The sequence below is a fragment of the Phragmites australis genome, chromosome 19 (genome assembly GCF_958298935.1).
Source record: "Phragmites australis chromosome 19, lpPhrAust1.1, whole genome shotgun sequence".
In the NCBI taxonomy this organism is placed as follows: Eukaryota; Viridiplantae; Streptophyta; class Magnoliopsida; order Poales; family Poaceae; genus Phragmites; species Phragmites australis.
The window spans coordinates 13,731,895-13,876,073 of record NC_084939.1 but is presented as its reverse complement, the minus strand read 5'-3'; the positions used below and the strand labels follow the sequence as shown (position 1 = coordinate 13,876,073).

The 144,179-nt window shown below is 43.4% G+C and overlaps 2 protein-coding genes across 5 annotated transcripts; one reads left to right on the top strand and one right to left on the bottom strand.

The window, feature by feature from the left end:
• The first annotated feature begins 72,195 nt into the window (after positions 1-72,195).
• Positions 72,196-79,551, top strand: LOC133900454 (cycloeucalenol cycloisomerase-like). Its single transcript, XM_062341606.1, has 8 exons — positions 72,196-72,420; positions 72,497-72,669; positions 72,872-72,955; positions 73,869-73,910; positions 74,572-74,682; positions 75,611-75,802; positions 78,323-78,420; positions 79,105-79,551. The coding sequence occupies exons 1-8, from the start codon at positions 72,414-72,416 to the stop codon at positions 79,292-79,294; spliced, it is 897 nt and encodes a 298-aa protein (XP_062197590.1). The 5' UTR covers positions 72,196-72,413; the 3' UTR covers positions 79,295-79,551.
• An 18,429-nt stretch (positions 79,552-97,980) lies between these two features.
• On the bottom strand, positions 97,981-112,049 carry LOC133899944 (DNA repair protein recA homolog 3, mitochondrial-like). Of its 4 annotated transcripts, none has more exons than XM_062340989.1 (9): positions 111,933-112,049; positions 110,516-110,573; positions 110,208-110,278; positions 109,466-109,570; positions 108,926-109,013; positions 100,484-100,656; positions 99,808-99,954; positions 98,938-99,072; positions 97,981-98,641 (listed from the first exon to the last, which is right to left on the bottom strand). In XM_062340989.1, the coding sequence occupies exons 1-9, from the start codon at positions 112,032-112,034 to the stop codon at positions 98,249-98,251; spliced, it is 1,272 nt and encodes a 423-aa protein (XP_062196973.1). In that variant the 5' UTR covers positions 112,035-112,049; the 3' UTR covers positions 97,981-98,248. The 4 variants fall into 4 exon arrangements, with proteins under 4 accessions (XP_062196973.1, XP_062196974.1, XP_062196972.1 ...); XM_062340990.1 differs by lacking the exon at positions 110,208-110,278 and adding an exon at positions 110,680-110,779 and having other exon boundaries at positions 109,353-109,570; positions 111,933-112,036; XM_062340988.1 differs by lacking the exon at positions 110,208-110,278 and having other exon boundaries at positions 109,353-109,570.
• Positions 112,050-144,179: the final 32,130 nt, after the last annotated feature.

Below are 144,179 nucleotides of genomic sequence, written 5' to 3'. Positions count from 1 at the left end.
AGTAGTGCCGTGCTCATCGCTGGACTAAATACAGAGAGGTACGCAAAGAGAGATGTGTCAACATGTACTGGGGTTGAAAGATGAAAGTCGTACTCTCGTGGGCTCCTTTCTTTCCAAACGCGCCGGCGTTGAAAGATGATGGAATAGCCTCCTTTCTTGCCTGATCGTTCCTGGCCTCTTATCAAGTGATTTCACTCTCGTGGTTTCTCCATGGCACCAGCTAGCGGATGAACAAACTTCAACCGGAGAGAGCATCACATGCAGTCAGAATTTATAGGGTATTTCTCTTTTTTTCTGGCCCCCAAGGTGGGATGGTCGTGGAAGGATCATATCCTTTTATTAATAAATAGATGCAGAGCTGGAGGTTTGAACGCAGGAATCGATTAGCTTGTCAAGCTTGACTCACATGCACCATCGGCAACCACACCTCACCTAGAGCAGCTAGCTCCGGCCCGTGTGCACAGTCGGTGTCTCGTGCCCGCGAGCGCCACCGGATCCGGCCAACTAATCAAGGGCCAAGCAGCAGCATCTCACCTTCTGCGAGAGCTGCCGGCTCGCCGCGCGCCGGTGCACACACTCTATATGGATCCTTTATACATGCACGGCGCCCCTGTCACACTCACCGTAACCCTTTCCTAATTTCTTGATGTCAAGATTATTTACACTTAACAACATTTTCTTCTTAACTTGGGAGGATATGTTATACTGGAAACATCTAATGTTAGTACTGAATCTATTCTGGCCTTCTTCACTAGTTTACCAGTAATTACCTCCTGGTGTTCTCATATTTTGCATTACCGTTTGCCTCTAAAGTAATGCGCCCCGTTGTGATGCTCCAGGCTTTTCAGCTTTGATGTCTACCTAATATGTGAAAAATGGTGATGACATAGACACGATATGCGCATGTGCAGTGACAGACGCAGACCCGATGGGTGGGAGCTCTCTCTTCTTCCTCCTCCACTTTCACCTCCTCTTCCTCTTTTGCTCCTTTTCTCCTTTACCTCTGATCTTCAATGGAGTTCTAACAACCACCTCTAGAGCCCCCTGTAAATCCGCCCTGCGTGTGTGTATCCGAGCTCAGGAAAGGAACGTGGAGTCACCTTGCAGTTGGTGACGATTTGCCACGATCTAGTCGTCGTGCAGTGCTCTTGTGCTCTTGTGGCCCTGCCCCCTTCTCAGCTCAGTTGCTGACTGTAGCCTGATCACCCTTAGCAGCCAGCTCTGCTTCGTTTCCCTGGCTCAACTTCTCCTTTTACTTTCCTCCTCTCCGTCCTCTCTCTTTGTGGTTGTCAAGCTGCCGTTGGCTGAGCGGGAACACGAGGTTTCTATTGGCCGGCTGCTACTTATTGCTTGTACTGTGACCAGCTGCCATTACCATTTTATGGGAGATATTAAGGTATGTGCTGGCAGCAAAGGCTGATTGTTATTTTGCTAAGAAAATGAATAGACCTCTAACAATTTTGTTGCTTGGATGGGTCTCATCGGTGATTGATTGGGTTGCCGAAGAGCCTCTGCTGGTTTTGGTTAAGGACAGTTCGAGGTCCATATTAGGTTATTCGCTTTCCTCAAGAAATATATTGGATGACTAACTGGGTAATGAAACCAGATTAAAAGTGAGAGCTGCCGATCAGCTCTAGTTGATCCCTAGTCTTAGTGAGATTTGAAAGCAAATACTACTTGGTTTGTGGGTTCGACCGCAGTTATGTAATGAAAATAAATTTGGTTTTAATTACTAGAGTGGTTGTTATATTTGTTCCTTGCATGCCGAGTTAAGAAAACGTAGAGTAGTTCTTATAAGCTTGTAACAATACTAACGTTTAGGCACAGAACTGCAACTTAAGATTTATCTAAAGTACAGAGTGTTTATACTTTACAAACCGGCACGCAGCGCTTTGCCGGGGAGCCTTGTCAGTTTCAGAGGCATCAGCTCAATGTGCTCCCAATTATTTGGTGGTACTTGTAACAGATAAATCCTGAGAAGTGCTCGTTCTTATTTGGTGCGGCGTGCCCTCAACAGGCCAGGGACTGTGTCCGTGGTGTACTCTATATTCAGAAAGTATCTTGGACTGACAACTGGAAAAATGGCGCGTGGCCGTTTCCTACCGATCAGTGCACGATGTGGGAAAAGACTTGTTGACTGGAATGAGAAGTACAATTCAAAGGCCGTCAAGCAGGTTATGATAAAATCTGTAGCATAAGCTACCGACTTATAGCATGAGTGTGTTCAAGTTGCTATCGACTCTTTGTGATGACTAAAAGACGCTATCACATCTCCATCGTCAAAATAGCATATCCAGCGTGTGTAGGAAAATATATTAGCCTGAGGATAATGGTTGACGATCGTTATTAAAAATGTCCTTCTAAAGTCTTCAGTCTCCGGACTCGGCAGTAGGCCCTATCCCCAGAGGCTGCGAATCCTTTCGGGTTACCTCTCCGGTATGTACGTAGCCTTCCGAAGACTCGAAGCTACAGCAAGTATCCCCAGAGCCTTCGGCCTCCGAATTCAATAGGAGGCCTTATCCCCGGAGGTTGCGGACCCTTTCGGGCCGCCTCTCCGGTGCCCATGCTTCTTTACGAAACCTAAAGACGCAACCGGTCTCTAGAGATAATATCAGGGAAGAAAGGACACCCTCTGCAGCCGACCTGACGCGAGGTGACGCGCGATTAATGTCGATGCAAGTGGGGCTTATTTTGACACCCTAACATGATGCAAGTCATCTTGACACCCCGGTAGAGCGGCACCGGGCCGTAATTGGCGACCGGCTCACCCCTCAAGGGGCAGGTACCAAAATAGTTACCACGGTAGGTATTTATCTTCTATGTAGGGTAAAAAGGTAGTTATCCAAGATAAGGCCTAGTAATTCGGCCAGGTCCTAGATATTTATAGATTCTAATAACTTGTACATTAAGTTACGTACTACCTTATAAATAGGGGATCGTGGTCACTTGGAAGAAAGAGGTCAGAAGGAGCCCACTCAACACAACACGGAGTAGCATAATCACATAGTCTTCCTGTGATACTCCCTCTAGCTCAATCCATATTTTTACTATCAATACATTCGTGGTGTTCCTTCCTCTCAAACTTCGTCTCCAAACTTGAGCCTCCTCCTTAGAAGAAACTCTCACTATACTTGCTGGGACAAGACGATCTCTTGCCCTAACAATGGCGCCATCCGTGGGGACCCGAACACAGAAGTGCAAAAGAGAGGTAGAAATCCACAGAAAAACCACCAACGCGCTAGCCGCCATATCCATCGTTGCAACCATATGCGTCGCTATCTCAATCGTGCACATCACGTATACCCTCCAGCCCCGCTGCCGTATGGGATGGCGTTCCTTCGGCCTTGACCGACCCAGAACCTTGGGTCGGTATGGAAACTCCAGACGATTCCTGCCTCTACATGGCGAAGACCTCGCTGCACCAAAAGAGGTCGCGACAGAGGTTGCAGCCAAGTAGGTCGCCTTCTAATGGTTCTGGGCATCGAACCCTAGAATATTCCTGCCTGTACTTGGTCCCAAGGTATCTCCTTCAACAGCACCTGGGATGCTCCGGGAAAACCAACACCTTTGGAGAATCTATCCACCCAGCATCCTCCTCAGGCCCCTTCGACGAAAAAGAGGTGTAATGCTCCGGAGTGCGCAGACCCCGCCAGCACCTCCAACGCAGCCCTCGTGACACCAACTGCATGCGGGGAACCTCAAGTCCACCTCATCCAGGGAGGCGCAGTCAGAGCCGCCCAGGCTCCAAAAACAGGTTCACCAGACGACCCTAACGGTCTCCCCAAAGTAAAGAAGGCCTTGGGGAAACCACAAGCCCTGGGGCACGGGCCCCCCGGTAGCGACCCCAACGTCAACTACAAGCTCTGGTACCCCTGGAGGCATACAGGTGTATCCTGCACGACCGAGGTATGGCCACAACACCAACGACTGCCGAACCGTCACGACCTTCGGGGACGAGTACCTCGAAAGACAAGCAGGATACCTGGCAACAGAGGGAACCAGCAAAGGACAGCACGGGGGTTGGAAGCTCGGGCGAAACTCCCTAGCAGATCCCTGGCCCTTCGACCCTGCTCCGTCGCCACCAACTCCGCTACCGATGGTGCAATATCCCAGCAACGAGGATTGTCGCCTCCGACACACGCCATTGCCAGGCTCCAGGCGGGTTACCCTCAGAGCCAGGCAAAGGCTAAAGGCCAAAGGGGTCGAGGACCATCTCTCCTGGCCTAGCTGTAGGCTTTGAGGCCTTCAAGCCTCATAATAGAGGCTTTATTCTGGCAAAGGTACGCACTAGAGCATTTTGTCCAGAGAAGGTTGTAGCCATTGAAGTTGAAGATCAAAGCACTAGATGGTCCGGTGATCAATGTATTGCACACACCAAACAATGAACAGTGCAAAGAGAAAGAACAAAGTTCAACACATTGGATGGTCCGGTGATAAAGGCTGTGCACACTAGAGTATTATTTTAAGAAAGGGTTGCATTGGCTCGGTTGGCTGAAGTCAACTCACCGGATGTCCGGTGATGAAGTGATGTGCACCGGATGCTTACTCCCAAAGAAATTTACACAGAGAGGATGCAGTTGGCTCGAATACTAAGTATATACTTATCGGATAGTCCGGTGAAGTATATACCAATGTGTCCGGTGTTCACAGAGGCTTGAGTGGGGTACAAATAGTTAGTTTGTCAGAGTGTACTTACCAGATGATCCGATGTTAGTACTATTGTTCTCACTGGACCATCCGGTGTTAACAACTTTTTTGAGCCATTGGGTTAGCAGCTAGTGCGTAAGTTTGAGGCAATAAATACCCACCCACTCGGTGTCACATCCGATTTTAACGGAAAAAACTAAGTACGATTTATGTGCGCCCAGGAAGTTTAACACACATAAGGACATCATAGGTGAAGTAATAAAAATAATACTTTAACTTACAGCCATTTACTTCTTACAAAAAGACTTCAACTAAACAACTTTAATAACTAAACGACAGCATCTAATCGACAGCAGCGGGACAAAAGCATCGGTGATGAAGCACTCCACAGGCACCGACTGGTAGACACGCTCTTAGAACACCAAGTTGTCGTCTAAAAAATCTTTGAAGTCTTCCACTGAGCAGCATAGGTATTGTGGAAGATAGTAAGGGTGAGCATATGGAGTACTCAGTAGATGTGAGAAAATAATGATATGTAGACTTACAACAAGAATAGGCTAACACATGGTACATTTGTATAAATGCAAGTAATAAAAAGATATTTGGACTCAAAAAGTATTAAACAATTATTAAGTGAACGTAACTCATACAGTCCAACACCCAGCATACAAGCCTCCCCACCTTGCATACCATAACCATCTAGTACTCCCTGTACTATAACCAAAACCACAACCAAACCCATAAACACAACCAAACCCATAATCATGTGAGGATCCAACTCTCCTGTTCGAGGTCATTATTAAGGACCCCCAACAGCCCCTTGGCTTAATTAGCTCAGCCTCCCAAAGGTTGCGCCTGTTCCTGCCTTCCGAAGCCTCGACCTTCTGGAGCTCAGCCTCGCGAAGGTTCGGTCTTTGGGGCTTCGGCCTCCCAAAGCCCAGGCCTTTCGAAGCTCCGCCTTCCGAAGGCCCAGTCCCCGAGGCTTCGGCCTCCCACTGCCCGGGCTAGCTTCCCAGAGGTTACTGGGTGACGCATCAGTCCTCAGGAAAGATCTGCCAAAAAGCAAGAACCAGTCATATTTTGCCTGCGAGGAAGTGACTAGCATTTAGTGCCTAGGCTAGTGGACACTTCTCTGACACCCCAGCATGATGGTACCTCACCGGCTCGCCCCCTTCAGGGGACAAGGTGGACCTTCAGTTACGGGAATATCGAAGGGTCCTCGGAGTGACACGTGTTAGAGGTGGAACAATTTTTTCGATGTCTCTTCCGGGTACAGTGTGGCCCTATTTATAGCCCGTACTCGACCACCACAGGTGCGGTTTACAAATCCTACCCCTTTACCTGCTACATTCTTGGAATATCCGGGGCATTATGCTACAAGTGAGCATAATTACATAATTATAACCCTGCCCCGAATGACCAAAAACGGGTCCACTGTCCCGCAGTGATCTTTGTCTCCGGAGATGTACTGAAGCCTTCTCCACTCGGACGTCCGTTAGATGGCCTTCGGCCCCCGAGCGAAGGTCAGCTTGTATCTTCGCCCATCGTGATCACTCAGGACCGCAGGCACGAACTTCACCCTCCGGTCGTAGGTCGCCCTCGTCTTCGCCGGCACGAGAGATCGAGGATACGGGCGCGCCTACACCCTTCGACCGATGGAGCTTCGTGATCTTCGCCACCTGCGAATGAAGTCCCTGAAACGAAGTTGCAATGGCAAGCACACGATCTTTCCAGTAGACTTCGAGGTACCCTCCGAAGAGGGGGGTAGGAGATCATCCCCAACACCACCAAAACCACTTTGCTCCAGGTCTAAGGTTCCATATTGGTAGACCATTAACAAGTTAACCACCATTGTTGTATATGTTCATTAGTCTAGATTATGACACTTCCCAGTATCCCAAAAGCACGACTAAGCAATCTACCCACAAAAATGCCTAACCATAAATCATCTAGGTTCTAAAGGATGATAAGGGAAAATCTAGGAAAAAATCCTAACATAGGTGACTACCTATCATATTGACAGACACTGCATGCAATTTGTAAAACAAAACAATTTAAATCATCAGTTCAAGATGATCAAAGACACTTGCCTACTCCTTGCTGCTACTTAGTGTACTCTTGCTCCCAGTCTTGACGTTTCTCAAATTGATTCAGGACGTTGTCGACTAATCGCACAATTACCAGCAAAGCACACAAAAAATACACTAAGAACAGAGCACAAAACAAAAGAACAATAAGACAAAATCTATCTAGAATGATAGAGCTCAAAGAAACGAATTAACAGCGCAAGAATCGCTTAAAACTGAGCTATAACGAAAAAGATACATTAAAAAAAAGATTAGGGTTTATTTTATAAAAGAAAAAGACTAATTTGTTATTAACAGAAATGTTTAGGGACCTTTTTGTAAAAATAGAGGGACTATATGTAATTTTAGAAAAGCTCAGGGACCTAAGTGTAAAAAGGTAGGGCTCTTTTTGTAATTACAAAAAAGTTTAGGGTGAAAGGATCTAATGGCTCTAGATGGGAGTGAATAGGGTACTAAATTAAAACTAAACCAACTACCGATTTCTAGAATAAGAAACAACCTTAGCCTAGAAAGTAACAAGACGACCTCGTAAGCTAGAAAGGTAAGAACACACATGCAAGTATATAGAACATAAGTAAAGTGCAGAATTGAAACTTGCATTAAAGAAATGCTAGAAGCAAAATACGGAATGTAAAAAGAGTAGGGAAAGAGGACACCGAGTTTTTCTTGAAGTATTGAAGAGTTGGCAGTCTCCACTAATACTTATCGGAGCATCCACACAAGGATTGCCACTTCTCCATCTCCAGATTGGCGAGCATCAAACCAAGTACACGAGCTTTCCGGGGCTCCCACAAGGCCTCCAAGAGCTCACCGAGAACATCTCCAATCTCCACAACCGGCTAGTGTTGACAACCACCAAAAGTAACAAGCTACTTGGTTCACTTGATCCTAATCAAGCCTAAAACAATAGCTAGATGCACACTCATTACTCTTGGAGCACTAATGGAGTCCTTAATCTTCAATTAAGAACTTGCAAATCACTTCAAGTGCTCTCCCTAGCCTCTAGATGACACACAATGTGTATGAATACTTCTGGGTTGCAAGATGGACGAATGAAACCAAGTGAGGAGGTATATATAGGCTAGAGGTCCAAATCTAGCCGTTGCCTAACCACTCACTTTTTCTGTGAGCACTGGATGATCCGGTGCACACGTCTCTGTTAACATCGGACAATCCGGTGAGTTAACTTTTTCCACCTACTGATTTGACAGTTGTGAGTAGCCGTTGCAAAATGCTCTGGTGTTCTTCCATATAGCATCACCGGATAGTCCGGTGAGTTATACTCTATTTCCTCGAAAATACAATGCTTTTGTTAAATGGTCTGGTGATGACTCCTTCAAGTCATCGGACAATCCAGTCAGTTCAACTCTAATTTTCTCCAAAAATATCAAGCTTCTGTTAAATAGTCCGGTGTATGAATCCTTCAGATTACCGGACAATCCGGTGCATATAACTTCACATTTCTCAGAAAAATGACTCTTCTGTTAAATGCTCCGGTGTATAGTTCTTTCTATCACCGGACAATCCGGTGAGTTCAGTTGAAGTCTTCTCAGAAAAGACAAATAGTCCAGTGAGTAAAAAAACCTTCTCACACCAGATAATCCGGTGAGAACAAACTTCCTGGAACTCGTCTAATTCAATCGACTTTGAGTTCTAACTTCTCAACTTCTCACCCATGGATTTTTTGAGCTACCTGGTGCTAGATTTTCGCAAGTGTGCATCCAACTATGTCTAGACCAAGCTACAACACTTAGAACTACAGGATCCTTAATCTTGATGCAAAAGTCCTTTGATCGACCAATAGAATTCCATGAGGGACCAAAAAAAACCTTTCAATCATTGTGAATTAAAGAATTTGAATTCTTTCAAAACATATGCATTAGTCACAATGATATGATTGTCATTGATCATCGAAACACTTACCGCTTACCTAGAGGCCTAGATGGCATATAGGCTCTATTTGCAAAATTGCCAATTTCTGGGAATTATTAGATTTATTTTTTATTGAAAATCCTTGGAATATTGCGTTGCAACTGACTGTACAACACATGGCTGACATGTGTGCTGGGTGGCTAAGGTTGCAGCTGAATTGGCAGGCTGACAGGGAAGGTGAGGTGGCCGGTGCTGACTAGGATTAAGTGGCGGCCACGTGGCAAGGTCTGATTGGTCAATGAACTGGTAAGTTTAGATCTAATATGGGCGCTTGGCTTTAGATCGAATGGATTGGAACAGCTGGCTGGCTGAGGAAAAAGGGAAGCGGCGGCGTTGAAGGTTTCACGACGGCAAAGTCGTCGGAGCAGAGCAGAAGCCTAGTCACCAGCATCGGATCTCGACGGCGAGCGGCAGAACAGAACCACACACGCACGGGGAACACGATGGAGGCCTTACCTCAGGTAGGGCGGTGTACGAAGAGGGCTAGCAATGGTGAGGGGCGGCGGAGAGCTCGGATCTTCATTGGCGATGGTAAGGGTCGGAGAAGCTTCAGCGGTCTCAGGGGGTTCTTCTTGTGGACTCGGACGACTCTGGGATGCTTGGGGTCGTCTCAGCGGTGAGCTCGATCGAGAACGGCGGTGATGGCTTCGGCGGCAAGATGAATCTCAGTGAATTAGCACAAGAGGCGACGACTTGGCTTGGGGAAAAGACCGAGGGAACTCGTGTACATGTATAGGCGGCAAAAGGAGGCTCGGGGCGCAGCAGGACTCTAAAGGCGGCAGCGATTTCCCATTTGGACTTGGTGGCACGACGGAGACCGACTCGGAGACGATGAATCTGACACGGGGGTCCCACTTGGCAGTGGCTCAGCGAAAACTACTTCGCCACAAGGTGTCTTTGGGCGTGGCAAAGCGGCTGGGCCGGCTCGGCGGGAGGGTGTGGCCCAACAGAGCGGCGGGAGCGGAGACGCGGGCTGGCTCAGGCGGGCTGGTGCGGGAGATGGGCCGAAATGAGGAGAGGGCGGTCTGGGGAGGTTTTAACTTTCTATTTTTCAATTCATTTTCAAAAAATTTTGAATTCAACTTAAGCACTCAAATTCAAACAAAAACTACCAAATAAAACCACGGGAGACCTAAATGCCTAAAAATAGCATGAATGCACTTAAATCAAATATTTCCTATGTCAAATTGGATTCTCTTTTTATGAAAATAGGTTTTTGCCCTTTTCTAAGGTTTAAACTAAAATTTAATTCTAGCAAATTTTCTAAATTGACAAATATTGAAAATTAGGGTGTTACACTTGGCTATTTGAAGGTGTTGGAGTCCAGAGAATTTCATGTACATTTGAGAAGACATCCAGGCCACCAAAGGGCTTAATGTGATTATCCAAGTCAATTAAACATGAAATTAGTGAGTGATTAGTGCTTATAGACCTACAGAGAGTGTTGCTAAGTAATCGCTTCCTAGAGAGTGGATCAAGGAGTGATCCAATCTTGTACCAAGTGGCACGCCAGCACCTTAGAGTCTTGGTGACTCGTCGGAAAGCTTGTTGACCCTCCGACTTGGTGTGAAGCGGTAGAAAGACAATTGTGCGATGACGTGGAGACCCTTGTCTTGGTGGCTCAAGCTTCGAAGTGATCACGACAGCAAGGAACTGAAAGAGAGGCTAGTGGTGAGACCTTACCTTGGTAGCTTGATGTCTCATCCGGGTGGACAGGATAAATCCATATTATTATCAATAACAAGTGCATATATATCTCACAAGTATTCAATATTTGTATGCACATATTTAAAGGGAGTATATCCTATAGGTTGTGATTTTGAGACTAACATGTGTTTCTAATGACATCTTTTGTAGTCTCATGGAGTAATCAACATATCCATGGAGTAATCAACATATCCATGGAGTAATCAACATATCCTTAGAAGTATGCAATGCTTATTTGGTATCATTGTCAAATCTTTTATTCATTTAACCTACCTCCATGTATAATATAGCTTAAACCTTCTATCTTGACATATTGTTTAGTTGCGCATATGTTTCTTTCTCATTGTAAGTATACACATATAGGAGGAGTTTAGACTATATTATATGAGTTTTATAAATTATGATCTATGTGCTTTAATAGCCTATTATTGGAATCATTCATTTATAATGATATCCATATAATTGGTATCCTTTTATTGTAGTATGATTTGTGAAGCTCTCTCATGTGCTCTAATGTTTTTCCTTTGAGTTCAACATGTGTTTATATTCCTTTTTAGGACATTCTTGGCAAAGGAGGGGAAGTTTGACGACCAAAGTAAGATGAAAATAAGATGAACAATACGAGAAGATTGTAGCATCAAGAAAGACACATAAGAATGCCGAAGTTTACAAAGGAGGAGAAGAAAATATGCTAGACGCCTAGATTGACAAAAGAGAAACTCTTGTATAGGTCGTTCAAGGGAGATAGTGGCAATGGAGAGAGGGAGAGCCACAATAAAATAGGACTAAGTGGTAAGAACATCCATCCAAGCAATATGGTAAAACTTTGTGCTTTCTTATAATATTTACATTTGGTATCATTTATTATTTGCCACTTATTTTGGTTGTGTCGTCATCAATCACCAAAAAGGGAGAGGTTGTAGCGAAAATGGCCCAATTAGGTCTTGATTGTGATTTTGGTGATTAATGATAACATAGTCAATGAGACTAATATGTTTATCAAGAATATATGTTAGTAGGTTTCATGGATGCAATACATAAAAAAGCCACCGCAGTCGAGACAAAGTTGGACTGAATTAGAGAAGTCCCAGAAAGATTTGCCTCATCGGATGGTTCGGTGCTCTAGTGTTGAACTCAGAGGAGCATATTTGGCAAAGGGGGAGAGGCCTGAAGACGTCACGGGAAGGTCCGGTGATCAGAGAAGATACACACTGGAGTATTTTATCTAGAGAAGGTTACAGCCATTGAAGTTAAAGATCAAAGCATCAGATGGTCGGATGATCAATGTATTGTACACACCGAATGATGAATAGTGCAAAGAGGCAGAATGAAATTCAACATATTGGATAGTCCGATGATGAAGGTTGTACACACCAGAGTGTTATTTTTAGAGAGGGTTACATTGGCTCGGTTGGCTGAAGTCAACTCACTGGATAGTCCGGTGATGAAGTGATGTACACCGGATGCTTACACTGGAGTAATTTATACAGAGAGAATGCAGTTGGCTCAAATGCTAAGTATATACTCATCGGATAGTCCGGTGATGGAGATGAAGTATACATCGGTGTGTCCGGTGTTCACAGAGGCTTGAGTGGGGTTCTAACAGCTAGTTTGTAAGAGTGTACTCACCGAATGATCCGGTATTAGTACTATTGTTCTCACCGGATCATCCGATGTTAACAGCTTTTCTAAGCCATTGGGTTAACGGCTAGTGCGCGAGTTTGAGGCTATAAATACCCACCCACTCAGCCATATGAAGGTGCTGGAGTCCAGAGAAGTTCATGTACATCTGAAAAGACATACAAGCCACCAAAATGCTTAATGTGATTATCTAAGTCAATTAAGCATAAGATTAGTAAGTGATTAGTGGTTATAGGCCTAGAGAGAGTGTTGCTATGTGATTGCTGTCTAGAGAGTGGATCATGGAGTGATCCAACATTGGACCAAGTGGTACGCCAACACCTTAGAGTCTTGATGACTCATCGACAAGTTTGTTGACCCTCCGACTTTGTGTGGAGCGGCGGCAAGGCGATTGTGCGGGGACACGAAGACCCTTGCCTTAGTGGTTCAAGCTCCGAAGTGATTACGGCGGCAAGGAACCGAAAGAGAGGCTAGTGGTAAGACCTTGCTTTGGTGGCTTATTCAGGTGAAGGTCTTGTCTTTGTAACTTGGTAACTCAAGAACCATGATCGAGTGCTGACCTGAAGCATATCCTTGGTGAAGCTTCAACATAGACTAGAGATAACATTCATGCCATCGATAAAAAAAAAGTTCTTATGCCGAGTTTGCTCTCTCTACCTTATATGCATTTTCGTATTTACATTTTTATAATTTACTTTCTTAGATATGTTGCAAGCGTTTTGATCGATAGAGTAGACATGCTAGAAAAACCTAGAGCATATCTAAATAGAATTTGATATAGGTTTATTTTATATTATTTTTAAGCCAAAATAGTTCTAATTGTCCTAATTTGCCTCCTTTTATGAGGTCATCGATCCCTTCACTTCATCATCTAATGGCAAAAATCAAGCTCCTGATTCTATGCAATGGATAGGGCCGCCTTGGAGCGATCTCTGCCTTCCCCGGAAGCACCTCGCTTAATTGCAGTGACACCAACCTAGGCAGAAGACTACATAGAGTGGCAAACCAACCTCACCTCTGCAAATTGCTGCTACGGCTTCGGGGGTTGTCCCATTGCATGGGGAGGCCGGCTCCCAGGCAAGCGGACAAAGCATACTAGCGGCTTAGGGCTTGTTTGTTTCAGCTTGAGATTCTGAAAAGCAGCTTATAGAAGCTGGATTGTGAAAAGCTGGATTGTAAAAAGCTGGATTATGAAAAGCTTTTAGGTTGTAGATTATAAAAACCTTTGATGGACGGTTTAGTAAAATGAACTTTCACAATCTATCAAAAGCTGAGAAAAATCAGCTTCTCAGATTCCTACAATCCAACCAGCAGATTTTAAAAAGCTATAACCAAAAGTTGTCTGTTTGTTTCAGCTTCGGATTGTAAAAGCTGAAAGCCACAATCCAAAGCTGAAACAAACAGGCCCTTAATCCCGGTGGAAGACTACAGAGAGCGACAAACCAATCTCACCTCTGCAAATTGCTGCTACGGCTTCAGGGGTTGTCCCCTTGCATGGGGAGGCCGGCGCCCAGGCAAGCGGAAGCGGATAGAGCATACCAGCGGCTCTGGTCACTAGCTTGACGATAATGCCATTGACCAGAGGCTCTTCGTCAGCCTCGGGATCTCCTAGCATGCCGTCCCTACAGGGGCGGGCTAGCAACATGCAGCCTGCTTCAGTGGCTTTGCAACTGGTGGATGCTTCCCAAGCTACTGCAAGTATGGAGCCACCCAGACTGGACGCAGCTAGGACGAAGCCTCCTAGACTAGGGCAGCAGGCTAGCGCTAGGGCTGGTGGAGGTGTGACCAGTGGGGGCATTTTTTCGGCCTGCATGTCGACAGTTGCAAACAGGCCGGTACGAGCACAGCTTGCTTCTCCAGCATCTCTAGATGTCACTCAAGTGTATGCGCGTCAACGAACTGCGACATCGGCTCCAAGTAAAACAAATACTTCTTCAGAAGAGCTAGCCTGCTGTGGTCATGAAGCCTCAAGCCAACGTTGTGAATCTGTTGCCAGTCGGCTGTGGTCATGTATGTGCTGCCCAGGGGCGTGGCACCATAGCTACAAATGCCATGACATCACTAGAGAGATCAACTACAAAGAACAATGCAGACTAGATTGGTGAATAGATGAGTGGTGCTACAACCAAAGACATTCTTCCTGCAGGTGACATACAGGGGATGAAGTCTTCAGCGTTTCAAGTAACTGCCAACAACGGTGGGCAAACAGAGTGCCACATTAAAGCTGCAGCGACGATTTTGGAAGGTCCTCATTTTCGATATTATTTCCGCAATATTCGTAAAAAATAATATTAAAAAATTCCTCATCACGTGAGGCCAGCCGTACGGAGGGACGTGCATATCGCTGCCCCGGTGTGAACGTGCATCCTCTAAACATCTGAGGACGGCACCATGCAGAGCGGATGACAGATCTGAGTGTGTGTTGGGGGAAAATAGATCAGCTTGAGGATAATAATTGATGGTCGCTATCAAAGGTCCCTTCAGAACCTTCGACCTCCAGACTCGGTAGGAGGCCCCATCCCCAGACGCTATAAGCCCCTTCAAACCACCTCTCCGGCTCATACGTGGCCTTTCGAAGACTTAGAGCTACAGCAAGTACCCCCGAGCCTTCGGCCTCCGAACTCAACATGAGGCCTTATCCCCAGGGGTTGCTGACCCCTTCGGGTCGCCCCTCCTATGCCCATGCAGCCTTCCGTAGCCTAAAGGCGCGACCAACCTCCGGAGATAATATCAGCGAGATGACTGGTGATAAATGCCGGTGCAAGTGGTGCTTATCCTGACACCCCAACATGATGCAGCTTTATACTCGGGCCGAGCGGCCACGTCCGCCTAGGAAGAAAAGCGGAACCAACTCGGCATCGCTCCGTGGCATCCCTCATTGATCTCTAGAGGCCCGTGTCCATACCCCGGTCATCCTACACCAACACATGGCAACATCCCACGGCAACGTCTCATTTTCTCGCACGAATGTCTCATCACATTAATGACCTAGAACCCTTTTGGTGCCTACAAGGAGTGTGGGCACAAGACCCTAGACGAACCCACACATTATCCAGTCAGAAACACACCAGTGACATATCCCATCCTACCATCCTCAAACGGGCAAACATGGGGATTCCCTAATTCCACACACGGGATCCCCCACACTGACAAACTCAAATGGTAGGAAGACCGATCACCAAAATAGCCCAAAGAATCTAAATCGGCCTCCACATGGCCCCGGAGTGCATCACATCCACCAACACCTCTGTGGCCTCGAGTCCCGATATCGTACACTCCAACTCCAACATGCTTCGAAACGTACCTCCTCTGTTGGACGTCTTCGGTCTTCCACTCCGACTTCGACACCAGCTACACCTCCAACCTCAGCATAACCCCAGGGTGTGCCGACATCACCAATGCACCATTAGCATTGAGCTTCACCATCAATTCCCACAGTTCCAGCCGAAAAACTACTTAGAGACAGGGAATGACCTTCAGGCATTCGTGTTACAAACCCAGGCTATAGTGGGTTTTTCTCTACTTCCTCTCACCCCTCCAAACTCGAGGCCAGAGAATGTAGGGGTACTGTTGGGGGAAAATAGACCAGCATAAGGATAATTGTTGTCGGTCGCTATCAAAGGTCCCTTCAGAGCCTTTGGCCTCTAGACTTGACAGGAGGCCCCATCTTCGGAGGCTGTAAGTCCCTTCAGACCACCTCTCTGACTCATACGTGGCCTTCCGAAGACTTGGAGCTACAGCAAGTACCCCCGGAGCCTTCGGCCTCTAAACTCAATAGGAGGCCTTATTCCCAGGGGTTGCGGACTCCTTCGAGCCGCCCCTCCGGTGCCCATACGACCTTCCAAAGCCTAAAGGCGCGATCGGCCTCCGGAGATAATATCGGGGAGGAAAGGACACCCCCCTCTCTACCGTTGACCTGACGCAAGGTGACAGGTGATAAATACCGGTGCAAGTGGTGCTTATCATGATACCCCAACACGATGCAAGTTTACCTGACACCCCCGGTAGAGCGGCGCGGGGCTGTAATTGGTAGCCGGCTCACCCCTCAGGGGCAAGCACCAATATAGTTACTACGGTAGATATTTATCTTCTATGTAGATAAAAGGTAGTTATCTAGGATAAAACCCAGTAATTCGGCCAGATCCTAGATATTTGTACATCATGATAACTTGTACACTAAGCTACGTATTGCCTTATAAATACGGGGTCGTGGTCACCTGAAAGAAGGAGGAAAAAAAGAGGACACGCTCAACATAGCATGGAGGAGCATAATCGCAGAGTTTTTCCTGTGATACTCCCCTTTAGCCTAGTCCATATCTTTACAATTAATACATTCGTGGTGTTCCTTCCTCTCAAACTTCGTTTCCAAGCTTGAGTCTCCTCCTTAGAAGACACTCTCGTTGTACTTGCTGGGGCAAGACGAACTCTTGCTCCAACAATGGCGCCGTCCGTGGGGACATCAAACACAGAAGTGCTAAGAGAGGTAGGAATCCACCAGAAAAACCACCTACACACTAGCCGCCATATCCACCGTTACAACCATGCAATCATACGCGTGGCCGTCTCAACCGTGCGCATCACGTATACCCTCCAGCCTTGCTGCCATATGGGATGGCGCTCCTCCAGCCTCGACCAACCCAGAACCTTGGCTCGGTACAAAAACTCCATACGGCATGGAGCCCTTCCAGCCTCTACATGGCGAAGACCTCACTGCACTAGAAGAGGTCGCGGTCGAGGTCATAAACAAGCAGGCCGCCTTCCAGTAGTTCTGGGTGGTCAAACCCTGGAATGTCCCCTCCTGGACTTGGTCCCAGGGTATCTCCTTTGACAACACCTGGGACTCTCCAGCCGAGCCTACACCTTCGGAGAACCTATACACCCAGCGTCCTCCTCGCCCCCCCCCCCCCCTCCACAAAAGAAGGTTCTGAAGAGGCGCAATGCCCCGGAGTGCATAGACCTCGACTGCACCTCCGATGTAGCCCTCGAGACGCCAACCACATGCGGGGATCCCTAAGTCCATGTCGTCCGGGGAGGCACAATCGGTGCCACTCCGACTCCAAAAATTGGTTCACCAGACGACCCTGACGGTCTCACCCAAAAAAGGAGGCCCTGGGGAAACCACAGGATCCAGGGCATGCGGCCCCCAGCAGCGACCTCAACATCAACCACAAGCTCCGGTGCCCCAAGAGGCATACGGGTGCATCCTACATGGACCAGGGCATGACCACAACAACAATGACTGCTGGACCCACACGACCTTCCGGGAGGAGTACCTCGAAAGACAAGTAGGATACCTGGCTACAGAAGGAACCAACGAAGAACATCACAAGGGTCAGAAGCTGGGGGAAAATTCCCGAGCAGATCCCTGGCCCTCCGACCCCGCTCCGTCACCACCAAATCTGTTACCTACGACGCAATACCCCTGCGGTGAGGACTGAGTCAAGCACGCCGTCGCCAGGCTCCGGGCGGATTACCCCTGGAGCCGTGCAACGGCTAAGGACAGAGGGGGTCGAGGACCACCTCTCCCAACTGGCCTTCGGCTTCGCCTCCGACACGCCGTCGCCAGGCTTCGAACGGATTACCTTCGGAGTCGGGTAGCGAATAAAGGCCGAGGGGGTAGAGGACCTTCTCTCCCGGTCTAGTCGTAGTCCTCGAGGCTTTCAAGCCTCATAACAAAAGCTTTACTCTGGCAAAGGTACGCCCACTATTACCTATATATAGTTTACCTAGTTGGTCTATCTTTCGTACAGTACGATAAAAAAATGTTTAGGCCTCCAACCTTACTGCTAGAAGCTTTTACAACAGATAGCCATTAGCTAGAATGGTAGATCTAGATTATGTCCCTATTTTGTAGTAAGCAGTAGAACTTAAGTTACATCTTCCTTTGACATAAAATTATGAGTAGTCATCCGACTTAGCTATATCTTATACTGCAATTAGCTGCTTACTACCAACAATAGATTGCAAAACTTAACTAGTAACGTAACCATGCAAAACCCATACCTGTAGTTGCGCCGCATGCCTAGGTTACCCAGAGGGCAGATTTTGCCAGGGTGTCCTGGAAGGCATTGCATAGCCTCGGCAGTGTCGATGCCATGCCCCGGGGGATGCCCCCGAGGCGGTGATGCGGTGCTCTGAGGAATGCTGTCACAAGAAATCCTTATTGCACGACATGCCTGCACACCTCAGGCATAGCAAACCTAGGTCACCGCCAAGGCATCAAGCCTAGGTTTCCTATAAGACATTGCATAGCCTCGAGGATACCTAAACTTTGGCCCCAACTTTTATCTAGTATTTTCTACTATCTTTGAGAGGTTTTTGTAAGTATGGAACCAACCGTATGTAGAGCTTTTCACATATTATCATTGTTTAGATTAGTCCAAAACTGATATTTATCAAGGTTGTGTTTATATTTATCCTCTGTGGTGAGGGGCTGCCAAGTCGAGTCGGTTCTGAGGACAGCCCCCAGGGGGGCGATCTGGGTTTGATCCCCAGCGCTCCCACCAGGACAGCTCCTTTGTGGCTGAGGGGTGTGGGCCTCCTTTGTGAAAAGGAAAAGAAAAAAATCCTATTTGGTATCCACATGTCCTTGAGTGGAACGCCTAAACTGGTGTGCTAGCACCACGTGCCCGCTAGGCATTTGTGGGAGGTCAGATGGAAGTGGTGGCTCGGTTTTAGGGTGGTGGATTGATCACGCCCACAGTCTCACACCTCAACTTATATTGACCCCAATGATGGACTACCATGTTAGAAGCCCATTATCTATCACTAAGCATTATATGTGCAGCCCATGTATAGATTCAATCTAAATTAATGATTACCTCTAGGGCATATAACTAACAATTTCCCACTTGCACTAGAGTCAATTAAAGTATCTTAATGTTCCAACCTATTAAGTGTGCGGCTCGTTAGGTTCATGTGTAAACGGTGGCAACTCGTAAACCCTTTTCAGAATTAAAAGTCAATAGTGGTACTTAGTAGGACATATTGTACTTGAACTTTGATATACATATACACTGATCCCTTTGCCACATGATACCAATAAAGCTCAAGGCAAGATTCATACCATCCTTTTGGTAGCTCAACCATTCACTTGTTTTTATAGTAGATTATTAATTCATGATTAACTCTTTAATCATATTGGTATAACCATGTATTTTCCTAAAACAACCACATTAAGTAGCCTAGAGATATCTCTCATGTTATATAGGATCGGAAAATTCTATCTTAATCACTTGCATCCCATAACATGTTTCATAGCATACCTGAAAACTATCTTTATAACTACCCAGTTATGAAGTAAATTTTGATAGCCTTTAAGTGTACCACTATACATATCATACAAGTACACCATCCGAGACCAACTAATGGCACATATAAACATAACAATCCCAGCTATGTCTCGAGATGGGTCAATCCAACACAATATTATCTAACATGTGTCCACATTATGATTTGATATCTCTATATCTATGACATGTGAAACATGATCATCAATGTACTTGTCTGTTAATCATTATTCTCCCATATAATGATATGAGACTAGGAATCATTTGGAATAACATCACAATAAAACAAAAAGCTTCACGATAAGTCACATACTTGGGCTACTGGAGAGGCTTCATCAACGGATCAATGGCATATAGATCCATGTGCACCTTGCAAATCTTCACATCACCTTGACGGTTGTTGAGCACAATTTCCCAAAAGAATGCCTGATTTATATTGATCCCACAGGGAGGCATGAAGGTCTAACTAAGCTTGCAATGGTGTTTTTATTCTTGCACAATCTCTTTAGTCGAGTGGCAAAATATATATTGGGAATGAAGTACAATGATTAAATTGCAAAAGAATTGTAGAAAATACTAAACTGCAATGAAAAGTAAATAGCGAGAATTAAAAGAGGCTTTTGTCAATAATTGGTAGGTTGGAGGATATGAAAGCACCATGTAACTAATTGTGCGTGCAGTTAGGAATTCAGATAAACAAATAAATAAATATTAAAAGAACGACCATAGTTATTACATTTTTTACGTCACTTGGGAGAGACACCTTTGTGATCCTTCTCCTCTTGGCTTCTTATATGTCCCTTTTAGACAAGAACAATAATATGGTGGTATCTAGATACCCTTGCGAGATTGAGTTCCTTGCCATGACTAGATTGTCTCTGTCACTAATCCCAAGCAGGTTAGTCATCTACGTAGTTTTTGTCTTGCCTATGTATCTGATCCTCGTATTTGTGGCCAAACAAGTCTTTGAAAGGAGGTAAACAAATGAAAGGATTGCATAGATAAACACTACATTAAGACAACTTTCTGATCTACTAATATTGATGCACTACATGGCACCTAAGCACCCTCCATCCCTAAGGGGAACTACTCACAAACCGTGAATAATATAGCACAATAAAAGATTGCAAGGATGAACAACATGATGATAGATTGAAATGGAAGCACAATAATATAAGCACATGTAATCACTTCCTTGATGCGATGTTCAAGTACAACCGAAGACAATCTCATTTATGGTTGACTACAAGGGTTCTAATTGTGGAGATAGATTGGTGGAAGAACCATAGCTATGGTGTAGCGGTGTGGTGTGCTTGTGACTCCCTTCTCGTTGATGTTTATGATGTAGATCGATGCCTCCTTTGTCCATGAAAAATAGGGATTTTCATTGCCTCTGAAAGTCATTTCACCTCGGGGCCTTCATGAAAGTTCCTCGATTTGTTGCAGTGCACTTGATGGTGGTCGGTACAGTCAGGTGGTATGGTCACTCCTGACCATACCACACATTGCCAAACCTCTCAAAACTCCAATCAAGGCATGCTTTGTACGGTTGGCTTCCTTTTCGTGAGATATTTGCATTTGTACCCTGGATTTCTCCAAACATCCCATTTTCTTGCAGTTTGACAATTAAACACAAATCTTGCTTAGTAAAGATATAACTTAAAACATATAGGTATATCCGCGTATTTGGGACACATCAAACTCCCCAAGATTAAATCATTGCTCATCCTCGAGCAAAAGCAAGGTTATGAAAGAAAAGAGCTTTAAGATGTATTAAATGCGAGGGTAGAGTAACAGCAATTCATGCATAGTGGTTTCAAAGCTCTTAACTAATCAATATTAAATAAATATTGTAGGAAAAAACTCTACTCCGAAACTCACGCTTGTCAAATTATAGAGAATCTTATATCTCCCATACCACTAGAGCCTCGATCTCAAGGATCTCCCTGATGTCCTTTCAAAGTTTCTACTAATATGTGAGTGACCTTAGTGTTTTCCATTGAACACTATCGAATAGAGACCAATTAAACTAGATGCACTAGAGATCACACCCATCTTAAAAACAAACTTTCTAATCAAAGTAGCCTCCTTTGCAGCTTCAGAAGCTGCAATATACTCCTCCTCCATCATGGAAACAACAGCTATCTCTTGCTTGGAACTTTTCTATTTTACCGCTGCTTCATTGAGGCAAAATACAAAACTAGACTACGATCTATAATCATATTTGTTAATTTGGAAGCTATCGTGGGTGTAACCACTTACAACAAGTTCTTCCTCACAGTCAAAGACCAAGAACATATCATTAATCCTTCTAAAGTGCTTAACGATCTTCTTAAGTGCTACCTAGTGAGCTTCACCTGGATTTGATTAGTGGTTGCTCATAACAGTTAGAGCATAGGAGACATTTGGGCAGATACAAAGCATATCATACTTGATAGATCCAATGACAAAATATACAAGATCACACTCATGTTATCTTGTTCATAATGTTTCAAGGGACACTGAGTCTTGCTAAGACTAATGCAGAAATACATTGGCAAGAAACCTTTCTTAGAATCCTGCATATTGAACTATTTCAATACCTTATCAATATATACATTATATTTGGGCTTAATCCAATTAGCCTTTTTGATCTACCTCTATAGTTCTTAATGCCCAAAATGTAATCTGCCACTCATAGATCTTTCATCGAGAAATTTTTCTTAATGAATACTTGATCATTTTGAGCATTGGAATATTATTTCTGATCAATAATATGTTATCAGTTCCACTAGCCTTCTTGTAAATGCAAGGTTTTTCTTCATTCTTGGTGAAGCCAAACCCTTTGACCACTTTATCAAAATGAAGGTTCCAACTCAAGATGCTTGCCTCAATCCATAGATGAACTTCTAAAGCTTGCATATCTTCATTGCATTTTTTTGGATCGACGAAACCTTCATGTTGTGTCTTGTACACATCCTCATGTACGCTTCCATTAAGGAAACTTGGTTTTGATATCCATCTCCCATATCTCATAGTCAAAATATGTAGCAATTGCTAAAATGATCCGAATAGACTTTTGCATTGTGAGGCAAATATGTTTCATCATAATCAACAACTTGAAGTTGCTTGAAACATTTTTCCACCAATCATGCCTTATAGATGTGAACATTTCAATCCATGTCTATATTTTTCTTAAGGTCCCACCACTGCTTCCATATAATTCTTGGGTTTTTCATTGTCCAACAATAATATGTTGCACTGCCTCGTGGTTAAAAGCATGAAGCTTTCAGTTGCACGATGCATCCTTTCATACCTACATGGGATTGGTGCCTCCACAATAGTTTCTACAACATCTCGTACATCTCGTCGAGGTTCAGTAGAGCCTAAAGCAATTTGGGTGTTTCCCGAATTTCTTCAAGTTGCACCGTGCTCCCACTAACTTCCTTAGAGAGAAACTCTTTCTCTAGAATAACACCATTTTGGGGCAACAAACGCTTTGCCTTCTTCCAATTTATAGAAATAATATCCTTTGGTTTTACATATTTGAGGGTGAATTTATCATATGTCAAATGTTTTACATAAGCCTCGCAGCCCTATTTCTTAAGAAAAGACAACCTAAGATGCTTCAGTATGTATCTCATATTGATGAGGACATCACTCTTTCGGATATACACACACCGAATATTCCTCCAACAATAGGTCCATTGACACGAGCTCGTGCACGTTAACTAAATTATGAGGTGAGCTCGTTCCTTAGTGTTCCTTTATATTTTGATGAGGATGGGATGCTACTGAATAATTGTGATGTATTGCTACTTAGGAACACGGGAGAAGAACAGCAAGGGCGCCAAAGCCAAGGTGGAGGTCCAATCAAGTTCGAGTCTGTTTTGGAGTCCTGGACCAGTCTGCACTAAAATCGTCGCCCAGGATGCATACGGACTCCGTTTTGGATGTTCTACACATGGTTGGAAAGCTAAGGAGATAAGCTTTCCAACGGGACTGGTCCCATGTCCAAATTCTTTATGAGTCAACATAAATCGTCAAATCAAGTGGACGTCCAGAATCTGTCAGGGTGCTGCGCCACCATCTTTTGGGCCGTTGGGGCGTGTAACGTGTTGGAGTCCATTAGGGACGCGTCCAGGGGTCCTTGGCCGACCCTAGTCTTTTATATACAGTAGCCACCACCCTAATTAGGGTTGGATTTTGCTTAGATATTGATCTACACACAGATTGTGAGATTTTCGCTCTTGTTCCGGACCGACTAGGCCGCCGCAAGTGTTTTTGGAACCCCAACTTCGAGTGCTTGAATTCTATTCGCAATATTTCAGATTGCATCTTCTACATTCTTGCTTGTGTTCTCGGTACGCTTGCACCTTCTTGGCGAGGTCAACCGCGCGACACGGTTGATAACCAACAGAGCTGTAGTGTAGTGATTACAAGGGAGACGATCTGTTCGGGTCGAAGCCTTTGGATCATCAATGTCGAGTTCTCCACCCACCGACTTATCGCTACCTATCAGAAGATCAGACCAACATTACTCATCAACTGGTATCAGATTTTCAGGTTGCTTGTTAGATAATTTCGTTTTCCCCTTTAGATTAGTCTGTTTTTCATTACCTAGAGTCCAGAAAAAGCCAAAAAAAATCCGTCAATTTCCGCTGCCCTAGAATCCTTTGTGCCTTTGCAATTTTTGTTTTTAGTTACGCGTTGTTGAGTTTGTGTCCGTGGTCGAGTCTTGTTGCTGGTTTTAGAGCCGTGTTCTTGGTCTTTAGTCAACACTCCGTGCTGTTTTTGATCACGCCGCTATCCCATCGCCACCATCCCCACCAACAAGTCGAGCCACCACATTACTCGATTTGCCACCGTGGGCCGCCTTGTGTTACTTTCCGCCACGCCAACCCTAGATAGGTCACAAGCCGTCTTGTATCAATTGCCCTGCCACCGCTACCCTCCTTGTTCATCTCGCGATCCTATTGCTTGCAATACCTTAAAGAGGTCAATCTTTGCAAGAGGTGCTTTGAAAAAAACCCTAACTCGACAGGGGTTCAGTAAAACGGCCATAACTTTCTCATACGGACTCGGAATCAGGCAAAATTTTTTTTCACGGACATCTACAGAAAACGTTACATCCTTTGCCACCCCCGCTACATTGGGTTCTGCTGAAACTTTTTTCCCAAATTCGGCTCGGAGGATTGAGTATTCAAGCCGCGAAGTTTCCGCACGCTTTTCAAAGAACGTGCTTGATTTTCTATAGGCCACATCTTGCATCCGTTTGAGCTGAAAATTTCTGTGGTTGTTTCTTGTGTGCTCCTAGTTCAGAAAAAAATATCAGAAAAATACGAAAAACAAAATTTCGTGATTCCTACTAGTGCTAAAAGACAAAAAAGAGGAGCACATAAAGAACACCCAGATCATTGTGCTATTTACTGTGTCTTTCTCTGATCATCCTTTTTAGCTTTGTTTCAACTATTGTGCTAGGACTAGGGACACGTGATAGACCAGCAACTGTGATTCATACTTTGGACACTTATTTAGCTTTGCTCTTCTGATTACAGTTATTGCTAATACTTGCTACCATATTGTGCCTTCCAAGCTCCACCTCCTTTGATCTGAACAGGTTCACTCTTGCAATCATCCCACGCTTCCAGACTCGTCACCGGTTGTTCCTCCTTGCTGCGTTGGTAAGAACATTTGTAAGAGCGTGGTAAGACGCTTGAGTGTGTGTGATTTCACCTTCCACAACCTAGTAGTTGATAGGGATAATATTGTGTTGTCCTTTGTTTTCTACTAACCATGTCAGGTGATGGCTCTCCGTCGGATTTTAAGGATTGTGTGTCCAAGAAAGAACTCAACAAAGCCTTGCAGGATCATACTAGACTATTGACAGACATTAGAACAAGCATTGCTAACCTCATCACGCGAGTCAACGACCTTGAGTTGCGACAGCCACTACAGGATGATGACCATTCACATGATGATGATGATACTAATAATGGTGACCAAGAAGATGGTGAGGTTTTTGTTGGGCAAGATGCGCGTGCTGAGCAACGTCCTCGTGCTGAACAATTACGTCGTGACCAACAACAACGTCGTCAAGGTAATGGAGGTAATAATGTTAATCACAACGGTCGCGATGATCCTTATTCTAAGATTAAGTTTTCAATGCCTCCTTTTGATGGTGCATATGATGCTGATGCTTATTTGAATTGGGAAATGACGGTTGATCAAAAGTATAGTTCTCATATGGTTCCTGAAATGCATAGAGTTAGACTAGCCACTTGTGAGTTCACGAATTATGCTATTATTTGGTGGAATGGTTTAGTTTCTAGTGGCTTAGAACCTGAATCATGGCCTAGACTAAAGCGTGCCATGCGCAATAGATTTATTCCTCCTGATTATACACGTGAATTGAAAAAGAAATTGCAGCGCTTAAATCAAGGTTCTAAATCTGTGCATGATTACTATCAAGAGCTTCAAATTGCTATGCTTCGTTGTAGTATACAAGAGGATGATGAGGATACCATGATTCGTTTTTACTCCGGGTTGAGACGTGAAATTCAGGACCTTGTTGATTATAAAGATTACAATACTACCAATAGGTTGTTCCATTTTGCTATCTTGGCAGAAAAAGAACTGCAGGGTCGACAACAGGTGCAGAAATTGCGGAACAATTTTGGGAGTACATCTACTTCACGAGTACCACCGGGACAAGCAACAACATTCCCTTCTACATCTACACGATCTGCTGCCCCCTCCTCCAACACTCAGGCGCGTTCAGCAGGAGCACCACAACCATCACGTGAGGTGAGTAGATCTACTGTTTCGCAGGATCCAATGCCACGCTTTTCTTCAGGTGCAGCTACCACGGGTCGTACAACGGGCATTGTGTGCCGTCGCTGCCAAGGTATTGGCCACGTCATGAAGGATTGCCCAAGCCAGCGAGCATACTCCGCAACAGCAGATGGTGGATATGTTAGTCATAGTGATGTCGAGGAAGAATATGCATTTGAAGCTAATCTTGCAGCCGATCATGACATGGATAGTGAGGGGAAGGAGATTAGTGGTACCGCTGCCACGAAGAGTTATGCAGCACGCACCTTCATTGTGAAGCTAGTTTTGAGTTCTCAAATGGGGCAAGCAGAGCAGCTACAACGCCATAATCTATTCCAGACATTCCTCATTGTCAAAGATGCACGTGTTCGTACCATAATTGATGGCGGAAGTTGCAACAACCTCTTGAGCTCCGATCTTGTGAAGAATCTTTCTTTACCAACACGTGCACATCCTCATCCATACTACATTCAGTGGTTCAATAACAGCGGTAAGGTTAAGGTAACACAATCTGCGAGAGTACATTTTTTCTATTGGTTCCTACTATGATTATGCTGATTTTGATGTAGTGCCTATGCAAGCATGTTCACTTTTGTTAGGCCGTCCTTGGGAATTTGATACCGATGCTACACACCATGGTAGAAGTAATAAATACTCTCTCATGCACAAGGGAAAGAAAATCTCTTTGCTTCCTTTGACACCTGCTGAAATTGTGCAATGTGATAAAGCTTTAGCTGAAAAAGAAAAGAAAGAACATGTTTTGGAATCTGAAAATCAGCAAGTAGCTCAATCTGTTTTTCCACCTAAGAAAGAGAAGAACACACCTAGGTCCGAAGGCATTAAGTTAAAGGGTGATGTTATGCTTGCTACTAAATCTGACCTTGCTGAAATTCAAGATAATGATACTTTGTGCTATGCTTTGGTATGCAAAGAGGTTTTATTTTCAATTGATGATATACCTAGCTCTCTGCCTGCTGCTGTCACTAACCTTTTGCAGGAGTATAAGGATGTCTTTCCAGCTGAGATACCGCCGGGGCTGCCACCATTGAGAGGGATAGAGCACCAAATAGATTTGATCCCGGGAGCGACTTTGCCAAACCGCGCTGCATATAGGACCAATCCGGAGGAGACTAAGGAAATTCTGCGACAAGTCCAAGACCTTTTGGACCTTTTGAAACATGGCAACATTATCTTTGGCCCAAGGAGTTTATTATTTATTCTGATCATGAAGCTTTGAAACATATTAGAAGCCAAGCCAAACTGAACAAACGTCATGCTAAATGGGTTGAATTTATAGTCTTTTCCTTATATCATTAAACACAAGAAAGGTAAAGACAATGTCATTGCAGATGCGTTATCTAGACGTTATACCATGTTGTCCCAACTCGATCATAAGATTTTTGGTTTAGAAACAATTAAAGGATTATATGCTACTGATTTGGACTTTAAAGATGCTTTTGAACATTGTAATGAAGGAAGAACTTGGAATAAATATGTGCTGAATGATGGATTACTATACCGTGCTAACAGGTTATGCATCCCAGCTAGCTCTATTCGCCTATTGTTCTTGCAGGAAGCGCATGGAGGTGGTTTGATGGGATATTTTGGAGTGAAGAAGACCAAGGATGTATTGGCTGCTCACTTCTTTTGGCCTAAGATGAGGCGCGACGTCGAGCGCTACGTGGCATGCTGCACTACTTGCAATAAAGCTAAGTCTCGCTTGAACCCACATAGACTTTATATGCCTCTTCCTGTTCCTAGTGTGCCTTGGAAGGATATTTCTATGGATTTTGTTTTAGAATTGCCTAGGACCAAGAGGGGGAGGGATAGTATATTTGTCGTTGTGGATCGTTTTTCAAAAATGGCACATTTTATACCGTGTCACAAGAGCGATGATGCTACAAACATAGCTGATTTGTTTTTCAGGGAAGTCTTTCGCTTGCATGGAGTGCCTAAAACCATTGTTTCAGATCGTGATGCAAAATTTTTGAGCCACTTTTGGAGGACACTTTGGAATAAACTTGGGACAAAGCTGCTGTTTTCGACGACATGTCACCCTCAAACCGACGGACAAACGGAGGTTGTGAACCGCATATTATCCACCATGTTGTGGGCTGTTTTGAAGAAAAATTTGAGGATCTGGGAAGAGTGTCTACCCCATATTGAGTTCGCTTACAACAGATCAGTTCACTCCACCACCAAGGTAAGTCCGTTTCAGGTAGTGTATGGTTTTAACCCCCGTGCCCCTATTGATTTACTTCCATTACCAACACCCGAGAAATTGAATTTTGATGCTAAGACACGTGCTGATTTGATTCTAAAAATGCATGAGTTGACTAAGGAAAATATTGAAAAGATGAATGAGAAGTATAGAACTTATGGTAGCCAAGGTCGGAAACGTATTACTTTTGAAATTGGTGATCTTGTGTGGTTACATTTGCGCAAAGATAGGTTTCCTGATTTGAGAAAGTCTAAATTGCTGCCTCGAGCTGATGGTCCTTTTAAAATTGTGGAAAAGATCAATGATAATGCATATAAGCTTGAGTTGCCTGCAGATTATAGGGTTAGTCCCACATTTAACATTTCAGATTTAAAGCCTTACTTGGGAGAAGAAGATGACATTGCGTCGAGGACGACTCCAATTCAAGAGGGGGAGGATGATGATGACTTCACTCTTTCGGATATACACACACCGAATATTCCTCCAACAATAGGTCCATTGACACGAGCTCGTGCACGTCAACTAAATCATGAGGTGAGCTCGTTCCTTAGTGTTCCTTTATATTTTGATGAGGATGGGATGCTACTGAATAATTGTGATGTATTGCTACTTAGGAACACGGGAGAAGAACAGCAAGGGCGCCCAAGCCAAGGTTGAGGTCCAATCAAGTTCGAGTCCGTTTCGGAGTCCAAGACCAGTCTGCACTAAAATCATCGCCCAGGACGCATACGGACTCCGTTTTTGACGTTCTACACATGGTTTGAAAGCTAAGGAGATAAGCTTTCCAACGGGACTGGTCCCATGTCCAAATTCTTTCTGAGTCAACAGAAATTGTCGAAACAAGTAGATGTCCAGAATCTGTCAGGGTGCTGCGCCACCATCTTTTGGGCCGTTGGGGCGTGTAACGTGTTGGAGTCCATTAGGGACGCGTCCAGGGGTCCTTGGCCGACCCTAGTCTTTTATATACAGTAGCCACCACCCTAATTAGGGTTGGGTTTTGCTTAGATATTGATCTACACACAGATTATGAGATTTTCGCTCTTGTTCCAGACCGACTAGGCCGCTGCAAGTGTTTGTGGAACCCCAACTTCGAGTGCTTGAATTCTATTCGCAATATTTCAGATTGCATCTTCTACGTTGTTTCTTGTGTTCTCGGTACGCTTGCAGGGATTGAGCCTTCTTGGCGAGGTCAACCGCGCAACACGGTTGATAACCAACGGAGCTGTGGTGTAGTGATTGCAAGGGAGACGATCTGTTCGGGTCGAAGCTTTTGGATCATCAACGTCGAGTTCTCCACCCACTGACTTATCGCTACCTATCGGAAGATCAGGTCAACATTACTCATCACATATGATGTCTTTTCTACGGCTTTAGATGGAACCCTATTTAATGTGAACAAAACAATTTTTAGAGGATATCCCCAGGAGGACAATGGAAGATCATATTGACCCATCATAGACCGAACCATGTCTAACAAAGTGTGGTTCCTCCGTTCGGATACCACTTCTATTGAGGCATTCTAAGCGGAGTCAATTGTGGAAAAGTTTCACATTGCTTGAGATGATCACCAAACCCTTGGCTCAATTATTCACCTCCACGATATGATCGTAAAAATTTAATTATTTTGCCTATTTGATTTTGTACTGCATTCTAAAATTCCTTGAAATTTTCAAAGGATTCATACTTATGCCTCATTTAGTAGATGCAACCATATCTACTCAAGTCCTTAGTAAAAGTAATGAAGTACAAAAAATCACCTCTGGTTTTAGAGCTCATTGGTCCACATACATATGTATGCACAAGAGTCAATAGTTTATTGGCCCTCTCACTATGACTAGTGAAAGGTGATTTATTCATCTTGCCAAGTAAAAATGATTCATATGTGTCAAATGATTTAAAGTTAAATAAATCTAGAAGACCATCTTTATGGAGCTTCTCCGTGCAATTCTCATTTATAGGATTCAAGTGACAATGCCAAATAAAAATGGGATTCAAGTTATTACACCAAAGCCTCTTCGTATTAATGTTACAGATTGGCTCATGCTCAAGATCTAGAATGTATAATTCGTTCACTAATAGACAATGACCACAGAACATGTCATTTGAATAAATTGAACAACACTTGTTCTATATTATGACTTTAAAACCACCATGTACTTCCAAACATGAAGAAGGAATAATATTTTCTGCCCAAGGCAGGAACACAATAGCAATTATTTAATTTCAAAACTAATTCTGAGGGTAATGACAAGGTGTAAGTGCCAACAACCACCACAGCAACCTTTACTCCATTGCTGAAACGAATTCCCACCTTGTCTCTTGCAAAACTTCTAGTCCTTCTTAGCTCCCACAATAATTTGCAAGTATGAATCATCGCTTCGGTTCAAACACCCATGAATCATTACGATGAGTAGCAAGATTAATTTTTACAACATTTATACCTGAAGCAAAAGCCTCACTTCTCTTCTTTTCTTAAGTTATTCCAAGTACAGCTTATAGTTCCTTCACCAATGACCAGACTTACGGCAGTGGTGACATGCATTAGCAGCAGCAAGGCTAGCTTATGACTTTCCAACAAGCTTGGGCTTTGAGCTCGTAATCTCATATGAAGTCTTAGCCTTGGCCTTGCGCTTTCTCTTCTTACTATCCTTTTGTACCATCATCACATGATTGGTGCTCTTTAATACTCTTCTTCGTTGTTTCAAGCATCCCATGCAATTCAGACATGTTTTTCTCCATGATATTTATATAGAAGTTCATAATGAATGGCTCAAAGCTCAGAAGGAGCAACTAGAAAATTACATTCATAGCCAACTCTGGGCTAAGGGGAAAACCAAGCTTTTCCAAGCTCTTGATGTAACCTATCATCTTGATCACATGAGGACTAACCGAACTACCTTCTACCAACCTGCACGCCTATAAGGACTTTGAGGTGTTAAACCTTTCAGCTCTAGCTTGGTTCTTAAACATGCCCCAAAGTACCACAATCATATTGCGAGCATTCACATTCTCATATTGCTTCTTAAGCTCAAAGTTCATAGTGGCAAGCATGAGACAACTAACATCAAGCGAGTCATTGTAGTGCCTCTCATATGCTCCACGGTTAAGAGCGGTGGCATTATCAGCTAGATCATCAGGATAGAAAACCTCTATAACATACTACTTTTTCTCTTTCTTGAGAACAATTCTTAGATTACGGTACCAATCAATAAAGTTTGTTCCACTAAGCTTTTCTTTCCCACGAATCGATCACAAGTTGAAACCATAATTGATATTAGTAGTGGGTGCCATGATCTACAATAGGAAATAAACATGCAAAGTTCAACACTATGATTATGTGAATCTCTCATTAAATAAGTTAATGAAAAACACTCCCACTATATGTTTTGCAATTGTTTTCCCTCTAACGACATATAGTGGGTCAAGATCTATATTCATCTAAGTCCCAAAGAGCTTTGGCATTATTGCTGGAAACCTAGTGACGTATGTAAGCAACAATTGCTAATCTCATCGATATGTGACTCTTGTTTATTGGGTGCCATCCAATGCCCCAACGCCCAACACCATGCCTCAAAACCCAAAACCAATTTGATATTTTTTTAAGTAAACCAATACTATGCATGTGGATGCCCGACATCCACCCAATTTAATTAATATAGTTGATGGACCTCTACTTTTCCAGACCTACCACATAACGATCAAAATTTTATTAGGTGCATCTATTAAAAGGGCATCAATTACTCTTATCTTTCAGAGGGAAACTATTATATCATGGTAATCATATCCACCCCATATAAAAGCATGAAGTAATAGTATAACATGTGTTCGGGAATGGTCTCACAGGCCGCCTTCGGACGTTGTGTCGAAGACCTCTACGGTCGCTATTTACTAACAAAGCTTATAGTTGTCATGGCTCAGGATTACAGGAATCCTTTGACAAGCTAGGATTACTCTTCGGATGCTCGTCACTAGAGAATCGATTCCCATAGACAAAGGTTGGCGAAGCCAGTGGCAAGCCTTTGGAGGTGAACCAAAGGCCTTTGCTCAGCGTCGCAAAGAAATCAGTCGAAGGGAAGTTGAAGGTGTCATTGTAGGCGAAGCCTTTGTCATGCCTTCGGAGGCCAGCTGAGGACCTTCACTTGGCACAGTGAGGAGGAGGACCGAGGAGCTACCAAAGGTGCCAACGAACATGAACCTTTGGGAGCCAGGTCCAAGGGAGGACCATTGTTAATGACCGAAGACAACTAAGGGCAGGGTTGTAAATAAGCTGATTGTAGTTACAATAGTACCGAGTTACCCTTGAATATGCCGATAATGTGGTAGTTAGAGAGGTAATATGGTAAATTAAGGCGGGAAGTGCTTGAGTATGACCTATAAATAGGGCATCATGGTAACTGATCAGACATGTAACATTAATATAAGTGCACAGTTCTCCACTTTGTGGATTTCCACCTAGCTTTTGGATCATTGCGGGGTTTCGAAGGCCCACCACCTTGTTTGGTTGTGCAAGTTTCCAATAGCTGGCACCATCCATGGGTATCGAACCATTACGAAGCCATGCCACCCAAAAAGAAACTGAAGGCCACTGATACATTAGTGGCACAGTAGACATAGCTTCCGAAGAGGGTGTAGTCACGGCTGCCCCTTCGATGGTGGTGGATCCAAACATCACATCATCTGAGGCAGTCGAATAGGTTCAAGAAGAAGAAAATGATATGGCCATGCTAACTGATGGGATGGTCGGGTTCGTGAAGAGCCAACTCACCAGGAGAATGCTAGTGCTTCGATGTGAAGAATAGAAATCGAGCTTTGCTCTCATTTCAAAGCTTCGACAGCAGTAAAGTTAAAGGCACCTCATGTGGAGGACCATGAGGACTTCGATCACTTTAAAGAATATGAAGACGAAGATGAATAAACTGAGGCAGAAAGAGCTACGCGGCTAGAAGCTGAAGACCTAGAGAGGTAAATCATACAGAAAAAGCGTATGCTAGAGAGCTTGGCACCAAGTCAGAAGGCAAATGAATATTGCCGACAGGCGAACGAAGCTAGGTGAACTCTGTGGATAGCATACTGCAACGAGAGGGCAAAGAGATACGAAACATTATCACCCCTTTGTCAGCATTTGCAACATGACCTATGCAGGATATTTAGCATAAGTCATGCGCAGGTGATCTAGAATAACCGTTCTCCACTGGCATGCAAAACCAGCCCTGGCCTTCGGGTTTCAAAATGCTGAGGGTGGTAATGTTTGATGGAGAATCAGGCTCAAGGGAATTCCTCATAAGCTTTGAGGCAACAGTTGAATCTGCTGGTGGAGATGACACAACATTGGTGAAGGCCTTTGTGTTAGCGATAAAAGGCATAGCAAGATCCTGGTACTCTGTCTTATCTCCGAGATCCATTTACTCATGGGAGCAGTTGCGTGATGCCCTTTCCTACAATTTCTAGGGCAATCAGACTGAGAAGATCACAGCTGACAACCTCTTTGTAGTAAAACCACAGCTAACGGTGCCACTAAAGGACTACATGTGTCGCTTCGTATATGTGCACTGTTAGGTGAAGGGCTTGAGCGAGGACACTATCATCGATGCCGCTATCCAGGGCATCAGAGGAGGGCTGCTGGTAAGAAAGCTGACACGTAAGAGGTCACAGAGTGTCCATGAACTCTTCAACAAAACAAAGGAATATGCAAGGTCCGAGGTGAACCATCATCAAAGAAAAAGCAAATGGATGTGTCAAAAACAACGAAGCCTTATCCATCAAACAAGGACGAACACTGGCTAACCGAGAGACAGGCCAAAACACTCAAAGATAAATGAGGCCTCCGGGTATACCTTGAAGCAAAAAGAAGTCAACCAGATAAAGTCCAGACCTCACAATGTCTTGCAAGAGATCGTTGAAGCCTAAGGTGGTTGACCCCACAGCGGCCAAAGTGATAGAGGTCGTGAGGTCGAGGTGGCTGAGGAGGATGGGCTACGCGTGACCCAAGCATGGTGTATTGTGAGTTACATGGCGAAGGTGCTGGTCATACAACTAAGCAACGTCCACACGTTGTAGCCATGAAGGAAAGCCTAGGGAAGCAACCCTTTGATCTTGCAAGGGTATTGCATCACGCAGCGCCTTACAGGTCGGGCAGCATGTGGCACTTTCTACAGACGTAGGGTCATGTTCATGGACTGAACCCTTCGGCATTCACTTCTGAATGGCAATCAATGGCTTTGGTGCAGCCATATGTTCCAGCACCTTCGGCTCCATCAGACCAGTCATATGGTCAGCCAACAACTTTTCAAGCTTCGCTTCCACCCCCTCCACCAAGGTTAGCGATCGAAGCTCCCCTAGAAGCCAGTAGATCAGTTAACATAGTAACACATGGATTGAATGTGGTGTTAGAATTACTGGTGGTTCTAATTAGGAAACTAAGTCTAGGAGATAGTGAAAAGAATATGTGTGAAGGGTTAACAATGTCAGTATAAATCCTCCTTACGTCCATTCAAAGTGGTTTCATGTCCCCATCACCTTCTCACAGGAGGACATGAGAGTCTTGGATTACCCACACACGGATGCCTTTGTCATTGCTGCAAACATTTTTGGAAGTGTAGTCCACATGATCTTGATAGATGGCGGCAGCTCAGCAGATATCATCTTCACCGACGCCTTTGATAGAATGGGTTTGCAGCGAAGCATCTTGCAAAAGCTGGAACTCCGTTGCTGGGCTTTGGTGGAAAGACAATCAATGCTTTGGGTGAGGTAGAGATCCCATTCTCTTTCGGTGAAAGGTCAAATTTTCAGACGGAAGATATTACCTTTGATTTTGTTGATATAAACTATCCATACAATGCCATCTTTGAAGAGGGATGCTAAACAAATTCGAAGCGGTACCACACCATGGTTATTTATGCATGAAATGCATGGTCCTGGAGAAGTTATATCGGTGTTAGGAGAACAAATGGCTTGCAGGATTGAAGTGGGATATAATCTAGGCCGCTGTAACGTTCATGTCCTAACAGAACCCCTGTCGAAGCCCTGAGAAGGCAACGACTTGCTAAATACGCACCAAGTGCCGAAGGCTAAGCCTGAAGGCCAAACCAAGAAAGTGTTGTTGTGTTAGGATAGGCCAGATAGAGCAGTGATCATAGGAGCTAAAATGACAGAAGAAGCTGAGCAAAGGATGATGGAATTCCTTCGCAACAACGAGGATGTCTTTGCATGGTCACCAAAGGATTTGCAGGGGGTAATCAGAGATATCATCGAACATACTCTGAATTTTGATCCAAACACAAAGCCAAAGAAACAAAGGCTTCAAAAGAAAGAGAAGATACGGCAAAGACTGAGGTGCAGAAGTTACTTGACACCAGGGTCATACGCGAAGCACTACACTCTGAGTGGTTGGCCAACCCGGTGTTGGTCAAGAAAAGCAATGGCAAATGGAGGATGTGCGTTGATTTCATAAACCTGAACAGAGCCTATCCAAAGGATGACTTTCTCTTGCCATACATTGACTAGTTGGTGGACTCTGCAGCTGGATGTGAAATGTTAAGCTTCCTAGATGCATATTCTAGATACCATCAAGTTTGGATGGCGACGGAGGACGAGGCAAAAACAAGATTTAGAACCTCCTTCGGGATATATTGTTTTGTCAGGATAGCCTTCAGCCTTCAGAATGTTGGGGCCACCTTCGCTAGGTTGGTCCAAGTCATATTGAAGTCACAGCTAGGAAGAAATGTATTCGCATACATTGAAGACATAGTTGTGAAGAGCACAAAAGAAGATGATCACTTGTATGACCTTCGGGAGACCTTCAACAGTCTACGAAGCATTAGATTAAAATTGAATCCAGAGAAGTGTGCATTTTGTGTGCGCTCTGGAAGGTTATTTGGATTCTTGGTTTCGAATAGAGGCATCAAAGTAAACCCTGATAAAATTCAAGCAATACTTGACATAAGGCCTCAGCAGAATAGAAGAGATGCACAGTGCCTGGCAGGAAAATTGGTAGGTCTAAGCCGATTCATTGCTGAATCAACCGAGCAAAGTCTTCCTTTTTTTCAAGACTCTCAAAGGCTCCATCCTGTTCAGGTGGAGTATAGAGCAGCAAAAAGCCTTTGACAAATTAAAAGAGTATTTGACGAAGATAAGAGCTATGACTAGCCCAAGTCCGAAGGCCAGGTTATTGCTGTATATAGTGGCTTCCCGTTCGGCAATAAGCATGATGCTTGTGCAGGAAAGGCAAGTCAATGAAAAGTTGCAATAGTTTGTAGTGTATTATGTGCCAAATTTGGTAGGACCGAAAAGGTATGCAGTGGTGATGGCATCGCGAAAGCTTTGGCGTTACTTCATAGCACATGAGATAACGATGCCAACCTCTTCTTCCCTTTGTGACATATTTGAAAACCGTGAAGCCACAGGAAGAATTGAAAAATGGGCCATGGAAATAGCACCATTCACAATGTCCTTCGTTCTGTGAACGGCGATAAAATCTCAAGCCTAAGAAGAGTTTTTGGTAGAATGGACATCGCATGCCGAAGGTCAAGAAGAAATACAATTACACCCATTGTGGATCATATATTGTGACGGAGCTTGAGAGGCTTTGGAAGCCGATGTAGTGGCAGTGGTATCTTCACCTTCAGATGTCAAGTTGCAGTTTGCGGCTAGACTGGATTTTCTTTCAACAAACAATGTTGCAGAATATAAGGCAGTTCTCCTCGGCCTTTGTAAGGCATGAGCCCTCGGCACCCAAAGTGTGCTAGTCAAGATGGACTCCTAGGTGGTCGCATGATTGCCAAAACATTCTAGGTGAAGGAGCCGAAGCTGGCCAAGTATATGACAGCCGTGTGAAGCATGGAAAAGCACTTCTTGGGGTTCATTGTCTAGAGTATATTAAGAAATGACAATTCCAATGCTGATAACCTTGCCAAAGCTACAGCACAACATCTGTCATTTCTTGTAGATGTTTTTTTATCAGAGTTTGAAAATACCAGCTGTCGAAGCCTCTCAATAGGTGGCACGTGGTGTCACTATGATTGAGAGCAAAGATTGGTGATCTCCTATAATGGCCTACCTTTGGGGTCATTATGAGTCTGAAGATCAAGTGGAGGCGAAGCATATGGTGCAAAGAGCCAGAAACTACAAAATTATAGGAACGGACTTGTACAAAATGGGAGTTTGTGCTCTGATGCTTCGATGCATATCCTAGGTAGAAGGAAAATGTTTACTTAAAGAGATACACGAAGGGTTGTTTGGCTCACACATCGGCACTCGAGTGCTTGTTAGGAAAGTGTTTAGGCAAGGATTCTATTGGCCGAAGGCCATCTTCGACGCGGAAACAGAGTGCAAAGCTATGTGAAATGCTAATACATGGCCAAAGGCTCAAGTAGACTATCGTTAGTGATACAACTCATCCCACCGTATTTGGCCCTTAGCTCGGTAGGGGTTGACATTATTGGATAGTTGTCAGCTGCTCAGGAAACCTTTGCTATATTGTAGTGGCAATTGAGTACTTCTCCAAATGTGTTGAGGCAGTTCAGCTGGCGAAGATAACATGAAAAAATATCCAAAATTCTTGTGGCAAAATATCATTTGTCGATTCAGTGTGCCTCATGAAGTAACAGTTGATAATGGGACACAGTTCGACAGTGAAGGCTTCAAATAGTTTTACGAAGATATGGGAATCAAAGTCCACTTCGCTTCAGCATATCATCTTCAATCAAATGGAGCTATGGAGACTGGAGAGGGAAAATGACAATGTCTTGACTGGTGTGGCAAGGCGCCTATAAGGTCTCCCGAAGGGAACGCGGGTCGAAGAGTTCCCAAAGTTCTTGTGGTCAATCAGGACAACTGCAATATGACCAATGGGTTTCATGTCGTTTCATTTGTTGTTCGGTGAAGAGGCTATGACTCCAAAGGAACGTAAAAACAAGTCATATTGTGTCACAGATGAGACAACTCAGAATGAAGAGATGCTAACAAAAGATGCACTGGAAGAAATCAGAGTGCAAGTTGTGGAAAACCTAACGAAATACCAGGAGGAAACTAAAAGATTGAGGGACAAGAATATATGTCTGAAGGAGTTTGTTCTGGGGACATGGTGCTCCGAAGGATTCCCAATGCTTCAACTATGGGAAAGCTTCGGGGAAAGTGGGATGGACCCTTTTTGGTCAAGAGTTCGAAGAGGCCTAGGTCTTATCACTTGGCTACTCTCGAAAGAGAAGAAATTTCACATACCTGGAATGATGACAACCTCTGTAGTATTATGTGTAATTGAAGGCACTAGCACGAACCTTCATAGTAATAGGCGAAGCCATTGTAATAGGTTTCTTTTCATGCACTTTTAAATTCAACATTTAATTCATGTACAGGTATTGTACTCTTTTCCTCATAGGGTGAACCCTTCGTCGGGGTGTGAGTTTTTTAATGAGGCAATCACCTTTGTAAACCCTTATGATTATAAGAAAATACCCCCAGAAAGTATAATATCGGCTATAATTTTATGGATAATTCATCGTCAAAGTGATGCAGGCCTTTGTTTGAAGGGTGCACACCAATCGACAAAACAGGGCGGATCGAAGCCTGCCATAAAAAGTCAAATTAAGGGGTGCTAAAGCGTGCTTAAAACCTTTACCCTTCGACTTAAAGATGGGTTCACACCAGCAGGGAGAAAGCCAAAGTTTTACTTGACCTTCAATCAAGGCAGCACACCTATCAACTTAAAACAAAAGACGGGGGCTAAGAGAGCCTGCCCTCGCTCCGAAGACTCAATTAAGTCTTCGGATAAAAAATAAGAAGGGGGCTAAGAGAGCATGCCCTCACTCTGAAGACTGAATTAAGTCTTTGGATCAAAAATAAGGCAGGGCTAAGAGAGCCTGCCCTCGCTCCGAAGACTAAATTAAGTCTTCGGATAAAAAATAAAACGGGGGCTAAGAGAGCCTACACTCACTCCGAAGACTCAACTCAATTAAGTCTTCGGATGAAAAAAAAGGCCAGGGCTAAGAGAGCTTGCCCTCGCTTTGAAGACTCAACTAAGTCTTCAGATCATAAATAACACAGGGATAAGAGTGCCTACCCCTCGCTCCAAAGACTCAATTGAACCTTCGGGTCATAAACGAGATGTGAGCTAAGATCACTAGCACTGCATGAAAAAGAAGTTTTCTACATGCATGTGTCGAAATTTTACTTTCTACACATGTGCATAATATCAATGCATCAAAGTATTCATTCTCTAGGTATACATTCTAAAGCGTACATCGATTATTATATGTTTTTATCTCTGGAAGGCAAGGCACCTTTCAAGTGACAATTGTCTGAGATGCCATGCACTTCTTGAGATAAGATGGAAAAGGCCAAAAAGTTGCTTAGTATTAGGATAACGATAGCACATCACTGGCTCTAAAGACTAAATACCCACGAAGCCAAACCCAAGTGGGGGCTACACACTTTGATATAAACGAAGCCAAAAAACAAGGTATTGTTAGTAATACACGTTTTATGCTGAGGCAACGGACGACTATACATTACTGAAAGGCACCATAAATCCGTCGAAGCAACACTCGGCCACAAGATTCACGCAGAAGGTCCCTACAGCTCCAAAGCTGGGGGGGGGCAGCATTTTTCAAATGATGCTTCGCGCATGTTGCTGCCAAAGGTCCCTACGGCTCCAAAGCTAGGGGGCGGCATTTTTCAAAAGACACTTCGCACACATTGCTGCCAAAGGCCCTACGGCTCCAAGGCTAGGAGGGACTACGTTTTTCAACAGACGCTTCACGTATGTTGCTCCCGAAGGTCCCTATAGCTAAATGTTGGAGATCGAAGGCCTAGTCAATGAGCGTAACAAAGAACAACAAAAACTATTCTGCAAACCCATCAATGTCAAGATTTACAGTGTCTTTATACATTTGACTTTGACCTAGTTGAAAAGCAATACACCACCTCGTGGAGAAAGTTTTTGTCAGGTCCAGTTGAGACCCAACATAACTATCTGAAGAACTATCTAGCGAAGACTCAGGCTGAACACTATCACCTTTGGCCGATACTACACAATGTGAAACCTGAGGTTGCTACCGGTAACAAAAGTGCTAGAGCGAAGTAGTGTTGTACGCTTCATCAACCGGTTCAGGCTTCGGCTCGAGAAACCCCATCAGAGGGATGATTTCTCCATGTTCTATCCTACAGAATTCTCTCTCGGCCTTTTGGATCTCTAAGTTCAAAGGGCAAAACGACTCCCAAAATGCTTTAGAATTAGCAATCCTCACGTCGTAGACCTTTGCCTTAACTTGCCAGTACTTATTAAAATGTATTTCGGGGTGAAGGCAGTGGAAGGAATCCCAGCAGGCCCATGGCATAAAAAAGTTATCCCGCATCATGGTTAAAGGGCCAACATCTTCTGCTACTTGCACAAAGTCCGAAGGGAGGATCTGCGCAGGAAGCGAAGACTATCAAAATGTTTAATAAGAAATTAAGCATACATTACAAAAACCTTGAATAACATCGAATGTTTCAAATCTAAAAGCCTACAATAACCTCTTACACCTGCTCTGGACCTACATTTTGTGCTTCATTAGCCACTTGCCAAGTGGCAGGTACCGAAGTGGGTGGGACAGAAGTCCCTGTGATGGCCGAAGCATTTATGGCCTTAGCAGCAGCCTACAGTGAAAGACGCATAAAGTTAATAAATAAATAAATAAATGTTGCTATTGCATAGAGAAGGTAAGAGTTGTGTACCCTTCGGTGGTTGTTCTGCATTTCTTGAAGGGCCAGAGCATGCCCATGTTCGCACTAGTAATTGCTAGTGAAGGCCTTAGTGGAGGCTTCGATGCCATCGACACCGCACCGGTGGACATGTCCGGTGGGTAGCAGAATGAACGACTCTATAGTGCTTTGTGGCGATCACAACCTGTTAGCTCTAACGATTGAATAAGGCTTCGACATGATACCATGGTGCAGAAGTCGCCATATAGGTGAGCAGCTTGCTGAAGGCTTCCAGAGGACTCTGTAATCCACCCAAGAAGACCATCCGGTCCAACTTGGTCGAGGGTTAGAGGCATGGCTGAAGCGCCTAGTTCTTCAAGAGTATGGCCAAAAGCTTTGCTGGCTGTTGGGGGAAATACCCCAGCCCATAGATATTGCTAAAAGGTTGCCACCAAGAGCTCCTCCGGAGCCCTTAGGCTCTAGATTCAAAGGAGGAAGCCTGGCTTTCGGAGGCCATAGGCCCCTCCGACTACTGTCCCCCAAGATAGGAGAAGAAGCCATCTTTCGAAGGAGGTTGGGGGTCGTCTCTGAGCAGCCCTAATGCTCTAGTCTCACTGGCCTCCTAGAGCCCTAGTCTTCTAGAGCCACAAGGTTCCAGAGCCCAATCCTCCTGGAGCCACGACCTCCCGGAGCCACAGCCTCCCGGAGCCCCGACCTCCCGAAGGCTCTCGTCTCTCGAAGTTTGGGTGGGCTCCCGGAGCTTGCAGGAAGTGGCCATCAGACATTGGAAAAAGATTAACCAGAGCGGTCCACTAGCCGTCCTCCACCTGCAAGGAGGTGACATACATTTAATGTGACACAAGTGGAGGCCATCCTGACATCTTGGCAGTGCCGCGCTGCAATAGGCGACTGACAGAATACCATGCCTTTAGGGCCACTTTCATCGTTGTATCACTATAGTAGATAATATCTTCTAAGTTAGGGCAAAGGTATCCCATCTAGACCATGCGGTGTGATTCAACCGGCTCTTGGCTCATGACGTATTGCGATATTTGTATCACTGTAAGGGCATATATGTATATCTGTACCCTGGATAGCCCTATAATAGAACCCTTGGCCATCAGGTCAAGGGACCAATCCTTTTTACCATAAACATATTTGGTGTTCCTCCCTCTCCAGTTTTTCTCCAAGCTTGAGCCACACCTATGAGTGAGCCTTCACCACACTTGTTCAAGCAAGATATCTTCTTGCGCCAACAGTGTGTCATCCATGGGGTCTAAACATAGAAGTACAATGGGCGGTAGGACACCACCAAGGACCACCAAGACGCTGGCGCAAGCATCCACTTTTATTGCCACACCCATGTTGGAGTACACATGGTAGCTACGACAGGGCAACCTATGTGCCCCTGCCTACTTCACAGCTGAGCAGAGTGCCAGCCCTCCGACGAATGTCGACTCGATAGCTTGGGTTGGCACGGAAACCTGAACCAACATAGAAGCTTTCTAGCAGTAGCGCGGTGAGGACATCGCCACACCTAGGAGGTTGCCACCGAGGCCACTGCAAGACAGGTCGCCCTCCAATGGTTCTGGACGCTTGAGCCCAAGGGCACCCATGCCTGGGCCTAACCCCCAGATGCTTCGAGTGGTGACTTCTCTAGCACCTCCGTCAAGCTAGTGTCCTCCGAGAGCATGATCACCTAGAGCCCTCCTCGCCCCCCGTGGGTGGAAGGAAGTTCCGGGGGGACCACAGGCTTCGATGCGTGTAGATCCCACAGACACCTGGGGGATCAACCACAGGCTCCGACACTACCAGAAGAATGCCATTGCATCTTGCATAGGGTCGGACGTGGCCACAGTACCAGTCACTGTCAGACCCTCGTAACCATCCGGGAGGAATACCTCGGGAGTAGGATGGAACACCTGGCATGAGGAAAGGCTGGCAACAGGTGACCCGGTGGTTGTGAGGCTGCAGCAGGTCACCAGGCAAGATGCCGAATCTTACCAAGCCCCACTCGGACCACAAGGTCGCCTCCGGCTCCGCTACCAATGGTGCCACTCCACAGTGATGGGGATTAAGATGCACAAGCAACCCCACATGGGCCTCCGAAGGGGGGGGACCCCCACTAGCCTCCCGGGACGGGTTTGACGTTTAATAGGTTGGCTATACCAAAGGAGTATCGGGCTCCGACAATGGGACTCTGGATACTTCGGACTTCTATGTAGCTCAGACCTTTTAGCAGACAACCCTGGTCCGGGGAGCCAACCCTTCCAGTGCCTTTAGGCTGCGAAGGCTCCCTGGCCCCCAACCTTGTGGTAGAGGTTCCATTTTTTGCAAAGGTACGCCCATCTACCACCACCTAGCAATAGCTTATCTAGCTTGTTTATATTTATATAGCAAAGTCTGCATACCCCGGAAATAGCTGGCCTAGCTATTATGAAGCCTCTATGACAGATAACTAATAGGCAGTAGCGGGGCACTATAAAACCTAGGTCATGCCTCTGCCCAGAAGTAGGCAGCTTTACTTAATCTTTATCACTGTTCAACAATAAAGTATAAAACTTAGCTTAAAAGTTATACCCTTGCCTGAAAATACCACCCAGCATGCGGCAGGTAAGACCCCATCGGCAGGTCAATGGTGTAAGCCTTGATGCTGGAGCTACAAAAATTTAAGTCTAATGTTACATCATGACCCGGCAGTAGATAGTAGAATCTAAGCCATGCCTCAGTCTAGCATATGCTAAAAAATAGCCGTTTGACCTAGTCACGACTTATACTGCTAATTAGCTAGTTGCTAACAGACCGTAAGGTACCAGACCTAGCTTGGATTACACCTCTATTCAAATAGTAGACAGTAGAATTTGAAATATATCTCTACACTTGAAGGTATTGCCTAGGTAGGAGATATGATCTCTAAGGGATTGCTACATGCTCGAAGAGGAGCGGACCCCTTCTAGCATTGCTACATACTAGAATGGTGTGGATCCCCTCTGATATATTTTTATGCCACGGTGACACGGCCTCTCTGTCATTGCTACATGCCCGGAGAGGAGCAGACCACTTCCGGCATTGCTACATGCTGAAGTAGTGTGGATCCCCTCTGGCATATTTTTATGCCAAGGTGGCACGGCTTCTCCAGCATCGCTACATGCCCAAAGAGGAGCAAACCCCTTCCGGAATTGCTACATTCCGGAGTGGTGTGGACTCCCTCTGGCATATTTTTATGCCAAGGTGACATGGCCTCTCCGGCATTGCTACATGCGCAGAGAGGGGCAAACCCCTTCTGGTATTGCTACATGCCAGAGTGGTGTGGACCTCCTCCAGCAGATTTTTATACTGGGGTGACACAGCCTCTCTGGCATTGCTACATGATCAGAGAGGAGCGGACCCCTTTCGGCTTTGCTACATTCTGGAGTGGTGTGGACCCCCTTCGGTATAAAAACATGACCTATCTGACATTGCAACATTATCTGAGAGGAGCTAACCCCTTCTGGCATTGCTACATGCCAGAGTGGTGTGGACCCCCTTTGGCATATTTTTATGCCGGGGTAACACGGCCTCTCCAGTATTGCTATATGCCTAGACAGGAGCAGACTCCTTTCGGCATTGCTACATGCCAGAGTGGTGTGGATCCCCTCTAGCATATTTTTATGCTGGGGTGACACGGACTCTTTGGCAAGCGCTACATGACACCGATTGGCCTTGCCTCCGGAGCCTCATCGCAGCTAAAGGCCAAGTGGGTCGTGGACCACATCACTCAGTACGATCGTCAACTCCAGCTCTAGCAAGTGCCATGGGACACCGAATAGCCTTGCCTCCGGAGCCTCACCGTGGCTAAAGGCTAAGCGGGTCATGGACCACCTCCCCCAGCTCGATCGTCGGCTCCACTCCAGCAATAGTTGTGGGAGTCAGGGTGGCCTTGCCTCCTAAGCCTCATCACGGGTAAAGGATAGGGGGTCACGGACCGCCTCCCTCAGCCCCATCATCGGTTCTACCTTCGGCAAGCGCCACGGGACACCAGATGGCTTTGCCTCTGGAGCCTCGCTGCGGCTAAAAGCCAAACGGTTCACAGACCACCTCCCTCAGCCCCATCGTCAGCTCCATCTCTGGCAACCACCACGAGACTCTGGGTGGCCTTTCCTCTGGAGCCTCACTGTGGCTAAAGGCCAAGCGGGTCACGGACCACCTCCCTCAGTCCCATCATCAGCTCCACCTCTGGCAACTGTTGTGGGACTCTGGGTGGCCTTACCTCCACAGCCTCTCCATGGCTAAAGGCCAAGCGGGTTGTTGACCGCGTCCCTCGGCCCCATCGTCGGCTCCACCACTGAAAACCACCACGGGACTCTGGGTGGCCTTTCCTCCAGAGCCTCGCCATGGCTCAAGGACAGAGGGGTTGCGAACCGCTTTCCTTGACCCCATAATCAGTTCCACCTCTGACAACCGCTGTGCGACTCTAGGTGGCCTTGCCTCTAGAGCCTCGTCGTGGCTAAAGAACAAGGGGATCGTGGACCACCTCCCTTGGTCCCATCGTTGGCTCCACCTCGCGTCATGGGACACCAGGTGGCCTTGCCTTTAGAGCCTCACCATGGCTAAAGGCCAAGTGGGTCGCAAACCGCCTTCCTTGGCCCCATCGTCAGCTCCACCCAGCAACCACTGTGAGACTCCCAGTGGCCTTGCCTCCAAAGCCTCACCGCGACAAAAGGATAAGGTGGTCGTGGATCGCCTCCCTTTGCTCAATCGTTGGCTCCACATCAGCAATCGACATGGGACTCCGGGTGGACTTGCCTCCAGAGACTCGCTGCTGCTAAAGGACAAGGGGGTCGTGGACCGCCTCTCTCAGCCCGATTGTTGGCTCCACCTCTAGCAACCGCCGTAGGACTCTGGGTGGCCTTGCCTCTAGAGCATCGCCATGGCTAAAGGATAGAGGGTCGTAGACCCCCTTCCTCGGCCCCATCGTCAGCTCCACCTCCTGCAACCGCCATGGAACTCTGGGTGGCCTTGCCTCCGGAGCCTCGCTGTGGCTAAAGGACAGGGGGTCGCAGACTGCCTCCCTCTGCCCCATAATTGGCTCCACCTTCGGCAACCTCTGTGGGACTCTGGGTAGCCTCACCTCTGAAGCATCGCCGCTGCTGAATGCTGAGGGGGTTGCGAATCACCTCCCTCAGCCCTCTTGAAAACTCCATCCCCGGTGATCACCACCGGGCTTCAGATGGATTGCCTTGGATAAGAAATTTGGAACAAATTTAGAGTGGAGTCTGTACCAGCTTCAGACAGAAGAGAGGGCTCACTACTCCGGGTACTAACACAATCGTGGCATTCGAAAACGCCAGGAAAGATACCACACTTGGGGGATCGAAGGCACGTAAAACACACGTCTGGCCACCTATTTGGAGGATCGCCCACATTTAAATCCGAGAAAAGACATCAAGCAGTTCCAAGGATTTATTTTCATTACTAATAACTTGCCCATCCAAAGGACGTTTACAAAGGAGGCATTGACAAATGAAAAACAAATCCTGAGATAGCAACTCAGGGCAAAAAAGAGTACAAGGTGATGATCAAGGATGCTACAATCGGTAGCGCATGTCACGACTGATGCGCTTTATCTGAAGCCTACCACTACGAAGGCCAATAGAGTAGTTGTTCCCTAAGTCGCTAGAGGACAAGGAAGAAGATAGAACAAGCTCCGATGTGGCCCCCTTCCCCTCCTCCTCGACCTTTTTCTTTTTCTCCTTGGCCACCACCTTCTCCACCTCTGCCTTCTCCTCCGCATCAATCTCCTTCTCCAGAGAATCCCAGTTGACCTCCTCTTCATCATTAGACATGTCGATGGTCTCGGCTAGAGCAACCGCCTGGACTGCCAGACCGGAGCAATGGGCGGTAGCCCCCTCTGCGAGGAGGATAGTAACATGGCTGCCAGCTCCAACCCCGCAAGTACCGGCACACGTGCTAAGAGTGACCTTGTTGTCAAGAACATCAACATCTCTGATGATGAGGAGAATGATGCCATACTCTAAAAAACCAAGGAGAAACACTACCCTACACAAGCAAGGAAGGATCAGCTGGGTGAACCCCAGTTTTTATAGCTAGGCCAAATGGTTGCACACCCCTAGGGAAGGAAACAGAATCATCGTGGGCGTTGTTTCATGGTGATTCAAATTACTCCCTTGAGGGGCCTGTGGACACACCCTGGCTGATTCCCATCCACGTGGCATCATCCTGCGGTGGCACCCGTGTTTTTGTGCACACGTCCCATCGCATTAAAAAACCAGACCCCATTTGGTGCATGCAAGGTGCAGGGGTGCCAGACCCCAAGCAAAATTGTGCATAACCCCGTCAGACGCACCGCCATTAGTTGGGGCATGTGGCCACGCCCCGGTTGATCCTTGTCCACGTGGCTTCATCCTACAGTGGCACCCGGGTTTTTTGCGCACTTGTCTCATCACATTTATGAGCCAAGCCCCTTTCAGCACATGCAAGAATCATGGGTATAAGACCCCAAGAGAGACTGCATATGACCCCATCAGATGCACTGCCATTACCACACGCCCTCCAGTACTTATGTCAAGAACAAAGAAAATATCTTGCCTCCACGCACGACCCCTGCAATGATGGTTCAAGTGGCAAGTAGACTCATCATCAGAGAAGCTGAAGGGTTTACTCCGGCTTCCGCATGGACTCCGAAACATGGTGCTCTACTAGCATCTCAATGGCCTTCGGTTCCAATGTTATCTACACCTATGAGCCTTGCCTCTTCCATCAGGTACTGACATCATCGCTTACAGTTATTACTGAGAGACTCCTCTATGGATTGATGCTATGTCATGGGATATCCTAACTATGATGCCGGGCTGAAGCTAATTCCCTTTATATCCGCTCACCCCTTCTCACCTCGGAATAGCAAATGAGGGGGTACTATTGGGGGAAATACCTCAGCCCGTAGACATTGCTAAATGGTCTCCACCAGGAGCTCCTCTACAGCCCTTGGGATCTAGATCCAAAGGAGGAAGCCTAGCTTCCGGAGGCTGTAGGCACCTCTGGCTACTGTCCCCCAAGATAGTAGAAGAAGCCATCCTCCGGGGGAGGTTGTAAGGACCCCCCGACTCCTTGGTCTCACTGGCCTCCCGGAGCCCCAATCTTCCGGAGCCACAACCTCCCAGAGCCACAGCCTACCAGAGCGCCAGTCTCCTGGAGTCACAGCCTCCTGGAACTCCAGTCACCCGGAGCCATAGCCTCCTGGAGCCCTGGCCTCGTAGAGCCATAGCCTCCCAGAGCCCTAGTCTCCCGAAGGCCCCCATCTCCCGGAGCCTAAGTGGACTCCCCAGAGCCTTCAAGAAAGGGCCATCAGACCTTGGAAAAAGATCAACCAGAGTAGGCCCACTGGCCGTCCTCCACCAGCAAGGAGGTGACATACATTTAATGCGGCGCAACTGGAGGCCATCTTGACATCTTGGCAGCGCAGCACCACACTAGGCGACTGACAGAATACCAAGCCTTTAGGGCCACTTTCATCACTATATCCCCATAGTAGATAATATCTTTTAATTTAGGGGCAAAGGTGTAATACCCCAAGTGTTTACAAAATAAAATAAAGCGATTGACCATGGGTCTTCCGGAAGTGCAAAATTTGACTTTTTAGATTCGTTGTTCAGATGGGCGATCAGAGACCGCAGATGTGTAGATCTCTTCAAGAAGATTCCATTTTACTATTTAAACATCCCATTAGGACACCGGTGAATCCATGGCGAACCTAATTAATTCCGGCCATTGGATGGAAGAGGAAAGGTTAAAAAAAAGAAGAGATAAGAGGGCTGGATGCACACTGATCCATCCAAAAGTTGCTCGACCAAAAGAGCTGCCCCTCCCCTGGCTGCTGGCACATCTCTCTCTCCCCCTGTTGTTTCTGATCTAGGCGCCCAAGAGGAAGGAGAAGGAGGTGGAAGTGGAGGAAGAGAAGGGCTGCAGGAAGGAGGAGAAGAGAAGGGAAAGGTTGGAGGAGGAGAGGTGCTGCTGCAAAGTTTTCGTGGGGAACACTAGGTGAGGTGCAAAACCATCTTTTTCTCTGCAATTGGTTTTTGGAGAAGTTTTTTTTTAGTTTTGGGAATTAGAGGATTAGGGGGATATTAGAGTTTAACCTCGAATTCGGGTTGCTGTTTTCAGTCAGATTGTGCATTCGGCTAGGGCTCAGTTTTTATCTATGTTCTAGGCCGAATCTGCCAAACCCAAATTAGCAAAAGTTGTAGGGGATTCAGATATCTCTGTGCTCGTAAAATTTATTATGAAATTTTCAAGTTGGCTGTCAGGTTCTAATGTGGTGCGGGTCAGTCATAGATCTATTTAGTTTTTGACTGTCTTCGAGGCCGAACCAGTTTTTTCAATGTGAAGAAAAGTTGCAGAGGTTTTCGTATTCTTTTCATATTGCTAAAGAACGTAATTTTTGGTTAACTAAAACTCCAGTTATGCTCCATCTACGTAGAGTGTCTTGTTTTGGCTGTCAGAAAACTCAGTCATTGTTCAGAGTATGTTTAGTTCTAGTTAATGACCTTTTATGTAGATCAATTTTATACCAATGTTGTAGCTCTTGTTGTTATGTCCATGTCCACCACATTTTAGAATTTTAAGTTGAGTAGTTTTGGAGATATTCAGTTTTAGATGACTGCTGTTCGAAATCAGTGACAATTTATCAGTGCTGTGTTGAGAGTCCGTCTAGGCGACTTTAGAGGCATGATAAAATTACTTTTTCTCTACAAAAGTTGTAGATATCCTTCTGTAGTTTCCAAATATGTATTTATTTGTTATTATATATATGGTAGAAAAATAGATACGAAAAAGTGAAGCAGCACTACTGCAGTCAATTGAATGTGAAGATGTTGGTTTGTATGTTTAGCGGGTTGCGAGGTGTAGGACCGTGTTTCATGCTGTTTGTATGTTATTTGTTGTGTTGTGGTGCTGATATGTGAGTGCATGAGCAGGTGGTGTTGCAACGAGGCGTGTACGTCTTATTTTCATCGTCGGTAAAGGCAAGTGAATGTAGCTGTTGCATTGCTACAACTTTAACTTGTTATTTTTACTACCTCAATTCTTAATCATGAAGCATACATAGTTATATTTAATAATTTGGAGGATTAAATTGCTGCCCTAATTTAGTGGGAATGTGCCATTAAGTTGATAGTATTGTGGCTCTGATGTTGATATTTTTGCTTTATGCTTAAATATGGATGAATGGGTAAATGCAAATACTTGAGGATGGTTCCAGAAATTCAGTGTGGATGATTGTATATTGAACATATGAGATATTCTCGTATAGTTTATCTACGCTTTGAACTAACTCAATTATAATCATGAAGTTCTTGCTGTCATATACATGTTTCAAATGAAATAGGTTAACCATGGGTTAACATAGGTGGATTGGTTGTTTTATTGGTGCTCAGCATAGAATATGATATTCATAGTGGATACATACGAAAGAAGTCTATTGTTAAATTCCTATTTAGTATGTCGGGGTTTGACTATAAAGCCTTTATTTGTGTCTTGATGGATGCTTGCAAAGAATGTACTATTTATTTCTTTGTCCTGAAGGTGCATGTTGAAGATCATGTTATATGTATTGTACCTTTTTGTATTTGAAGTATTATTGGTGGTATACTTTGATATGAATGCAGCATGTCATATGCACTTGCATTTCATATGCATTGGAAGTTATGTCGTAAAGATCACGACTGTACCGGTACACATCGTACGTTGCCCGAGGAGGGGTGCGATGTAAAAGAAGACATATCATTGCATTCATATGTATTGCTGTATGGAATTGATTGTTGGATATGTTGAGGTTGCATTGGAGATCATTATGAGAAGCACCGCTTCTCCGTGGATATGTTCATTATGGTATGACTTGTAGATTCATGAAGGTATTGAAGTCCTACGTCGATTTACATTGCATAGTATCCATGTGCGTCATATTGTGTTGCAGTAATCTTCCATATACTATTTGGTTGGGATGAATTGCATGCAAATATTTGAGTAATCTTACCAATTGTAGAAGTTATGTGATTACGAGTGAGTTATTCTTAATGTTGTCATTTATTATTATTACAACTTGAACTCTATTCATGATGTTTTGGATGCTGATATTTTTTTAGAAGTCTTCTTTAACTCTTAGAAGTTGAAGTCAATTATAGATGTTGATATCATGTCATATGGGGTAGATAGTTTTTTTTTATCTGGCTTATGTTATATTAATGTTTGCTGTGAACATGTTTTTATTGATCTACTTTTAGAAGTAACAGTTTAACCTTCTTAAAAAAATGAACATGATGAATATTGTAATGTCTTTACTACCTGTGTAAGTTTTAAATTGATGCTTTAAATATTTTGGTTTAAATAGCTTGTTAAAGTAGTTCTCTTGCTGAGATTACCCAATCTCACCCTTGCATTTTCCCTCCCCAGGTTGTCTTCTTGAGGCTAGTTTGGAGGGAAGGGCTTAGCAGCACGTCTTACACATTCATGGCATCACTTACACTATTCAAAGTAATATTACAGTAATAATATAATAGATGCTAGTGTCGTTGCTTAACTATCTTAAATATGCCCTAGAGTGATCAAGTTCTTGTTCTTCTCTTTTACTAGGATATTGTTAAATGTTGGTGTGATGTTATTTCATAATATATACCTCTATCTGTTGTTGCTTCTGTGTTGCCTCTCGTTTCAAGAGAGATGCTGCTGAAATTTATGTATATATAGTTCGGCATGCTTGAAGTGTAGTTAAGTAGCATTTCAGGCGTTTGTGGGACCCTGGGGTGTTACAGTTGGTATCAGAGCCTAGGCAGATTATAGGAAAAATGAGGTTTAACTTGACACACATGCACATGTAGGAAGGGTTTGGTTTACATATTTTTGTTTACCACTGGTTTTGGAGTATAGGATTGTTTTAAGTCTCCTATTACTTTGATGTTTAATGTAGCATGATGGTATAGCTTATTGTTTTGATATATCGATATAGTAGGATACCCTTTGGTTTTGTGGCATTAAAGTTACTCTTTCGCTCTTTATTCTATCATGTTTGAGGTAGCACATTACGATTGTTACAAAATAATTGGTTGTTCTTTTATATGCCTTTGCTTGTGGTACAATATTATTGCTGTTGTCTATTCCTAAAGTCACTTGTTGCTTTGCTATATGTTTATGCTGATGTTAGCTTCACACTGCAGTGGGTGTTTGTGGTTGGTGCACCATTAAGGTGATGTAGTTGTCTAGGTGAAGTGGTTTGCATTTGAGAAGCTTTTGGTGGTCCGTGTGGTATGTGGGATCCAAGATGTTTTGGGAAGCCCGTAGAGGGAAGTTAGATTGGGCAGTGTAGATGGGTTGAGTGAGGATTGCCCAAGTGTTAGGGTTGTGACCCAACTATCCATATTCGAAGCAAGTAGTTGAATGACGGATGGATTGGCCCCCATGTCGTGCATTCTAATTATTTGCTCTCGATATATCGGAGAGATGGATCGTTGTGTGACTTGTCCTGTAGACTAGAGTAGTGGTGTTTTCAGCCTAAACTTTAGAATGGTGTAGGGATCTTCCCTGTGGAGTGAAGATAGTCTTTAGTTGACAGTGGTGTTGTGTTGACGGTGGGACCCGGGTGGGGTTACGAGAGGTTCTTTCAGTCTTTTTGCTGAGGATTGTACCCTAATCTTGAGCGGTTTTGAGATCTAGTATTTAAGCCAAGGGTTTGTACTTCCGTGTCTTTATCTGGGATCGAAGTGATTCTTCGTAGTCGGAATAGCTATGCAATTACTGATGTGATTGTCTTTGTAGTCGTAAAGGCTACATGCACTCCTAAACCAGCGTGCCTGATTCATATATCATTCTGAAATAATGAAATTCTTACTATTTTATACATGTTTATTATGAAGAATGATCATGTGGTTAGCGTAAGTGAAGTAATGATGAAATGATGAATGGTCATGCTTGTTGATGCTTTTGTATGGAAAGGATTCTATATGTTGTCGTGCGAGTTCATGTTTTATTTATCATTTTCATATGAAGCATATCATAAGCATGACATTGGCATTTGAAGTTTTGTTGCCGCACTCAGCCGCGACCATATCGATGTAGCATCGTACATTGCCATGGTACGATGCAAACTCTTACATTGTCGAGTAAGAGTGCAGAAGTGTATGTCACTGCATCTATATGCACATCATGATGTTGTCCTTATTGCAAATAAGGCTTGATGAAGTGAAAGTGGCTCTTATGGGTCAATATGCAGTGTTGCTGTTTAACTTATATATGCACATTGTTCACATGTGGTTTAAATCACAGTGAAGTGTATCTTCATTGATGTCATGGGTGTAATTCTTGTGTCTAGTACTTCCTTTGGACTCGGTGGTGCATATGCATAAGGGTGACCAAGTAAGGCTTATGCCTTGAGGTGGTGATTGTTTCTTGAGCAAGTCTGTTCTACTCATGTTCTGAAAGATAGTAGTGATTGGTGGGCAAAGTGAAGTGGTAGCATTGTTTTGGGATTAAATCCCTAATCGTATAAGTTTCATGTTTATCCTTCCTTTGTGGGAGGTGAAGATGAAGCGAAGGAAGATGTTTGTTCTTATTGACATGACTTTAGTAGTGCCAACTAAGTAGGGTTTTAGGGTGCGGTTGTACCACTAGAGAGGGTGTTCCTAGGCCGCTAGAGCCTTGGTCTCGAAGGTTGTCGAAGAGAGTGTCTCTTGTCTCGTCGGTATAATATCAGTGGAGACTCGTGGGTTCCCTTGTTGCTAGAGGAATGGGGAGACTACTGGTGTGCTAAAGTTGATGTTTTTAGATGCGAACGCCTAGCTTGCGTTATTGTTGTGACAGAGTTTGTTTGCCCTAGTAGCCGTCTTGTTTTTTTTTCGATGGCTCTTTTGAGGCCTTGTTAGTACGGCGTCAGGATCTAAGGGTTGCCATTGACGACCTTGTGCTTTTAAGGATATCGCAAACCAAAGTCTTGGTATGGCTTGGTACCATTGGAACGTGTAGCCGAGGTGTTTTGCCTCACCATTGTTGTTGCCTAAATGGTACTTTGTCTTCCGGCTGTAGTTGTCGGAGCCTGAAAGTGTAGTGCTAATACTGTTTGGGTCTCCTTGCTGAGGAAGTGTCCTCATGACTTGAAGCTTGAGATCGGGTTTAGAGCCGGCGATGGTGAAGTAGGATCTCGGAGTTAAGTACTGCCTAGTGTGTAGGTTGGGATCTTCAAAGCATGTTGTGTAGTAGAGTGTGCCTCCGAGTTGTGTAAGTTCACTGATGAACTAGTTGGAGTGGGAACTGTCTTATTGACCTTGAGTAGCAGATACTTTTGTAGTACTCGAGGTCTCTAAGTCATACGTTTTGAGACTCGTTGTTCAGTTGCTTCCTAACTTGTTCTGTAGTAGTTGTGGAGTCGATGGATTCGGGGATGAATCCTTTTAAGGAGGGGAGAATGTAATACCCCAAGTGTTTATGAAATAAAATAAAGCGGTTGACCATGGGTCTTCCGGAAGTGCGAAATTTGACTTTTTAGATCCGTTGTTCAGATGGGTGATTAGAGACCATGGATGTGTAGATCTCGTCAAGGTGATTCCATCTTACTATTTAAACATCCCATTAGGACACCAGCGAATCCATGGCGAACCCAATTAATTTTGGCCGTTGGATGGAAGAGGAAAAGTTAAAAAAAAGAAGAGATAAGAGGGCCGGATGCACACCGATCCATCCAGAAGTTGCTCGACCAAAAGAGCTACCCCTCCCCTGGTTGCTGGCGCATCTCTCTCTCCCCCCGCTGTTGCTGATCTGGGCGCCCAAGAGGAAGGAGAAGGAGGTGCAAGTGGAGGAGGAGAAGGGCTATAGGAAGGAGGAGAAGAGAAGGGAAAGGTTGGAGGAGGAGAGGTGCTGCTGCAAAGTTTTCGTGGGGAACCAAAGGTGAGGTGCAAAACCATATTTTTCTTTGCAATTGGTTTATGGAGAAGTTTTTTTAAGTTTTGGGAATTAGAGGATTAGGGGGATATTAGAGTTTAACCTCGAATTCGGGTTGTTGTTTTCAGTCAAATTGTGCATTCAGCTAGGGCTCAGTTTTTATCTATGTTCTAGGCCGAATCTGCCAAACCCATATTAGCAAAAGTTGTAGGGGATTCAGGTATCTCTGTGCTCGTAAAATTTATTATGAAATTTTCAAGTTGGCTGTCAGGTTCTAATGTGGTGCGGGACAGTCATAGATCTATTTAGTTTTTGACTGTCTTCGAGGCGGAACCAGTTTTTTCAATGTGAAGAAAAGTTGCAGAGGTTTTCGTATTCTTTTCATATTGCTAAAGAACGTAATTTTTGGTTAACTAAAACTCTAGTTACACTCCATCTACGTAGACAGTCTTGTTTTGGCCGTCAGAAAATTCAATCAATGTACAGAGCATGTTTAGTTCTAGTTAATGACCTTTTATGTAGATCAATTTTATACCAATGTTGTAGCTCTTGTTGTTATGTCCATGTCCACCACATTTTAGAATTTTAAGTTGAGTAGTTTTGGAGATATTCAGTTTTAGATGACTGCTGTTCGAAGTCAGTGACAATTTATCAGTGCTGTGTTGAGAGTCCATTTAGGTGACTTTAGAGGCATGATAAAATTACTTTTTCTCTACAAAAGTTGTAGATATCCTTCTGTAGTTTCCAAATATATATTTATTTGTTATTATATATATGTTAAAAAAATAGATACGAAAAAGTGAAGCAGCACTAGTGTAGTCAATTGAATGTGAAGATGTTGGTTTGTAGGTTTAGCGGGTTGCGAGGTGTAGGACCGTTTTCCATGCTGTTTGTATGTTATTTGTTGTGTTGTGGTGCTGATATGTGAGTGCATGAGCAGGTGGTGTTACAACAAGGCATGTACGTCTTATCTTCGTCGTCGGTAAAGGCAAGTGAATGTAGCTGTTGCATTGCTACAACTTTAACTTGTTATTTTTACTACTTCTATTCTTAATAATGAAGCATACATAATTATATTTAATAATTTGGAGGATTAAATCGCTGTCCTAATTTAGTGGGAATGTGCCATTAAGTTGATAGTATTGTGGCTCTGATGTTAATATTTTTGCTTTATGCTTAAATATGGATGAATGGGTAAATGCAAATACTTGAGGATGGTTCCAGAAATTTAGTGTGGATGATTGTATATTGAACATATGAGGTATGCTTGTGTAGGTTATCTATGATTTGAACTAACTCAATTATAATCATGAAGTTTTTGCTGTTATATACATGTTTCAAATGAAATAGGTTAACCATGGGTTAACATAGGTGGATTGATTGTTTTATTGGTGCTCAGCATAGAATATGATATTCATAGTGGATTCATATGAAAGAAGTCTATTGTTAAATTCCTATTTAGTATGTCGGGGTTTGACTATAAAGCCTTTATTTGTGTCTTGATGGATGCTTGCAAAGAATGTATTATTTATTTCTTTGTCCCGAAGGTGCATGTTGATGTAACACCCAAAATTTCAACTTTTGCAATAATTTAAAATTTTGCTAGAAATTTAAATCAAGTATTGCAACGTAGTTCAATAGGAAATTAATTTCTAAAATTAACCTGGCCTAAGGGAATTGTTTGGTTGCATTCGTGCCATTATAGATGCAATAAGGTTTTATTGGGTGGAAAAAGTTTGCAAAATTTCGCTAGAATTCGCCACTTTAAAACCTCTTTTGAAATTTGATGAAAATTCTAATGGAAAAAGTTTTGGAAAATAAGAAAATGCTCTCGGACCGAAATCCTCCTTCTCCCTCCGCCCAAACCCCCCCCCCCCTTCCCTTTTCCTTCCCTCCCGTGTGGGCCGCCGACCTCCCTTTCCCCGTGCCGGCCCACAGGCCGAGCCGGCCTACTGGAGTTCTGAGCCGGCACCCCGCTCTCGCTGCCGTGTGGACTCGCTGAGCCCCGAGCCGAAGCCGCGCGCCGAGCCTCGAAGCCGACGCCTCTCCTTCTTCTTCCTCCGTCCACCCGCCTCCCTGCTTAAACGCCACCGCCGCCGATTTCATTTACAGCCTCCCCGTTCATCTCCCTGCCCCGAATCACCTCCGTCGCGTGCACGTGCCCCTCCCGCTTCCTTTCCCTCCATTCAAAGCCGTTTTGGTGCTCAACTCATAGTAGAAACCACCGGCCATTAAGGCCATGACCGCCGCCCCTTTCCGCTTCAAATTCCGGCCACTCCGGCCACCATCTCCCCTATTTAAGCCACCCTCTACCTTCCCGGCAAGAGTCTGCACACCACACGCTCGTTCACGCCTCGCTTTTCCGCTCGGAACGCCGTCACCGCCCTTTTCTTCTTCGGCTCCGGTAAGATGCGCCGCCGCCGTCGTTCTTCGTGTGCGCACTGTCTCCAGCCGAGCTAACCACTCCTTTGGACCCGCAGGTGCCTTCGGAGCCGATCCAGTGGGTCATCGTCGTCGTTTAGCCGCTGGAAAGCCATCCCCGCTGCCGCACCGACCGCCGCCGCCGCCCTCGTTGTCGCCCGGTCACCCCGACGCCCCTCCGGCAACCCTTTAGCTCGAGGTGAGTTCGCTGGGCTCCCCTCACTCCCTTCCACCACTCGTCGGAGCAGCCCGGCCGTCGGAACCCCGATCCGGCCAACTCCGGCCACCCGCCGGCTACCCCACCGCCATTCGCGCCACTGTACTGAACCCAGAACAACCTCGGCCGTCGATCTCCCTTCTACGGCCAGGATTAAAACCTCTTCATTATTTGAACTTCGGTCCACTGTGGACTCATGGACCGGCCAACCGGCCCTGGTCCATGGGCTCATGAACCTATTCCATTTCCTTTCTAATAGAAGAATAAACCAATAGTGTTTATGACATCATAAATTGAATTTTTCAGTATAAAAACAATTCATATTTTCTCTGATAATAATGAAATTTTGCAGAAACACCCCTGGAACTTCAAATAATCATAACTTTTTGTTCGTAGCTCCGATTTAGGCGATTTTCGCGCTCAAATGAATCTGTTTATAGGGTTTTTATCTAGTTTTAGGAATGTTTGGTGTACTGTTCTTATGTTAGATTGTGTGCTCGTGTAGACGATTCAGTCCAGGAGTTCGGCAACTTTCAGGAGGAAGATTTTGAAGGACCTGTGCAACACTTCGACGAAGGCAAGTGTCTTGACCATGTTGCAAACCTAGTTTTTACACAAAGCTAGTCTTTGTCCAATACGCATGCTGTTTTACAAAGATGGGTAGTATAGCAAATACTAGTGTTAGATATAGATGTTTTATCCATACAAGATCATCATGTTTATGCTTAGCCATGCTTTAGATTAACATGTAGCGTGTAGGTGATGAATCTTGAGTTATAAACTAAAAATTGATATAGGAAGAATATCATGGAAACTGATGTTGTTAAGGGAGTTAACAACAAAGATAATTGGGGTTTTGGGCAAGAAAGGGGTTACTTTTCCCAGCATGGTTGGTTGTTTGGTAGTATACCCTTATGGGGTTATTGGAGGTCTTGCCCAGACCATTTTAAGGACCGGTTCGTAGAGCGAACATCCATGGCAAACAGAGCAACCACGAGACCAATATGGTACGGCTTGGCCTAGTAACTAGATGTTCTCCCAGTGTTGTATGAGCCAATCGGATGTATAGATAAGAAAGGGTTACTTCCCGATTCTACCCGGCACAAGAGGGGGCTTCTGGGATGGATGGTTACTCCACTTATGTACGGCGATGAAACCTCAGTGGGCAAGTGCATACTGGGAGACTCTTTGGAAAAGCCTCGTAGTGATCTCTTGGCGTACACCACGGAAGTGTGTAAGGTACCATCAGGTGCCGGCAACAGAGAAGATCACGACTCGTGGGTAAAGTGTGCAAACTCTGCAAAGTGTCAAACTGAATATTCAGTCGTGCTCACGGTTATGAGCAGCATGGACCCTCACATGATTAGTCGGGTGGTTGTTTTTCTTGGTTTGGGAATTGGGTTGAATTCCCGGAGGTTAAAGAAAATCTTTGGTACATCTTTTCCCGGTTAAAATAAAATTTGTTTTCCATAGTTCAGGGCTAAAAATTGGCTTTTATGCAAATGAAACCCTAGAGAATAGGAAGCCTTGTTTCAAGCCACCATATCAAATTAAATGTTTCCACCACTTGTTGAGTATTAGAAATACTCACGCTTGCTGTTTCAGAAGGTGAAACCTTTGAAGAATTTCCTGAGGACGACTTCCCCGAGGATGATGCCGAGTTCTAGGCTTATGGAACTCTCGGTCGGCTGCCTGTTGGCTGGGAGCTGCGCCGTTCTTTTTCCGCTGTGGTGGTCATTTCTTCAGCCTCCACCTCCATGACTGTCATAGATATTTCAAAACATAGAAACATATAAAAATAGCATGAAGACCAAAGGAATTAGACAAAATCTGATACCTGTCTTCCCTCTAAAATCAAACTGAGGACGGCATAGTCCCTCTAGCCCCTACAGCCCAAAGAAGGGAATGATCCATCCTTCACTAAGAGGCCATATGCCTGCAGCAATAAACTCCTTGACAAGGTCACGAGTGCTCAGGTTCTTCGCACGCCGCTTGAAGGCTTCGAAGGCCACCTTATCAACATGTCTGGGGTGTGGTTAACCTTGTAGCCCTGGCACTTCAACACGAGATATTCCTTGTTGTCTACCTTATGGTAGAACCATTATTGTGTCTAGTCCTTCGGCCATTTGTTCTTGTAGGCCACAACATTTGTGAACAAACCCCCCTTAGTAAGTGAAGTTTGCACAACCATAGTGGGCTTCGGACTGCATGTTGTCAATGAAGATCGGCTTCGGTTGGTGGTGAAGCTTGTGGGCAACGGCGAAGGCCCTAGCCAAGGCCTTCGCTTCTTCAAACCTAGCCACCCAGGCGAAGAGCAGAGCCAAACAATGGCATTTGGCACAGTGGATGGAGAAAAACCTTAAATATTATAAGGACCTTCGCCACCATTCCATCATAGGGTAGGCAAAGTCCAGCTCTGAATCAATCCGTGAAGACAATAGCTCTGTCGTCTTTTGGTGACGGAATCTCCTGGTCCTTCGAAAGCCTGACCTTCAATACATCGCCTATCAACCCTTCTTGCTTTAGGCTACACATGACTTTTTCATCAACCTTTGACCTCCCAATCCAGTAGGTTTTCTGTTTGGAGGATTTGCCTTACGAAGCCATCGATCCAAGAAAACTGTATCTAGGTCCTGAAGGTTGCGAAGGGCTGCGAGTAGCTTCGGAACTATGCGCGCGAGCTTGAAGGCAATGAATGGTAAAAATGAACCCTGGGGTGAAATATATATAGTGGTATGAAGGTAGTTAAAAACACGTCTATTGGGATTTGAACTGTCGCCAACCAAAATTGTAACCACCAAAAAATATATATATATATAATTAAATTTAAATTTAAAAATAATAAATAAATAATCATAATCAGCACATCAAAATTTAAACCGATTCCAATCGAAAACCATTAGTAACAAGAAGTTAAACCCTTTGGGTGTGCAAGGGGGGCTTATTTACTGACGGTAAACCTTATAGCATGTGGCCTCCAACAGGCCGAAGGGCACGACGTTCGGTGATACCATCTAATTCATGAGTTCAGCCCATCGAAGAGGAGCGTAGCCCGTGAGGGCTGCTGTTGGGGAATGGTCTCACAAGCCCTCTTCAGACGTTGGGGTGAAGAACTCTACGGTCGTTGTTTACTAACAAAGCTTACAGTTATCGTGGATGTCATGTTATAGGAATCCTTTGGCAACCCAGGATTATTCTTCAAATGCTCAGCACCAGAGAATCAATTCCCGCAGAAAAAGGTTGGCGAAGCCAATGGCGGGCCTTTGGAGGTGAACCGAAGGCCTTCACTTGGCATCGCAAGGAAATCGGTCGAAGGAACGCTGAAGGTGTCATCGCAGGTGAAGCCTTCATCGTGCCTTCGGAGGCCAGCTGAGGACCTTCGCTCGGCACAGCAAGGAGGACAACCAATGAGCTACCGAAGGTGCCGATGAGCATGGACCTTTGGGAGCCAGGTCGAAGGGAGGACCGTTGTTAATGACTGAAGACAACTAAAGGCAGCATTGTAAATAAGCCAGTTATACTTAGGATAGTACCAAGTTACCCTTGAATATGCCGAGAATGTGGCAATTAGAGGGGTAATATGATAACTGTAGCGGGGAGTGGTTGAGTACGGTCTATAAATCGGGCATCATGGTAACTGATGGGATAGGTAACATTAATATATGTGTATAGTTCCCCACTTTGTGGATTTTCACCTAGCATTCAGATCACTGTGGGGTTTTGAAGGCCCACCACCTTGTTCGGTTGCGCAAGTTTCCAACAACATGAACATAAATAAGCATAATAGATAATCACATTAATTGTCATATTATATGGTTCTTTCACATGGTGATCTCAATCTCCATGCTTCATGTCCTCCGTGCCATCATGCTTGAAGCTCCATGGTGAAGTACATTAGGATATCAATTATCACAAGTCGACACACAGATGGTTATGCAATAACATTACAACCCATAGCTGCAATTTTATGCATCACATGTAGGCCATGAAAATTACATACATGCATCACATACATAAGTATGGGCCACACTATTCACATCATTCTCTGCAAAAAAACAAGTTAAGCGTAGTACCGATTCTACCGTATGACAAGAATATGTTCATTATTACAATCTATGCATGTACACTATGCAACGATGGATTAATCGTATCTATGAAATTATCATCAGATTAATCATATTAAGCCGATTATATGCCATTCAAAATGACTCAACTTCAATAGGATCAATCGTATTGATCACGGTGGAATGTTTACTTGAGGAAACAGTGATGCACAACATCTATCTGTTGGCACAAAATAATTGGCGGCACACGCTTTTAACCTCGATGGTGATTCTAGTTGGTAGGGGTAAGCCACAACGCATCCGAGAATGAGAAAGAACTAATCGTGTAGTCATGTAGTGCTATAAACTCATACCTATTCCGGCTCCTAAGACCGGTTGATTTAATCAACGCATGCACAAACCGATCCATCAGCATGAACCGATCAAAATAACAGCAATAGATCCAATCTACTACAACATCATATCACTATACACACTTGATCCAGATCACTAACTACACATGAAGCCTCTAATGCCACTATTGGGGAACGGATACGCTAAGCTAGCGTAAAACAAAATTTCTACCATGTTCATCCAGAAAACTATATGAGTAGGGGATCATGGGTCGTTACCACTAGATACACAGTGTAGTGGAAGAAGAGTTGGAGTAGACAGACCTAACATCGTGCATGTCTATGTAGAGGAACTAGTTAATCTAGTCATGAACCAAGCGTATCCTCCTCGCGTCCTTGTAGTCGATCAACACCGCAACAACAATAGCGGTGCATTTACAGTATTCACATGTCTAGGGATGTAACACCGTGTGCCGATGTGTTAGATCACACTAATGAGCTCCCACGTTGGGAGCCTATTAGGGTTCTAATCCCTCACGGATCATTATCGTAAAGCCCACTCATGGATCTAATACGAATTAGTGATTGCCTCTGAGTTATATCAACAACATGACACACGGGGAAGAGTCTTCATGGTGAGGTGTGTTGGTTTTTATCGAAAATGATGCAGACAGCAAGGAATACGTTTGTAAATTGCAAACTGAAAAGTAAATATATAGTTTAATGCAACCACAAAACCCAGTCATCTTTGGTGTATATCTAAGAGTTCATAATAGGGTATCAAGCCTGCAGCATTCCTTTCGTAGTCTTCACATTTCTGAAGTATTCATGCATGTCACTCTCGCTTCAATCTTTACGGTTTTGGTAGGATGATGAACCACAACTACTAGCTAGAATCCTCTTCTTGAGTTTGGATTGATCCTGTCAAAAAAATTGGCGTTGACCCCACTTCCACCCGTGCGTTTGGATGGATGCCAATTGTTGGCGTGCCCAGCCTCCTTTCGCCCAACGCTTAGTTTTTTCTCGCCAACCGCGAGTGAAACATGGGCGCCCGATTCCCACGCCAAACTTCTCGTGAGCCAACAGATTTAGCCGGGGCTCAATCCAAACGAACATTTCTTCTCTCTTGGTGTCCCTGTTGTCCTCCAGCTCAGATTCTAGACTACTCATTTCTTCATTTTCCCTCACACATCTTAATGCCTCTTGCTGGTTTCCCATGGGTTCTTTGTGCCCTCCATCTCAGTTTGTCGATTTTCCTCTTTGCAGACTAAGAAAAAAAATTAAGCCTAAAATATTACTTAGGGAAGTCATTCGCATGGTAAAAAGATCATTAGGAGGATGCAATTGGAAATACAAGATTTTTTAGTTGTGCTTTCATGTTAAATATGGTTGATATCTAAACTAAAATGTGAACTTCCATACAAGCTTCCCTGAAAGCACATTGTCCAAATTTAACATTGGAAAAGCTACCAGAATATCACCCTAGCAACATCTAAATAAGAAGCATGGAGTAAATGCTTAGAAATGAACTATAGATTCCCTTCAGCATCATAAAATTGAAAATATTATAGCCTAATTATCACAGTAATAATAGAGCTTAGTTATGACAATAAACATTGTTCAAGGAAACAATATATAGTTTTTTGTCCAAAATATATGTGTTGCTAGCCCGCAGAGGTCATTCTCCAAGTATTTTTTATTACAATCAATGGGATCCAATTTATCTCTCTTATAATGGGATATGAGCAACATGCATGCACATCACACACACAGCTTCTCAACACTTACACAACAGTTCTTCCTTCTCGGATGAGCTTTTGCACATGTGGATAAAAGATAAAAGCTAAAGGGTCACACCATAAATGAAGGCTCTTGTTTCAAACATAGGGGCCACCAAAGTTGTTCATGATACAAACGAATCTACTAGAAAAGACAGTTTCTAGACGCACCTCATAAATAAAAAAAATCCTATTCTACTGCAATTGCTACTAAGACTACTATTGCTGTTGCTGGTGCTGCTACCAGTCCAGCACCGCCAACACACTACTAATGAATGGTCCATATTAATTCGACATCATACATAGACCTCGTTTTTCATTGACAGTTCAGTGTTGGCCAAAATTTCCAGTACGCTTAATGTTGGAGATATGCTCCTCCTTTACACTTAGGTACATCTTTTTTAAGGACATACAGCTCACACATATTAATTTATACCTCTACCTCGCGCTAGAAACAAGAGAAAAGTACATTTGTATGCAACAACCACGATATCCCGTCTTCAGCTAAGGGTTGTTCTCTCAAAGTCCGTTTACCACCTAAGGCTAAGTTTCCATTTTTCTGTGAAAACTCAGCTAATCAGCCTCCCCGGGCCTTCATTGCCGCATAAGCCCAACTTGCTACATTCATTGCCCACTATGTTTTTTAGTCTAGCCCCAATATGAATTGAGGAAAATAGGCCATTCTTGTATCAGTGTCACCAACTGTTATTCAAACCAGAGACCTTGCGATCTTGCTAATGCCGAAGTGCACTACTCGAGTTGTACTGAAACATGTAGGTAGCATAGGTCTATACAACTTTGAATTATGTACTTCCAATCAGGATTTTCTTAAGACAAGGTTTCCACTAACACTATTCACGCGTGCAAACATGAGAATTCTCAACAGCCTATTTCAAACCAAACCAAACTTGTTGACAACCTATACTACTGTTGCGGCATGCTTGGCAAACAATGCACCACAGATGGCCAAAATGCTTTGATTGATGGCGATAGCCTAGTTCAAAGGAGTATTGTGTCTGTAGGGAGTGTAAGATTTAAGAATGGATTAGGTATTGATGTTCCATCAATAATTCAGTGATGATGATATTGAAATGACTAACTAAAATAGGAACTGAAAATGTGAAGTGTAAGAATAAAATAATGTTGAAACTAAATAGACACTACATAGATTGTTCTTGAAGCAACGGTGCATAGTAGCGGAATTTATGTTTGGAAAGGTTCCACTACGATGCTAGCAATATGATACTGCCAAAATATGTATCATATTTCCTTGTGTTTCTATGAACATCTTTATTGATTATTGCTCATGTAACCTCTGACAAACTGTCAAGTGCAAAAAAAAAGAGTTTATTTGATGTACCCGCAAAAAAGGGGCTAATTGTGCAAATATAAGGATACAAGTGCAAAGATCTCACAATATAAGACAATGGTACCAAGCCCACCTCGGTCGGAGTTTCTATAAAGTTTGAAGAGGTGTGGTATGATCTCTAGCGATAGTATCGGGTACCAATGGGACCAACACGTCAAATGAAACAACTTTCATGATGAATCCACGGGCGAATACCTTCTAGAGGAAGCGCAAAACACTAATATGACAGGGTTATAAAGGAGGCATCGGTCTACAAAGGGGAGTACTCCATCATGATAGCTACACCTGTCACTAATGACTCAGCTACACCCGTCACTAATGAGCCTTAGCTGGTCAAATCAAAATTACAACCAGTGGGCATCTTCCGACCAGCCCATGTTCCTTCTGATCAGTATCAGAAAGCTACTAAAAGCCTAAATAGAGTCATTAGTGACGGGTGATAGCTATACCCATCTCTAATGACACTACGTGAAAAATAGACAAATGAGTATAAAATTAGTGACAAGTCGTAACATGACCTGTCACTAATGATAATAGTGATGTGATGGATCATAGTTGTGACCTGTCACTAATGATGACTTATCCGTAATGGGTCTTCCTAGGTCAGCCATTAGTGACGGGTCAAGTTATGACCCGTCACTAACGATGACTCATCAATGATGGGTCATCTTAGGTCAGTCATTAGTGGTGAGTTAAGTTGTGATCCATTACTAATGACCAACTCATCTATGACAGGTCATTCTAGGTCATTAGTGACGGGTCAAGTTATGACCCGTCACTAATGACGCTATTTACAATTTAGGTGATGTTTGTGTGCAGGTTTATGTTCACATCTAGTACCATTTTCTCATCTCTATGTTGTTCTTTGCTATATTCGTTATCCTTTCAGAGCCTGTCTAATCACTTTAATGTACATTACAATTGTTCAATGATAAGAGGGGAATAAAATTCTCTATGAATATTATTTTGTCAAATATACTTATTTGTTTTCAATTGCTTAGGGCACTACTAAGTGATATGAAAGAAAGTTAAACTCTATGCTTGCTTAATTGGCAAATTTTTTCAGTTTTTCACTGCCACCGAGATTTATATGGTTCACTTTTGTGCTTGTGTATTTCTGCTCCTACCACTTCGTAGTAGTTGCTTCTTACAATAAAAAAATAGCATATACATGCATACAACTAGTGCTATTATGTGCAGTCATATGTTAAGTAAATCTAGGTACATTGTGTATAATCAGTCATTTCTGTAAAAGCTACCTCAAGAGGATGCTATCACCTACTGGGTTTTTGCTTTGCTTTTGTGGTTTCTAGTATAACAATATGTAAACATATAAAATAATTAAAAGCTACCTCGGGAGGATGCTATCACCTGCTAGGTTTTTGCATATGGAAAATTATTGAGACAGTCCATAGCGATGATGGACTTTTCATGATGCTATATTTCTTTTTTTTCTCTTATTTTTCTCACCTTAGCAGTACTAAAATAGTAATTGTTGTACATTTTTGCTCAAGTTTGATGTAAGTGGTAACGGCTATGGACACAAACGTGTATTCTGAAAATAGCGCAAAAACATTAGGGGGCGAGAACTCAATCTTTCAGGGCGAATTTGGCCTCGAAAAAATTGTCAAACCTGACAAAATCGGGGAGAAATAGATGTAACTTTTCATGTAGATATCCGTAGAGTACAAAAGCGTCAAAATCGGAGTCTGTATGCAAATATTGTGCTCGTTTTATCGAAGGCACTCTGGGTCACCAATTAAATCGTGATTGTTTGGATGAGATATTCAGAAATTCATAAAATAATTATACAAATTTTGATGAAGAAAAATTTTATATGTAAATTATAACCCCTGAAGAAGTTTGGCAAAATCAGTCATTAGTGACGAGTTAAGATTATTACCCGTCACTATTGTTCAATCAGTAGTGACGGGTCACAGTTCTGACTCGGTACTAATCAATCATAAATTATGACCCATCATCTATAACCTTCGCCTAAAAGGTTAAAAGGATAAAATATTCAGTTTCTATCACAACTACGTGATAAGTGAGGTGGCAAGGGAGCTAAGCTCGAGGGGGTGTCACGGGTTCGAGGGCCATAGAACGCAGACTGAAAAACAGTTTGAAAAATGGCATGGCTTGTGGGGCATATGTGGCGAACCCCTACGTTGGGATGGCTCAAGTGAAAAAAAATATTTTTTGATTTTTTTCATGTCCAATACACGAAAAACGTTCATCGGTTACAACCCGTCACTTTTGTTTAGTCATTAATGATGGGTTACTGTTACGACCCGTTATTTATAACTTCATTAGTGACGGGTCGTAAACCATCACTAATGACGACTCATCAATGACGTGTTTGGGGTGATGATGTGTAACCCATCACTAATAACGGTTATGACCCATCACTGAAGGCCTTTTTGCACATAGTGTGATTAAATACAGTTCATTTCAAAAATTCATAACTTTTTCATATGGGATCAGATTGCGAAGAACCATTCAAATTGTATTCTAATTAACTCTAAGACAATCATTTACACGATCATAACCATAATGATTAACCAGAATCCATTTCAAGTAGTCCCAGTAAGTATTTTATACCCAAGATTGGAACACAAACCTTTACAACATGATTCATCACATCAATGTATAATAAAGAGCTGGTAATTAAATTATATTACAAGTCTTTCAAGTGATTACAATTTCACCATAATTTACATAGCATGAACACTAGGAGGACAAAACACTTATCAGGACTAATGACGACTCATCAGTGACGTGTTTTAGGTGATAATGCGGAACCCATCACTAATGACGGTTATGACCCGTCACTGAAGGCCTTTATGCATGTAGTGTGATTAAATACAATTCATTTCAAAAATTCATAACTTTTTCATACGTGATTAGATTGTGAAAAACCATCTAAATTGTATTCTAATTAATCACTAGGATGATCATTTATATGATCACGACCATAATAATTAACCAGAATCCATTTTCAGTAATCCCGACAAGTGTTTTATACTGAAGATCAGAACACAGGCCTTTACAATATGATTAATCACATCAATGTATAATAAAGAGCGGGTAATTAAATTATATTACAAGTCTTTCAAGTGATTACAATTTCACCATAATTTACATAGCACAAAAACTAGGAGGACAAAAGACAAATTAACTCTTAGTTGGTTAAAGTTACTACACAGCAGAAAACATATACGAGAAAGATAAAAGATGGGTAGTGACATGTGCCCATAAGCACCATCCCAAAACAATATCTCACAAGTATTGCCAAGCACCATCCCAAAATGATATCTCACAAGTATCGCCTGACGCCAACGTAGGTAGGAGTGAAGTAGCCAAACACTAACTCTTTCTCACCTACACAGCAAAGCAACGTGAGTACGAAGGTAATCGTAAGACATAATCCATAATAGGTACATATAACAACCCGACTCAAAGATAATGCATTTGAGGGGTGAATTAGCAAGGAATTGGCCATAAGGTTAAATGAATTCATATGCAAAGCAGTTTTGACATAAGAATATGAGTACCTAGCACTTAAACAATTGTACCCTCCTATCCAGATATCAATATCGTAAATATATCTGTACAAGGAATCGTCTCATAACCAACCTCAACCATCATAACCACTTGTCACATTGGAACTCAATGACTGATGCAAATGGATAGAAACATGCTCATGACCGAAAGTGTGACAATTCGAATTGATCTTACACCCTACAAGGGTACATCTTTACCCACATGACACGAGAACCATTCGGTTTGTGTGACCCACTAAAGTCCACACAAGGGGTACTCGTGAAAACCTTTTCCAATAAGGTCCAACCGTTTGAACATGCGTCTATAGGTGCGGAGGTCATCTAAAACTACTCCCTGAGTAAATTAGATACCTCTACAAGTCTATTATACCCACAATACCATAGACTCGTACACCAAAGGGTCACAACAACAAAGGTATTAAACTCATTCATCCCATATGCAGATACGTAGTAAGTACGGAAAAGTGCTACAGCCAACTGCAACAACGAATTGTGCTTAATCGATGCAAGTGGTCTATGATATTCGGTTTCCTCTCCCGACCTACCCCTAGCACCACTCACATCTCGTCTCGTCCTCATAACTCATACAACCCAACATAATCATGAACTTTGTGAACATTAATAAGCCCTAAGCTCGCGAACAATAGTCGAACCACAGCTCGACTTCTACCGATGACCTATACATGGCTAAGCATATCAGATACTTTTAAGTTAAGCATTAACATGATTACTCCTAGGCTACAAGGACTGATATTATCAATGTCAAGGTAGGAACAATGCATCAACATATGTTCTACCCATAGAACCCGACACTAACTTGTTAACATGCATAACATATATAAAGCGATAGTTTATAAATTTAGACATCACATGACCCAAAGCACAAGGAAGAATATGCTTAGATGCTTGCATGGTTGCTTCGGCGCTTCGCTCACAAATTCCGGTTTAGTGTTGGCTTGGACCATGCAAACCGTTGGCTCGTCACTCTCTAAACAATCAAGAATGCACCGAATAAACCAACGAATGAGAAAAAGAAATATGCTTATGATGCATGATCGTGAATTGACATGGAACGTGTCATGTCTCGAAAGCATTCGTAAACGAAAGCCATTGATATAAGAGACAAAAGGTTTGAACCTTATCTAAGGCATAATAAATTCACTAGGTACGGGACGATTGGCGGTCAGACCGGGGGTCTGGCGATCAGACCATCAGAATCGAGTAGAGGGAAAAAGGGTATTGAGTAGGTCTAGCGATCAGACCGAAGATTTGGCGATTAGACCGAAGATCTGACGATCTGACCAGGACTGCCGATCAGACCAGCTATGATGGTGGTCTGACTCCTGACTATAGAGTCAGTTCGAGCGACTTAGTCTCACGGTCAGACTGGCCCTATTGGCTGTTAGACTACGAGATCTTGCTAATGCCACCTCAGCGAGGTCACCGGTGATGCCTTTGAACACAAAATGTACCAAAATGCCCCGCGACACTAGTGGAGTGTTTCTAGGGTAGTTTGGACAACATGCACCGAACCAAACTCGAGAAACCCCATGAACAAGATCTAAAGCTAGGGTTGAACTCAACCAAATCAAGGTGGAGACCGATTAGAGCTCGGAAACGGTGAAAAAAATGGTAGGGGGATGCTCACTTTGGCGTAGGGGAGCTTTGTATTAAATCGGTTCATCTCGGGAAGCTCCGATTTGCGAGTCGGGCCTCGAGGTGGTCATTAGGCTTGAGATAGAGAAAGCTCGGGGAAAAGAGCCTCCGACGATGGAAAGAGGGGAGGAACTCGGGAGAAGTCCTTGGGAAGTTCCGGAGAGTCCTCTTTGTCAATCTCTGGTCGTTTGGGACGTCAAGGTGATCTCTTCCGCTCTCTCTCTCTCTTTTGGCGAAGTGACCAAGTGAGAGTGAAATGAAAGAGAGAGAGGAGTGAATGTCGGTTGATGGGCTTTAAACCAAAACCCATTGCGCCTTGGCGGTCAAATCGCGAGGGGTCTTAGTTAGACTGAGAGGGGCGGTCTTGTGCTCAAAACCTTCTGTACCCTGATGGTCAGACCGCAAGGGGTCTCAGTCGGATCGCGAGAGACGGTCTTGTGCTGAAAACCTTATCTCCATTTTTCCTTTTTTCCTCTTTCTCCTTCTCTTCTTATTTTCCAAAACCTAGGGGTACTTCTAATTAGTCCTAGACCATTGTCGCTCAAAACATAAACCTACAGTGATTATGCTCGCTTAACCTAGATTAGGATTTTTAGGGAGTGACATGGATGAAGACAAACTATATATAAAAATTATAGCTCCTAACGAGATCTACAACTTTATAGTTAACCATTTTTTTATTTCAAGTTATATGGATGCACAATAAACGTGTAAATACTATCGAAGGAAACCATATTCTTGACCATAGACTAAATTGTTGGATCTAGTGTAAAAAAAACTAGGAGGAATGATTGAAAAAGTCACACAGAGTGCCATAAAGTTAAAAACTGTAAATTCAAATATTTTTATCATAAGTTTGGTAACTTGGATTGATGAAACTTCTATGCAGCACTAACTTTCAGATATAACACTATATCTATTTTCAGGCAAATTGAATAATATCAATTTTTGACAAAAACTTCAGATGTCCCGTCAAAGGTTTTTCGAGCCTTTTGTGGTCGAGAAAGGTACAATGTAAACACTTGTATTTTTTTGGATGTATCTCCTTATTAGCTTCGAAAGTAAAGGTCAAACGTCGAAATCAGACTTTTATGTAAAAGTTATGGCTATTTTACTAGACACTGTATGAATTGGTTATAAACTTTTTTATACAGAGTTGGATGGAGACAAACTTTATATGAATATTATAGAACTTGATGAGATGTACAACTTTGTAGTTGATAACTTTTTATTTAAAACCACATAGAAGTCTAAATATTCGTCCAAACATTCGAGCAGGAAATGTTAAAAGAATAAATTTCGACATATTTATGAGGTAAGACTATGAGGTGAGATAGTAAGGAAGCTTCGCGCGAGTGGGAGATCGCCGGTTTGAATCCTAGAAAATGCATGGACGCATAATTTGCACGGTTTGAGTGAGAGCAACCATAGAAGCCGCGGGAAGCCGCAGGGGTTCGTTCGTTGAGTGTGAAAAGTTTCCCCTTTTTGTTTTTTAAACACACCCGTCACTGATGTACAGTCATCAGTGACGGATCTAGACCTAATCTATTACTAATGACACACATTAGTGATAGGCCTGGACCTTTTAAACTTGATCTGTTATTGATGTACAGTCATTAGTAACAGATCTAGACTTGATATATTATAAATGTACAATCACCAGTAACAGATCAAGTCTAAATCTATCACTAATGTTTACAATTAGTGACACATTCAAAATAACATATATAACACTACTAATAAAAATTATCATGCGTCAATAATAACTTTTTTTATTAGTGCCTACAGTCCGACGGACCGTAGTAGCAGCTGCCCAAGCCCCAAATCCAGCAATCCACGAAGCACCCGCTAGGGCGTCCACCTCACATACGTCAGTGAGAGAAGGGGTCAGGGGCGCAGGGCGCTCACCTCGGCGGCTTGCAGGATCAGGTGTGCAGCGTCCGGATCCGGCGGCCCGCACGTTACTCCACGGCACACCCACAGCCAGCGACGCTAACACGTAGCCCCGAGAAGGCACAATACGGGGCATCTCCAAGCCAACCGAAGCAGAGGCAGCGGCCGGCGGAATCAGCCCGCCAATGGCAGGTGGGTTCGACTCCCACCCGGGTCTAATGGTGTCCCTCCACGTGGCTGACCGGGGTCTTCTCTCCTCCTCCTGTAGCTGTGCGGCGGCCGGCAGCGGCGGGGAAGCCCAGGAGCGGTGGCGCGGCGAGGAAGAGCGCGTGGCTGGCGGCGGACGGGAGCAAGCGGTGGGGGGAAGCGTTCTTCCTGCTCTACACGCCCTTCTGGCTCACGCTCTGCCTCGTTGTCGTCGTCCCGTTCAAGCTCTACGAGGTACTCACTCCATCGCCTGTACCTCACTCGATCCATCTGATCTAGAGGTACATTCGTTGTTATTGATTGATCGGGTTGTTGGAAGATTGATTGGATCTTGGAGCCTCGGACGCCTTTATGTGGCCAGGAGATTGAGATATGGCGTTCTTGGAGTGGGTGAATAAATTATCTAAGGCTTCTTGGATTTTTGTTTGATGTGCAGAGGTTCACGGAGCTGGAGTACTTAATTCTTGGATTGGTGTCCACCGTGCCGGCGTTCGTGATCCCTCTCTTCCTAGTAGGGAAGGTAAGTGGCACCCTCCTGTTCTTCACATCATCTCGCGACGATCTGCTTGATGTCATTCTTCAGAGGGTGGCTGTAACTGGTAAGCCCCATTTGTAGTAAAGGAGCAATATTTGGATAGTACACCTCACTAGAATCAGGTATGGACCATTAGGTGAGATGAAAAAGTGCACAATGGAGAAATATTTGGTCCAAGTATGCAACAACATAAGCATAACATTGAGAATCCAGAGTGACGCGTGTCTTGGTGTGTTCAGTGGGCTAGGATATTATATTTCAACAAAGCCCTTCTTACATGAGATAGCACAAGAAGGAAACAAACTATTAAATTCGGAGCAGATTGGTATGGGGAGAGAATGAATAAGAGAGATGATGCTCTGTTGTTGGCAGATCATGAGATTGAAGACCACGCCAGTATGGGTCCTTTTAGCTGTTTGTTTTTTCCCTGTCTTGTAACGTGTCTTGTCTATGAGCAACAAGCCCTATGCCATGCATAAATTACACTAGGTCCCTGTGCCTGGACAAACGCTAGGTGTGCTCCTTTTTCACCTTTGATAGCACCTGTTTACAGTTTTTTTATCAGTGTATCCAAAAAGGTTCGCTGTTGTGTATTTGTGAAGCCAACTCATGGATGACTCGTAAAATTCATACCAAATCTCATGTTTGGTGTGTCCTTGTTGGCCCTTGTTCAGTCGTTCCGTTACTTCACTTCCAGCTGGCATTCTAGCTATCATTCTGGATATCAAAAAATGAGCTGGCGTATGACTTTTTGCTGGTGTCCTTAAATATTCTGCCATTCATTTTTTTCTTAAAAATACAGCCTTGTTCTTCAGATTATTTAATACAGACCTTTCTTCTTAACGTACAGATAATTCATTTGTTCAGAAACTAATTTATCAGTATTTTCATTTGTCAGACAGATAGTGTTAGAAGTTTGAAAGATCGATACTGGGTCAAGGTAATTATTTTCTCTGTGATGTGTGACAATTTATGTTCTAAAAATAGATGTTTTCATGGAATAGTTCAACATTTCATAACATTATCTTTGTTATTTTACAATAAGATGTAGTTAACTTAGTTGAGTTTTAACTTTGACCTAGTGAAGCAAAAATTTGGTGCCAAATAATAGATATTTGAGAATATTACCAATTTTGCTCTGGTGAAGTGGCACTTCTAAAACTGTCTATAAGCTGAATTCAGTGTGCAGTTACTCTAATGATCCTGTAGCCATCTACTAATACAAGGAACTAAAGTTTTAATCCCTCCATCCAAAAATACAAGGCACATTTTATTTCGGGAAAGTCGAACTTTGTATATTTTGACCAACAATTAGTCAAATTATAAGTAGGTTTAGTGTATAAAAATTGTACAACTAGATTCATATTTCAAAATTCTTTCATACTATATTAGTTTTGTAGATATAAACGATATATTTTGTGAGTAAACAATGGACAAAATCCAATTTGAATACCGAGACACAATAAAATATGCCTTGTATGATTGGACGGAGGGAGTACTTCTCAATTGTTGATGGACTTCATTTAGGTAGTGAGATTTGTTGGTTTAATTTATTTCTTCAAAATCGTTTGCTAAATCCAAGACACATCTTTTCATTGCAGGCTAATATTTGGATTATAATTTTTAGTTATGTTGGTAACTACTTCTGGACACATTACTTCTTCACAGTTCTTGGCGCGTCATATACTTTTCCATCATGGAGGATGAATAATGTAAGATTTTGATGAACTTATAGCTGACCGCATACAATTAATGTAAATGTTCTCACTCAGTTGCAGTGGTATCTCTGTTGACACATGCACAGTTGCAAGTACTGCAATTTGTTATCATGTGTTTGAACATGCTTGTAACTGTAGAACTAGAGGTTTTCGTGTTTGCAATCCTACCTGACAGCAGTTAAACTGAAAATTTTCTAACCTAAATAAACTTAGGTCACTTTAATGTGTCGAAATTTGACGTGGTGTCATATTCATAGATGACTAGGTACTACCAATAAGGCAATAACATCTTGTTGGTGCTGTTCTTAAGATTTACTAGGACAAAGTTAAATAGAGAAGTTACTATTACTATTTTATTTATAAGAAAGGGATGGTAGTGGAACACAGAGAAAATCCGTTACCTCTATCACCTCTCAATTTGGAGTACTTGGACAGTCAGTTTAATTAAATAAATTGAGATTTTTATAACAAGGTTTGAGCTGCTGCGCACCTGTTTCATTCCATCCAGTAAATGGCAAAAAAAATGTCATTAACGCTGCTTGGAACCACTCTGGTATCAAGATTTGAATCCTTGCTTGCAAGAGAAGAACTGGGGTCCACTTATATTAGTATTTTTTTCTGAACGTTTTATTTATATTCGAATCAGATAATACAAATGTGCACGCTTCAGTTCCCACTTCATATGCATCCTTTCATCAATCTTTTTTTTATCGAAATCAGGGATGATATAAACTAGATAGCTGAGCTGACATGCATGTTCTGCAACCATTTGAATATTTATTTCGTTGTGCAAACAATGGACTATGGTCAACTTTGTGTTTCGGTCTATTCTTTTATTATGCAAACAATGGACTATAGTCAAAGATTGTAATTGTATTTGTTATTTGTAATTTTTTTATTATGAATTTCTTTCATGTTTCAGGTACCCCATGTGACGTTTCTTCTGACTCATGTTTGTTTCCTATTCTATCATATGACATCCAATATGACACTTCGTAGATTACATCACTCTACAGCTCACTTACCACAGTCTGTTCGGTGGTCATTTGAAGCCGCATGGGTTTTAGCGCTGTCATACTTCATAGCGTACCTGGAGACCCTAGCCATTGCAAATGTAAGTTGGAGCATATATTTTCTAGTTCACTTTCCACCTTTTAGTTCTAGTATGACTAATTTTCCTTTCATATAGTACGATTAATAAATTCATGTCTTATTACACAAAATAGTTTGATGCACACCAATTTGTATTAGTGTTGTTGCATATCCGTTGTATAGTTCATCGGAAAGATGCAAATCGGTGCTAATGTTTACATGCTAGACCAGGTAGACAGTTCAGGATATTTAGACATACCTTGGCAATAGCAGATAAAGTTGTAGATAATTGATGTTTTTCAATGCGCATTATCTCGACAAATCATGTGCATGTACCATCAGCTGCAATTATGATGTGGTAGCTCCAATTCGTTTCCGAGAACGAAATGTGCTAGTTTCCTTTAACCATTATTCCAATAAACACTTGACTATTTAAATTAAATCATAGTATTAAGAAAAGTACTAGGTTTACTATCATCAGAGCATTGTAACTATAATCATAGAGTTTATTTTATAAAAATGGTATACAATTATTGAGAACACCCATCTAATAATTTGTTTTGGCATGACATCCATCCTTTTAGTCTAGTGAAAAAAAAAGATAGCTTGAAGCTAATGTGATAACCAACAAAATGTCTGCAATTATGAGTCAAAGATGAAAGAGCCAGGTTTCTTTTAAATTAACTATGCATACCAAATTTCGTGTAAATTTTCAAACCTGATCTGTAATTTTGATCATTATACAATCGATATAATATAGAAAATATGAGTTGCCTGCCAATAGATTTTCTTACTGGTTATAGTTGAAGCAGTGTATGTTGAAGGTGATATGCTCTAGAGGCAATAATAGAGATGATTGTATCGTACGTCTATGTTCATGTACTTCTGAATAATGTGTTATTCTAAGAATAATTATCATTTACATTAATTAGTAAGTATATGACTTATTCGTGGAACTCTTTATTTATATAATGATGTTATTCTAATTTATCCCTGATCACATATTATTGTGATGATTCATAAGACCAGCGGATGTATGATTGATGATCACGTTTCACGGCTCATAGGTATAAAGATATTGAATCAATAATATGGACATTCATGTTAGACAACATGATGTTGGATAGACCCACTTTGAGATATTGCTGGGATTGTTATTTTTGTGTCATCAGTTGTTATTTTAAATGGTGTACCTGCAGAATCCTTAAACCTGAGATCGTCATCGATTCCCAGAATGTGTAGTGACGTACTTTGAAGCTATCAAACACTACTCCGTAACTGGGTAGTCATAAACATAGCTTTCAGGTTTGTCATGAAACATATTGTGGGTGTGAGCGATCAAGATGAAATTTGCCCCTCCTTGATAACGAGAGATATCTCTGGACTCCTCGAGGTAGTTGGATTGAGAAAGTGTATAACCATGCCAATATAATTAAAGAGTTAATTATGATGAATCCACTACTTGATCGAGTGAATGGTCAAGCTATCACAAGGGTGTCATATATCTCGCATTGAACTCGACTGGTATCGTGAGGCAAAGGGATCAGTGCAGGTGTATATTAAGGTTCAGTCGATTTTTTTTTGTGTATACTCGGAAGTCAACATATCCTGCTAGGGACCGCTATTGATTTTGGTTTGGAAAGGGTTTCTGAGTCGTAGCTGTTTGTATATAAACCTAACAGGTCACACATTTAATGGGTTGGAATAAAACATACGAATTGAATTAGTACATGGGTTTGATTGGATTGTGATCTATGAGGTGTTTGAGTTCTAAAGTGCTTCTAATGTAGGAGCCCATTAGCGAGCTCTTTATAAGGAGAGGCGTGGGAGGAGCGTGAGGGGTAAGAGCCACTCCAAAACCCTAGCCGTAACCCTCCACATAATCTCCTAAAACCCTAGTCGCGCGTGTGGTGCTAGCACATCAGCGCTCAGCGATTCCGTCCAGTACGTGTGGATACTGTAGATGCGCTACTGCTAGTACAATGCTAATCTCCTCGACATGTAGATCTTAATGTTACTGCACAGCTGGTCGAGGACCTACTTGGCTGGTTTACATACTTGCTCAGCGCTGGTCGCGGAGCGTGATACAACCACTCGGAGCTAGTCGAGGATGCGATAGATTTGTTTGGTGGCTGAGTGTGACCATCTGCGCGAACCTGGTCGCAGACCTGATCGAAAAGCTGTTCGAGGAGTTTGATGCGCACAACTTTAGATCGGTCTACTATAACTCTTCTTCCGTTGCATTGCGCGTCAAATGGTAACAATTTATAGTCTCCTACTTGCATGGTTTTTTAGATGAATACGGTAGAAATTTTTTGTTTTAGGCTAGCGTAGCCTACCCATTCTCCAACATATGTTTGTTAAGATGGTCTACTTTTGAAAACAAGTACAACTGTTGTTCCTTTTCACATTTCTACAATGCTATCGAAGAAGCTAAGTGCTTCATTTCTCATGTTTGTAGATATGTGTCTGCATCCATTTTTCTTTTTTTTCGAATAACATTCCCATGTTTATGGCTGATGTTTTCTGTGTACTTTTGCAGTTCCCATACTATGAATTCATCGATCGGGATATAATGTACAAAGTAGGATCATTGTTTTATGCAATATACTTCATCGTCAGCTTCCCAATGTTTTCAAGGTATAATTGACTCAGAATTTAGATATGATCAACTGGCTCCATAAATGATGTCCTCTTTAATCTGTTTCCTGTACTTGAATGCATCTACTCCCCCTTTCTAAGAAAATTGTACTGCTACAATACTATAAATCTAATTGCTTTCAGAAAATGATATCTGCCTTTACTATTTCTGTTTGCGCTTTATTTATCAAGCTGTTTGCCTTTGATAACTATGTCAGACTCTCTTTATGGGTCTTAAGTTTGCCAAAACATCTACTTGTACTAAGCGGGTATAGCCCTCAACCCAAAAATAGAATGAATTTGCACAGCATTTCGGCTATGTATGTAGGGCATTCACCTTCTTGAGTTTTGTGAATTTTGTCGCCCCATGTTTTGTCATTGTGAACAAATTTCTGCTAAGCATGGTTTCCTATTTCCCTTTAGTCTGAGATTGACTAACCAAATCATAGCATGTCAAACTTACGGCTTCCCATTCATCACTTGGTGGCATAGGGGAATCTCACTGTGATTATCATGACAAATAACACTTCTCATTAAGACCAGCACTTCCCATAATTTACGTTTGTTGACAAGTAGAAACCGTGCCCATTATTTGATCTAGTGCTGTGGCATAGAAAATACGTCTAATAAACATTTCTCATGACCTTTCTTTAACTTTGTGTATCTCTGTTATTTGTCATTCAGGATCGATGAAAAAGATGAGAAGTGGAACCTATCAAGGGTAGCTGTTAATGCTTTGGGTGCAGCAATGCTTGTTACAATAATACTCGACTTATGGCGCATATTTTTGGGGCCAATAGTACCCATCCCTGAGACAAGACGATGTGGTCAGCCAGGGCTCGCATGGTTCCAGGTGCAGAAGGAAAGCATCTAATTCAGCGATGCTGCAAAATTTTCTCCCCACGTGTATCTCAGACCGTCCTCTAGCATTCATCAAGACTATGTCCAATCCAACTGCTTTTGTTAGATGTTGGAAACAACAGAGCGATCATTGTTGTATTGTGAAGATGTGCTTTTTGTTGCCAGATTGTATTACTAATTTAGCATGGTCTTCGAACCCTTGTACGGGTATTCATGAGCAACAGGTACTTGAAAAAGGCTAGTAATAAAGTTTCCCAGAAGGTGATGTCATTGGTTCTGCACGGTTAATATCGACTAATTGCGCACTGCAACGGTGTTGTAAAAAACACTTTGTACTCATTTCACATGACCACATTTTTGCAGCAAGTAAAAGGGAACAGTCTTGGTCACATTTACCCTAATGTAAAGGCCTCAACATGATGGTTGGTGAAGTATTCCATAGGGGGTGTCTGCAACCCAAAAGATTGGCTTTTCGATGGGTGTCATTTTGTTGCGCTCTGTGGAGAGGAGAGAGGAGAGAGGAGCTATGGAGTCATGAAGGCCAAGGCACGACTGAAACCTATAGATAACCTTCTAGGGCATGTTATTAGTGATAGGAAGGGGCGTCTTAGCTTCGGTGAGTCAACTAGTGATTTCATCGCCGTCTAGCTTGGTTCAGCCAACTAACAATATCATCGTCTTCCAACTTGCACATTGCATTTGTGTGTATTGCATTTGTGTATTTCCCGGACGGACAAGCGCCAGGAGCGGCCAAATTAGCGTCAATAAATAGTGGCTTGCAAAGCAGTAGCCAGCAAGAGGCAGCTCGCTATAAGCACCATATGCACAAGCAGTCACAGACAGCAGGTCACAAGATTTGCTTGCATTTTATCAGAAAAATTCCGGGACAACCTACTACCGTGCACGAGAAAGGCATCCATTTCATTTAACCATTCATATTGTTACAAATTCCACTGCATTCCTCTTTGCTTTGTGATGGAAAAGGGCAAAGGAGAGGACAAGCAATTGTACAAGTAGCTAAGTGCTTTATGATGCTAGTAAAATTTTCCAAGCAGGAGGATTGGAGGCCTGTGTCCTTGAACTCGAGGCTTGTGGTACTGTCGAATATTTAACTATGGGTATATACGCATAAGGAATATATCATATATGAATAGGTATGTACAACACGTATTAAGAAGCTGTAGATATCACAGAACCGAATCAACAGTACCTAATACACCCGGAATCACGGAAGTACATATCAAGAAGGTTTCGATTAGCTACCTAATATGATTAGTACTCAAAACAGATTTATCTACTTGGACGTCAAGGAAGATAATTCCCTATCAACTATGGCTGAATAGGAGTCGGTACTTCACCCCTATATAAGCCGAAAAGACTAGGGGGAAAGAAGGAGAAGAACAACACACAAGGAAAACACAGGAAGAGAGAACTCGGGGCAAGCATCAAGACCCTAGCAGAGAAGGCACTAGGCGACCTTAGCTTTAGGTTAGATCAGATATGGTAGACTCTCTATAATAGATTTAGCCCCATTACTTGTATTCGAGATAATCAATATACGACAGTAACATCCTCATAGGACGTAGGGTATTACTCCAATCAAAGGCCCGAACCTATATACATCGATTGTCCTGTCTCGTGATTAATCCCTGCACTCGAAGGTACCCAGTCAATTTACGGATACATTATCAGGAACTAATCATCGACAGTTGGCGCGCCGGGTAGGGGCCTTCTTCTACTTTACATGATTAATCATGTCTCGGGCTCACGTTTACATCAGATTCTCCGACGACGGCTTCTACGACCACTTCGAGTAGACGGCGGACAACTTTGAGTCCCCTCTCATCGACTCGGAGATCATCTTCAGAACCATGGTTTTCTGTTGGGACGACCAAGGTGGATTGATCCATACCAATAACCTCGAATCCAGACCAGTGGATGCATACCGTGAGGTGGGACATCTCGAGTGGGATCCCGCGGAGCCTAATGTTCTCCACTACATAGACACCGACAGCGACGAGGGTGGTGATGGTGATTCTAACACTAGCCAGAGCAACCGAATAGATCAATTCGTGTATATGGCTAGAAGCAACGACCCCCCAATGACTGACCTAATGGCGATAGATCCAGAGGCCGTAGTCAACCACGACATAAAAATTCCCAAAGATCCGGCGATAGTTGTCGCCCCCAACGGTACCGGCGCTGAGTTACCACCAGAAACATCAGCAGCTGGAGTCTTGCGTGCACCCGACACGACCCTTCACTGGCGGACCACGGGAGAACAGATGCTTCCTGGCCTCTCCCAGCGACTTCCGGTGGGTACGCCTCTGCCTGTGACGACTCACGGCTCGAGAGAGAATCTCCCTCTGAACTGTAACCATGAAGCATCATTGGCTTGACCGCCACAGAGCCTTGGTAACGACATGTTCAATACTTTGAACGCTAACATACAAGGAGCGCATATAATCCTTCGATCCCTTCCAGAGTTAAATCCGGTGAATCCGCTAACTCCTATGGTCAATCAAGTCATGACCTTACTCGATGCAGCTTAGATCCAAATTGCTCGAGCAAATAATCCCAGCAATTCTAGGCCCCCTAGTCTGTACGATCCCAGCTCGAGGAGCCATGGGCGGGAACGCTCTCGAGTAGGGGAATATTAGACGGGAAGCTCATGTGGTCGAGCTCGAACACGACAATGTGGGCCAAATTGTAATTGCCCCGTCCATAGGTGCGGAAATCAAGAAGACCTGAGGAATCGTATTCCTCGCAATCGGCATGATCTACAAACGGTGATCAAAAACCACCGTGAAGAATACTGTGAAGATGATTGCTGCTACTATGACCGCAGATCTACATGATGGCATGGTAGACATGACTCCCCTGCTCGAAGAGGCGGGCATGAAAGTCCCCCCCCCCACCTCCTCCTGATGAGTTCGACGGAGGCTGCAAGGCTTTCGTACATGAACTTTGGTCAATTCTGTGGCCCGAGAAGTTCAAAGTGGGCCCGATCCAGAAATATGACGGCAAAATCAATCCCAATGAGTGGTTGCAGATCTACACCAATGTTATTCGAGTAGCCAGTGGTAATAATCAAGTAATGGCCAATTACCTATTAACCGCCCTCGGTGGACCCGCAAGGTCCTAGTTTTGCCGCCCAACTTGATTAGTTCATGGGTAGAACTCAAGGCTCATTTCATAGGCAATTTCCAAGGCACATTCGAGCACCCAGAAACGGAGAACGATCTCCACCAGCTACACCAAGGCAATAATGAATCTCTTTGAGATTTTATCTGCCGGTTCAGCGACAAGCGTAACACGATCCCTGACATCTCCGATGAGTCAATAATCATCACTTTCAAATGAGGTGTTCAGGACACAGATTTACGCAAAAAGATGGCTACTCGAAAGATCCGTACAGTCAAAGAGCTTTTCGAGTTAGCTAACAAGTGCACAAAATGAGCAGAAGCGCAGGTGCGCGTTAAAAACCTTCAATCTAGCAAGGACAAACTCGAGTCCTCGAAGAGTGGAGGAAAGAAAACCAAACCCGGTGACAAGTGCAAGGGACCCATACGACTATAGTTGCGATTGACAGGAACAAATCACGCAACACTGGAGACAACAAAAGCCTCAGTCGAGGTGGCGGGAAGTGGTGTCCCATCCATCGGAGTAACCAGCATGACTTCGACGAGTGCTATGTGTTCAAGAAGAAGCTTGACAAAAAGATCAAGGCGAACGCTGAGCGTAGCAATAAACAGGCTAAGTCAAATGTTGAGGGCAGCGAGGCCCAATTCCATGAGGCAGACCATAGCTTGGCGCACATCTTCGGAGGATCCGCCACGTACGAGTCCAAAAGGTAGTACAAGGCAGTCGAGTGAGAAGTCAACTTGGCCCTAACTGGGCCCACTCGGTATGTCAGGTGGTTGGAACAGTCGATCACCTTTGGTCAAACCGATCATCTGGTCACGATACCACATCCTGGTTGATACCTGGTCGTGGTTCAGCCGACCATACTCAACATCAAAGTTTCCAGAACTCTTGTCGATGGTGGTAGTTCACTCAACCTTATTTTCTCCAAAACCTTGGACAAGATGGGAATTTAGAGATCTGAGCTTAAAATAGGAGTCGAGCCTTTCCACGGCATAACTCCTAACTCATCGACCATGCCTCTCGATCAAATCGAGCTACCGGCCACGTTTGGCGCACCTGATAATTTCCGCAAAGAAAAGCTAACCTTCGATATTGCGGACTTCGAGACAGCGTACAATGTGATTCTAGGCCACCAAATGTTGGGCAAGTTCATGGTGGTGGTTCACTATGCCTACCAAATGCTCAAGATCCTAGGTCCTAAGGGGGCCATTATAGTTAAAGGGGATCAGCGCGCAGCGGTCAAATGCGATAAGCAAAGCCTGGATATGGTTGAACACTTCGGTCGAGTGGCTATCATCCCTAAGGACGTAAATTCTAAGTGTCAAAGGCACCAAGATGTCGTCGAGGCCAAAAACTCCAGGCTCGTAAGTCTTGCTAGCACCTCTGAGTCCGACGATGCCAGAGGCAAGATCAACGATGGGGTCAACGACAAGAAGACTGGTGGTTGTGTCAAGGCAGTGCCCCTTGACCCGTCTGAACCATCTAAGATGGTTAAGATCGGGACCAATCTTAACCCCAAATAGGAACTCGAGCTTGTCACCTTCCTCCAGGCAAACGAAGACGTATTCGCATGGCAACCGTTCGATATGCCCGGGGTCCCTAGGGAGGTGATCGAGCATCGACTAGCTGTTAAACCCGGCGCCAAACCTGTGGTGCAGAGGCAGTGAAGATTTGAGGAAGATAAGAAGCAGGCCATCCAGGAGGAGGTCGATAAACTCCTAAATGCGGGCTTACATGGCTCACAAATCCCGTTCCTACATGGCTCGCAACTCCCGTCCTCGTCAAGAAGGCCAATGGCAGATGGAGAATGTGCGTCGACTTCACCGATCTCAATAAAGCTTGCCCCAAGGATCCTTTTCCTCTCCCGCGCATCGACTAGATCGCCGACTCTACGGTAGGCTACAAATTGCTATGTTTTTTAGATGCCGGCCATCATATTAGCAAATAAACGTATTCCTGAGCTTAATGCACGAAAACAATGAGAGATTAGCTCAAGGAGTACTAAAAAAGGTGCTAACGGCAGTGGGACTCCCGTAGGTAATAAGAAGCTAAAAAAATGAAGCCCATGTCTTTGAAGCCTATTCAGGGTATCAACAAATTAGCATGAGATTAGAGGATGAGGAGAAAACAGCTTTTACTACTCCTTTCGGTGTATTTTTGTTATGTAAAGATGCCTTTTGGTTTAAAAAACGCTGGTGCTATATATCAAAGGTATATCCAAAACTGCCTACAACCCCAAATCGGGCGGAATGTAGAAGCATACGTCGATGATGTCGTAGTCAAGTCAAAAACCAGAAACACATTGATTGATGATCTCTCGGAAACATTCGACAACCTCAAGAAGTATCACATGATGCTCAACTCCAAAAAGTGCAAGTTCGGTGTGCCGACCGGCAAGCTTCTCGGCATCCTAGTGTCAAGTCGAGGCATTGAGGCCAACCTATGCAAAATTGAAGCTATCGACCAGATGCGGTCACCTCGAACACTGAAGGAGGTTCAGAAACTGACAGGTTGCATCGCTACTCTTAGTTGATTCATCTCTAGGATGGGCGAGCGAGGAATGCCTTCTTCAGGTTGTTGAAGAAACAAGACTGATTCAAGTGGATAGAGGAAGCGGAACGTGCCTTCCAGGACTTAAAAAGGTACTTATCTTCCCCCATTGATTCTTAAACCGCCTAACGAGAAAGACGAGCTCTTTTTGTATATTGCAGCTACCCCACAAGTCGTAAGCACGATACTGGCGGTCGAACGGGAATGCCCCAAGAAAAATGCCAAGGTCCCAAAACCTGTTTATTATGTGAGCGAGGTTCTACACGATGCTAAGCTACGATACCCGCAAGTACAGAAGTTGATATATGTAGTCTGGATATCTTCCTGGAAATTACGACACTACTTTTAAGCGCACATGATCACGGTCTTAACGACATATCCGTTGAAGGATGTAATACACAATTGGGAAGCTACTGGACGAATCGTGCAATGGGCGGTAGAACTAAATGAGTTCGACGTAAGCTACACACCACACACAAGCGTGAAATCCGGAGTGTTAGCAGATTTCATCGCCGAATGGACAAGCGTTGAGGAAAAAAAGCCAAATATGGTCGAAGATCACTGAACGCTCTTTTTCGATGGATCACTCACGCTCTAGGGCTTAGGGGCTAGCACTGTGCTAAAATCTCTAATGGGCGACGAACTCAGGTACGTTGTTCAGTTAGACTTTAAAGCCTTTAATAATGTTGCAGTTAATGACGGACTGGTAAATGGGCTCCGCATAGCTACATCGCTTGGGATTAAATGACTTCTTGTGAAAGGGGACTCATAGCTAATCGTAAACCAAGTTTAAAAGGAGTACCAGTGCTTGGACGATAACATGGCGGCTTACATACTCGAGGTACGAAAGCTTGAGAAAAAGTTTGAAGGGCTAAAAGTGACGCATATCAGAAAGAGTGATAACTCTGGTGCAGATGAACTTGCTATACTCGCTTCTTCTAGAGCACCGGTACACATATGGGTCTTTGTTGAAAAGCTCCTTAAACTATCTATCCCGATAGTTCGGCGAACGGATGCTGCCCAACCCAACTAGCAGTCTGGTCATGTCTGTGAGGCAGAACCCGCAGACATGGATGCTGCACTACTCGAACGCAACCCGACTTGGATGACTCCATACCAAGCCTACCTCGAGGGTCGAGACATCCCTGATGATGATGCTTCTATAGAGAAAATTGCTCGTAAATCTAAGCCCTACGTTTTGGTAGATGACAAGCTCTATCGAAAGGGGAGTAACAGAATCTTGATGAAGTGCATCACTCAAGAAAAGGGTAATAGAATATTTGTAACACCCTGAATTTTAGCATATAAAGATATAGCAAAATTCGCTCCAAATTAAAACTTTTTCTAATTATTAAACCATTATAAAATCGAGAAATTATATATTTGATGTATATATTCAAATATATTATTTTGGCTAAGTATTCAAAAGAGCACTAAATTAATTTCTAAATAAATCATTGCGGTCATATGTATTGGTCGTTTGTTTGCTTTTATGGTTCTTTGTGTGGCGATTGGAAGTTAAAGTTCTCTCAAATTCGAATCCATTTAAGTTCCTTTCAGCAATTTCCTAATCCAAATCCCAATGCTTCCAGTTCAAATATTATTCCTAATTCAAATACCCGTATTTGAATGAATACCAAACTCCATTTCATATCCAAATCCTAATTCAAATAAACCTATTTGAATTAGTATCAAATCCTATCTCAAATCCATATTCATCTAAATCCTAGTCGAATTGCATTCAAATACAATTCGAATCATTGATTTATCTAGATCCAATTCAATTCCAAGTCATTCTGCACAATCATCACTATCCCAATCCAATCCACATACATTCATTTGAATTATCACAAATCCATTTCGATTCGATTGCATTCAAATTGAATCATTCAATTTCAATTTGAATCTTCCCAAATCTAATTACCAATTCAAATCCTTTGCAAATACAATTACAATTCACATACATCAAATTAGTTTATCACAAATATCTCACATTCTCTCTCATCTCTCCTCAGATCTTTTCACACTCTCTCTCTTTCTTTCTCATGCCGATACTCTCCCATGCCCTGCTCTCCTTCCTTCTCCCATGCCTTTCTTCTGATAATTCACCGGCTAGCACCTCCCTGTGCCCATGCTTGCTCTGATCTTTTCAACCGGATGGCAAACCAATCTTCTCTTCCGCCATCTCCCTTCCCAGACAAGCAACCACCACTCACAGCATACAAACGAGCATGCACAAGCCCGATCACACATACACATAAACATGCATACCTCACAACCGAGCTCTGCCCCTGCAAAAGAACCACGCCGCACACACAGGCATACACATCTCAGCATACACATGAACACGCACAAGCCCAGCAGCAGCACACCGGCGCCGTTCTGTTCCTCCTGCGCCGCCGTGCCTTCCCTCGCACTGTGGCCAGCCGCCGCACCATCACAGCCGACCCGTGCCGTCGTCCCGCGCCGCTGGCCGCCAAACGCACCCACTCGCCACGACCAGCAGCCACTCCTCCACGCCGCCCGCGCACGCCGCGTTGCGCCGCCGCCCGGCCGCCTCCTGCACCGCACGTGCCGCCCTCGCGCCGTCCTCTTGCGTCGCTCGGTTGCGCCGCTGCTCCGCCGCGTTGTCCCGCGCCCCGCCCCCACACGAAGCTGCGTCGTGTCGCCGGTCCACGTCGCCCGCGCGCGCCCTTGAGCCGTTGGTCTGCGCCGCGCACCGCCGCTGTCTGCGCCGCCACAGTGCGCGTCGCACCGCCGACCCCGCTCGCATGCTGCCTCGGCTTCTACCGTCATCACCCCGTCTCCCTTTCGCAGACACACCGCCACTAGTGAGCCTCACTCCGCTTCCCTTCTCTCCGGCCGACCGCCCTCCGCACTCGCCTCCCTCCGCTCTCTTTCCCTGTGAGCCGCCGCGCTCGGCCGAAGAGACCGCCGCCGCCGGTCGTCTCCCCCTCCGGCCATGTTCCTCAAGCCGCACCACGCCGCCCGGCTAGCCCAGCCCGAGCCAGCCTTCCTCTGCATGCGCTGTGTCGTCCCTTCAAGGCCGCCGCGTCGCACCTCCATCATCCAACCGCCGAGCCCTTCCTCTCTCTTCGCCGTCTCCTCGTGCGACGCCACAGCCCAAATCTGAGCTCCACCGGCCACCTCCTCCTTTGGCGCATCCTTCCTCTCCGGGCGCGCCTCCCTCGCTGCACTCCCTTTCTACCTTCTCTCTCCGGCGCCGCCCTCCCCCCGGTCTCCTCCGCCTCTCTCTGTGCCGCTTGGGAAAAGCCCCCAGCCGGCCGGCCTTATGCCCTTATCTCCATCTGGAGAGTGGGCCCACGGGCCGGTCCACCCGAGCTGGTCCATGGTGGACTAGCCACCCAAGCCGGCCTCGGTCGACCAAAAGCTACAGACCGACCCATGAACCATGAACCGAGTTCACCAGCTCCGGTTCTCGGTGCACCATATTCAGAGCTTCCCTCCGGTCCACAGCCCATAGACCAAGTCCGCAACACAATGCTCTTTTTTCTATTTTCAGGATTATTTTTCTGACAAATCTTCCGGTGTCCATAACTCCTCCGTTTTAACGCCGATTTCAACGATTCTTTCGCTAATATTCCTCTTAAATCATAATCTATCCTCCAGACGAATCTTGTAAATTTTGGAGTTTGTTTATTTACTCATCCGATATTTAATTCGTGTTGTCGTGTTTGATCTAGATTTAGATTTTGTCTTTTAATAAATAAAGTTGAGTTAGATAATTCCATAAATACGTTTAGGATATAATTTTCTTATGTTAATTAATCATGATGAGAATTAAAGGGTAATTTTTAGATTAATCTTTCAATCAATGTTGTAATATATTGTTATTTCTTGTGATAGGTTATAAGTCAGTCTTAGTTCAATTAAGGTAATAAATTAACCCGTGTAGCGGTTAAATAAATAAATACATGTTAATAGAATATGATAGAATAATTTAACATTGATAATTAATTAATTGAATACTCTTTTAGTAATTAATTAATTATATTCAAAGAATAAATTATCCTAGTTAGTTAATTGCATGCATGCTTTTATGATAGCAATAAATATAACTTAATTAGTGTGGCAATTAAAAAACACTAGGTAATTAAGATTAATTACTAAATGACCATATTTAGTGCTATAGATTAGAATATTTAATCCAACACTTAAACACGGATAATCGCCTAGAGTTATACTTACGTATATATGTATACATGCTCACATACATATAGACATAAGTATTACACATACATTCATGCATGTATATGTGCACTCACCTACACATAGAATCTCTAACTGTCATCTAGTTCCGGCAGTTAAACTAATAAACATTCACCTAGTTAATCGTGATTTGTTTGGTTTTCTCTTAAGTTGGTAAAACAATTAAGTTAACAGCGTAACCTAGCTTTGCTAGATTATCCCGTTATTCTCTTTGTATTAGCTTCGTGTTGCTTAGAGTTGCTGATCATCTTCCGCTAGGTTTAGCTTTCGTCGTTTTCTCCGTCGTTCTTCTTCCGCTTTGGTATTTCTTGGTTTTATTCTGGTGTTCATTTGCTTAGTCGCTATGCACTTTTTGTCATTAATCTGCTTAGGCTTGAAGTCAAGGAGCTAAATCAAGAACGCGAGGAAGGAACTGAAGGCGAGGTTCGATGATGATGAATCTAGGATGCTTGAACGACAAGACCAATTGTGAATTGACCTTCATAAAGGCAAGTCCTATCTCCTTGATCATACTGATATATGGTTTTCAAATAATATACATGATCAACTAAAACTAGACTTATTATCGCATGTGCTATATATATTGCATTTTCTTTCAAACTACTTGTAGTAGTTAATCCTATCCACACCGCCATACCTTACATGTCATCATCCAGAAAACATATCACCCTAGGAATACCTGTCGTTAAATATATTAACGATGGGCGACGCCTTGATATCTAGCATGCTTAGGATGGAGTACGTCTCCTCGGAGACGTCTCTTTGAAAAACACTTCTTCTCAGAGATAAGATTTACTGTTATCAATGATAACTCATATACCATGAATCCTTGATGGTTATGAATTCCGTGATGGATGTGAAATCCATGACATCGTGTGGGATATGGTGGGAGATGTGTAAAAATAGGTGAAAACCGTTTTGGCGGGGGTAGGTGGAGTAGTACTCTGGACGAGGATGCTCTAAGGGGCTTGAGTCACCTTTGTAGTGCTCATTGCCAGAAGATACCTGCTCTGGCCGATTAAGGACCGAGTTATTGTGCCGTCATGCTTAGCCACCCCCGTGCAACTATACGTCCTAAATGGGCAGGACTTGATTCTTCTATCACCAGACTGGGTTGGGCATAATACTAGGTAGCTGGGGAGCAATGAGAAACCAAGTGTCCATCTGGCCCTCTGTTGAATATTTCGAGACACGGCATAGCCAATCTGGTATTCTGAACATGGTCTCTGGTACTTGGGGTGTCTCATAGAAAAACCCGGCAGGGAAGGTGTTTGGAGGATCTCGGTATGATTCGCTCATTCGCTTGTAACGGTTGGAGGCTGAGCATATCGCATGGGTATGTACAACCTCTTCAGAGTGTAATCTATTTGAATAATCGTGTCCACGGTCATGGACATGCGAAAGCAGTAACCCTGATGATTAGTCTCCGGGTGCGTGTGTCTTGATGAGTGAGTGTGTGGACTAGATTTCACGTGATGAGATTCCTGGCTGGATCTGTCAGAAGCTGTGTGGTACTAGAGGTACACCAGATGTGATAAAAGGGACTGCGGAGTGAGGTATAGCCCCTCACAGGACCAAAAACCCCTAGATAAAGCTTGTTACCCGGTTTTAAAACTGTTTTGAAAGCTTTGTTACCAGGTCACCTTCTAAATACGTTGGGAACTTGAGGTGATACTCAGTACCAACAGAAGATGCTTGCAATTGTTACTTTTAAAACTGTTTTCAAAAGCTTTGATGCATTTATTTCAAAAGGATAACAGTGGAGAGTATAATTGGATACTTGCATAAAACCTGCTTTACGCTCAAAACTATGTCGCAAAGTCTTATCCTTAAAATACCCATTATGCATCTATCAACCCCTTGAAGTAGTATAGGACTTGTTGAGTATCTTTCGTACTTAGTCTTGTTGCTTTCAGATTGTTGAATTGGAGATCAGTCTCAACCCAGTTGAAGTCAAAGAGAAGAAGTCTAAGGTCACGTCCGCACCCGAGTTGCCTGTGGCATTGGGTTGCATCGTCGTTTCGCTCCACTGCGCTGCAGGCTCTTCTGCCTGGCTGGTCTGCTGTGGATACTTGTCCACCGGACCATCTTTTCACTTTTTAGGTATTTATTTTATTTATTTGTATTCGATGTATGTATTTGATATCATGCTGTTGAATTCTGTGCGTATCAGCTACTTGATCCAGGGACTGATACGGGAGGCACAGGGGAACCCGGGTTCGGGGTCCTGACAATATTGCTCGATATCCATGGAGGCACGTGTGGTAATCATGCGTCTTCTCGCACCTTGGTCCGAAAAATTTTTCGCCAGGGATTCTATTGGCGGACTGCCCTCTAGGATGCTTCCGAGCTGGTCAAAAAGTGCGAAAGCTGCCAATTTTTTCGGAAGGCAAACCACTTGACCAGCCCAAGCTCTGCAAACAATCCCTCTTTCTCAGCCTTTCTCCGTCTGGAGCTTGGATATCCTGGGACCGTTCCCAAGGGTCCAAGGTGGTTACAAATTACTATTTGTGGCTATCGACACGTTCACAAAGTGGATGGAGCCCAAACCCGTAGGGAATATAATCGCAGAAGTGGCCAAGAAGTTCGTGAGGAGCATAATTACTCGATTCGGTATTCCACATAGGATAATTATAGATAACGGTAGCCAGTTCAGAAGTGGAACCTTTATTGCGTTCTGTGAAGAATTCGGCATTAAGACTTGTTACGCCTCAGTAGCTCACAAGCAGAGTAATGGTCAAGTTGAGTGCGCTAATGGTATAGTCTTGCAGGGTATCAAAACTTGGGTCTTTGACAGGCTAAAGGCTTACTCGAAACGCTGGGTAAAAGTGCTTCCCTCGGTACTATGAGTCGTTTACATCGACTAATAGGGCCACCGGTGAAACTCCTTTCTTCTTAGTTTATGGAGCGGAAGCGGTGCTCCCGACTGAATTGCAGTTCAGATAACCTCGAGTGGAAAGTTACTCTAAAGAAGGGTAGGAGCACTTACGAGCGGATGACATAAATTTACTCGAGGAGTATTGAGATCGAGCGTCTATTCGAGCCGCTAAGTATCAGCAGGTGTTGCGTAGATATCAAAGCCAAAAAATTCAACCCAGACAACTCGCTATTGGGGGCCTCGTACTACGGAAGGTGTAGAAATAGGCCTAGCGCCACAAGTTATCGCCTAAGTGGGAAGGACCTTACGTAGTAGTCGAGGTCACTCGACCTGGGTCGATATGGCTATCTACTCCAAACGGCGAGATACTCGAGCACTCGTAGAATACCAATCAACTCTGAAAGTTTTATTCATAGAAAAGATAGGTTACAGGTCGATTACATTCGATTCGGTTAGCTACTCGATTACATAATTTTTCTTTTTCACTCTAATCTGTGTGGCTAGTACAAAATTGATAGAAAGGATCAGCTTAGATCTTTCAAAAAACCTTATTCACCCTTGAACGAGTCAAGGAACTTTTTATACTCCTCCCTCGGGCGGCAGGTGATCACCCGAGGAATCGACCATCAACCAGCATAAGGGCCAGGAAAAGTGGCCGAGGCGAAGGCCCTTCTGGAGCTTATGACCGGTGTCGGTGATGCCGAGTGGTCTCCTGCCTGGTGCGAGGGCGATCTAGTGGTTGTCGACGGAGAAGACGACCGTGCCTTCCTAGCTAGTGATGACCTGAAGGCTCCACCGTTGAAGACCTCGATGGCGGCTTGGTCGATGATCCGGACGAGATCACCACCATCCTCAATCCTCCCTCGTGTGGAGCGCTACACCGTCTAGCTTAAAGCATAGGTCTTGATGTAATGGCAAAAGCGCTGAATGAGGGGACGGTGATTATCTACGGTGGACGCTTTTTTCCTCTTTTTCTTAGGCCTACCACTCGAGTCCTCATCGTTGGAGGAAACAATGATGATTTCAGGAGGGACCATGGCGAGAAGCCTCGGGGAAAGGACTTCTAGGATTAGTTCACGAGGTAGAGATGGAGTGGAGGCCATAGCTTCAAGCTCCACAAATCCTAGAAGGCAATGGGAAAAGGAAACAAAGGGGGGCGATATGAAAGACATACGGCTTCGAGTCCCCTCTATTTATAGCGAGGGGAACGGGTCTTACTGTATAAACGTAGTCGTCAGGATCCGAAATGATGACGTCGCCTCAGGCACGTAGAGTGTTCGACGAAGTCAAGACGTCATTATGGCTTGTCTCATCTCTGCAAAGAGGGATGGGCGGTCAATATGACGTGTCAAATCAAGATTGCAGTGAAAACGAGCACAAACAAGAGTGGGTTTTTAATGTCCACCTACTCGGCGGTTCGAGCTCACTCGATATTCACATCGTAGTTAAAACAATAATGCTCGAGAGCTTGCACTCTCGAGTATTCAGTCGAGGATGGTGTGACGATGCATATGCTCTACTCTCTGTCTTGATTGCCATATCAAACAGAGAGTCAAGGGCTACATCGCATACCTTCGATGCTGGAACTTTACTCTTTGTTCGACTACATTATCGACCAATGATGCAGGTATGTCCCTTTTTACTCTCCGATCGAGTAATTTCTTCCTCGACCATAGAGTCGGGGGCTACATCATAATACCATGTTTTTTGCAAAATTTTATCTGGCTCTACGTCGATCACATTGAATAGAACCAACAGAGACATGTGTTGGGTCGATGACGGACAATTATACCTCAGGAGGCATAACGGCATAGAGATTGTCAGACATCACACGCCTAACAGCCAAAAGGGTTCTGAAGTCTTAGTCTGCCTCGCGTGTGCTCTCTATCAAGTTCATGTTTATGTGCTGATTGAATGTGCAAGTTGATAAAAGTTCACAGAAAATCTGATATGCTCTAAGCTCTGTATTAGTCTTTTTCCTTACTATTATGGTCTTCTCGAGTACTAGAGGTCCGCACATCTAATAGCTTATCTAGTTAAAATTTCAGGTTGATAGATACATAATTGTATGGTCTTGAGAACAATGACAACATGTATCTATCAATTTTTGCATCTACTTATGCTAATCCTATTTAATTGACAAGAAAATAGCAGACAAAAGCATAATAGACTGGCAAAGTATAGCATCGTTGCGGGCATTCTCAGATTATAAAATATATCTTACAAGTACCAGAACAGGCTCGACCATCAGTTTGAGGGATTCTCCCCACTATCATCATTAGGCAAACTAAGCCTCAAAGACTCGACAAATGCTGGAACTACCGGTTGGACGCTTTCGACCAGTTTTGCGGCTTCCTCGCTAGTACAATTGAACCTGACTGTCACCAATGAGGTATTAAGCGTAGGGTTATAGCTCTTGAGAATACCTAGCAATGTGGCAGCACTTGCGGAGGCTACTTGTGACATAGGGTCGAGGGTCTGCTCTTTCAGCTCTTGAAGGGCTAGAACAGCAGCATCCCTTTCAGCCATGATCGCCTTCTTTTCTGCTCGAGTAGTGTTCACTTGATTCCTGAGTCTCTCCCAAAACTTGACATCGTCGTTAACCTTCTTCATTGCGTCAGCAAGAAGAAGGTAAACCAAACAATAATTCTTTGCTAGTCACCCAATAATTGAATCACACACTTGTGATCAAGAACAAACTTATGTTCAATTTTCTCCCTCTTGTCTTTGAGCTTTTTGTGGTCGATGGCCTCGGCGGCAGCTACTTGAGCGCTTGTAGCCCGGAGAAGAGCTTTTATTGCCACCCACAGATCATTAGTCAGAATCAGTATTGAAGTTTCACTTCCCCTGAGCTGCAGGTCTTCTTCGGGCACGCTCGAGGCAGGATCTCTGATTGGAGCTGAGGCCAAGTCAACTGGAGAATTTAGCCCCAGATGACTGGTCGAGGTGCTGGCAGCCTTGGTCTGCGTCTCAGTCGATAGTCTGCAATAAACAGAATAAGAGAAGAGGACACCTTTTGCCTTTTTGAGGACACCTTCTTTGTTCTTGGTCCGGTAGACGGAGCCGGTGGAGGAGTTACATATGGACCAGGCAAAGTCAAGTCATAAGTGGCCTGCAAAGAACCAAATAATAAGAATGCATTATTGAGTGAAAGTATGACCAACTAAAGGGCGATAATTGAACTGAAATTGCCTCTCTAGTCGAGTCATCAGGCATAATGGTCCATCGAGTTGGCGGTTGCGAGGACGTGCCAAACGTCCCTAAAAAAGAGAGCCATCCATGCAACTCGCCATCTATAGAATGATCGAAAGGAAATCGATGACTCAGAGTTACCTTTTCGACCGGGTCATCGAGAGCGGCGGTTGCTCGACGAGGCGATTGAGTTGGTACACTCGTCATTCCCTAACAAGAGGCCACTCATCTAAACCGAATGCATTCAAGCATATACTTAATAATTTGAAAGGAAATAACGAGATAATAATAACTTCAATTAGTATACCTGAGGACTCCTTTGCTTGCGCTTGAGAGGGCTCAGATCAGGTAGCAATTGAGAAGACGAGGATAATCTCTTCGATCGAAGAGACCCCTCGGCCTTCTCATTGGCTGATCCCTTCCCCCTTGTCGACAGCATCAACAGAAGAGGTGCCGTCGAGATCAAATACCTCACTCGAAAGGATGTGTTCTTGGCGGAAGACTGGAGCCTACGATCATACAAACAAGTCAGATCAAATGGACGATCACCGGTCCTACTTTTCAACTGCTACCCTTACATCTAGTCGAGGATTCTTAAGGGAGTAAGGCATAATATCACACTCTGGTGCGTCGGAAGAGAAAAGCTTGTTCAATCGGGCAGTGATATCCTGAGTAGGTAGAGCTGAAAAGAGAAGAAAGGTTTACTCGATAAAGCTCTAAGTTCATAGCGAAACGAAAAAGAACAAAATGTTAATTAAGCCTTACATCCGGCTGCATACCTGGAAGCATCCTCATCCCCATTGTATTCCCAAGCCAGACGTATTCGCGCCTTCATGGGACTTAATCTCTTACTAATAAAGTCTTTAGCCACATGTCACCCGATTAGGACAAATTACCTCAACATGCCAATCTTGTTGGCGAAATAGGTGGTGTGGTCGGACTCTCGGTGATCTTGTGTCTAAGAAGGATTTTGGACGGGAAAAAGACCTCTATACACTAATGGAAAACCAATTGGGTCAGGATTGGAGACGTAAAACCAAAGTTTTTCCAATCTTTAAACCAAGAAGAGGTTAAGGGAACCAAGATGTAGGAATTTCTCATTCCACTCCTCAATTGGAAACCACACCCTCCTACACATTTGTTCTCAGTAATTCTTTTCAGTTTATAGAAGTACTGAAAAAGATTCAGACTTAACTCGATACCAAGGAAGGCCTCACAAAGATGAACAAAAACACTCAACATGGTAACAAAGTTGGGGTTCAGATGGTGAAGTTCGATTTGATATCGGTTGAGTACATTGAGAAGAAACTTGGATGGAGGAATGTTAAAACCACAACGGAAGAAGCACTCGAAAACTACAAATTCAAGCTCAATCTTGCAGGAAGGGTATCTCTCACCAGATGTTGTCCTCCATTCAAACAAGCTGCGCGGCAACACCACTCCTTCCGCTTCAAGTTCCGCCAGCTTAGATTCTTGCATTGCCGAGGGTGTCCAGGCCTTGATCATAAACCTCGCCTCATCGTACTAATCAGGCGAGGTGCCAACAGCTGCTGCGTTCGATTGCTTCTCCGGTGAGGAGGAAGTCGGGATCTCAGAGGAAGAGTTGGGATCCATGGATCTAGAAGTTCTTTCTGGCGATAGTGCGTGCTGGGGCGAAAAGGATTGGGCAGGAAGACTGGTGGCAATGACAAGGAATGGCCACCACAAGTCCAAGTCATACGGGTAAATAGTCAAAAGTTTACCGTCTCGATAATAACGCCTGTTTTTACCATGCTTCGACTAGCGTGAAAAGCGGTATGATGACGACGGCGAATCTTTGCACGCCCTTCTTCCCGCATTAAATACGCCAACTCCCACCGTTTTAATTTTTGAAAGGTTTTTTTAACTCTACTCAGAGTCGGATGTCGATCAGTTGAGTTCTTTAGTCTTTTCCTTCAAGTCTCGAGTGCAGTTAGCCACAAGACGCTCGACCCGACTATGCTTTCACTCGATACTCGAGAAAGGACCCGCCTATGCTCAATTCCTTTGACTATGAGACTAATCCACTTTACTCGACCAAACTTAAACTTAGCGATAATCGAGTGAACGCTTATGAAAACCTCTCCTCTTAAGTAGAGTTAGGGGACTACTATCAAATATCTAATCATGGGATATATGCGCATAAAGAATATATCATATACGAACAAGGTATATACAACACGTATTAAGAAATTATCGATATCACGGAGCCGAATCAACAGTACCTGATACATCCGGAATCACGGAAGTACATATCGGGAAGGTTTTGATTAGTTACCTAACTCGATACAATTAATACTCAAAACAGATCTATCTACTTGAACATCAAGGAAGACAATTTCTTATCGACCACGACTGGACAGGAGTCAGTACATCACCCCTATATAAGACGAAAAAGCTGAAAGAAAAGAAAAAGGAGAACAGCACACAAGGAAAACATAGGAAGAGAACTCGAGGCAAACATCAAGACCCTAGCAGAGAAAGTACTCGACGACATTAGCTTTAGGTTAGATCAAGTCTGGTAGACTCTCTGTAATAGATTTAGCCTCATTACTTGTATTCGAGATCATCAATATACGATAGCAACACTCCCACAAGACATAGAATATTCCAATCGAAGACCCAAACCTGTATAAATCGATTGTCCTATCTCGTAATTAATCCTTGCACTCGAAAATACCAAATCAATTTACAAACATATTATTAGGAATTAATCTTTGACAGGTACTGTGACCAGCGTGCCAAGAAGCCGGTATGTACCAGGCATATGGTGAACTTTTGAAAGACGAAAGAGCAAAATATTTACAATTGTAAAATATACATAAGGAAAGCAAAAACTTTGATAGATGCTTACACTACTCGGTCCTGATTGCGCACCTTTCTTAAATTGATTTCACATTTTCATCCTTCCAAGCTCAGATGGCAAGCAGCATATTTTACATTTCTGTCACGTTACTTAGCTGTGTCAAGCTCGTCGTGTACCTCTTCATCTGTCACTGTAACAATCTCTTCTGTTAAACTCGTATCTGGGTTAGCATCCTCCTTTTTTCTATCGAGCTGGGACTCATCGTGCATTATCTTTTCTCTTATCATCGCCATCAGATCTTCCTGGCCATCTCTGTTCTCAGCAAGGTAATGTTTGATGGCATCCTTGCCGTGGAAATTCAGTCCATTCATGTGATAAAACAATCCTGATTTTGTTATGAACTTGTGCTTGAGCCCTAATTCAATAATCTCTGATTCACGACTTAAGCCCTTGCCAAACTCGAGCTCAAGCTGTACCGTCTTAAACGGTGGAGCATGTTTGTTTTTCACAATCTTGACTTGAATTTGTGTACCTACAACCTGTTTATTGGAACAGAGTTGGATTAGAAAATAGTATAATGAGTGACTTCAATCCAGTGCCTACAAATGAAGCCTTTTAGTACTCCGACAACAGTTCCTGCTTATTTGTCAAATGTGAATTCAATCTAGTTGGCTAGAACTAGAATTTTGAAGAAAAAAAGGCCTGAGCTATGCTGGGTACAAGTTTGCAGGAAAAGAGCATTCACAAAACTAAAGTCCTATTAGTAAGTCTAAAAATATTCTCTGGATTCGAGATTTACCCAACAAAGTTCAAGAATATCATTAGGATGCATTACCTCTTCAGACTTTTTTATAAGACCGACCCTTTTGGTGTTCAAGCGAACCGAAGCATAAAATTTCAAGGCATTTCCTCCACAAGTTACTTCCGCTGGTGCTCCAAACCCACTAAATGTGCTTAGTTTCGATCTTAGCTGTACACACGCCAGGACATGCCCAAAAATAAACAATTTCTATTATCTAAAGACAAACATAGAAAGCAAATTAAGAGATAATGTTAAACGAATGAATAAATTTTGCAGAACTGGTGGTATTTGGAAAAATTAGAAAGAAATTACAAATTTAAGAATAGATTACACAAGTATACAGATTTGACCCAATTTTTTGCATGAAACTAACTACAGGTCGCATAATATGGAACATGAAATCCCAGGCATGCTTCATGTAGCGCCCTGGCCTATTCCATCAAACAACTGTAATAAAAATATTCCCTATGCTATTTTGCACATATGGTTGACTAATAATTTATTTTTTATTTCATAGTTAAAACGTATTGCCATGACACAAACAGCCTATTAGAATGCAATAAATTACATGCTTTGAATAATATTATGCAATGGAATATTTTGAAGTGTGTTTATTAGATAAACATATGCATGATATATAGTTTTTGACAATAAAGGAGCAGCATCCTAAATAGAGTGGACCTGATGTCTGTATAATGTTAAGGTTGAGTAAGTCAAACTCAAATGGTCCATTCGATAGAAATAAACAGTAAGTGAGGTTAGTATCCAAGATTCCAAAGCAAATTTCTTTAGCATAACTAGAAGCATGTAGTAGTAACCTTCGAATAATTCATCAGAAACAGTTAGTTCAGAGAGAAGCTTGCTTCACCAGTACTAGATCAGTGAATTGAACAAATGACAAACCTGGTTAACAAATAACAAGATTGTCCTGGAGCGTGAAAGAGAATGGCTCAACTTGCGAAGTGCTTGACTCATAAGCCTTGCTTGAAGTGCAACGTGCGCATCTCCCATCTCACCATCCAGTTCTGTTTTCGGAACAAGAGCTGCTACCTGCATGTGTAATTATGCTACAATGTCAGCAGTAACCAATATCTAACCAGATGAACTTCCATATGTGGCAGTTTTATTGTAGAGTGTGAATTAGAAAAGTTATATCAGTAGATCGAACAGAATTCTAGATTATATCACAAGTATGATAAAGAAGAGCACTGAAGTTATCAAATTAGGTAAATATGCAGATGTCTACAAAAATATATTTTTTTAATTGTTATTCAAGATGAACTGCATCACAGATATTATTAGACTATTAGTGTCTTTCAAGCACTGGAGGCACCAGGGAGCATGAATGCAGAAGCAAAGCATAGAGAGCTGAGGATACTAAGGACCTGCTTGTTTAGGCTTCTACAAGCTGTTGCTTTTCTAAAAGCATGTTGCTGGTAGAAGTCAACAAAAGATTGCTTCTAGCTTTTGTGGCTTCTGTAGTAGTAAAGATTGTTTTTGCTTTTCAGAAACCACAGCTAGAAGTCAGCAAAAGCAGGCTATTTGTTTGGGCTTCCCTTGGCCCTAACTGTGTACTTACACTGTCCACAACCACAACATCGATAGAGCCACTTCGAATTAGGATGTCAGCAAGGCCAAGGGCCTGTTCACCACAGTCTGGTTGAGACAGTAGCATATGTTCTGCCTTCACTCCTATAGATTCTGCGAAGGTCGGATCCAGAGCATGCTCAGCATCAATAAAAGCACAATATCCTGTAAAAATAAGCACAAACAATGAGATCACATAAGAAACAGAGTCCTCTGGAGCACATGTGAATACTGAAATCTTGAGGCAGCACCCCTCTATTGGAAAAAACTAGTTTACAAACCACAGTAAACTAGGAACTTTTCCATTCAACTGCCAAACTATTGCAACTTTTCTTAGCAAACAAAATAGGGCATGTACGTACAATGGTGTTGTCTCAGCCACTACTAGGATGTAGAGAAAACTACAACTTACTGGATGGGTTGTCCACTTGTCCCTGTGTAACCCCTAAGCTTTTACTTCTTGCATGAGCCAAAAAAGAAAAAACTGGTGACCAACACTACGTAGACTGCATGTGTTGCTTGGTTGCAACAACGTAGAAGATATTCTACTTTAACACATATACATGATAAAAGTGAATTGATAGTGAGTGAAATAGATAAATTAAGATAGATACATCTATATCAAATCATTGCATAGGTAAGTGTGCGCAAGAATCATATATATAATTAGAAGAAAAACTTACATAAAAAGGTTAAGTAAACTGCACCATAAGTACCATAAGACCATCTCCAACCATATTTCCTTCATTCGTTCCCTTCCCGATTCCCTTTTCCGTTTCCATTCCCTTTATTTTCTCTCATCTCCAACAGCTTCTCTTCGAGGGGAATCGCGAAGGGAAAGGAGAGAGAATCCTGTCCTGAAGGGAATAACCCTGGGAATTCCGTCATGACGGGAACCGTGAAGGGGAACCGTTGGAGCACTGAAGGGAACGAAAATCCTTTCAGGACGGAAATCTGACCCCTGAAGGGAATCCCTTGGGGTTAGTCTAACTAAGGTTATCATGGCGTCGCCATATCGTCGTTATGGCGGCGTGACGGTATTTTGGACCTCGCCACGATGACGCCACGTCGCCGGAATCTATGGCGTCCACCACATCGGAATGGCGTCTATATGGCGTCGCTATGGCATGATTTGGCGTCATGTGGCATATGACGGGCGCCGTAAGTTCCAAAGGAGAGGATTAGAAGAGTCCAGAATCAGACCTTAGTTGCACATCGCGCTTCGTCGACCCGTTGCACATCCGTTGCATCCACCTCCACTGCGGCGCCGCCTCCGCCGGCGCATCCACCTCCGCCGACTCTGCTTCCACCTCTGCAACCCCCTTCTGTCGGCGCATCCACCTCTGCTGCAGAGCACATCGCGCTCCGTCGGCCCGCTGCACATCCGCTGCCTGCCTGCCTCCACCTCCGCTGCAGTGCCGCCTCCACCTCCGCCGGCGCATCCACCTCCGCCGACTCTGGAAATCCTCCGCCCTCCGCCTGAAATTGCTCCGCTTCTGGCCGCCCGTCGCTGCAGGAGAAAGTCCAGACTCCAGACTCCATACCGCACCCCTCTCTGCTCCCCCTGGTATGTTGCTCTCCACGGCCGCACCCCTCTCTGCTCTTGTGAAGACTGAAGTACCGAAGTGCACAGGGAAAAGTGGATTATCTAGCTTTCCTAGGTGATTTGTTACCTAGCTTTGTGCTTGAACTAATATTCTGTACAATCAAGACTACAAGTGCATTCAAAACCAATGTAATTAGGAAAAAACAATCAAGATTCAAGAGTTAAATACCTTCACAGAGATATAGATCAGTCACAAACAGAGCATTGAAAATCAAACTATGTATATTGCAGTATTTATATTATTCAAAGTTAAAGTGCTAAGTGTCGACATATTGCTCTTGATGTTGCATTGCATATTGGCATATTGCTCTAGTTGCTGAAATTCTTAGTTGTTGTCACTTTTTTTTTTAGAACATGGCTACTCAAGAGACTAGAAATGCGAAGGCCTCGGACACCGCATCAATTATGATCCAAAGACTAATCCAAAGCAGAAGCCGGGAAGGTTAAATGATCCTGGATGGAAATATACATTTTGGCCGACTATTGGTAATAGAGATCTCTTGCAGTGTTGCTTGTGTGATAGAACTGTAACTGGAGGAATTACATGGTTCAAGGAGCATCTTGTGGGTGGTTATGGAGTTATTCTGAAGTGTGGCAAAACCACACCAGCTATCGCTCAGGAGATGCAAGCTGCTTGGAAGGGCAAGAAGAGACCACTTCTGCTTGATGATGATGGAGGGCTTCAAGGAGAAGATGATGATGTGCTTGATGTGACAGAGGAGTCCTAAGATGCTTCTAGAAGCATTGTGCATCTTAGTTCAGGGATAGCTGCCAAAAGGAAACAATCTACCTTTTTGAAATTCAGTGCACCAAAAGAGCCCAACACAAAGTTAGTCGGTTCAATGCTTAGGAGAACTCCAAAAAAGATTGTGGAAGACATTCGAAGGGTCCCTCTCATATCAGTATCCAAGCTAGCATGAGGACAAAAGAAGAGAAGTTGTCAACTTGGAGTGGGCCAGGTTCTTTTATGAGTGTTGTATACCATTCAATGCCGCAAATTCTAGGCAGTTTGAGATTGCTATAGAGGCCACTGCACAATATGGTTCTGGGTACAAACCTCCTACCTACCATGAGCTTAGGGAGCTTAGGTAATATGCCGTATGATTTGAAGATCTTTTGTACTCTGTAACCTTAATATTTTATATTCGATGTATGACTATGATACACTATGCGTATCAGCTACTTGATCCAGGGACTAATACAGGAGGCATAGGAGATTTCGGGAAGAGGGTCTTACCCACTAGCTGTGGAACCAATAGATGCAAACGATTAGTTGAAGGCTACCGAGAAGAAGCTCCAGATTGCCTAGTGTAATAACAGGGGAAAAGTCTAGTTCGCCTCGCACCAACTCACGGGACCTGCAGCGGATTGGTGAGACGCATACACCAATGCTCATGAGGATGCTCAAGCTATCACTTGGGCAGAGTTCAAAAACAACTTTCACGCTCATCACGTGCCTGCCGGAGCCATGAAAATCAAGAAGGAATTCCAAGAATTGAAGCAGGGATCAATGTCAGTGAGTGCGTAAGTTGCCAAATTCACCCATTTGTCGAGGTATGCTCCGGGAGATGTCGATACGAGAAGAAATAGGAGCATTTCCTCGAGGGTCTGAACGACGGAATTCAATACACCTTACTTCCTCAGGACTTCCCCAATTTCCAAACCATGTTGAATAAGGCATTAGTGGTGAAAAACAAACGCTACCAGATGGAGAACAAGAGGAAGATGTCCTCTGAAGGTCAGGGTTCAAGCAGTAACTCTCACCCCCGTTACAACCCTCCTCAGCAATGACCTATCTTTCGTCAACAGAACCAGAACAAGCCTTAGATTCAAGCTCCGCGTCCGAGCTATCAGGCACCTTGTTATGCACCACCATAGGCACCCAGGCAAAGAATGGCAACCAAGCTCCCTTCACTAGAAAGGCATGCTGCAACTGTGGTGAAGGACATTGTGCCAACAAGTGTCCCAAAAAAGCTCCCAACAGTTACCTAGGGACAGTACAACAATAGTTCTAGGCAAGGTCAAGCTCAAAACTAGGTATACAATGACAATTAGGCACCAGAACAGGGCAATTGTGCACAATTGAACTATGTGCATAGAAGAGTCAACAACGTCACTACTGAGGAAGCCCAGGATGCTCAGGATGTTGTGCTTAGTATGTTTCTTGTCAACTCAAACTAGCATCAGTATTATTTGATTCCAAAGCATCACATTCTTTCATCACCACACAATATGTTGCAAAGTATAATCTACCTATTACATCCATGAAGCAATCAATGATTATTAGCTCCCCTGTAGAAGAAATGATGGCAAAGTATATATGCCCTAAGGTATGTCTAAACATTCTAAACATAAGGGAGGTAGATTTTCTGACCAACCTTATAGTTTTGGAGTCCAACAACATAGATGTTATTCTCGAGATAGATTGGTTAGCAAAGCTCAATGGGACGATAGAATGTGCCCCTAGAGCAATTCAGCTAACCAATGGAGACGGTACCAGAATCGAGTTCATAGCAACCATTCTGTCTACTAGAGAATGTGCACTCAATAAGTTGAAGGGTGTTCCCATGTAAGCAAGCAACATGGTGTGCGAGTATCCAGACGTCTTCACTAATGACTTGTCAGGTATACCATCAGACCGAGATGTTGAGTTTATCATTGAGCTCGTACCAAGAACAATCTCGATATCTAAACGGCCATATAGAATACCTGCAAATGAACCAGCAAAACTTAAGAAGCAAATCCAAAAGTCAAAGGACAAGGGTTTTGTGCGCTCGAATTCGTCACAGTGGGAAGCCCCAATTCTATTTGTGGAGAAGAAAGATGGTAACCAGAGAATGTGTGTGGATTATAGAGCACTCAATGAGGTAACCATTAAGAATAGGTACCCGCTACTTAGGATTGAATATCTGTTTGATCAGCTAAAAGGAGCATGTGTCTTCTCCAAGATTGATCTTCGTCCAGGTTACCATCAATTGAAGATCCGAGAGTTGGATATACCCAAGACAGCTTTTAGTACCTGATATAGTCTTTATGAGTTTACAGTTATGTCCTTTGGGTTAACCAATACCCTAGTATACTTCATGTACCTCGTGAACAAGGTGTTTATAGGGTACTTGGATAAGTTCGTGGTAGTTTTTATTGATGATATTCTGATTTTCTCATGAGATGAACAAGAACATGAAGGACATCTAAGACTCATTTGACAAAAGCTTAGAGATAACCAGTTGTGAGTTCTGGTTGAAACAAGTTTCTTTCCTTGGCCATGTCATCTCAGTAGGTGGAGTGGTTGTAGATCTAAGCAGGATTAGAGATGTATTGAATTGGAAGCCACCCCAGACTGTCTCAGAGATCCGGAATTTTCTTGGATTAGCAGGGTATTAGCGTCGATTCATAGAAGGTTTTCCAAAGTAGTCAAGTCACTCACGGAGTTGTTACCAAAGGATAAGAAGTTTCAATGGTTTGAAGCTTGTCAGGCTAGTTTTGAAGAGTTGAAAACAGATTGACTACGGTCGCGATACTCATTTTACCGGATGTTCGTAAGAATTTTGATATTTATTGTGATGCTTCTTGGCAAGATCTTGGATGTGTTCTTATGCAAGGACATTTTGTGGCCTATGCATCTAGGAAATTGAGGAATCATAAGAACAATCTGACTCATGATTTAGAGATAGGTGCAGTCGTTTATGCTCTGTAGATTTGAAGACACTATCTCGTCAATAATCAGTGTGAAATCTATATAGATCACAAGAGCCTGAAATATATCTTCACCTAATGCAACGTAGATGGCAGGAATTGATCAAGGATTACGACGTAGAAATCCACTATCACCCTGGGAAGGCCAACATAGTCGCAGATGTTTTGAGCCGAAAGGTGTATTACAACACATCATGGTAGAGGAAGCTCAACTGGCCCTGTACGAGGAATTTCAGCGACTCAACTTGGGATTTGTCACGGATTAAAGACCTGTAGCCATGGAAATCGAGCCCATCCTAAATGAAGAAATCCGTAAAGGACAAATGGAAGATGAGAAAATCAAGGAAATCAAGTAGAATATAAAGGAAGGCAAAGCCTCTGGATTTTCCGAAGATGATCAAGGCACCATATGGTTTGGAAAACGCATTTGCATACCGAATCAAAAAGAGCTCAAAGATATAATTCTGAAGGAGGCCCACGAGTCAGCCTACTCCATCCATCCAAACAGTACTAAGATGTACCAAGATTTGAAAGAACACTATTGGTGGTATGGCATGAAGCGTGACGTCACAAAATATGTAGCATTGTGTGACACCTGTCATAGGGTAAAGGCAGAACATTAGAGACCTGCTAGACTACTTCAACCTTTGAAGGTTCCTGAATGAAAATGGAAAGAGATCGATATGGATTTTATTGTTGGGTTACCTCGTACCCAATCCGGTCATGATTCGATATGGGTTGTAGTAGATCGCTTGACAAAGGTTGCTCACATATACAAGTGCACAACTTGTAGAACTCTATATGTCGCGAATTGTTTGTCTTCACGGCATCGTGTCAGATCGAGGCACTCAGTTCACATCACGATTCTGGTAGAAGCTTCAAGAGTCCAAGGATACTAAGTTAAACTTTAGCTCGATGTATCACCCCTAAACCGATGGACAAACAGAAAGGACAAATCAAATCCTAGAAGATATGTTGAGGGCATGTACTCACGCTTTCTCTCTACCATCATCTTGTTGCTTAGAAGGCGAAGAATTCGAGAATTTCCCGAAAGACGAAACTGAGTTCTAGGTGTGCGGCTTTTCGGTCGATTGCTTATGGAGCTCAACGCCGCGTTGAGTCTTTCGCTGCTATATATATATTTTTTCCTTTTAGACCCTTGGGGTCATTGATGTAATAAATTAACGTTGTAATAATGATTATTGTGTCTGTTACTCATTTATGACGTCACTATGTATATGTAACTTGATCCTGGCATACATATAGTTTATATTTAGTTTGGTCTTAAAACCGCATGACAATTTTCTATCAATTAGATGCGACATAACACAAGTTCTACCATGTTGAAGGAATATACACTAAATGCGCAATCTTCATGGAGAAAATTTCATTATCTATCAATGCAAGGGCAAATTTTTCCCATGATATCAAAACGCAAGATGTCAAGCAAAAATCCAGGGTATTGCAGTCTTGTCTTAACATTATGCATTCTCCAACAAGTATTTCGAGATGGCTGGTTATAAAAAAATTGTGCAAGCTTGGATCATTCTTCATAATAAGAATTAGATGAATAAGAAATGAGTACCAATCCTTTGACATGAAGGAGACCTCAAGGCCATCAATTGTTCTATCTCCACTAGAAATCAATAATGTCCAGAACATTTGCTTTGTTAACATGCTATTTAGGAATTCCACTATTCGTGCTCACCCAGCAGTTCCAATTCGAGATATTTAATCAAGCATATTTGGCTTAAGTAACCTATTTGTGTTTTTTTTTCTATTCATAGTTAATATCATTATGTATTCGTGCACTATGGAAGTTAATATCATTATGTATTCGTGCACTATGGACTAGTAAATCATGTGGTGTATATCATTTATTTATTTCACTTGTAATCAATCCTTTTTTAGCATATATTCCTACTAAACTAAAACACATTGTAAATTTTTAGAACCAAACAATACATATAGTCCCAAAAGTTGAAATTCAGAGCTGATCACCATATTATTTGGTCCATGCAAGAACTAAAAGCATGTGGGATCATAGAGACAACTTAGGTGGGATTCTAATTTGTGAGCTTATGTGGAGACTTAAGATAACTAAGAGCCTGCTTGGATCATATCCATAGGCCGCAATATAATTTTGTGTTGAGGCGTGCCACAACTGTAGTAGCGAACGATTTCTTCGCCACAACTATGGCAAAATTTGGAAGAAAAATAGCCAATGATCAATGGGTCCCAATGAGGAGAAAGTTTGGAATGCCTTTGCCAGCAAACCAAACACTTGCCAGTTGCCAGAACTGCGTATGTACCCCAATAATCACGCTAGAAGCCTAGAATCATGTGTCTCACGCCTAGTGTTGTCTCTTATCAGTTGACGTCTTCTTTGTTTTTCTTTGCTCCATATCAAGAGAGCTAAGATGGCACATTATACATGCCTTTAAGCCAGCTTGTTAACATAAAAGTGACGAACTCTCAACAATTTGACTTGTGGGCCCCATATGAGAAATTCTTAAGGAAAATTTGGATACTCCTTTATTCCCGGTCCCCAACTAGACCAAGTTAGTGCTTCCAACTAGATAAATAATTTGGTATAACTATAAAACAATAATTATAGATAGATGAACTATTAAATTATGGTATGAAATGCTCAACAAGAACAAGTCACGCTTGTCCTTTCAAACCGCAAAGCTGGGCATGGTTACCACCAATGAAAGAAATCAAATGATATGAAACAACGGAAAAGTAAAGATAATTTTCTATAATAAAGTACATATTCACAAACCTTATATCCAAAGACATAACAACAAAAATAATTTCAGTACTAACACTATTCCAGATTTGTCATCCACGACTAAATATAAAGCCATGAACTGAAACACTTTTTGTCAAAAAAAAAAATATATATTCATAGTTTTGAAGTCAAAGGAATCTCCGTGTGCAAGATTGTTAGTAATGGATGCTAACACTGATGACTTGGTTAATAGTCCCCAATACCCATCCTATGACTTTTTTTTCTTCCTGACAAATATACTTTAGCTAAAAGAGAAATGCTTCTGTTCTTCGAACTCTACTGGCATGTTTTAAGGTAAGTAGCTCACACGAGATCAGTTGTAAAGAATACTGACTTACCTCCAGTCTTCTGTGCTTCAGCTATGACATGAAGTGCCAAAGTTGTTTTCCCCGAAGCCTCTGGACCATAAATTTCAATGACCCTACCCTGTTCGTAAATGTAAAGTCAAGAGTGAAGAAAAGAATAAACAGCATAAATATAATGCAAAATTAACTGTATGTGTAATTGAAAGGAAATTCGTTCAGAATTTAATCAGTGAATCAACAATACAAGCATATCCTTTTCTAGGCAATCATTACCCTTAAATCAAACGTTGTTCTGTGCGTGCTTAAAATTACATCTTAACGTTGTGAGATCCACCTTGCTGTGCGATTGCTACTTATTAGTATAATATATGCTGGTTCACGTGATGAATAATAGGTTAGTAGACTGGCAAGTCATGTAATAATAGACTGTATCCCAGAATCCTGGATACCAACAGCTGACCTTTGGAAGTCCACCAATTCCTAAAGCTGTGTCCAATGCAAAGGATCCCGTAGATACAACAGGAACTTCTTTACGACCATATGAGTGATTTAGCCACATTATTGACTCCTCACCAAATGCAGATGTAATCTGGTCAAGAGCTTGTTGAAGCGCAAAGTCTTTTTGCTTAATACCTTCCTCTCTGTAACTATCGTCATCTGATTTTGACTGTTCTCTCCCTAGCAAGTAACAAGTAATAGTAACATAGTGTCAGTGGACAAATACAAACTGAAACAAACAATAAATTCACTGAAAGTTTGACAAAGGAGATCCTTGTTCTTTTGAAACTGAGTGCTCAGGTAATCCAGAATCAACAAGGAAAACAAAAGGTATGATAAAATTTTAAGGAATATGGAAACCAATAACAAACATCACCATTGCAAAGTAGAAACAGAGGAGTACATAATGCACCAGCATCATTTCAACATTCAAGTGAAATCGCACAGCATATAGAAATAGCCCCAATGAATTTTGTAACGAAAATAAGACACCACGATTTCCTGACATCGCCTATTTTTATGCCTGTCATCCTTAGTAACTAAAACCTGAATACTCCCTCCAGTAAAAAATACTTAACGTTTTGGACATTACACGGTCTCCAATGTTTACCTTTGCTAGTATTTTCTAATGGAATATATTTATAAAATATAACAACTTTATGACATTATGAAAGTATTTTTCAAGGCAAATTTACACATATTATTTTCATGTTTGCGAACTAAATATTTAAAAGTTATTGATAGTTAAAGTTTCAAAAAATTGACCGGACCTTGTCCAAAATGCCAAGTATTTATGTCTGGATGGAGTAGTATTTACCTCACAACTCTCATACTTACAGGAGCATTCTGCTCTTTCTCCTGTGCAGCAAAAGTCCGAAGAGCAATTTCCTTACGATACTACAGGTTAGTTCAGTTCATTCTCCAATATACAGAACATTTCTATATCCAAAAAAAGAACGCTGCAAAAATGTGTCTGAATAAGTACTATGAAATGCAAAAGCTTGTCCACATTAGCTGCCGCAGTAATATGATACCATAATTATTACAAGTGACAAATAATCAGCAACACATCAACTGAAAATCATATCAATAATTAATTGAGTATAAAGGCCAACATTTGCATACCTTCTGCAGACAAACTCCGCAGTTGAACTGTATGTGACAAATTTTGATAGCAGCATCCCTGAAAAGAATAAGAAGATGATGATGATGATTCTTACATCTTGAACGTGAATTTTTAAACCTTTTGTTTATTTAAGACTCCACTAGCAGTCAAGTATTTATGATACCATGTTCTTCGCAGATTAACCAATTGATAGGATAATGGTCTCCCCACTTTTGCAAATAAGCAGAGAATGATCGTACTTAGGAAAGTATCACTTCTTGATTCTGTCATACTCATGATATCAATATATCATAAGAACCTCCAAAAGACAGTGATAATCATGATCTTGGATGACCTCAAGTAATGGAAAAGGTATGCTCATTGATATCAATTCTTTGCCACAGGTTGGATAACATTTCAAGATATTCATGTCTTCTGTGTGTTCATGTTTTTCCTCTTTTGTCTTTGCTAAGAGATATAAACAATTGTTCAAACGTATGGTGACTTTCCATTTTGCAGACCCAAAGAAAAATCGAAAAAAATCAAGAAGCAGAACACAGCAGAACATTGGAAAATTCAAGAAGCATACAACTTAACATGAATCAAATAGAAATAATCAAAGTAAGTAGTATTATTAGAGAAAAGGAAGGTAATTTATTAAAGTTATAACGCAACCGTGAGACATGTCAAGACAAATTGCATGACTGAATTATTGTAATCCTGTAGCAAATACAACTTCAAGGTGCACGCTGAACTGAGAAATCGACATAACACAAAACAATGCTCAGCAGCAGCAGCAGCAGCAGCCCTACAATCCTAACCCATGCTTGGCCGTTCGGTTCACTAGTCTCAGCTTGGATAACATGCTTCGACAACATCAAGTGCGAGGCCTATTGCTAAACCACCTCCTATTGCAAAGAAAAAAAGTCGCACGACCGAATTATCACAATCATGTATGCAATATAACTACAAATTGTACACTGAATTGGGACATCTGCAGAATGCAAAACAGTAATCACCACAACCATCAACCCTACAATCCTAATCCATGCTTGGCTGTTAATTTCACTACTTTCAGCTAGAATAGAAACACATGGTTCACTGTCCCCAATCGCATGGCAACAACACCAGTCCGACCTAAACATAAACCCACAACCGCACCAGATTCTTTGACAATTGAGGAGCTCTCAAGTTCAAAGACATGCCACCATGACGGATTCCATCCAATCCACTCTAGCTTCTTCACATGAGCATCCGGTCCCCAACTTGGAACAGCCGAACGGACACCAAAAGATCCAGTAAACCTACGACTGACGAGGCCCTGTCCCGTTTCCTTTAAATGATTCCATACAGCCCGGTTCGAAGCCCTTGATCGGGGATTGGAACAAGAAAAGGAAGGAGTCCGAGTCTAAGGAGTCAAAGGCGGAGCGAACGAACCGGTGCGGGCGTCGAGGACGACGGAGAGCCGGAGGAGAGGGGCGGAAGCGGCCGGAGGAGCTGGCGGAGGAGGGGCTGGGCGCGCCGGAGGACCCTCGCCATGGATTCAATAACTAATTCATGAGTTCATGTATTTTTTAAAGATATAGGATCATATCAAAAGACTAACAACATTAGTTTCATGATTTTAGATTAATAAAGAGTAAACTATGTATTTAACTTGGTTTAACAAGTATATTTTCTCCCAGAAACTTTTTAACTCTTTTTACGAGTAGAAATACTTTTATCATGTAGATTATGTTACAAGAAAATCAACAAAATTTGTTTCACTTAATTTGAAGCTCAGATGAATTAGTTATTGATTTTTCAAGATTTAGCTAATTTTTGGGTTTTTTAACTTCACTAAAAATTGAGAAAACCGCTCCATAAATCGTGAAAATCGAGCAGTTACCGACAAAACCGAGCGGTTACCGACAATACGGAAAATTCGAGAAAACCGCTCGATAAATCGAGAAAATCGCTCGGTAACCGGTCCGATTCGACTGGCTACAAAAGGCGGTTCTAACAGATTTTTGATTAAATTTTAAATTTTAGCAAATGAATTTTGTACAAATTTTAGTCGAATTTCGAGCGGTTATCGTGATAACCTCGCATTTTTGTTACCGATCAGGCTCGGTAACCGAGCCTCAAAACGGTAAGTCAAACCTTGGGCTAGGCTGGGAAAGCCAGTTCGTTCTGGACCGAAGACCCCGGCCCGGTGTATGATCTATTTAAGGTGTTTAATTGGAGTTTAAGGTTAGATAGGATAGGATTATTCTATGTTTTTAAATAGTTAATTTTTTGTTGTTGGGATTTGAGTGAATAGAATGAGTCAACTTTCTGTTTAGTTGGATGTATTGGATGCGCTGATTTGGTTATCATGATGTTTTTTTTATGGGATTTGGTGAATAGGATGAGCTAACTTTCTATTTAGTTGGATAGATTGGATGAGCTGAGATGGTTATCATGATCTTTTGATGAACTAATCCTTTATAGATTTAGTACATATTTAAATTTATTTTAATTCAAATTGAATTAAAAAGAAATATCACATGAAATGATAAAATATATATAAATAGAGCATTATAAAAGAACTTATTTTTCACTAAATAATCTAGAGTTGAAAGCATTTGTATAAATTAGTACATTGTATGAGAAGAATATTAGTGAATTTTTCTAGGTTATTTGGAATTTACTTGAGGCATAAAAAATTGCTAGAAGTTATAAAAGTATGTTTAATTGAGAATTTTAATTAAATATTGGTTCGGGCTTTTTGATCAAACTAATTAAAACTGGTTGCTAATGAGTTCTAATTTGCTAAGAAAATATTTAAAATTTTTAGATCACTTTTATAGTTCTAAATAAAATCAAGAGTTAAATAAAAAATATAAACACACGTACAACAGCTAGATACCTTTCTTCGTGAGCACGACACACAGCAACAGGCGGTCGTCTTAGCATGAACGTGGATGGCTTCGTCCCGCTCTTTTTCTCGGCTCGGTCCATCCATGATCTTTGTTGGGGATCATCCCCTGCCGTCCCCATACCCGAGGGCAACTGCGAAGTTAGTTGGAGTTGGAGTCGCTACGAGGCAACCACTGTGTCGGCGGAATCATCCACAACCGGTCCGATGGATGCGAAGATTGGTCTGCCCCGACTACCCGGCGAAGCTACAGTGCACGCTCTAGGCCTTCGATAGGAGGCAGCGAAGATGGGGCCAGGCCTTCGCCTGATGGAGGCGAAGACAGGACCAGGCCTTTGCCTGGTGGTGGCGAAGACAAGATCAAGGCTTCGCTTGGAGATGGTAAAGGCACCTCATCGGAAGGCTGGACGGAGAGGGCTTCGACACCCTTCGGTTGAGGAATAGCCGGATAGTGGGCCCAGCTGTCATGGGTACTGTTGTGATTATGTGACCATGCTTAATTGTACCATATTGCCCCCAGATATTCCGAGAATGTAGTAGGTTAGGGGGTAATAAGTGTAAACCGGGTCCGTGATTGCGGGGATGTGGGCTATAAATAGAGCCATAGTGTAAACGTGAACAGGATTCCAGACTGTTCATTTTCCAGTACACGTCACATAAAGAGCCTTCGCCAGTTCTACCCCCGAAGGCCCATCTTGTCTGGGACTTCGATCCCAACAGTTGGCGCCGTCCGTGGGATCGAACCCACGAAGGCATGCCACCGAAAAAGAAAGTGAAGCCACTTGGAGGAGCGGAGGCGCTGCTAGAACTAACAGCCACAGTCGGACCTTCGACCGATCGAACTGCCCCGGTGGTACCAGAATCAGGAAATGCCTCAACTGGGGGGGCTTTGGCTGCACAACACCAGAATTGCGAAGTTGACACAGCGCAACAACAAACTGCCGATGGCCGACATGACGACACACTGCGAGTGGATGCGGAGGAAATGCCGATCATGGAGCCGATAGATCGCATTCGCTTTGATGTTCCGGAAAAACAAGGCGACAGAGGGCGAAGCGAAGAATGGGAGGACCTAGACGACTTCGCCGAGTTGGAACATGATGAAGAAACAAACGAAAAACGAAATGCTAGATTAGAAGCTGAGGAGTTGGAAAGACAGATTGCGCACAAAAAGCGCATGTTGGACGGCCTAGCAGCAACCCGGAAAGCTGCGGAGTACCGCCGTAGGGCGGAGGAAGCAAAAAAGACGTTGGAGAGGCTCCAAGAGGAAATCGATATACTTCAAACAGAAGGCATCTCTCGCCGACCAACGCCACCAAGAGATTACATACGGGCTTCTCAAGAAGTTCGGCGAAGATCTTCCACAGGAGACCCTGAATCACCCCTGGCAATGGACCTACAAAATCAGCCATGGCCGATAGGATTCAAGATGCCTAGGGTGGTCATGTTCGATGGAGAGTCGGATCCGAAAGAATTTGTCATGAGCTTCGAGGCAGCCGTGGAGTCAGCTGGAGGTGATGGTGTAACTTTGGCGAAGGCCTTTGTTTTGGCAATCAAGGGAATAGCAAGGTCGTGGTACTCCGCCCTGCCCCCGGGGTCCATACATTCCTGGGAGCAGCTGCGAGCTGCCCTGTACAGCAACTTCCAAGGAAACCGAGCAGACAACATTACCGCAACTGACCTCTTCGCCCTGAAGCAACAACCGACAGAAACTTTGCAAAGGTACATGCGCCGATTCATTCACATACGATGTCAGGCGAAGGGATTGAGCGAAGATACCATCATCGATGCTGCAATTCAGGGAATTAGAGGGGGCCTTTTGGCAGCGAAGCTCACTAGAAAAAGACCCGCAAGCGTTCAAGAGCTATTGAACAAGATGGAAGAATACTCAAGGTCTGAATTAGATCATCTACGAAGGAAAAATGAGTTTACTGCCTCAAGAGCAAAACATGCACCAAATAGGGAGACAGTTCCGAGCAATTCGAGAGACAGACCCCAGCGACCAAGAAAACCCGAAGGTCCGGATCATCCACAGCAAAAAGAAATCAACCAGATCAACCCTGGCCCACCCGAAGCATTTCAAAATTCATGCGAAGCTTACAGTTTATCCAATAGAGGGGGCCGGACGGGCAGGGGAAGAGGCTGCGGAGGTAGAGGTGGTCGATTTTCGCATGACCCGACAACCTTTTACTGTGAACTGCACGGTGAAGGAGCAGGCCACCGGACTAAACATTGTCCATAAGTCGTGGCTATGAAGCAAAGTTTAGCGAAGCCGACAGCAGATAACGAACGAGCGGTTCACCACACAACAGGCTTCGCAAGAGGCGAAGGTTGGCAGAACCACAATCAAAGCATGATGTTTCCAAACCAATGGAATCAAGTTCCAGCACCACAATTCGCACCCGCACCACCAATCCAATTTGATCAAAACAGACAACTGAACATTCGGGGTGATCTGCCCCCGCCTCCACCAAGGCCAGCAATCGAGCCACCACCAGAAAGTAGCAAATCAGTCAATACCTTAACCAATGGGTACAATGTGGTGCTGCCTATCTTAGGGGGGTCCAACCAGCAAACAGAATCCAAAAGACAACGAAAAGAATACGTACGAAGGGTTAACCACGTCGGAGTAGGACCAACATACGTTAATTCAAGATGGTCTAACATTCCCATTACATTCTCGCAAGAGGACATGAGGGTATTAGATTATCCGCACACAGATGCCCTAGTCATTACTGCGAACATTTCAGGAAGTGAAGTACACAGGATATTGATCGATGGAGGAAGTTCTGCAGACATTATCTTCACCGATGCCTTCGATAAGATGGGGCTGCGAAGGGATGACCTGAAACAAGCTGGGTCGCCGTTGCTGGGCTTCGGCGGAAGCGCAATCAACACCTTGGGGAAATTAACAATCCCAGTGTCATTCGGCGAACAGACAAAGTTCCGCACAGAGGAAATCACCTTCGACGTGGTAGATATTAATTACCCATACAATGCGATATTTGGGAGGGGGTTCCTCAATAAATTCGGAGCAGTCCCGCACCACGCTTATTTGTGCATGAAGATGCCTGGCCCAGAAGGAGTCATAAAGATCCTGGGAGATCAGCGAGTTGCTAGGCGAATCGAAGTAGGCATAGCCCGAGGGAGAAGAAATGTCCACAACGTCGAAGACCCTTCGACGGGGGCCGAAGCAGGGCAAAGAAGCAACATCGTAGAGAAATGTACGAAGGCTGCACCAGAAGGACCTACCAGAGTAGTACCGCTGAATCATGAAGAAGATAAGAAGATTACAATAGGGGCAGAAGCCCCGGAAGAATATCAGCAACAACTTGTCGTATTCCTTCGCACAAACAACGACTTATTCGCATGGTCCCCTAGGGACCTGCAAGGAGTAAGTCGAAACATCATTCAACACAAGTTAAATGTGGACCCCAGAGCGAAGCCAAGGAAGCAAAAGCTTAGAAAGGCTTCGGGGGAAAGGGAGGAAGCAGCGAAACTCGAAGTAGAAAAATTGCTTGATGCCGGAGTAATACGCGAAGTTATACACTCGGAATGGCTAGCCAACCCAGTATTAGTAAGAAAAAGCAATGGAAAATGGAGAATGTGCATCGATTTCACAGACTTAAACAGAGCCTGCCCAAAAGATGACTTTCCGTTACCTAGAATTGACCAGCTTATAGACTCCGCAGCCGGGTGCGAGATGTTAAGTTTCCTCGATGCCTATGTTGGTTACCATCAAATATGGATGGCAAAGGAAGACGAAGAAAAAACAAGTTTCAGAACCTCTTTCGGAACATACTGCTTCGTGAGAATGCCCTTTGGACTCCGCAATGCTGGAGCAACCTTTACAAGATTGGTGCAAGCTACGTTAAAGTCGCAGCTGGGATGAAATGTATTGGCCTATGTTGATAACATAGTAGTAAAAAGTACCAGGAAAAGCCAATACATCGAAGACCTACGGGAAACATTCGATAATCTGCGAAGTGCAGGTTTAAAATTAAACCCAGAGAAATGCGTCTTCGGGGTGCAATTAGGAAGACTTCTAGGGTTTCTAGTGTCGAAGAGAGGAATCGAAGCGGACCCTCAGAAGATAGAGGCGCTCCTGGATATGAAACCGCCACATAACAGAAAGCAAGCCCAACGCTTGACAGGAAGACTAGCAGCATTGAACAGGTTCATCGCAAGGTCCGCCGAGCGAAGTCTACCACTCTTCAAGGTGTTAAGGAGTTCTGAACCTTTCCAATGGGGTGCCAAGCAGCAGGCTTCCTTCGATGAATTAAAAGTATACTTGACGAAGCTTACAGCATTAACCAGCCCGGATCCGGGCGCAGATTTACTGTTATACATAGCAGCTTCGCCATCAGCAATCAGCGCTGTTCTCGTGCAGGAAAAAATCAAAGATACCAGACTGCTGCAAGCACCAGTCTATTACGTATCCGAAGTACTAGCAGGACCAAAAAAGTCATACACCGAGCTGGAAAAAGTGGCGTACGCACTTGTAATGGCATCCCGCAAGCTTCGCCACTATTTTACTTCTCACAAGATCACAGTGCCAACTTCCCTACCCCTTCGAGACATGTTTGAAAACAAAGAGGCCATCGGAAGAATAGCGAAGTGGGCGACAGAGATAGCTCCTTTCATGATTGTCTTCGCAGCACGAACATCATTAAAATCACAAGCATTGGCGGATTTTGTGGCAGAGTGGACACCTTCAACTGAACCTTCGGATGGCGAAACAGCAGAACCAACCCGGACCGCATACTGTGATGGAGCTTGGGGAGCGGCAGGAGCAGGAGTCTCGACGGTAATATTTTCACCGTCGGGGGCGAAGCTGTGATACGCTGCAAGGTTGGAGTTCCGATCCACAAACAATACGGCGGAATACGAAGCTGTACTCCTGGCACTTCGCAAGGCGAAGGCTTTGGGAGTTCAAAGAATACTTGTCAAAACAGACTCGAAGGTTGTAGCAAGCCAGATTGAAAAAACATTCCAAGCAAAGGAACCAGAACTTGTCAAGTACAGGTCAGCAGTGCGAAAGATGGAAAAGTACTTCATCGGATTCACGGTGAATAGTGTATCAAGAAATGATAACAACGAAGTAGATGAGCTAGCGAAAGCAGCTTCGCAAAACATGCCCATGCCTCCAGATGTCTTCTATCAGAAACTAAGTAAATCGGCCTGCGATGACAATTCCAGCCAGATACAAATAGTCGCATCGGTTGAAAACGAAGACTAGCGTTTCCCGATAATGGCATATCTGCGGGGTCAAAGCAGTATCGAAGATCACGTTGAAGAAAAGCGCATGGCTCAAAGAGTAAGAAATTTCAAAATTATAGAAGAAGATCTGTACAAAGCAGGAGTTTGCGCACCATTTTTACGATGCATATCTCAGAAAGAAGGCCAACAACTGTTAAGAGAAATTCACAGCGGGCTGTGCGGTTCACATATCGGAACAAGGGCTTTGGTAGGAAAAGCATACAGGCAGGGCTTCTATTGGCCAACAGCTATAATTGATGCAGACCAACTGGTACGAAGTTGCCAACAGTGCCAATTTTGGGCGAAGGGATCAAACAGATCGACAACGAAGATACAACTCATTCCGCCGATTTGGCCATTACGGCGATGGGGAATCGATATTGTCGGACAACTGCCGACATCCCCAGGAAATTTGCGCTACGCCGTGGTGGCGGTAGAGTACTTCTCAAAGTGGGTAGAAGCAATGCCACTCGTAAGCATAACGTCAAAAATTATACAAAAATTCCTATGGCAAAACATCGTGTGCCGCTTCGGGGTTCCAAGCGAAGTGACTGTGGACAACGGTACTCAGTTCGATAGCGCTGGATTTAAAGAATTCTGTAATAGCCTGGGCATAAAGTTAATGTTTGCGTGAGTCTGCCACCCGCAATCCAATGGCGCAGTTGAGAGAGCAAATGGTATCATCTTCGCAGGAGTCGCGAAGCGTCTTCAAGGATTGCCGAAAGGAAAGTGAGTCGAAGAACTACCCAAGGTGTTATGGTCATTAAGAACAACGGTCGCAAGACCAACAGGCTACACGCCGTTCCGCCTAATATTTGGCGAAGAGGCCATGACCCCCGAAGAATTGAAAGCTAAATCATTCAAGGTCGGGAATGATGCAGAGCAATATGATGAACTTTCGTCAAAAGATGCCCTCGAAGAAGTAAGATTGCAAGCCACCAAAAACCTGGCTACTTACCAAGAAGAGACAAGAAAATGGAGAGACAAGAACGTATCTGAAAATGCCTTCGCACCAGGATATTTGGTATTGCGAAGATTTGGTACATCAACATCGTTTGGCAAGCTTCATAGCAAATGGGACGGCCCCTTCATAGTTAAAAGATCCTTGAGACCCGGTTCGTACCATCTGGTGAATATGGAAGGTGAAGAGCTTCCACACAACCTTCGCAAGTTCTATGCTTGAGAATCAGCAGCATAAGTCCAAGACTCCAATGTAATTTTTATTTTTTGTTTTTTCTAGTTTCCGTAAAAGCCCTTGTAATTATCATGTAAGGGTACTGCACTCTTTTCCTCACAGGGGGACCCCTTCGCTAGGGGGTGAGGTTTTTAACAAGGCAGAAACCCATATGAACAAAGATAGTAACCCCCAAAAATATTTCTTGTCTCGAGTAGCACTACCTTTCGTCGAAGTGCGTCACCTTACAAGATTGGCGCACCAATCGATGACCATAACAAGGTGCAAAGTGTAGGCAGGAAATCATACACTTACGACCTTCGCGGGATTATAAAAATCGCCAAGCCAAATAAAAGGCAGCGAGCTTCGATAAAAGTTGGGGGCTAAGAGTGCCTGCTCCCGCACCGAAGGAAAAAACAAACCTTCGCTCAAACGAAGTATCGCCAAGCCAAATAAAAGGCAGCGAGCTTCGATAAAAGTCGGGGGCTAAGAGTGCCTGCCCCCGCACCGAAGGAAAAAACAAACCTTCGCTCAAACGAAGTATCGCCAAGCCAAATAAAAGGCAACGAGCTTCGATAAAAGTCGGGGGCTAAGAGTGCCTGCCCCCGCACCGAAGGAAAAAACAAACCTTCGCTCAAACGAAGCATCGCCAAGCCAAATGAAAGGCAGCGAGCTTCGCCAAAAGTCAGGGGCTAAGAGAGCCTGCCCCCGCACCGAAGGAAAAAACAAACCTTCGCTCAAACGAAGTATCGTCAAGGCGATCGATGGAAAGCGATCTTCGGCGGAACTCGGGGGCTGAGAGTGCTTGCCCCCGCACCAAAGGAATAAACAAACCTTCGACGAAATTTTCCTAATCCAACCGAAAGGCATAGCACTTTGTCAAGTACATGGGGCTAAAACTGCATAAAACAAGTAGAAGCCGGAAAACTTCGAAAACTAAGAATTAGACATTGATCCACCCAAAATAGGCCGAAGTTACCTGCGAGTAAAAGTCGGGGGGGACGGCGCTTTGCACGAGTAACACTAATTAAGATAAGATTACCAACCCAATGGAATCGCAGGAAACTGCGGTGAAAATCGGGGGATGGTTTTCGTCAAGAAAGTCAACCCGGGGAATTCAACTTATGACCCAGGAGAATTGAACAGGAAAAAACATACTCCGCGCGACGTGCGAAGAGAGTGTAAAAAAAAAAACAACAACAGCAAGTCACAACACAAACCAAGTTTATTCCGCATCTAAATCAACCTCAGGATCAACAAAATCCTTATACAAGCGACTAAAATAAAATTGATACTCGATGCCTTCGCTGGCATGGAAACGCGATGATGGGGCCGAAGTGGCCCCAACTTGATTACAACACGTCGGCATGGAAGATCTGTTGTTACTACCACTTCGCCTAGCTACTTGCGAAGAGGGACCACGCTGATAACACAATTGGGGTCTCTAGCAAAACAGCTCATCGTCTTGCGGTTCAATTTTCGGTTCAAGGAGCACCGATGCACCGTCAGTGTCCCCTCTCGCCGCGCGGTGAAGATTTCGTTCAGCTCGCCGATTAACTATCGTCGAAGGACAAACAGATTTCCAAAACGCCTTCGTCCTAGCATTCATATCGTCGTACGATCTACACTTCGCGTGCCAATAACGTTCCAAGTCGATATCAGCATGGCAATGGTGAAATGATTCCCAGCAGGACCAGGAGACATAAAAATTATCCTTCATCATAGTCAAAGGAACAGCTTCTTCGGCTACCTGTGCAGTGTCCGAAGCAAGGACCTGCGCAGGTAGCGCAAAAAGGTCAATATCACTTCGACATTAATACATAATGTATTACACAGCCACTGTATCGCATTTTAAATGACAAAACCAAAATATGACAATGACCCTTCGTGCCAATTCATCCCACCTTCCCAGTATCTTCGGCCGCCGTATTAGTCGGTTTCGACGAAGTGTCCTCCCTCGCCTTAGCCTATAAATTTCAACAATAAACAAATTATTGCCACATAATAACTTTCATCACATTCGACAAGAAAAAAAAACGCAAGTTTGGAATCTGTACCCTTTGACGATTCACTTCGGCCTCTCGAAGAGCTAGCTCGCATCCATACTTACATCAATAATTAGTGGTGAATGAACGGGCGGTGCTCTTCGATGACTTGGTAACAACCGAAGTTGACAGATCCGAAGGATACTGGAAGGAGGGTCGTTGAAAGGCAGTATGATGGTCGCAACCCGTCATCTCCACAGACTGCACGAGACTTCGGGCGGCGATCATGGTGCAGAAATCGTCGTATAGCTGAGCGGCTGGAAGCAGGCTACTGCTGGTCTCGTGGATCCAACCAATAAGTCCACCCAGTCCGACGAGTTCAACTGATGGAGGAATTGCCGAGGCGCCTATACCTTCAAATGTATGGTTGATTGCTTCGCAGGCGGCTACCGCCTTCGGCTCAAGCTCCCCAATGACATTAAGCGCATCTTCGTTATAAGCCTTTGCTTCGCTCAGTTCAATCTGCAGCCGCTCGCTCTTTCTCTCTCCGATGCGCACTCTGATTGCAACTCGCAAACTTGCGCTTCGGAGGATTGCAAATTCTGACGGAGGCAATTCACTTCGCTATCAGCAATGTCCTTCGCCGCACGCAGGGCTTCAAGCTCCGCTTCCAGCTTCTCCGATCGCAATTCGGCATCCTTCGCCCGCCGTGACAACTCACGCTTCTGACTCTCGGCTTTCTCCGCCCGTTTTTGTAGCAGTTCAATCTGGCCCTCAGCGCTTCGGGCGTGGGCTCCGGACTTTTCTGCTTGTTTGCGCTGAGCTCGGGAGAGAAGTAAAACCTGAAATTTCAACTGACAACTTAGTAAATACAAAATTTCCTTTCTTTTCATCCTAAGAAAATATACAATATACCTTCGCGATTGCCACATCAGAAGCATCAATCAATTCGCTCGAAGACTTCTGACCAAGCGGGATCTCGACCTCAGGGAGAACGAAGGAACCAAAAATCCTCTTCGCATCGTTTACCTCCCCGGCACTCGGCTCAAAAGAGGCGGGCCGCAAAGCCTCGGGAGCAAGGGCCTCCGCGTCAAGCAGCCCGCCAAGACCCATAAGGCCTTTCCCTCTTTGTCGCGGCGCACTTGGAGTCGAATCTTCGCTTTTGGAAGATGAGGTCGACGACGAGGAAGGCGACGAATGCCCTGCCACCTCTACGTCGTCGCCACCCTCATCAACAGGCTCCTCTGGGGCACCGGGCTCCGATGCCGCGCCCGCCCCCGTCAACTCCTCGTCGTCGCTCAGGATTAATGTTGGAAGATCGACGCGTGTACAAAACGTAGATTTCGGCGCTTGGCCCTCTTGCACTCCTTCGGAACTCTCTCGACGGGTCAGGCCACGTGAGGCAGCGGAGCCCTCCGGTGACGTTTCCGCGTGAGGCTCCGGCGCAGCTTCGCGTGGTTTTTTGCGTAGTGCGACAGCTTTCTTGGTACGCCTAGTTTTTGGCGATCGTTCCGAAGCCTTTCTTTTCGCCGGAGGGCAAGCAATAGGCTCTTCGCTTACCTCCACTGGTGGGGAACCTCCCACGTTGCTCTGCAGAACAGCCGAAATCTTCGGCCGCTCATCGTAAGACAATCCACGGTACTCAAAGATCCTGTTTAACCTATGGTTGAGACCCTGGTCTGCGCAGAGCTGCGCTTCGCCAGGGGTAACCTTCCCAACCAACATCACAGCCTTCGCTTCAACTTCGGCCACTGACAAATCTACAAACAAAGTTACCATTAAAACAACTGTTAAGCAACAAGATTTAAATCAAGATATAGTGCACATCCAAGAGGGTACCTGCGAAGCCCTCTACAGCAGGTTGAGGACGGCAGAGCCCCTCAGGCCCTTTCTCTCCAAAGGTCGGTATACTCCAGCCACGGCTGAGGGGCCAGATCCCGGCCGCTATAAACTCTTCGACCAAGTCACGAATTGACAGATGTTTCGCGCACCGTGCGAAGGCTTCAAGCGCCGTTTCTTGCGATGCTTTCAACCGGACATTAGGGGCGCGATTTCTCTTTACTCCTTCGCACTTCGATACAAGATACTCTTCGCTTTCAACTTTGTGGTAAAACCACCATTGGGTCCAGTCGCTCGACCACTTGTTCCTGTATACGACCGCGGGAGTGGATAGGCCGGCGCGATATGCGAAATTAAGGCAACCATAGTGCGCTTCGCTCTGCACTCCGCGAACAAAAACGGGTTTTGGTTGATGATGCAAGCGGTGCGCAGCGGAGAAGGCCCTCGCGGAAGCCTTAACTCCCTCAGATCGGGCAGCCCAAGCGAACAGACTCATTTTGACTATGGCATTGGGCGTCAACTGATGCAAGTACACTTCGAAGAGCTTCAACACCTTAATTACCATTTCATCGTAGGGAAGTCGAAGGCCAGCCCTAAAGTAATGCACAAAAACAATGGCTTCATCATTAGCGGGTTCGGGAATCTCCTGCTTCCCGGGAAGCCGGACGTTAGATACGTCATCAATCAGTCCCTCCCTGACAAGGCCGGCTAAAACTTCGCTATCCACCTTGGACTGTCCAATCCAATATGTCTTCGGACGCGATGATCTGTATTTCGGCGCCATCGAGTTCAAGGGACCTCCAAGCGGCGCGAAGGGAACAGGGGGCTAAGTCTAGGCTGCCCGAAGGACTCAAACTTGCTTTGTACGAGAGCAACGACTCTAAACAAAGGCAAGGTGAATTTTTTTTTTCTAACTGCCTCTGTATTTATAGAAGTCGAACGCGGTTAACACCACCAGCATCGAAAACTGAACCGACGCCGGAAAATGCGCTCAGATAACTACCGTGTACATTAAATGCAAACAGTTACCCCTAACGTTTCAACACGTCAATATATATATATATATATTATTATAACAACAATAATATCAATAATAAAACCAAGCTTTGAGTCCAACTAACTTCGATAGGCCGAAGGGGGACGGGCTTAGATACCTCAAAATTCTACAGGCTCGGCCTATCAAAGATAAACCTTGCCAGTAGGGGGCTACTGTTGGGGATCATCCCCTGCCGTCCCCATACCCGAGGGCAACTGCGAAGTTAGTTGGAGTTGGAGTCGCTACGAGGCAACCGCTGTGTTGGCGGAATCATCCACAACCGGTCCGATGGATGCGAAGATTGGTCTGCCCCGACTACCCGGCGAAGCTACAGTTCGCGCTCCAGGCCTTCGACAGGAGGCAGCGAAGACGGGGCCAGGCCTTCGCCGGATGGAGGCGAAGATAGGACCAGGCCTTTGCCTAGTGGTGGCGAAGACAAGACAAGGCTTCGCTTGGACATGGTAAAGGCAGCTCATCGGAAGGCTGGACGGAGAGGGCTTCGACACCCTTCGGTTGAGGAATAGCCGGATAGTGGGCCCAACTGTCATGGGTACTGTTGTGATTATGGGACCATGCTTAATTGTACCATATTGCCCCCGGATATTCTGGGAATGTAGTAGGTTAGGGGGTAATAAGCGTAAACCGGGTCCGTGATTGCGGGGGTGTGGGCTATAAATAGAGCCACAGTGTAAACGTGAACAGGATTCCAGACTGTTCATTTTCCAGTACACGTCACATAAAGAGCCTTCGCCAGTTCTACCCCCGAAGGCCCATCTTTTCTGGGACTTCGATCCCAACAATCTTGAAAGAATATTTCTTTTTGTTAGATGACCGTATCCATGTGTTCCCACCAAACAAACAGCTAGATGAGCTGAAAATAGGGATGGGTCATCCCATTTAAGTTTGATCTCTTCAACTAAATACTACCTTAGATCTCGTTTTGCATGGCTATACTTCCAGCTCCATAGGTTTTAAGATTATATGCTATAATAAAATAATTTAAGTTACTAGTTTTAGTTTAAAATAAGAACAAGATTGCTCATCAAAATACCCTCAATGTATATACAATTCTAGCTTTACGAATTCCAGAGTTAGAAATATATACCTCCAAAAAGCTCCACCAAACATACTCTTACTCATAATTAAACTCCAGTAAAAAGGAATTTTGTTTAATATATTTTTAATATTTACAAAATTACACAGCCGTTTTAAAAATTTACAACAATAGACTATCATCGTCCATTCACCAGACGAGAGTAAGGTCTCACCCCATGAATGAGCGACACCTTATGGACTCTGCGGGCAAAAATAAAAAATGGTGATGACATGTCACGTGTCGCCCGTTCACTGGGTAAGAACTTACTGTCAACACATTTCTCTCGCCCAGTGAACGGACGACAGCAAGGTGTCGCCCAATGAACAGGTGACACCTTGCTATGGCCGAATTTAATTTTATTTATCGTAGAATAGGTGTTTGTGCACCGTAATTTTTTGTTGTCGATCTGTCCAGTGCCACTAGATGTTTGTGTAATATTTTAAATACCCGAATTTGACGGAAGCAGAAAGTTAAACACGATGATTTTAATAGGAACTGCGACATACATGGTAGCATGTACGATACACGATCATTCTAACATAAACAAGTATCACGTCTAAACCTAGCATGCCTTAGAGAATGTAAACAACAGGATTACAACATCTGATCAACTAAGTGCAACGTGGTACTTGTCCTATCTGGTTTTAGGACCAAACCGCATGTACATATATGTATACCAGGATCAAACTACATATATATATTGATATCATAAGTGAAATAACATAATAATATGATTAACTCAAACGTACCTTCGATCTAATAAAAGGGACCAATGATACAGCGGAACTAAGCGTAGTCTTCAATCTTCTGGGCGACACCACAGGCAATCGATGATGAACACACCTTAGAATGTGCCATCTTCTACGAAGTCTTCAAAATCTTCCCCGACTGAGCAACATTGTTTAGTTATAGCAAGTGTGATTACATAGAATACTCAGTAAGTGTAAGAAAATATGACATGAGGGTTTAGGGCAAGGAATGTTTGACTCTGGTTTACTGCAACTAAGTCATTCTAACTTAGGACTCAATAAGATATAATAGTCCTATTTACTGTGTGTGACGATAAGATTTTAAAAGATACAGCTCATCGGATTCCATCCGACTACCAACCCACCAAGTATTTCATACTCAGCTACCAACTCATTGGGTCACCACCACCCGACTAACAAAACCAACTAACCATGATCCCCCACTAATCATGAAGAAGTCCAAGCCTGCACTTGACCATGAGCACAGCTTATATATCAGTTTTACACTCTACAGAGGTTGCACACTTTACCCATGAGTTGTGATTCTCGTGTTGCATTACGCTTCCGAGGTGTGTTTGCCATCGATTGCCTATGGTGTCGCTCTAAAGATTGAATGCTACGCTTAGTTCCGCTGCATTGTTGACCCCTTTTGTTAGATCGAAGGTACGTTTGAGTTAATTATGTTGTTCTGTTATTTCACTTATGACATCACTATATGTATATTACTTAATTCTAGCATACATATAGGTATATTTAGTTTGATCTTAAAATCGGGTGTGACAGTACTTTTCCTTTCTCCTCACTTCCGGTCTTGTCTCACGCGCCTGATGTGTGATGCGTCCATGGCTCCCTCGGATACACACATGGTGAATTCATTCCTTATTGGTCATATTTTCTTCGTAGAGAATAAAATACTGCTAAGTTTTGTGTTGTTTTGTTGCTTAGGGACATGGGAGAAGCACCACAATCTTATCCGGATGTCACTCCTTGAAGGCCAAGTCTACTCGGACTTGAGGTTGGGCTCTAGTCGTGGTCATGTTCGAGTCTCAAGACAGCACGTTAGTAAAACGGGCATAACTCTCTCATATGAAGTCCGTTTTAAGCAATCTTGGACATTCTGGAATGCTTACGACGAGCCATTTCCAATGGAAATGAGATCGACCAAATATTCCTTATAGTTTAGTCAAAATCGAAGGAATAAGGTCCTGTGTTACCGTTTTGGACCCTGTTGGGTCTCGTAATTGTGTCGGGGTCGGAGTCTAGGTTGTGTATGTCTCTTTCCACGACAACCCTAGGTCAACCTCCTCACGTCCCTCCTATATATACATAGTATCCATTGTAGTTTAGGCTTGGTTTAGCTTAGATTATTCTGTTATTGACAGTTTCGCCGTTTATTGGTTTGTCAAACCCCAACTCGAGTACTTCATTGGTAATTAGCAATATTCAGATTGCATCTACCTATTTTTGCTTGTGTTCTCGATTCACTTGCAGAAAAAACCTTCTTGGTGAGGTCAACCGTGTCTTGGCACGGTTGATAACCACGGGGTAATGGTGTAGTGGTTGCAAGGGTTCTCGACCTGTTCTGTTCGAAGCCTTTAGATCTTCAACGTCGAAGCTCCACCAATCGACTTATCATATTACCTTTCAAAAGATCGGGCAAACGCACATCAAGTGGTATCAGAGTCTCGGTTGTCCGTTAGGTAATCTCAATTATCCCCTTTGTTTCATCGTTTTCCATTACCTAGAGTCCAGAAAATTGCCCCACAAAAATATTTAGATCTTAGTTTTTCCACTGTCCAAATCACTTTAAGCTTTTCACAATTTTGTTTTCAGTTTTTGAATTGTTGAGTTTGAGTCCATCGTCGGTGTCTTTGTTGTTGTTCGAGTCATCATGATCTAGATTCTAGTATCGAGTCTTGCTGTTTAGTCATCGTGTATCTCTGTCTGGCCTTGTTTGCTATAGCCGAGATTTGTGTATCCACTTGAGTTCGACCACTAGTCAAGTCGACCATCAATTTGTGTTCGACCACTAGTCGCTTTAATCATCTACTCAAGTTGGACCACTAGTCGAGTCGATCATCAACTCGTATCCGACCAATCACTTCGACCACCCATTCGGGGTCCTAACTAGTCATTCCGACCACCCACTCAGGGTCCGACCAGTCATTCTGACCACCCACTCAGGGTCTGATCAGACACTCCGACCACCCACTCGGGGTCCTGAACAACCACTCCGACCACCCACCCGGGGTCCTGACCAGTCACTTCGACCCCTAGTCGAAATCGCCCACCTTCTCGGATCCGACCATCCTTTCAGGTTCGACCACCTAGTTGGATTCAACTACCCACTCGTTTTCGCCTCCACAACCTAGTCGGAGTCTATTTGTTTTGGCTGCTCTCGGACACACTATGTACTCATCATATCGAGTATTGTCCGACAAAGTTCGAGTATCACTCTATAGCTCAAACAGAGGTAGCCAAAGTTCAGAGAGAGAGTATCTTTTATTACCTTTATACCCCTACTCTCTGAAAAAAGTTTGTGATGTACGTACCTCACTGGTCTTAGAAAAGGCAGTAGAAGAGTTTATGAGTTTGTGTCACATTTGCAAAAAAAAAGTAAGCAAGAGGCAAAGAGTGCCAAAAAAAGAAGAAGCAAAGAGTGCAAAAAAAAAAGAGATAGAATTTTAAAAAAAGAGAATTAGTTTTCATTGTGAATTTTGTTCCTTTATGCTTGTGTCTGTTATAGTTCTTGGCTTGCTTGAGCAAGTTTTAGGAATGTGTTCGGGCCAACAACTGTGATGAGTACCGTGGACTTTTATTTAGCTTTGCTAATTTGATTTCAATTATTGCCATTCCTTATTACTAAATATTTCCTATCCAAGCTACATCTTTTCTCGATCAGAACGGTTTCTCCCCTTACAACTACCTCACTCGCACCCGATAAGGTATCACGAACCAGCCACCAGTTGTACCAACAGCGGTGATTGGTAAGAACACTTGCAAGAGTGTGGTAAGATGCTTGAGAGTATGTGACTCCACCTCCACCACCTAGTAGTCGATAGTGGACCTGCATGTAGCTCTTGCTTTTTGTGATATATGCATGCATACGCACACAACTTTCTCTGTTTTTCAGGATCCAGAAGCAGAACCTTGAGTGGGCCTGGGAGCAATGAGTGGTTGAGACCCGGCTTTGCAAGGACCAAACTGGTGGAACCCCTCTAGGCGTGCACGTGAGCCCCTCTTGCCTCACTGGCTCTACCTTCGGCCCAGCAAGACTTTGGTCACGCACGCCTAAGGTAACGCACCTAAACTCATACTGATCACCAGGTACACCCCACCACTGCTACCTCAAGTTCAGCACGCTGTTTACTATTGATCTCACATGACATTCTACTACAATTAGCTATTCACTAGCAACAGTAAAACATCAAACTTAAAGTTATTATCACACCCTGATTTTTAGATTTCTTAAATTTCTAAAATTTTCCAAGATTATTAAATAGCTTCACCATAGAATAGGTTTAAAACCTATTTTCATAAATAACTAATCAAAATAGGTTATTATTTTGTGTGCGTTGCACGCTTAGTTTTGTTAGGACCCAGGTAAATGCATTAGAGTTTTTTTTTGTTTTCTTTCTCTTTGGTGTTTTGAGTGAAAAAGATTTTGAAAAGTTTTTACAAAACTCAATAGTGAATATGTTAAGGATCTTAATGGTTGGAATTCGAAATCCTTGAATTCATTATCTATTCAAATCTTGATCATATCTAATCCTTCTCTAGTTCAATTCAAATCTGATCCAAATCCTTGTTTAAAGCTAATCTCTACTCTTTCTCAAATTCTACCCAAATCAAAATTCAAATTCTTTATCCACTCCTATTCTTGTTCAACCTCATTTTTTGTTTCTCTTAAATTCACTCCAAGCTCAATTGAAATTCAAACCCTATTCAAACTTCTCTGAAAAAGCTTTTTTTCTAAAATCCTAGATATGCCTAAGGTGCCATTAGACTCAATCTTAACCAAGCCCAAGCCCTTGGTCGGTACACAAGTCATCTAGAAGGCCCAATACAAAGGATCCACGAAAACTGCAAATTTCACGGAGTCATGTACAGCCTCATCTTCCCATGAAGTTTCGGAGTTCAAAACTGTCTCAAATGCAAATCTTGACAATACCAAAATTGTAGGTCTCGTCTAGAGCTTCTATTTGAACCTATGGAAGTCCCCTTTTGGATAATGGAGCTAGGAGTTATGGCCCCCAAAATCAGTACTGCACTGATAAGTCTGTGTTCAAATAGTTATCTTGTGGTGTATTTTTGAAAATCAAGATGACGTTTTTAGAAGTTCCATTGAATACCAAAGTTGTAGATAGTTTCAAGTACTATAATTTAGAGTCCAGAAATGTCCAATTTAGAGTCTGGACAATGGAGATATCATCCTTGGAATACTGAGCTACGAAAAAGAAAATCCTAATTGACTCAAACTCGAATTCGATTCATGTTTGGCTTGGACTCCACCTCAACCAGCCGCCCCTAGCCCTATAAATAGGAGTTGCACGCCATCTCCTATCACAATTCTATGCCCCCAAACCCTAGACGCCGTTGTTGCCTTGCCCGTGCACCGGCTGAACAGAGGTCAAATCACCATGCCCTTTCACCAGTGCATGACCAATGATGTTCTCCGTGCCCTCACCAACCAGGCCGGCTAGTAGAGCAGCCAAACCACTGAATCAAGGTCGACATGCCCGATATCCTATTTTTGGACGTGTTTTACACGCGCATCAGATTTGCATTTGCGTTACCCGTCAATCCAAAAGACGTATCGATGCACTAACCATGTCATGGAATGTCCCACTAAGTCTTCTACGTGACCCTAGGAGCCCATCCCTGTTTGTGTAGCAACACGACCAGAACGTGATTGCCAACCACAGCATGCTGCAACCATCACCTATCTCATCTCCGCTGATCGTTCTTCCTCTCAGGGGATGATCTACCAAAACCCATGCCGTAGCATTGTGTTCTCGGAATATATGAACGTCTTTGTTCAAACGGTTTCTCAAATTTTATGGCCAATCTCTAGGAAGGCGAGCATCTTCGTTGCTACGTCTGTTCGCAGTCACCACAAATCCTAGTAGCAGTCATCGCTATTTTTCTGCTACCTCGGATGAGCCATTCCAAAACCAACCATACCGCTGAGTTAGTCTTTCCGCGTTCTACGCTATGCTTCTCTCGTTTCACTGAAACACCACTGAAGCCCAACATCGATGTCAGTAGCCATGTGCCCGATCGCAATCTTTGATGAAACCCAAACCACCGCCGCTACACAGAGTCATCGGCAGTATCCTTAACCTAGAAGTGTAACCTCTGGTCATTTGATCCATCATGGCTGGTCGAGACTAGATCTCAGCGTATCCCTTCTTTAATCCAAGTTGATGCTTGCATAACATGCCAAGTCAGCACTGCATCATTCTCCTTAGCCTAGTTAGTGAAGTCTGGTGTACCCTACACTTCTTGAATCCTGCGCAATGATGTTGTTAAGCATGACACATAGATTGTGCAATAAAGCCTTTTCCCATAGGAAGATAGTTCTGGGAAATCAGCATTTCCTTTTCAGTATAATCCATCTCCCGAAAGCTGTTTTCTTTTCATCTTAACTCTGATTTAGACGATTTTTGCATCTAAATATTTCTAAAATCATACCTATCAAACCATAGTGTTTTTAAAGTGTTTTAATGATGTTTGGTATGTTGTTCTTAGTGTTTTCCTTTGTGTTATTTGTCAGTAGTTCATACGATTAGTCGATAACGTTCCGTAGCAGTTCGAAGGACTTCATACCAAGATTTTGACAACACTAAGCAGCATTGGGTAAAAAGCAAGTGTTCTTGATCATCTTGAACCTATGATTTAAACTGTTTTCTTTTACAAAATTGCATGCAATGTCTACCAACTTGATGGGTAGTCACCTATGTTAGGGTTTACCTAGTTCTTCATTTTCATTCCTTGAAACCTAAGGGGTAGTTGATATGAGTCTCTTGGGTAGATTTGTTAGCTATGCTTTTGGAATGTTGGGAAGTGTCATATACTTGATTAATGAACTTATGCAACAATGGTCATTAATGTGTTAATGGTCTAGCAATAGGGAACCTTAGGCCTTGAGCAAAGTGGTTTTGGTGGTTGTCATGGTTATGTTATTGGTTTAGTGTTTGCTCAAGTAACCTACATATTATTATCTTTCCCACACTTGCTGAGCGTGTTATATACTCACACTTGCTATTTTTTCTATACCATGAGACATGTATGGTGCTGCTCAGTGAGTGAAGATGTTAAAGATTATCAAGACAATGTTGTGATGTTCTATGCGTGTGTCTCTCGGTTGGTTGCCTACGGTGTTGTTGGGCACTAGTGCTTCTGTTCCGTTGCAGATATCTATATAGAAGACAATATATGTCAATTGCTGTAAGAGTTAATGTTTATTCTATAAAAATATTGCTTTTGTTACTTCACCTATGGCGTCCTTATATGCGTTGAATATCTTGGGCACACATAAGCCGCATCCAATTTTGTCCATTAAAATCGGGTGTGACAGTTATACCTTAGTCTGGAATGCGCTAAGAATAGCCATCTGACCTAGTCATAACTTATGTTGCAACTAGCTATTCACTAACAACAGTAGATTGTTAAGCTTAAGCCATATCTCTGTTCGACATTAGACAGTAAAACCTAAGTCATCTTCCTGTTCACAATAGACAGCAAAACTTAAGTCATATCTCTGTTCACAGTAGATAGCAAAACTTAAGTTATATCTTAGTTTGGCATGTGCTAAAAATAGCCGTCCAACGTAGTCATAAGTTATACTACAACTAGCTATTGACCGATAAAAAGTAAGGTACCAAACTTAGCTTAAGTCACACCTTTGCTCAACAGTGTATAGACATCAAAACCCTCTTCACTGATAGCATAGCCACAATGACAGAGATGCATTAAAAACCTTCGCACGAGGAGATGTCTTAAAAATCTCCTCACTGATAACATAGCTTTGGTGGCGGAGAGGTCTTAAAGACCTATCGTATAAACCCTCCGACATCTTGAAGGCTTGACGGAGGGGTGCAAAACCCTCTTGCATCTTGAAGGCAAAGCCTCTGTGCTGGAGAGGTACAAAACCCTCCGGCATCTTGAAGGCCTAGCTAGCCTCCATGACGGCTGTAACATGCACCCTCCGGTGTCTTGAAGGCAAAGACTCTGTGCCAAATTAGCATTGGACCCTCTGTCATCTTAAAGGCCTAGCTAGCCTCCGTGACAACTGTGGCATGCACTCTTCGGCATCTTGAAGGCCTAGCCTTTGTGCCATATCAGCATTGGACCCTCTGCCATCTTAAAGGCCTAGCTAGCCTCAATACCAGACCTGCAAGGACCCTACAACATCTTGAAGGCCTAGCCTCTGTGCCAGAGAGGTCTAACACCTTACGCTCCAAAAAATACAGAGGTCATGGTAAACCGCTGGCCAACGTAGAATTCAATTTTGCCCCCAACCAACGCAACTAAGTGCCCCTAAAAAATCACACACTCTAGCCGCTAGCGGCCGAGAAAGGGGAGACAAACAAAGCATTGGTACGACCAAACTTAAAAGGTGAGAGTCAACACAGTACATATTCATCCATACATCATACATGTGTAAATACATACATGCGTACATACGCGTACGTGTGGTACAACCGACTTATAAGCTTCCCTACTTGGCTAAATCCATGGTATTAGCGCTAATAGAACACACCCTCTGCCTGCTCACGGCCGAAAAGTATGAGGGGGTTGGGGAGTTAGAGAGCCAAAAGGCTTGCACGATCCTACATAAGTTACAAAATTTTGCTATTCCCTGTCAGAACACATTACGTTTGAAACCCTCTAGCATCTTAAAGGCAAAACCCTCCATGTCGGAGAGGTAATTATTCTCCAAACAATTTTAGGAACAATGCAGGTCCTGAGATTCCAACAAACTTGACTGGGACTTGGAATATGTTGGCTCTGGACAGCCCCACATAGCCTCAACCTCACCATCAACTCCACCTCTGGCATCCACCGCTGAGGGGTAATGGGCTGCTTTAGCCTCACCATCGAATCCACCTTTGCCGCTGAGGGTTTTGGATGGCTCTACCCCATCACACCCCTTAGCCTTCACGCTTATAGTCAATCTTATTTGAGCTTCTCCTTCATCTCGTGAGCATCATCTAGAGCTCAATGACTTCGATGTAGCTCTTTGATCTCATTGCATTCCTCAATAAATTCATGCTTTATCATTTATATCTCATATGGAATAACCTACTAACAATTCTCAACATAATTTTTAGTCTATATGTATTATCACCACATACCCGAGCATCACCTAGACTTCCTTCATCTTGATGTATTTCTCTTGATCACATGACATTCCTTAATGAATCCATACTCAATCCTTCATGTATCACCTATGGAAGAACCTAATAACAATTCTCAACACAATTGTTAGTTCATAGATATTATCATTAATTACTAAAACCACACTTAGAGGCTAGATGCACCTTCAAGCGTTCCGACTACCTAGTTGGGAGGGTTTTGACTGGTCGTGATCGCCTTGTCAGGAGCAACATCGAACCGATCAACGGCGCAATAACAGAAGCGCCTCTATGGTATCCACACGTCCTGAGCTAAAACATCGAACGTCGGTATGCTAGCACCGCACGTACAACTGGGATTTTGAGAGGTCAGGTGGAGAATGTCCTGCTACAATTTCAGAGTGGCTCAACCATACGTGCCCCTCCACATGACTCCCCTTCTATAGATCCTGCTATGGGCCCCCACATTGGAATCCTATTAGAACTCTAGTCCCTCATGGATCATAATCTTTTTAAACCCTCTTATGGATCAAATCCGTGTGTCCTGTTCCAACCCATTTAGTGTGTAACCCGTTAGTTTCATATATAAACGGCTATGACTCGGAAACTCTTTCCGAACCAAAATTAATAGTGGTCCCTAGCAGGGCTTATTGACTCCTAAATATTTATAAAGATTATATTGGCTGAAACTTGATGTATATATGGACCAATCCCTTTGCCTTATGGTACCAATCAAGCTCAAGGACAGATACATACCATCCTTGTGATAGCTTGACCATTCGCTGAATCTTGTAGCGGATTATTGAACCCATGATTAACTCTTTAATCACATTGGCATGATCATGCACTTTCTAATTCAACTATATTGAGGGGCTCAGAGATATCTCTCCAATTATATAGGAGGGAAAAATTATATCTTAATCGCTCACACCCCACGACATATTTTATGGAAAACCCGAAAGCTAACTTTATGACTGCTAGTAACGGAGTAGCATTTGATAGCCCCTAAATGTGTCATTACACATTCCAGTAATCAATGACAATCTTAGATCTAAGGATTCTGCGGGTACAACATTTGAGATTACAACTAATAGCGTATCATATAATGATCCCAATAGTATCTCAAATGAGTCTATCCAACACCATATTCCACATTATTAATTTGACATCTCTATATATATGATCTATTAAATATGATCATCAATCAATACATATGCTAATCTGTGAATTGTTATTGTCCCATATAATAATATAGTGATCATTTAGAATAACATCATAATAAAATAAAGAGCTTTACAAACAAGTCACATACTTACTAATCGATATAAATGATAATTATCCAATAAATCGAATAACATATTATTCAAAAATATATAAATATAGGCGTGATATAATCATCTCTATAATTACCTCTAAGGTATATCACCGAAAGTGTGGCCAATAAATCTTTAGGAGGGCACCGCTCGGTAGCTCTGTCTCCTTCCACGCCTCTGCGGTTAGTTGCTGGCCCTTAGCCAAGTATATTAGTGGAGCAGGCAACGCAGGTAGCCAAGGGCACACTCAAGAGTTTTCTGCTAGGGTCGTGATCTGAAGACCCCAAGGTTGCTTTCCTGCAAGGCTGCCAGAGAGTATGTGGTATCCAAATCGGCCTATGGAACAATATCATGCCACGAACGTCATCTCTTAAGCCATCGATGAATCTAGTTGTGAAGAAAATGGGTTCATAACATGGGTTGTGCCCCAGATTCTGGTTCATCAATTGCTCGAACTGTGACATGTACTCTGTCACACTACTCCTCTACTTCACATTGAAGAGTTGGTGAATCAAATCCTGATATTGATCCCGATAGAAACGATCAATAACTTTTGCACAGAATTCAGCAATGGACGAGAACTTGTTCTGCGCGTGAAGCCAGATCGCTACATTCCCCACAAAGTGATGGGTGGCAGTTCAGATCCAGATCTCCGGAGACACCATATACACCCTAAAATAGTCCTCACAAGCCTCTTCAAGAATTCAGGATGCTCGCCTTCAAAACAGGGGAAATTGAGCTTAAAAATATGGTTTTCCAAACTGGAAGAACTCGCAACCGAAGACATGCAAAATTTTTCATCAGAAAAACCAAACAATACAGGGGAGGATGATGGCTGCAGCGGTGTACCTATGAGAGGAGGTGGCAACTGAGTCATGACTCGTGACCAACCCGTATGCCTACCCCTGGTACTCGAGATTTTTGAGGTGGCCATCAGACCTGTGCGGCGCCTCATGCGATAGCGTCGCCAAGAATGACTCCGATGCAGCCGTGTGATGGTGGATGATGAGAGGAGCGGATGTTGGTGGATCTGCTCCACGTACTGATGTGGATTGTCCACAGCACGGTGCAGCTTCTCCATGCGCACCTGTATGGGCTTCCACTCTAGAAGCGAGTGCTAAAGCATCTCCAGCACTTTCTTCTGCTCCAATCGATCCTCCTCTGCCTTCTACCGGTCCTTGGAGTACTGCTTAGGAAGTCAATGAACTGAGCTTCGAACGCCATGGCTTGATTAATTTGTTGCAGCTGTCTTGGGTGGTAACGAGGATTGAGGTATGACTTCTCTTCTCCTTGCTTGGATGTCACCAGATCTATAGCTTCTGGTGAGCCAATTTGTCGAACAAGTGGTAGGTGGCCTGGCTCTAGTAGTACCAAATTGTAAGAAACCTATGGATTTTTAGCATGGAAAGGGAGAAGGAAAGCAGCCCGATGGAGAGAGAGGAAGAGTGTCGTGGAGAAGAAATGATAGCCCATGAGAACAATGTGCTCCCGGTTAACTTTTTTCTTCATCGATGATTAATTTTGAGTTGACACCCGGTTTAAATTTCCCACTGGTGCCAGCTTGCATACAACGTTAACGGAAAGCATAAAAGAAACAGAGCCATGTCCAGTTGCCCATAGTGTCTATAGGCGTCGTGCCAGGCAGGAACAGAGCGGAGGTCGTCTTCAGCCGTTTAAGTCTTCATTGCTGGCAGATGATTTCTTCCTCTTTAGCCAACATTGGTGCTCTTGCGTCCAACGCCTTTAGTAACCATGACAGTTATGACATGGACTCTGAGTAACAATACGTCAAGCGAGATACTTCCTCCGTTTCGTAATGTTTGTCCACGTCCACCATTACGTACAAACCAAGAAATACTGAAATCGAGTGAAAGAATACACTGAGATGACTATGCTACCCCTAATTAATGCAAGGATGAGAGCAAACAACTCATTAACGTTGGAGTAAATGCATGCATGCACTCAAGGGCATAACAGTAAAATGGATCATAAAGCATCCTCGGTTACCGCAATAGACAAACAATTTGAGACAGATACCCCCGAGGCCATGGACAAACATTGCGAAACGGAGGGAGTAAGTGACACACCGCAGCAATGATATGCCCACATTTTCAAATTATTGCTTGCTTTGTTTTGTCATAATTTAAATTAGTGTAAATTAGTTAAATTCCTAACTGAATCTACAGTATTCATTGAAAATTGTTCCTCTTGAGTCCAGGTCTTAGGAAAAAAAATTCTCACTAGTTGGTAAACAATAGGATTAACTAGTGTTTTCAATCATAGGAAATTGGCTTAGCTGATCAAATAACTCAGGAGAGTTTCACAAAACTGAAGTTCGTTGAGAACTATTGTATCTCTTGGTAAGGGTTGACGAGCTAGGGTTTGTGGTGACCCCCTGCCCATTAAAGTGTTGTTGGTCCATGTGGCCAAGGCGTTTGTGTGGTGGGATTAGTTCCATATGCTTTGAGAGTTTAGATAATTCGGGGTCAATATATAAGACTTTATGGGGTCAACCCTTTAACACGAAGCGAGTAGGAAACTGTGAGTGAGGTGTTATGTATACATGGGCTCATCACATGTGGGGACTGAGCCATAAATGAATTTTGGACACGATGTGTCAAAGGTGGCTCACATGCTTTCAAAGTGAAGCGGCATCCATGGGATAGGGTATTGGTCAGTCGATTGCGCAAGCTTGTGAAGGCAAGCCGGTTTTGATGTCTTTTGGTGTTCTTGGTTGAAGCACAAGGAGCACTCGCATTCTTCCTCTCTCCGAGCTTTTCCTCCTTCAACCGATGGTCCCCAAGCTCGGCAAAGCATCTCGAGTGAGTCTCCTAGTCTCCCATAGCATGGATGCACATTTTGGTTGGATGAATCCCGAGTTTGAAGCTTCGGTTGCAAAGTTCTTTAGTTCTTGAGATTTGGAGATAAAATAAGGATTTGAGTGAGTTTTAAGTTAGAAATCATATTGCTAGGTTACTGAGTGAGTTCTAGACTCTATAAACTCTCTCAAACATGTTTTCCTTTGGTTTGGAGAGACTCGCAAATCAAATCAGCTAAGATTTCCCTCTTGAAACAGCCTCTCTAGACAACCCTGATAATCCAGGTTGACCCGGATACTTTGGGTAAACATAGAGAAACCCCATTGAATTGTTCTCAGGAACTATGGCGATTTAGGGTTCAATTCGAGTCTAGAACCCTTTGTATAGTGTATATCCATGTTTTGGTGGAATAGATTTAGCATGTGAGTTGAATCAGCCGGGGAAAACACTTTAGAACTCCACTCGACCAAAACCCGTATAGTTCGAATCAACCCAGAGTGTCCAGCCCAATCTGGAGTATCTGGACTCGACTCAGAGAGTCCGAGTAAATAGCCGAGAGCCCCACTCGGAGCCTCGTCCGGAGTGTCTGGCCTAATCTGGAGTATCCGGACTCACTCGGAGGTTCCGGGTTATTTCAGAAATAGCTAACCAAGAGCCCTCACCCGGATGTTCACATGGAGGTTCTGGAACCCAGATACTTCGAGTTCAACCTGGAGTCTCTGGCCTCCTATTACTTTTTCCGGTGTTGTTTAGATCGCAAGTTTCATTATTACTCCGTATGTCTTACACCTTTAGCTTGTTGTTATGCATATTGTAGCATACATTATGCATTTCATTCATGCTCATCATTGCACCCATTCTTCTTTAGTGAAGGAAGAACCGGAGCGTATCGCGACCGTGGTTGAAGGTGACACCAGTCTGCCAGAGTTTTGCGAGTATTGCCCGGGTAGTATAAGGCAAATACCTGAGCAGCAAGGGAAGTATCTAAGCATACTTCTCCCATTAATTTGGATCATATGCATCATATATGATAAATTACGCTTTATGTACGTTATGCATGAGTTCGAGTCGATGTCGGGTTTATGATGGGTAGAACCTATGTTGATGCACTAATTCTTCTATCATAAATAATTGTTGATCTGTATCCTTGTAGCCTAGGCTCAATATAATGTTGTCTAACTTAAGATGTTGTTCGTGATGCTTAGCAAGTGCTTAGTTTCTCAGTAGAAGTTGAGCGATGAAATGTTTCATCGTTCGAAGCATAGGCTTTAATTACTTGCACAATGATCATAATGATGGGTTGATAGTGTCAGTTGGATGAGTGGGGTGGATGAGGTGAGATATGGGCGGTGTTAGAGGTGTTTGTCCTGCCCGAATGTGGAGTTCCCCTGGATAGGTAAGGAGAGGGATTCAGACACCGTAGACTACATGCATCGTTTAAGCACCGATCATTGTTGCAATTGGCTTTAGCACTTTTTGTGCTTACTACATATCGTATATGGGAACGATAAGCTGATTACCTTTGTAGCTATGGCATTTTGGCGTGCAGATCGATGGTGTTAGGTATGAGGCCGGTTGGGGTATCTAGTTTGCTCTAGGAGTTGTTCTGGATGACCCCCACACCTATCGGCGCATGATCAAACGGTCAGAGCTTATTGGAAAAGGTTGATATGAGTACCCCTTATATGGTTCTGTGTGGTCATGCAAGCCGTATGGTTCTCAAGTGGTGTAGGTAAAGGAGTACCCCCTGCAGGGTGTAAAAACATTTCTAAATGCCGCTCTCGGTCATGAGCATGTTTTTGTCCATTTGCAACAGTCATAGAGTTACGAATGTGGATTGCTATGGTTGAGATGTTGAGATGGTTCATTATAGATATTACTACTATGGTTCCTTTTACATTATGTTCAGTTGATGTTTATGAGCTAATTTGTTACTTTGGTCAAGTATAGATGCCCACACATATTTATGTCAATTTTGCTTTCGCATATGAATTTACTTAACCATGTGGCCGTATTCTTGCTAACATCCCAATGCATAATTCTTAGAGTCGGGTTATTTATAAGTGCCCATTATGGATTAAGTCTTACGAGTATCTTCATACTCTTGAAGGTCGCGCGTTCGAGGTGAAGCCTAAGGGCATATGGCTTCACCCATATTTTGTTGTCTTTAGCTTTTATTTTCGCTACGTAGTTTCTTTTGTTGGTTAGGAGTTGAGCAGATTTTAGTCTGCTTCTAGCTCTCTTTTGCTATAAAATGTACTTAAGAACTTGTAATATAATGTTAATTACTCACTCTTTCTTAAGCTTTGTTATGATGTTATATGTTGAGAAGGCATGTGTTCCGATTTTGGGGACAAAATACGTGCCAGAACTACCAGAGTGGTATTCTAATTAGTCATTGAAGTCATGATTAAAAAAATGATCGACTTATTAATTAAAATACTATTTGGATGGTTCCCCACACAAGTGGGTAGTTCTAGGTAGGAGAAAGATTGTCTCGGAGGCCAAGAGGATGGACCCAAATGGTTTGGGTAAATATGTACCCTTTGGAGGGTGTAAGAACAATTCAAATGGTCGCGCTCTCGGGTATGAGCGTGGTTATGTCCATTGGGCAACATATTAGAGTTTCGTTCAATTAGAAAATGGGAAGTATGTGGGCTTCTGGGAGAAACATGTGCTGGTACTAAATTAAGTTGAGCAAGTTTACTTTATTGAATATTCTATTTATTGTCAGTTAATGCTAGCGGTTCATTTCATTACATTGGTTAAAGTACTTTTCGCTGAGTCAACTTAACTTTATGGCAATTTCTTGCTATTCAACTCAAAGCATTATCCTTGGAGTTGGGATAGTATATACCCATATTGTGTAAGTCTTGCGAGCATCTTCGTACTCAGGGTGCTACCTTTAAGTTGATGCAGGTAGCAACGAACTCGTTTACGGGTACTTTTATCCCACTAGTGCTAGAAATGTCTAGGAGTAGAGATTGAATGTCTAAGCTAGTCCCGATGGTGCCTTATGGGCAATGGTACCACTGGTCTTTTATTTTATTAATATCTTTCCACTGCATATGAAAACTCTGATCTAAGTAGAAACTGAAATTTGGAACAAAGTCTGTAATAAAAGTTAAAACTTTTGTACTCTGTTCATATCTTATGATAAAACTATGTTGTAAACGGTATATGCTGTGATCTTGGGTTTTGTTGAGCATATATTGAGACTACCGAAACTACTTCCATTTTAATCCACTTAATTGTCAATTAAGCTGGGTATAATTTGGTTGGGTATGACACATGGTATTAGAGCTAAGGTGGATAGAGTTAACAATCGAATAGTTAGTAAGTGGGTTAAATAAAAATTTGAGCTAGTTTTGGTGGTGGCTTATGGGCAATGGTACCACTGGTCTTTTTGTTTTATTAATATCTTTCTGCTGTGTATGAAAACTCTGATATAAGTAGAAACTGGAACTTTGAACAAGGTTTGTAATAGAAGTTAAACCTTTTGTACTCTGTTCATATCTTGTGATGAAACTATGTTTTAAACAGTATATGCTGTGATCTTGGGCGTTGTTGAGGATATATCAGGATTGTAGGAATTAATTCCTTTTTAATTGACTTAATTGTTGATTAAGCCGGGTGTAATTTGGACGGGTCTGACACATGGTATTAGAGCTAAGCTGGATAGAGTTAACCATAGAATAGTTAGTAAGTGGATTAAATAAAAATTTGACAATTTCACTAACCAAAGCTAAAATTTGAAATTTAGCATGGTTGCTCTATTTTATTCCTTCTCTATCCTAGAGCTGTTCTCATCTTATTGCTTCACCCTTAATATGGAAAAGTCTTGATCTCTAACTCACCTTTTCTTTGATGGGCTAAGTATGGGTATATTCCTAAGGAGTATGGCTTCTATATTAAGAATATTAGGTCAATAAGGGAAACCGGTCGAACATTTAAATCATTATCGTATGCTCCTAAGTGTAACATTTTCATAAACTTATCGATATGTGAGTGACGCGTAGTTTAGGGTCATGTGCATTTTCATATCTCACTGTGCATGTATACATATCTATTGTGTTGGAATGATTCTTCCATGCGCATACCCTCTTTTTTCTAGGATTCTCCCTATCCTGACTCTCTTTCACCTCCTTGTTATCACTAGCCTTGGGTTGATGGCAGAATAAATACTCATAAAAATCCCAGGAACGACAACCTAGAAGGCTCAGGTGAGCAGAAACCACCCACACCACCCCTTTCTTTGTAGGAAGCTGGTATTCCTAAAAATTCCATAGGTATGCATGTAATCACCATAAAGAAACCAAAGTGTCCACCCTTAACTTTTTCTCTCATGAATATGAGTAGAAGTTATTACTTTGTCATGTCAGTGAACTGAGATGAGAAAGGATGATGACACTATCATCACTCACACCACACCCACTTGTTATCTTGTAGAATCCTTGTGAAGGGCTAACTTGTCTAGGTGAATATGGCACTTAGAAACCTGGGAGTTTTCCCAAGGCCCGAGGTCATGTCTTTACATCACCGTCATATCATCCGGTGATGCCATTGTCGTTCCATTTCTGGAACTCCTAATTCTCTCGCGCTATTCCCGAACCTCATTTGAATCTTGGGACGAGAATCTTTTAAGGAGGGAGTTTTGTGATAGCCCAAAATTATTAGACATATAATTAAGCATTCATTAGCATCATGTTAAATTGTTTGAGCAATTTTTGACATGCAATTTAAACTTAAACATAAATTGTTAAAATTAATATTAGTGATGTATTGTGAAGGAACTCACAAATTTTTGCTATGCAACATAGGGATGGAAATAATTTTAGAAATTATTCCATGCCATATAAAGATTATTAATGAATTTTCCCAAATTTTTGGGAATTATTTAGAAGCCTTAAAAATCTATGCAAGTTAGAAAAGGTTGCATTTTTGAAGAATTTTAATTCAAATTTGGCTAAGGATTTTTGAGTCAAACAATCTAAAGATGGTTGCACATGAATTATAGTTTCAAACAAAATTTGTCCCACAAATTGTGGAGCATGGGAAGACATGTTTTTGGATTAGAGTAGAGGAGGGGATATTTTTCTTTCTGCTGGTCACTATTCATCGTGGCCATACTATCATCCTCTCCCTCCTCTCTCAC

Bases quoted from the DNA above. Each gene is read 5' to 3' on its own strand.
- LOC133900454 (XM_062341606.1), top strand. The intron at 72,670-72,871 runs GTACTCACTCCA...TTTGATGTGCAG, and splicing joins TCCCGTTCAAGCTCTACGAG to AGGTTCACGGAGCTGGAGTA. The intron at 74,683-75,610 runs GTAAGATTTTGA...TTCATGTTTCAG, and splicing joins CATCATGGAGGATGAATAAT to GTACCCCATGTGACGTTTCT.
- LOC133899944 (XM_062340988.1), bottom strand. From the start codon at position 112,034: ATGGCGAGGGTCCTCCGGCGCGCCCAGCCCCTCCTCCGCCAGCTCCTC. The intron at 109,014-109,352 runs GTCAGCTGTTGG...ATTTACGAACAG, and splicing joins GAATTGGTGGACTTCCAAAG to GGTAGGGTCATTGAAATTTA. The intron at 99,073-99,807 runs GTTTGTCATTTG...GCGTGTGTACAG, and splicing joins TCTTGTTATTTGTTAACCAG to CTAAGATCGAAACTAAGCAC.